The sequence below is a fragment of the Mytilus trossulus genome, chromosome 5 (assembly GCF_036588685.1).
Source record: "Mytilus trossulus isolate FHL-02 chromosome 5, PNRI_Mtr1.1.1.hap1, whole genome shotgun sequence".
In the NCBI taxonomy this organism is placed as follows: domain Eukaryota; kingdom Metazoa; phylum Mollusca; class Bivalvia; order Mytilida; family Mytilidae; genus Mytilus; species Mytilus trossulus.
The window spans coordinates 2,882,586-3,026,764 of record NC_086377.1 but is presented as its reverse complement, the minus strand read 5'-3'; the positions used below and the strand labels follow the sequence as shown (position 1 = coordinate 3,026,764).

The following is a 144,179-nucleotide window of genomic DNA, read 5'->3' as shown; positions in this document are numbered from 1 at the left end:
ACCAGATGTTACCAAATTCAAATGTATTGTAAGGTTTCATGTGACGAACGGTAACCAACGTCAATATCTGTGTGAGGTGACAAGGAGTAAATTTTGTATAGAAAAAAAGATATCAGTTCAATTCGGTACTTTGTTATTCTTCATGTTTAATTAAGTACGATTTTGTGTTTAGACGATATGCCATGTTGCGTCAAACGCGCGATTCTAAGCCAGAATCAATGTTAATTTAATCATTCGATCCAAAACTTACAATATTTAATCGTTTATTGGGGGATTTACCATATCTAATTAAAATTAAAAAATAAAAACTATGAATAATATTTGTTTTCTTTTTATTGTGATTAAGATACTTGTGGTACATGTATATCCACTTATTATGTTATTGTTTATGATATTCTCATAATCTTGTCATTCATTTTTGCTAATGTGCTTTGTGTATATGTCTTTGGTGTTACTTCGATACATATAGCGTGGCTCTGAGCTGTTGTAAAACATGTTTGTATGCCTGTCTTTCATTTTTGCTACGTACTTTGTCGATATACCTTTTTATGTTTCTTTGATACGTATATGACGTGGCTCTGTACTTATACATCCCTTCATTGTGTTATTGTGCTATGTTAAATGTGTGTATTCATGTTTTAATTTTTGTTAATATGCTTGATCTATATACCAGTTTGTGCTTTATGTTACATTCAATTTGTATTTGTTTGCTTTTTAGTGATTAAGATTATAACACAATCATGGTGTCTGTTTGTTTTATTCATGCATCGTTGTCAATATAATCGAAATTGATGCGACTGTCGAAGAAGTGAGAGGTTAATCTAGCTTTAACACCAGGTTCAATCCACCATGTTCTACATAGAAAATACCTGTACTAAGTTAGGAATATGACAGTTGTTATCCATACGTTTGATGTGTCTGAGGTTTTGATTTTTCCATCTTGAATTTTTCTCGGAGTTCAGTATTTTTGTGATTTTACTTTTTAATTGTTCAGATATCGTGACATGAAACACAAACAAATACACGTATAGGGTATGTGTATCGGAACTAAACACATTTATTAACATAAAACAGATGTTGGCATGACACGGGTTATGTTCTTCTCATATATGTAATGATGGTATGATACTAAATCCTTTAACGGGAAGGATTGTGTCTGATATTTATAATCTTTCGATCAGTTTAATTGAAGTCTGGAGCTGGCATGTCAGCTAACTGCTAGAAGTCTGTTGTTGTTATTTGCGTAATATTGTCATTTTGTTGTTTTTCTTTTGTTACATCTTCTGACATCAGACTCGAACTTCTCTTGAACTGAATTTTAATATGCGTATTGTTATGCATTTACTTTTCTACATTGACTCGAAGTATAGGGGATGGTTGAAATCTCATAAACATGTTTAGCCCCGCTGCATGTTTGCGCCTGTACCAAGTAAGTAAAACGGTATTTTAATTTTAGTTTCTTGTGTACAATTTGGAGTTTAGTATGGCCTTCATTATCAATTAACTAGTATATATTTGTTAAGAGGCCGGCTGAAGGACGCCTCCGGGTGTGGGAATTTCTCGCTACATTAAAGACTTGTTGGTGACCTTCTGCTGTTAATTTTCTATGATCTGGTTGTTATCTCTTTGACACGTTCCCCATTTCCATTCTCAATTTTAATTTCAGTTTTACCAGTAAACTTACATTTATTTACCAGCCTGTTGAAAAAACAAATATAGATTTACCTACTGTGAAAGACCTGGAGGTTTAATAAAGCATGGACACAAATACAGATTAAACTACTGTGGAAGACTTGGAGGTTTGATAAAGTATGAACACAAATACAGATTAAACTACTGTGAAAGACCTGGAGGTTTGATAAAGCATGAACACAAATACAGATTAAACTACTGTGAAAGACCTGGAGGTTTGATAAAGCATGAACACAAATACAGATTAAACTACTGTGGAAGACCTGAAGGTGTATTAAAGCATGAACACAAATATAGATTAACCTACTGTGGAAAACCTGAAGGTGTAATAATGCATGACAATAAATATAGATTTACCTACTGTGAAAGACCTGGAGGTTTGATAAAGCATGAACACAAATACAGATTGAACTACTGTGGAAGACCTGAAGGTTTATTAAAGCATGACAACAAATATAGATTAACCTAATGTGGAAGACCTGAAGGTGTAATAAAGCATGACAATAAATATAGATTAACCTACTGCGGAAGACCTGAAGGTGTAATAAAGCATGACAATAAATATAGATTAACCTACTGTGGAAGACCTGAAGGTGTAATAAAGCATGACAATAAATATAGATTAACCTACTGCGGAAGACCTGAAGGTGTAATAAAGCATGACAATAAATATAGATTAACCTACTGTGGAAGACCTGAAGGTGTAATAAAGCATGACAATAAATATAGATTAAACTACTGTGGAAGACCTGAAGTTGTAATAAAGCATGAAAACAAATATAGATTAACCTACTGCGGAGGACCTGAAGGTGTAATAATGCATGACAACAAGTATAGATTAACCTTCTGTGGAAGACCTGAAGGTGTAATAAAGCATGAAAACAAATATAGATTTATCTACTGTGGAAGACCTGAAGGTGTAATAAAGCATGACAACAAATATAGATTAACCTACTGCGGAAGACCTGAAGGTGTAATAAAGCATGACAACAAATATAGATTAACCTACTGCGGAAGACCTGAAGGTGTAATAAAGCATGACAACAAATATAGATTAACCTACTGTGGAAGACCTGAAGGTGTAATAAAGCATGACAACAAGTATAGATTAACCTTCTGTGGAAGACCTGAAGGTGTAATAAAGCATGAAAACAAATATAGATTAAACTACTGTGGAAGACCTGAAGGTGTAATAAAGCATGAAAACAAATATAGATTAACCTACTGTGGAAGACCTGAAGGTTTAGTAAAGCATGACAACAAATATAGATTAACCTACTGCGGAAGACCTGAAGGTGTAATAATGCATGACAACAAATATAGATTAACCTACTGCGGAAGACCTGAAGGTGTAATAAAGCATGACAACAAATATAGATTAACCTTCTGTGGAAGACCTGAAGGTGTAATAATGCATGACAATAAATATAGATTAAACTACTGTGGAAGACCTGAAGGTGTAATAATGCATGACAATAAATATAGATTAACCTACGGTGGAAGACCTGAAGGTGTAATAATGCATGACAACAAATATAGATTAACCTACTGTGGAAGACATGAAGGTGTAATAATGCATGACAATAAATATAGATTAACCTACTGTGGAAGACCTGAAGTTGTAATTAAAGCATGACAACAAATATAGATTAACCTACTGTGGAAGACCTGAAGGTGTAATTAAAGCATGACAACAAATATAGATTAACCTTCTGCGGAAGACCTGAAGGTTTAATAAAGCATGACAACAAATATAGATTAACCTTCTGTGGAAGACCTGAAGGTGTAATAATGCATGACAATAAATATAGATTAACCTACTGTGGAAGACCTGAAGGTGTAATTAAAGCATGACAACAAATATAGATTAACCTACTGTGGAAGACCTGAAGGTGTAATTAAAGCATGACAACAAATATAGATTAACCTACTGTGGAAGACCTGAAGTTGTAATTAAAGCATGACAATAAATATAGATTAACCTACTGTGAAAGACCTGGAGGTTTGATAAAGCATGAACACAAATACAGATTAAACTACTGTGGAAGACCTGAAGGTGTATTAAAGCATGACAACAAATATAGATTTACCTACTGTGGAAGACCTGAAGGTGTAATAAAGCATGACAACAAATATAGATTAACCTACTGTGGAAGACCTGAAGGTTTATTAAAGCATGACAACAAATATAGATTAACCTAATGTGGAAGACCTGAAGGTGTAATAAAGCATGACAATAAATATAGATTAACCTACTGTGGAAGACCTGAAGGTTTCTTAAAGCATGACAACAAATATAGATTAACCTAATGTGGAAGACCTGAAGGTGTAATAAAGCATGACAATAAATATAGATTAACCTACTGCGGAAGACCTGAAGGTGTAATAAAGCATGACAATAAATATAGATTAAACTACTGTGGAAGACCTGAAGGTGTAATAAAGCATGACAATAAATATAGATTAACCTACTGTGGAAGACCTGAAGGTTTAGTAAAGCATGACAACAAATATAGATTAACCTACTGTGGAAGACCTGAAGGTGTAATAAAGCATGAAAACAAATATAGATTAAACTACTGTGGAATACCTGAAGGTGTAATAAAGCATGAAAACAAATATATATTAACCTACTGTGGAAGACCTGAAGGTGTAATAAAGCATGAACACAAATATAGATTAAACTACTGTTGAAGACCTGAAGGTGTAATAAAGCATGAAAACAAATATAGATTAAACTACTGTGGAAGACCTGAAGGTGTAATAAAGCATGAAAACAAATATAGATTAACCTACTGTGGAAGACCTGAAGGTGTAATAAAGCATGAAAACAAATATAGATTAAACTACTGTGGAAGACCTGAAGGTGTAATAAAGCATGAAAACAAATATAGATTAACCTACTGTGGAAGACCTGAAGGTGTAATAAAGCATGAAAACAAATATAGATTAAACTACTGTGGAAGACCTGAAGGTGTAATAAAGCATGAAAACAAATATAGATTAACCTACTGTGGAAGACCTGAAGGTGTAATAAAGCATGAAAACAAATATAGATTAACCTACTGTGGAAGACCTGAAGGTGTAATAAAGCATGACAACAAGTATAGATTAACCTACTGTGGAAGACCTGAAGGTGTAATAAAGCATGACAACAAATATAGATTAACCTACTGTGGAAGACCTTAAGGTGTATTAAAGCATGACAACAAGTATAGATTAACCTTCTGTGGAAGACCTGAAGGTGTAATAAAGCATGACAACAAATATAGATTAACCTACTGTGGAAGACCTGAAGGTGTAATAAAGCATGACAACAAGTATAGATTAACCTTCTGTGGAAGACCTGAAGGTGTAATAAAGCATGACAACAAGTAAAGATTAACCTACTGTGGAAGACCTGAAGGTGTATTAAAGCATGAACACAAATATAGATTAACCTACTGTGGAAGACCTGAAGGTGTAATAATGCATGACAACAAGTATAGACTAACCTACTGTGGAAGACCTGAAGGTGTAATAAAGCATGACAACAAGTATAGACTTACCTACTGTGGAAGACCTTAAGGTGTAATAATGCATGACAATAAATATAGATTAACCTACTGTGGAAGACCTGAAGGTGTAATAATGCATGACAACAAGTATAGACTAACCTACTGTGGAAGACCTGAAGTTGTAATAAAGCATCAAAACAAATATAGATTAACCTACTGTGGAAGAACTGAAGGTGTAATAAAGCATGACAACAAATATAGATGAACCTACTGCGGAAGACCTGAAGGTGTAATAATGCATGACAACAAATATAGATTAACCTACTGTGGAAGACCTGAAGGTGTATTAAAGCATGACAACAAATATAGATTAACCTACTGTGGAAGACCTGAAGGTGTATTAAAGCATGACAACAAATATAGATTAACCTACTGTGGAAGACCTGAAGGTGTATTAAAGCATGAAAACAAATATAGATTAACCTACTGTGGAAGACCTGAAGGTTTAATAAAGCATGACAACAAATATAGATTAACCTTCTGTGGAAGACCTGAAGGTGTAATAATGCATGACAATAAATATAGATTAACCTACTGTGGAAGACCTGAAGGTGTAATAATGCATGACAATAAATATAGATTAACCTACTGTGGAAGACCTGAAGGTGTAATTAAAGCATGACAACAAATATAGATTAATCTACTGTGGAAGACCTGAAGGTGTAATTAAAGCATGACAACAAATATAGATTAACATACTGTGGAAGACCTGAAGGTGTAATTAAAGCATGACAATAAATATAGATTAACCTACTGTGAAAGACCTGAAGGTGTAATTAAAGCATGACAACAAATATAGATTAACCTACTGTGGAAGACCTGAAGGTGTAATAATGCATGACAACAAATATAGATTAACATACTGTGGAAGACCTGAAGGTGTAATAATGCATGACAACAAATATAGATTAAACTACTGTGGAAGACCTGATGGTGTAATAAAGATGAAAACAAGTATAGATTAACCTTCTGTGGAAGACCTGAAGGTGTAATAAAGCATGACAACAAATATAGATTAACCTACTGTGGAAGACCTGAAGGTGTATTAAAGCATGAAAACAAATATAGATTAACCTACTGTGGAAGACCTGAAGGTGTATTAAAGCATGAAAACAAATACAGATTAAACTACTGTGGAAGACCTCAAGGTGTAATTAAAGCATGACAACAAATATAGATTAACCTTCTGTGGAAGACCTGAAGGTGTATTAAAGCATGACAACAAATATAGATTAACCTTCTGTGGAAGACCTGAAGGTGTATTAAAGCATGACAACAAATATAGATTAACCTTCTGTGGAAGACCTGAAGGTGTAATAATGCATGACAATAAATATAGATTAACCTACGGTGGAAGACCTGAAGGTGTAATAATGCATGACAACAAATATAGATTAACCTACTGTGGAAGACATGAAGGTGTAATAATGCATGACAATAAATATAGATTAACCTACTGTGGAAGACCTGAAGGTTTAATAAAGCATGACAACAAATATAGATTAACCTTCTGTGGAAGACCTGAAGGTGTATTAAAGCATGAAAACAAATACAGATTAAACTACTGTGGAAGACCTGAAGGTGTAATTAAAGCATGACAACAAATATAGATTAACCTTCTGCGGAAGACCTGAAGGTGTAATGAAGCATGAAAACAAATATAGATTAACCTACTGTGGAAGACATGAAGGTTTATTAAAGCATGACAACAAATATAGATTAACCTACTGTGGAAGACATGAAGGTTTATTAAAGCATGACAACAAATATAGATAAACATACTGTGGAAGACCTGATGGTGTAATAAAGCATGACAACAAATATAGATTAACCTTCTGTGGAAGACCTGATGGTGTAATAAAGCATGAAAACAAATATCGATTAACATACTGTGGAAGACATGAAGGTGTAATAAAGCATGACAACAAATATAGATTAACCTACTGTGGAAGACCTGAAGGTGTAATAATGCATGACAACAAATATAGATTAACCTTCTGTGGAAGACCTGGAGGTTTAATAAAGCATGAACACAAATATAGATTAACCTACTGTGAAAGACCTGGAGGTTTAATAAAGCATGAACACAAATACAGATTAAACTACCGTGGAAGACCTGAAGGTGTATTAAAGCATGAAAACAAATATAGATTTACCTACTGTGAAAGACCTGGAGGTGTAATAAAGCATGAAAACAAATATAGATTAACCTACTGTGGAAGACCTGAAGGTGTAATAAAGCATGACAACAAATATAGATTAACCTACTGTGGAAGACCTGAAGGTGTAATAAAGCATGACAACAAATATAGATTAACCTACTGTGGAAGACCTGACGGTGTATTAAAGCATGAAAACAAATATAGATTAACCTACTGTGGAAGACCTGAAGGTTTAATAAAGCATGACAACAAATATAGATTAACCTTCTGTGGAAGACCTGAAGGTGTAATAATGCATGACAATAAATATAGATTAACCTACTGTGGAAGACCTGAAGGTGTAATAATGCATGACAATAAATATAGATTAACCTACTGTGGAAGACCTGAAGGTGTAATTAAAGCATGACAACAAATATAGATTAACCTACTGTGGAAGACCTGAAGGTGTAATTAAAGCATGACAACAAATATAGATTAAACTACTGTGGAAGACCTGAAGTTGTAATTAAAGCATGACAATAAATATAGATTAACCTACTGTGGAAGACCTGAAGGTGTAATAATGCATGACAACAAATATAGATTAACATACTGTGGAAGACCTGAAGGTGTAATAATGCATGACAACAAATATAGATTAAACTACTGTGGAAGACCTGATGGTGTAATAAAGATGAAAACAAGTATAGATTAACCTTCTGTGGAAGACCTGAAGGTGTAATAAAGCATGACAACACATATAGATTAACCTACGGTGGAAGACCTGAAGGTGTAATTAAAGCATGACAACAAATATAGATTAAACTACTGTGGAAGACCTGAAGGTGTAATTAAAGCATGACAATAAATATAGATTAACCTACTGTGAAAGACCTGAAGGTGTAATTAAAGCATGACAACAAATATAGATTAACCTACTGTGGAAGACCTGAAGGTGTAATAATGCATGACAACAAATATAGATTAACATACTGTGGAAGACCTGAAGGTGTAATAATGCATGACAACAAATATAGATTAAACTACTGTGGAAGACCTGATGGTGTAATAAAGATGAAAACAAGTATAGATTAACCTTCTGTGGAAGACCTGAAGGTGTAATAAAGCATGACAACAAATATAAATTAACCTACTGTGGAAGACCTGAAGGTGTATTAAAGCATGAAAACAAATATAGATTAACCTACTGTGGAAGACCTGAAGGTGTATTAAAGCATGACAACAAATACAGATTAAACTACTGTGGAAGACCTGAAGGTGTAATTAAAGCATGACAACAAATATAGATTAACCTTCTGTGGAAGACCTGAAGGTGTATTAAAGCATGACAACAAATATAGATTAACCTTCTGTGGAAGACCTGAAGGTGTATTAAAGCATGACAACAAATATAGATTAACCTTCTGTGGAAGACCTGAAGGTGTAATAATGCATGACAATAAATATAGATTAACCTACGGTGGAAGACCTGAAGGTGTAATAATGCATGACAACAAATATAGATAAACCTACTGTGGAAGACATGAAGGTGTAATAATGCATGACAATAAATATAGATTAACCTACTGTGGAAGACCTGAAGGTTTAATAAAGCATGACAACAAATATAGATTAACCTTCTGTGGAAGACCTGAAGGTGTATTAAAGCATGAAAACAAATACAGATTAAACTACTGTGGAAGACCTGAAGGTGTAATTAAAGCATGACAACAAATATAGATTAACCTTCTGCGGAAGACCTGAAGGTGTAATGAAGCATGAAAACAAATATAGATTAACCTACTGTGGAAGACATGAAGGTTTATTAAAGCATGACAACAAATATAGATTAACCTACTGTGGAAGACATGAAGGTGTAATAAAGCATGACAACAAATATAGATTAACCTTCTGTGGAAGACCTGATGGTGTAATAAAGCATGAAAACAAATATAGATTAACATACTGTGGAAGACATGAAGGTGTAATAAAGCATGACAACAAATATAGATTAACCTACTGTGGAAGACCTGAAGGTGTAATAATGCATGACAACAAATATAGATTAACCTTCTGTGGAAGACCTGGAGGTTAAATAAAGCATGAACACAAATATAGATTAACCTACTGTGAAAGACCTGGAGGTTTAATAAAGCATGAACACAAATACAGATTTACCTACTGTGAAAGACCTGGAGGTGTAATAAAGCATGAAAACAAATATAGATTAACCTACTGTGGAAGACCTGAAGGTGTAATAAAGCATGACAACAAATATAGATTAACCTACTGTGGAAGACCTGAATGTGTAATAAAGCATGACAACAAGTATAGATTTACCTACTGTGGAAGACCTGAAGGTGTATTAAAGCATGAAAACAAATATAGATTTACCTACTGTGAAAGACCTGGAGGTTTAATAAAGCATGAACACAAATACAGATTAAACTACCGTGGAAGACCTGAAGGTGTATTAAAGCATGAAAACAAATATAGATTTACCTACTGTGAAAGACCTGGAGGTTTAATAAAGCATGAACACAAATACAGATTAAACTACCGTGGAAGACCTGAAGGTGTATTAAAGCATGAAAACAAATATAGATTTACCTACTGTGAAAGACCTGGAGGTTTAATAAAGCATGAACACAAATACAGATTAAACTACCGTGGAAGACCTGAAGGTGTATTAAAGCATGAAAACAAATATAGATTTACCTACTGTGAAAGACCTGGAGGTTTAATAAAGCATGAACACAAATACAGATTAAACTACTGTGGAAGACCTGAAGGTGTATTAAAGCATGAAAACAAATATAGATTTACCTACTGTGGAAGACCTGAAGGTGTATTAAAGCATGAAAACAAATATAGATTTACCTACTGTGAACGACCTGGAGGTTTAATAAAGCATGAACACAAATACAGATTAAACTACCGTGGAAGACCTGAAGGTGTATTAAAGCATGAAAACAAATATAGATTTACCTACTGTGAAAGACCTGGAGGTTTAATAAAGCATGAACACAAATACAGATTAAACTACCTCGGAAGACCTGAAGGTGTATTAAAGCATGAAAACAAATATAGATTTACCTACTGCGGAAGACCTGAAGGTGTAATAAAGCATGAACACAAATACAGATTAAACTACCGTGGAAGACCTGAAGGTTTATTAAAGCATGACAACAAATATAGATTAACCTACTGTGGAAGACCTGAAGTTGTAATGAAGCATGACAACAAATATAGATTAACCTATTGTGGAAGACCTGAAGGTGTAATAATGCATGACATTTTAATTTTAGTTTCTTGTGTACAATTTGGAGTTTAGTATGGCCTTTATTATCACTTAACTAGTATATATTTGTTAAGAGGCCGGCTGAAGGACGCCTCCGGGTGTGGGAATTTCTCGCTACATTAAAGACTTGTTGGTGACCTTCTGTTGTTGATTTTCTATGGTCTGGTTATAGAAGACCTGAAGGTGTAATAAAGCATGAAAACAAATATAGATGAACCTACTTTGGAAGACCTGGAGGTGTAATAAAGCATGACAACAAATATAGCTTAACCTACTGTGGAAGACCTGAAGGTGTAATAATGCATGACATTTTAATTTTAGTTTCTTGTGTACAATTTGGAGTTTAGTATGGCCTTTATTATCACTTAACTAGTATATATTTGTTAAGAGGCCGGCTGAAGGACGCCTCCGGGTGTGGGAATTTCTCGCTACATTAAAGACTTGTTGGTGACCTTCTGCTGTTGATTTTCTATGGTCTGGTTATAGAAGACCTGAAGGTGTAATAAAGCATGAAAACAAATATAGATTAACCTACTTTGGAAGACCTGAAGGTGTAATAAAGCATGACAACAAATATAGCTTAACCTACTGTGGAAGACCTGAAGGTGTAATAATGCATGACAATAAATATAGATTAACCTACTGTGGAAGACCTGAAGGTGTAATGAAGCATGAAAACAAATATAGATTAACCTACTGTGGAAGACCTGAAGGTGTAATAATGCATGACAATAAATATAGATTAACCTACTGTGGAAGACCTGAAGGTTTAATAAAGCATGAAAACAAATATAGATTAACCTACTGTGGAAGACATGAAGGTGTATTAAAGCTTGACAACAAATAAAGATTAACCTACGGTGGAAGACCTTAAGGTGTATTAAAGAATTACATCAAATATAGATAAACCTACTGTGGAAGACCTGACATTGTATTAAAGCATGAAACCATGCAGTTTGTGTTCAGACGATATACTAAACTGCTTGTTCAGATATCCTGAAATGTAACAGATACAAATACAATTTCAGTTTTATCAATAGATTTACAATTATTTACCAGTCTGTTGAAAAACAAATATAGATTTACCTACTGTGGAAGATCTGAAGGTGTAATAAAGCATGACAACATAGATTTTGTGTTCAGACGATATACTATGTTGATTGTTAACATGGTTAATATATCGAGAAGTGGAGCAAATACAATTACAATTTAATCGATAAAGTTACATTTATTAACCAGTCTTCTGCAAACACAATATAGATCTACTTACTGTGTTCGAACTGAAGAGACAAACCTTATAGCTTCCTCGTGTTTATTTAGCACAGACAAAAACCGAGGCAGTGATGGGTTACACTAATGTCCTGACAATGTTCTGACAATGTCTTGGGACCAAAACGCAAATCACATTATCAAAAATGGCAAAGACGATAACTCCGTGGTCCGTAGAAAACCAGGGCTAGATAAAATTGATTACTAAGCGGGGTCTCATATACATATATTGCTCTGAAAGTAAGTCTACAGCAAAACGCAGAGACAACAAAATTACAACATGGACAATAGTTATGGACCAACAAGCGTTACAGTTATATAACGGGGCTTTCTTGTGTGTATATGTATTTTGGAACTACATATCATTATTTCGGAAATAAGTATCCGGGATCGATAACTCATTCTTGCCAATTAATGTAGGAACCTAGCACTCGCATATTTGTCTCCATAAAGTCACAGTGTTAATGTTCCTGGTACCTTTGATAACTATTCACATGTTTTATCGTATAGAAGTACATGTATATATATATATTTTGTTTATATAGATTAGACCGTTGGTTTTCCCGTTTGAATGGTTTTACACTAGTAATATTGGGGCCCTTTATAGCTTGTTGTTCGGTGTGAGCCAAGGCTCCGTGTTGAAGGCCGTACTTTAACCTATAATGGTTTAATTTTTAAATTGTTATTTGGATGGAGAGTTGTCTCGTTGGCGCTCACACCACATCTTCCTATATCTATATACAATATAATTGGAGGTTCACAATTATAACTTTCAATACAAAACGTTACTAAATTCCAGCTCTATAAAACAAAATGTTACTTCAATCTACTACTCCAATATAACTGTGGCCAATACATAACGTTTCTCACAAGATCGAGTTTTAAGCAGATGTTCTTAATTTCGATTAAAAATGCTTCCACTTTTATTTTTTGTCTATCTAATGAGTTAAAAAATTTTAACTGATTTTTATAGCTCGTTCTAATGTTGTACTGATATACCACTTCCCAGGTTAGGGGGAGGGTTGGGATCCCGCTAAAATGTTTAACCCCGCCACATTATTTATGTATGTGCCTGTCCCAAGTCAGGAGCCTGTAATCCAGTGGTTGTCGTTTGTTTATGTGTTACATATTTGTTTTTCGTTCATTTTTTTTTTACATTAATAAGGCCGTTAGTTTTCTCGCTTGAATTGTTTTACATTGTCTTATCGGGGCCTTTTATAGCTGACTATATGTGGTATGAACTTTGCTCATTGTTGAAGGCCTTACAGTGACCTATAATTGTTTATGTTTGTGTCATTTTTGGTCTTTTGTGGAAAGTTGTCTCATTGGCAATCATACCACATCTTCTTTTTTTTTATATGTAATGGTCTTAGTTTAATTGGATAAACTTGTAAATGGTTTTGCAGTTCTTCTGTGCAACGGATGTATCGAATAAAGTGTCACATTAATCAAGATGACAGATCATTAAACTGATTAAGAACTGACCATCAAATCTTTGATGTAAATGACCACGCCACATAACTGCCCGCTAAACAATATTCGTTTTCACTCGAATTATTAAAACTGTATAAAAAAAATTTACGTAATTTAAAGAAAAAATCGTAATCAATGTGAACATTTAAAAAAAAACCTTTTCTTTGACTAAAAGTTATCAAACTAAAATAAGTTGTACAAATCTAAACTAATAATAAAAAAGAAGGATAATTGCTATACCAAGTAATTTATCAATTTACGTCGTGAATAGTTGGGGAAAACTTGCAAAAAGATTTGCTCTTAAAATCTAAATTAACAATTATCCTTTCTACTTCAAACTCTTGATATTTATAACTACAACAGAGAAACTAAACAAAAATCATAAAAAAATAGAACACAAGTTTGACAATAATTAATCAATTCAAATACATTAAAGTAAGGTCTTTCCGGAATTTTGACCGTCAAACCAAGCCTAAACGAAATGATAAAATAATTAAAAGCATCAATTATAATCAACTTATCAATATCAGTGGGCACCAAATTAATAAAATCAGCACTAATTAGCTGCAATTTTCATATCTATGTGACCATATCACTATAGAAACATGTTAACAACAGTTGGTTGGTACTGATCGTACAATAGCAAAAAGCTGTGCAACGATCTTAATGAGAAACACCATCAATCAACTTCGTGGGCCATGAACCTCAAACTAATATAAACAACCGGTAAACTTTACTACTCCCATGAACCTCAAACTAATATAAACAACCGGTAAACTTAACTACTCCCATGAACCTCAAACTAATATAAACAACCCTTATCGGTAAACTTAACTACTCCCATGAACCTCAAACTAATATAAACAACTCTTATCGGTAAACTTAACTACTCCCATGAACCTCAAACTAATATAAACAACCGGTAAACTTAACTACTCCCATGAACCTCAAACTAATATAAACAACCCTTATCGGTAAACTTTACTACTCCCATGAACCTCAAACTAATATAAACAACCGGTAAACTTAACTACTCCCATGAACCTCAAACTAATATAAACAACCGGTAAACTTAACTACTCCCATGAACCTCAAACTAATATAAACAACCCTTATCGGTAAACTTAACTACTCCCATGAACCTCAAACTAATATAAACAACCGGTAAACTTAACTACTCCCATGAACCTCAAACTAATATAAACAACCGGTAAACTTAACTACTCCCATGAACCTCAAACTAATATAAACAACCGGTAAACTTAACTACTCCCATGAACCTCAAACTAATATAAACAACCGGTAAACTTAACTACTCCCATGAACCTCAAACTAATATAAACAACCCTTATCGGTAAACTTAACTACTCCCATGAACCTCAAACTAATATAAACAACCCTTATCGGTAAACTTAACTACTCCCATGAACCTCAAACTAATATAAACAACCGGTAAACTTAACTACTCCCATGAACCTCAAACTAATATAAACAACCGGTAAACTTAACTACTCCCATGAACCTCAAACTAATATAAACAACCCTTATCTGTAAACTTAACTACTCCCATGAACCTCAAACTAATATAAACAACCCTTATCGGTAAACTTAACTACTCCCATGAACCTCAAACTAATATAAACAACCCTTATCGGTGAACTTAACTACTCCCATGAACCTCAAACTAATATAAACAACCCTTATCGGTTAACTTAACTACTCCCATGAACCTCAAACTAATATAAATAACCGGTAAACTTAACTACTCCCATGAACCTCAAACTAATATAAACAACCCTTATCGGTTAACTTAACTACTCCCATGAACCTCAAACTAATATAAACAACCCTTATCGGTAAACTTAACTACTCCCATGAACCTCAAACTAATATAAACAACCCTTATCGGTAAACTTAACTACTCCCATGAACCTTAAACTAATATAAACAACCCTTATCGGTAAACTTAACTACTCCCATGAACCTTAAACTAATATAAACAACCCTTATCAGTAAACTTAACTACTCCCATGAACCTCAAACTAATATAAACAACCCTTATCGGTGAACTTAACTACTCCCATGAACCTCAAACTAATATAAACAACCCTTATCGGTTAACTTAACTACTCCCATGAACCTCAAACTAATATAAATAACCGGTAAACTTAACTACTCCCATGAACCTCAAACTAATATAAACAACCCTTATCGGTTAACTTAACTACTCCCATGAACCTCAAACTAATATAAACAACCCTTATCGGTAAACTTAACTACTCCCATGAACCTCAAACTAATATAAACAACCCTTATCGGTAAACTTAACTACTCCCATGAACCTTAAACTAATATAAACAACCCTTATCGGTAAACTTAACTACTCCCATGAACCTTAAACTAATATAAACAACCCTTATCGGTAAACTTAACTACTCCCATGAACCTCAAACTAATATAAACAACCCTTATCGGTAAACTTAACTACTCCCATGAACCTCAAACTAATATAAACAACCCTTATCGGTAAACTTAGCTACTCCCATGAACCTCAAACTAATATAAACAACCCTTATCGGTAAACTTAACTACTCCCATGAACCTCAAACTAATATAAACAACCCTTATCAGTAAACTTAACTACTCCCATGAACCTCAAACTAATATAAACAACCCTTATCGGTAAACTTAACTAATCCCATGAACCTCAAACTAATATAAACAACCCTTATCGGTAAACTTAACTACTCCCATGAACCTCAAACTAATATAAACAACCCTTATCGGTAAACTTAACTACTCCCATGAACCTCAAACTAATATAAACAACCCTTATCGGTAAACTTAACTACTCCCATGAACCTCAAACTAATATAAACAACCCTTATCTGTAAACTTAACTACTCCCATGAACCTCAAACTAATATAAACAACCCTTATCGGTAAACTTAACTACTCCCATGAACCTCAAACTAATATAAACAACCCTTATCGGTAAACTTAACTACTCCCATGAACCTCAAACTAATATAAACAACCCTTATCGGTAAACTTAACTACTCCCATGAACCTCAAACTAATATAAACAACCCTTATCGGTAAACTTAACTACTCCCATGAACCTCAAACTAATATAAACAACCCTTATCGGTAAACTTAACTACTCCCATGAACCTCAAACTAATATAAACAACCCATATCGGTAAACTTAACTACTCCCATGAACCTCAAACTAATATAAACAACCCTTATCGGTAAACTTAACTACTCCCATGAACCTCAAACTAATATAAACAACCCTTATCGGTAAACTTAACTACTCCCATGAACCTCAAACTAATATAAACAACCCTTATCGGTAAACTTAACTACTCCCATGAACCTCAAACTAATATAAACAACCCTTATCGGTAAACTTAACTACTCCCATGAACCTCAAACTAGTATAAACAACCCTTATCGGTAAACTTAACTACTCCCATGAACCTCAAACTAATATAAACAACCCTTATCGGTAAACTTAACTACTCCCATGAACCTCAAACTAATATAAACAACCCTTATCGGTAAACTTAACTACTCCCATGAACCTCAAACTAGTATAAACAACCCTTATCGGTAAACTTAACTACTCCCATGAACCTCAAACTAATATAAACAACCCTTATCGGTAAACTTAACTACTCCCATGAACCTCAAACCAATATAAACAACCCTTATCGGTAAACTTAACTACTCCCATGAACCTCGCACTAATATAAACAACCCTTATCGGTAAACTTAACTACTCCCATGAACCTCAAACTAATATAAACAACCCTTATCGGTAAACTTAACTACTCCCATGAACCTCAAACCAATATAAACAACCCTTATCGGTAAACTTGACTACTCCCATGAACCTCAAACTAATATAAACAACCCTTATCGGTAAACTTAACTACTCCCATGAACCTCAAACTAATATAAACAACCATTATCGGTAAACTTAACTACTCCCATGAACCTCAAACTAATATAAACAACCATTATCGGTAAACTTAACTACTCCCATGAACCTCAAACTAATATAAACAACCCTTATCGGTAAACTTAACTACTCCCATGAACCTCAAACCAATATAAACAACCCTTATCGGTAAACTTAACTACTCCCATGAACCTCGCACTAATATAAACAACCCTTATCGGTAAACTTAACTACTCCCATGAACCTCAAACTAATATAAACAACCCTTATCGGTAAACTTAACTACTCCCATGAACCTCAAACCAATATAAACAACCCTTATCGGTAAACTTGACTACTCCCATGAACCTCAAACTAATATAAACAACCCTTATCGGTAAACTTAACTACTCCCATGAACCTCAAACTAATATAAACAACCCTTATCGGTAAACTTAACTACACTCAATACGCCCACTCTTAATGACAAGAGATCAAAACTATGATAGCTTAATCAAACATATGCAATACACAACTTCAACCAAAACAGAAAATTAAACAAAATTAATATACACTAAAAAAAACTAAACATTGGCATAAAGCATTCTAAATGAATAAAAAACATTTATGAAACTAAGAGTTATTTACAAAAATAAAAATGTTGTCCACATGACTTAATCGGTTTGAACTTTCGGAAGCACTTCTTCTTATCTTTCAACAGGAGTTCCAGTTTCCTTAATTTCTGACAGTTCTTGTAGATATGTTGCCTGTTACGGATCGACAGATTCGCCAGTCAATACTGGTATTTAGATAAATACATTGCCACCAACACAAAAGTTTCGATACACACGTTCACTGTTAGTCTTTTGTCACATGTCCATGAAGTAAAATCCAAGCTAAAATGATTGAAACATTTTGAATAATTTATCACAACTGGCAGCACATGGTGCTACTAAAGCAGCAAATGTTCTTTCTAATTTTCCTAGGCAATTAAAGGATTTTAATTTCATTTCATTAAAATATCTTTATTTCAAAAATTGAGACCGGAAATGTGGAATGTGTAAAAGAGACAGTAGCATGAAAAAAGAGCAAACATCAGTCGAATGCCACACACAGGTCTTAAACAAAGCGGGAAAATTCATCGCCTGGCGGCGGATTTTAAATGGCCCCTCAACAAAATGTGTACTAGTTCAAACTTCAAACTTCAAACCAGAAAACCAAAGTAATTATTAAACACATACAAGACTAACAAAAACCAGAGACTTTGTCAAGGTAACCATACCAAGAGGCACACCCAGTATGCATAGGTCAAGAGTCAAAAAGTCATAGACTGGTCAAGAGTGCCATGAAAAAAACCCACAAAGCATATTTTGAGGAAATGTTAATCTAGGTACACAAAACTATCAAACATATCTATATACCTAATGTAAATATACATGTAAGCAGATGTGGTATGATTGCAATCAGACAATTCTCAAAATGATTCAAACACAATATACGAGTTGTACATTGAGGGCAAAAGTCAAGCTCATATGAAGTTTCTCGTGTCACAAGACTCACCGTATTATGGCAATACAGCTTCATGCCACATATTCAGAAGAAATGTCAATTTAAAATTATACGTTTAGGTCATGGTAATATACCAAGTAATACATTGTATCATGATGACACACAAAGTGCATATGTCAAGAGTCAAATAGTCTGGTCAAGAGTTCTATGTCAAATATACACAAAGCAGTCCTGCACGAATGTTCATCATTGACACGTAACATTGTCTTGTGTCATGATGCACTACACATGTCAAATACAGAGAACATGGGTCAGGGACAGAAACAGAAAAGACATATGACTCAATCAACGTACTTGTATTGCAGGTCACTACAAAGGCCTTCAACATAGAACATAAACTCTCGCAACATTTCAAGATTAAAACCGTCTTTCACAAAAGTTTGCACACGATTCTTTGCAACGATTATCTTACCACTGTTAATTGAAAATCGTGTCGTGCAGTTCTGTAAATAAATAAAACGGTAAGATGAGACATTGAAGCACTTAAAACTAGGGTTAAACTTTACCATTAATTTTGTAACTTTACTATATGATAACCTGATAGAAACAACTGATGCCGTCATGAAACGGAATATTTGCAATAGTACGACCAGAACAATACAAGAAAAAGTTGAAAACAAATGAAAGAAATTATACCTACGACTTTTCTTATCAAAATGCATAAGTAAGGAACCGTAGTTTCCATATAATGTACTCGTCTAAAATATTCGCTCACGTTGAACAATGGACATTAACACTGAATATTTATACAAACGACCAATCTTGTAAATAAATGAATAAATAAATATATATATAGTTCAAAACATGCCAAATATTGTAAGGCCCGTTATCATTTGAATACAGATTGTCTGATCGTAATACAATTCAAAATAAAGTTAGAAACAAGCTTTTCCTTTCTGTCATTAGTAAAGGCAACAGTAGTATACCGCTGTTCAAAACCCATAAATCCATAGACAAAAAACAAAATCGGGGTATCAAACTAAAATAAATGTTTTAATTTAATGTTCGCTGGTAGCGTAATTAAATATCTATTGTATTTTTCTGGATATCATTTGATAATGTTTTTCTTTTTTTTTCATAGCGTTTTCAAAACAGCAATGGATTGGATTCGTCCTGTTTGGATTGAGACTTGCATAGTGGCACATTACGGCGTTGGTCAAGTGGCACATTACGCAATCTTACCTTTTAGATCTGTACATGTAAAGTTCTGCTTCGCATCCAGTGGCACATTACGTAATCTTACCTTTTATATCTGTACATGTAAAGTTCTGCTTCGCATCCGGACTTTCACAGATCGGTGTTGTCTTGATAATATTTTTTTTCAAGTATGGCATCATTTTGTAGTCAGTTTTAATTTTTTTGTATGTACGTAGTTTAGGCATATTTTCTGACGCATTTACTGTTAACACAACTGGGTAGATGCCGTTGATGGTGGACATTTCGTACCAAGGGTATCACCAGCCCAGTAGTCAGTGTTGTCATGAATATCAATAATACGGTCATTTGAATAAATGTACTGTTTGCAAAATTATGAATTGTTTGAAATGCGAAGATTATGCCAGGCATAGATTACCTTAGCCGTATTAAACCAATCTTTTTTTTAGAATTTTGGGTTCTCAATGCTCTTCAACTTTTAAATGGTAAGTTTTCTTACTTATTCGATCTGAGTGAAACTGATAAGTTTTGTATTGATGAAACGCGCGTCAAGCGTATCAAGTATAGGCCTGGTACCTTTGAAAACTGTTTACACCACTGGGTTGATGCCACTGCTGGGTGACGTTTCGTCCTCGAGGGTATCTCCCGCCCAGTAGTCAGCACTTCGGTGTTCAATTACATTTGCATATGGTCATTATTATAAGTTGCAAAAGTGTGAATTATTCGAACGCTAAGGAAGTTCTCATCCTAGGCATAGATGAGTTTCATGTTGACGAAATGTACGATTGGTACCGTTGATAACTATTAGAATCAATATTCGCTGATATGACAACTGTACTGTATGTTCTTTGCTCATTTTTGAAGTCCATGCGATGACCTATAGTTGTAAATGTTTGAGTCATTTTGGTCACTTGTGGACAGCTGTCTCATTGGCAATCATATCACATCTTCTTTTTTTATATTTACAGATGTAAAACTTCAAATATAAATTGAAGAAATCAAATACATAAAATTGGAAAACTGTTTCAGACAATTATCCAGAGAAAGCTAATGAGTATACAACACTAAATAAACCTAATTTTGTTTAATTGATAGCATTGTACGTTCAGTGGCAGATATGTCATGCATAATTAAGACTAGATGCAAAGTTGAACGACCTGAAGTTATTGATTACAATTTTTGAGTGACAATTTATTAAAATATAGCGTTGGCTAGACGATAAACTTCCAGAATGCCCGACTAGGAACTTATATCAAATCGCACGGTACACTACATGTATAAGGTCCCTTTTATATTTCCACTCTTGACGAATGTCCATACAAAAACGACACTGTTTTACAATCAATAACGTCCACTATAGGTAAATCAGATAAAACATGTATGGACTTTTTTTGTAACCAATTTTTCCCGGTTTCGAACATGTTTGTTTTACAACTCACATGACTCAAGACTCATGTTGACCAGATATATAAAAAATCAAAAGCAGTGTGGTTCTAAGAAATTGTAAAGTATTTTGCTGGCTGTTATTTCGCCGACCTTATTTCAAACCCATGGACTATAAGAGGGCTTAACTAATTAGTCACGATTAACTTTGAGTAGATTAGACCTCAACGGCAAGCATTACACCGGGTTAAAAGATTTCAAGGTACACTCTAAACAAAATATATTCTTTTCAAAGTTAGATTGTCCCAGGTATCTTAGATAAATATTTTGCCTTGAAAAACAATTCACATGCGACGAACAGGTTTGTAATTTGAAATAACGGAATGATTGACATTACAATATTTTATTGGTCAGTCTGTTAAACTCTGTAAATAGAAATGCTTTAGCGTGTTAGCTGTAATAATATGTTGACCATAAACACATCACACTGAATCTCTTTATTGCTGATAACCTGAATACATCAGTCATAAATGACATCGTTTAAACTAATAGCATGTGTATTTGTGATTTGTTTTCATCTGTCACACAGAAACATTTTATAACTGATTCAATGGATTTGTTTTGCTTGTGGTGAACATGTTGAAGATCATAGTTACCTATTTTAACTAAAATGTATGTTTATGGTAGGATTCCGGGATCGAAACGAGACAGGTTGAACTTAATTTCTCCAAATATAAGAAATATTTCTTAGAGAAATAAGGTCAGTTGTGTTAACATCTGTATTACAAAACAACATTTCCTATTAGTCCCCGAGGGTATCACCAGCCCAGTAGCCAGTACTTCGGTACTGACATGAACATACGTATTTTTTGTGTTATTAAAATTTGCTGTTATAAAATACTAGAAATTATTATAAATTAAGGAATGTATCTCCCTCATGCAAAGCTCTGATTCCTTTTATGGATTTGGCTATACTTTTTTGGACCTTTTGGATTATAGCTCTTCATCTTTTATATAAGCTTTGGATTTCAAATATTTTGGCCGCGAGCATCACTGAAGAGACATGTATTGTCGAAATGCGCATCTGGTGCAAGAAAATTGGTACCGTTAATTTTTTTATTCCAATCGACACATTTAATCCCCATCGTTTCGTCCTCGAGGGTATCTCCCGCCCAGTAGTCAGCACTTCGGTGTTCAATTACATTTGCATATGGTCATTATTATAAGTTGCAAAAGTGTGAATTATTCGAACGCTAAGGAAGTTCTCATCTTAGGCATAGATGAGTTTCATGTTGACGAAATGTACGATTGGTACCTTTGATAACTATTTCAATCAATATTTGCTGATATGACAACTGTACTGTATCTGCTTTGCTCATTTTTAAAGTCCATGCGATGACCTATAGTTGTAAATGTATGAGTCATTTTGGTCACTTGTGGACAGCTGTCTCATTGGCATTAATATCACATCTTCTTTTTATATTTACAGATGTAAAACTTCAAATATAAATTGAAAAGAACAAATACATAAAATTGGAAAACTGTTTTAGACAATTATCCAGAGAAAGCTAATGAGTATACAACACTAAATAAAGCTAATTTTGTTTAATTGATTACATTGTACGTTCAGTGGCAGATATGTCATGCATAATTAAGACTAGATACAAAGTTGAACGACCTGAAGTTAATGATTACAATTTTTGAGTTACAATTTATTAAAATATAGCGTTTGCTAGACGAAAAACTTCCAGAATGCCCAACTAGGAACTTATATCAAATCGCACGGTACACTACATGTATAAGGTCCCTTTTATATTTCCACTCTTGACGAATGTCAATACAAAAACGACACTGTTTGACAATCAATAACGTCCACTATAAGTAAATCAGATAATACATGTATAAGGTCCCTTTTATATTTCCACTCTTGACGAATGTCAATACAAAAACGACACTGTTTTACAATCAATAACGTCCACTATAAGTAAATCAGATAATACATGTATAAGGTCCCTTTTATATTTCCACTCTTGACGAATGTCCATACAAAACCGACACTGTTTTACAATCAATAACGTCCACTATAAGTAAATCAGATAATACGTTACCCCGATTTTGTTTTTTGTCCATGGATTTATGAGTTTTGAACAGCGGTATACTACTGTTGCCTTTATGTATGGATCTTTTTTGTAACCAATTTTTCCCGGTTTCGAACATGTTTGTTTTACAACTCACATGACTCATGTTGACCAGATATATAAAAAATCAAAAGCACTGTGGTTCTAAGAAATTGTAAAGTATTTTGCTGGCTGTTATTTCGCCGACCTTATTTCAAACCCATGGACTATAAGAGGGCTTAACTAATTAGGCACGATTAACTTTGAGTAGATAAGACCTCAACGGAAAGAATTACACCGGGTTAATACATTTCGAGGTACACTCTAAACAAAATATATTCTTTTCAAAGTTAGATTGTCCCAGGTATCTTAGATAAATATTTTGCCTTGAAAAACAATTCACATGCGACGAACAGGTTTGTAATTTGAAATAACGGAATGATTGACATTACAATATTTTATTGGTCAGTCTGTTAAACTCTGTACATAGAAATGCTTTAGCGTGTTAGCTGTAATAATATGTTGACCATAAACACATCACACTGAATCTCTTTATTGCTGATAACCTGAATACATCAGTCATAAATGACATCGTTTAAACTAATAGTATGTGTATTTGTGATTTGTTTTCATCTGTCACACAGAAACATTTTATAACTGATTCAATGGATTTGTTTTGCTTGTGTTGAACATGTTGAAGATCATAGTTACCTATTTTAACTAAAATGTATGTTTATGGTAGGATTCCGGGATCGAAACGAGACAGGTTGAACTTAATTTCTCCAAATATAAGAAATATTTCTTAGAGAAATAAGGTCAGTTGTGTTAACATCTGTATTACAAAACAACATTTCCTATTAGTCCCCGAGGGTATCACCAGCCCAGTAGCCAGTACTTCGGTACTGGCATGAACATACGGATTTTTTGTGTTATTAAAATTTGCTGTTATAAAATACTAGAAATTATTATAAATTAAGGAATGTATCTCCCTCATGCAAAGCTCTGATTCCTTTTATGGATTTGGCTATACTTTTTTGGACCTTTTGGATTATAGTTCTTCATCTTTTATATAAGCTTTGGATTTCAAATATTTTGGCCGCGAGCATCACTGAAGAGACATGTATTGTCGAAATGCGCATCTGGTGCAAGAAAATTGGTACCGTTAATTTTTTTATTCCAATCGACACATTTAATCCCCATCCTTTTTGTTGTTAAGAAAAGATCTGAAATTGATTGTTTAACATGTTCTTCTCTCTAAATGACATAACGTTTATGTTATCTTTTTTCTGTAGGTTGTTTGTCTCTTAAGCAATCACACACCATCATCCTATTTTTATTTTGATAAAAATATAAAATAAACTAAGAGAAGTAAACACAAAATAACACTAAATAATTTTATTCTGATTATTTTTTAAATATGATTTTTATCAAAACATTACATTTTGTATTACAATATATACAATACGTTTATCATAACAATAAACAAAAGTAACAATGAGTATATAGATATTTACTTAATGAATGGCTATCATTTATTTTGAATTTATTGAACCATAAAACTAATTTTTGACTCTTCACATTGAATAATCCGCGAAGCGGATTATGTTAAATGTGAAGAGTCAAAAATTAGTTTTATGGTTCAATAAAATCAAAATAAATTATTGCCATTCATTATAAATAAATTTCTATCAAAAATACGGCTCAAAGAACTTTTTATATTATTTATATTTATTTCTCAAAAGGGGAGCCGGTACCCCTCCCCTCCCCTAAATCCGTCTCTGTAGCCGACTCTTCATATATATAGCTTGTACCAAAAAGTTAATGTGTCAATATACCGGACATTTAAAGAAAATTTTATAAAAAAAAAATCAAAACCCTGTAGACATATACATCTTCATTATAAATAAAAAGCTTTTTAGGTCAAAATCTTACGGCGATAAATAGACGTATATGTCCGGACAGAAACAAACGGGCGGATGGATGGATGGACGTACGGACAGATCTAAATTAACGAACGTGCTCGACATTAAAAAGTAAAATATGTTAAAAGTAATTTCGCTATAGCATGCTTTATTTGAAAATCCAAATTGGATCTGAGTCCATTGAATGCTACATGTTTACTTTTTTTATGGTTACAGCTTGTCAAAAGAGTGCTCTGACACATGTATAAGAAAAATCATAAGTGTACCGATATATATGAAAAGGCTGGAACACATAATTTACAGTATTGTATAATTAAGTCTTGTTAACTTATTTTCAGTATCAACTGCTCTTAAATTTACATGGAATTATGTTTATAACTACATTTCATACTTTAGATTCAGCATTAATACTGTTTGCACTGATGCTTAACGTTATAGTTTAGTACTGTATTTATATATTTTTCTATTAAAAAGTCATAGTATCTGTAGTATGTACGAAGGTATGGACAATTCACATATACTTAATTTAAACCAATAGATATGTAACATATTTTTCTGTAGATGGTAAAATAGAAAACTTCAAAGTGCAAAATATATAAGTTTTGATGAAATGATTTTCTTCAGAACTACAAAAAGGGTTTGAATATATTGTGAATTTATTATAAAATTCATTTGTAAGATTTCGTTGAATATTTGAAAATAATAATGAATACAAATTAATTCACTATATTTCAAGGGACAACACTCTGTATTTGGCTGCATAGTGTTGGACTATTTTGATTTATATGGGTCTAATTTCACGTACAATATATTTCCTTAAGAGAGACTGAGTGACATGTCTTGATGACTGGATACGGCGTAATACTATCCGTACGTGATATTCTGATCGATTATGTATCCCGGAATAATTTCTTACCCTTGCCGTTCCCTATGACGTATTACAATGACTTGCCAAAATAATGTAAACAATCGGATTATTTTTCAATTTTTTAGACATGAGCGCCAACGTAGACCACCATGATATTTTGTTATGGAAAAGATCCAGAAGAGTACCGTTGATGGTTAAAAATTTCAAGATGGTCTACGTTGGCGCTGATGTCAAATTTCGTCTCCGAACTTGACAAAATTGTAGATTTCTTACACTTTTCGTCGGTTTAAGCCTATTCAATGTCTAAGTTTGAACATATTTGAGTACATAACACCTAAAAATAAGGTTCTACAGGGACGAACAGATATTGAAGTTCATTGCACAAGCGTGATGGGATTCAACTTTAAAGTTTAAAAATTCTGGAAAAAGGGGGGCCAAAAACGGCCCTTATCATACCTTGTCCTTTAACAAAGACTAATAGGGGAAAATTAATGGTGGTATTACACCTTTACGATGTGAACTGGCACAACTCTAAATTCCCAAAGGTGTTGACAGTTGAGATGTTAAACAACTGCGTGGAAATACAGTCCCAATAAACAGTCCTGACTGATCTAAACTGGTATGATATTTAAAATTAACAACGGTAGGGCAGTTGCAACAGAAACTGCGTATTTAAACATCCCAAAAATATAGTAATTTAATGATAAGAAAATTGAGTAATACATTTTTACTTAGGTTAAGTAATAGAACGTGGCTGCGTACTTACACATCCTTGCCAACTATATTCAAAACTAATATACTTCAAAATCTCCTGAAAATTGTAAGAGTCCAGTACGAAAGCCATAGATACTGGCCACTAGTGATGGCAGGAAATTAGTGATGGTAGGGAAAATGATGAATCTTCTATGTTTTTTTGATTAATGCCCTCGGGGGAAACTGTCCTCAGCTTTCTTATTCAAAAACTTTTCCGATCAAGTCGGTCGGCCTTTGACCAATCCTTGTTGTGATCTATGATAGTGATGGTAAGTTTTTTAAGATCAGTTTGGGCGTAATATAAATATACATGTAAGCAGATGTGGTATGATTGCAATCAGAAAATTCTCAAAATGATTCAAACAAAATATACGAGTTGTACATAGAGGGCAAATATAAAGCTCTTTATTCTTTATGTATGTACGAAATTTATGCTTATTTTCTAACGCATTTACTGTTAACACCACTGGGTCGATGCCACTGCTGGTGGACATTTCGTATCGAGGGTATCACCAGCCCAGTAGTCAGTGTTGTCATGAATATCAGTAATACGGTCATTTGAAAAATGTACTGTTTGCAGAATTATGAATTGTTTGAAATGCGAAGGATTTTCTTATGCCAGGCACACACAAAAAAAAAATATTACCAAGTAATTATATTTTACTTGAAATAAGTATTCTTTTTTATTACTCAGTACTAGGAATTACTTATCAATTACTCACTATTACTAGCAATTACTTATATTTTACTAGATATGAAAATAGTTACTTGAAACAAGTAATTGTTTTACTGAAAAAGTTTGTCTATCAAAAAAATACTGAAATTTAAACAAATCTAATAATAATTTTACTCACTTGAGTAAATAAATAACTTAATCCATATTTAAATAAACACTAACCCGTACTGCTTTTAGTAGAAAGAAATAACTTAGATTAAGTCATATATTCAAGAACTACACTTTTTTTAATTTATACTAAAAAGCTGTATGAAAGTTACTGGAATTACTTCTGAAAACATGGATGTGAAACTTGTTATAACTAAGTAGGTTAAGACACTATATCATGCTGTTTTCTTGCATAAGGCTTATTATATATAATAATAAATGAAATTAGACTCATTATTTAACACTTTCAACAATATGTAGGTTTAAGTCTCACAATTGCATAATTTTGGAGAACAATTTTCTTTAAACAGGCAATTATTCCAACTTGGAAATATTTTCAATTATATGGGATTTTGATAATTCCCTGTGCTAGATTTTTTTTTTTATAAATTTCATGTATATTCTGTATTTTAATGTTCAGTGTGGCGACCAACACTTTCTATTCCATAGAAAATAACACATTTTCAATAGAATGTACTGTCTTGACTGTGCTGCGCAGAAAACTATATATACAAAATACATTGTATGGAAAGTATTTTGCAATGCTTAAATATAATAATGCAGAATAAACAGTGGATTTCAAGCACAAGAAATCATGCAAATTTCATAATTAAAATAATTCCAAATTGAAAAAAATAGCCGGTTTTTAGATAATACTTTGAAATGCTTAAAAATTTTGATCGGAATTACTTAGTATAATAATTACTAGTCATTACTTAACCTATTTTCATATCAAAATATCTTCAAATTATTATTATCTATATCTAATATAATTTTTATAATGTAAAATAACATGTCTTCGTTTTACTAAAATTAAAAATTAACTATTTATTATAAATGTACAAAATTGTATAATATTTCCTAATTTAAAAGTAATTTTTGATTTGAGACTGAAAAAATATTCGGCCAATCAGAATACGGAAAGAAATTACTTAAGTATCCATTAAAAGAATTACCTAAGATATATTGAAAAAATCCTTAAATTTAATTACTAGGTAATTACTTACAATTACTTGACATTTTTACTTGTTTTTTTACTTAAATTTAAGTAAATAAGATACTTGTTTTAAGTAAATTCGAGTAATTATTTTTGTTGAGCGCATAGATTAACTTAGTCGTATTTGGCACATGTTTTTTTGGAATTTTGGGTTCTCTTCAACTTTTAAATGGTTAGCTTTCTTACTTATTCGATCTGAGTGTCACTGAAAAGTCTTATGTGGATGAAATGCGCGTCGGGCGTATCAAGGTATAAGCCTGGTTCATTTGAAAACTGTTTGCACCACTGGGTTGATGCCACTCCTGGGTGACATTTCGTCCTCGAGGGTATCTCCAGCCCAGTAGTCAGCACTTCGGTGTTGATATGCATATCAATTAAATTTCGTAAATTTTACGGACGCCATCACGAGTTGGTTGACTGTTATGGAATTACCGTTTCGCAAACGATATCGGAAATTGTCCTTACGTCGTAACTACAATCCCGAATTGGACTATTTACCTAATTTGTAATCACATAAGCAACACGACGGGTGCCACATGTGGAGCAGGATCGGCTTACCCTTCCGGAGCACCTGAGATCACACCTAGTGTTTGGTGGGGTTCGTGTTGTTTTTTTCTTTAGTTTGCTATGTTGTGTCATATGTACTATTGTTGTTCGGTTTGTTTTTATTCATTTTGAGCCATGGCGTTGTCAGTTTGTTTTAGATTTATGAGTTTGACTGTCCCTTTGGTATCTTTCGTCCCTCTTCTTTTACATTTGTATATGGTCATTATTATAAATTTTCTGTTTGCAAAAGTGTGAATTATTCGAGCGCTAAGGAAGTTCTCATCCCAGGCATAGATAACCTTAGCTGTAATTGCACTTCTTTTCGGAATTTCGTATTCTCAATGCTCCTGTGTTACATGTTTGGCTTTCTTACAATTTTGATTTGAGCGTCACTGATGAGTTTCATGTTGACAAAACGCACGTCTGATATATTAATTTATACGACTGGTACCTTTGATAACTATTTCAATCAATATTTGCTGATATGACAACTGTACTGTATGTGCTTTGCTCATTTTTGAAGTCCATGCGATGACCTATAGTTGCAAATGTCTGAATCATTTTGGTCACTTGTGGACACCTGTCTCATTGGCATTAATATCACATCTTTTTTTTTATATTTACAGATATACAAATTCAAATATAGATTGAAAAAAGAACAAATACATAAATTGGAAAACTGTTAGACAATTATCCAGAGAAAGTTAATGAGTATACAACACTAAATAAAGCTTATTTTTTTTTCAATTGATAGCATTGTATGTCCAGTGGCAGATATGTCATGCATAATTAAGACTAGATGCAAAGTTGAACGACCCGAAGTTAATGATTACAATTTTTGAGTGACAATATATTAAAATATAGCGTTTGCTAGACGAAAAACTGTCAGAATGCCCTACTAGGAACTTATATCAAATCGCACGGTACACTACATGTATGAGGTCCCTTTTATATTTCCAATCTTGACGAATGTCAATACAAAAACGACACTGTTTGACAATCAATAACGTCCACTATAAGTAAATCAGATAATACATGTATGGACCTTTTTTGTAACCAATTTTCCCGGTTTCGAACATGTTTATTTTACAACTCACATGACTCATGCCTGCGTGTTGACCAGATATATAAAAACATCTAAATCACTGTGGTTTTCTGAAATTGTAAAGTATGGTATTTTCCTGGCTGTTATTTCGCCGAACTTTTTTCAAACCCTGGATTCTAAGAGGGCTTATCTAATTAGTCACGATTAACTTTGAGTAGATTAGACCTCAACGGCAAGAATTACACCGGGTTTAAAGATTTCAAGGTACACTCTAAAATATATTCTTTTCAAAGTTAGATTGTTCCAGGTATCTTAGATAAATATTTTGACAGGTTTGTAATTTGAAATAACGGAATGATTGACATAACAATATTGTATTGGTCAGTCTGTCACATTCGGTAAATGGAAATGCTTTAGCATGTTAGCTATGATAATGTGTTGACCATAAACACATCACACTGAATCTCTATATTGATGATATTATAACGGGGCTTTCTTTTGTGTGTTTGTGTGTTTTTGGAACTACATGTCATTATTTCGGGATCATGTATCAGGGATCGATAACTCCATCTTGCCTGTTATATATAAATATAGGGAACTAGCACTCGCATATTTGTCACCATAAAGTCACTGTTAGAATTGCATGTATAACGAAGTCTACTTAATGTTCACATGTTAAATTGTATAAAAGTACATGTATATATACAATGATATATTTTTTGAAGGTTCACAATGATTACTTCCTATACAAAACGTTACTAAATCCTAGCTCTACAAAACACGATACTTCAAGCTACTACTCCAATATAACTGACAAATACTTAAAATTTCTCGCAAGATCGTACTACAAACAGCTGTTCTTAAATTGCATAAAACATTGCTTAATGGTATCAGATAATTTGGATAAACATTTAAATGCTATTTCAGTTCAACTGTGCAACTAATGTATTGTATAAAGTGTCACATAAATCAAGATGAAAGAGCATTAACCTGGTTAGGAACTGACCATCACATCTTAAATGTAATTGTTCACGCAACAATAACCTGAATACATTAGTCATCAATGACACTGTTTAAACTGATGGTATATGTTTTTGTGATCTGTCACACAGAAACTGATTCAATGGATTGGTTTTGCTTGTGTTGAAGATCATAGTTACCTATATGTAACTAAAACGTATGTTTATGGGAGGATTCAGGGATCGAAACAAGACAGGTTGAACTTACTTACTCGAAATGTTAAAAATATTTCGTAGAGAAATGAGTACAGTTGTGTTGACATCTGTATTACAAAACAACATATCCAATCGAATTATTTAATCCCCATCCCTTTTGTTGTTAAGAAAAGATCTGAAATTGATTGTATAACATGTTCTTCTCTCTAAATGACATAACGTTATCTATTTTCTGTAGGTTGTTTGTCTCTTTAGCAATCACACAACATCATCTTACTTTTATTTTGATAAAAATATAAAATATTCTTAGAGAAGTAAACACAAAATAACACTGAATAATTTTATTCTGATTATTTTTTAGATATGATTTTCATCAACACATACCATTTTTTATTACAATATTTACAATAAGTTTATCATAACAATAAACAAAAGTAACAATGATATATGTATTTACTTAAATTTATAATTACATAGCTCCTTATTACGTAAAACTTTCAGATTCCAGTGCATTTTTCTTTATATTAATGGAATGATTGTTTGATAAATTTCTTCCAAATTTAATTATAGGTCCAAAAGTCTAAACCAATTTTGCAACTCTGTATACTTTTCAGAACACATGTTACACGAATACGGGGGGAAATGTATCAATGAAAAGGAATGACACTTCTTGAAAATTGTCTCAATATGTATAATATTTACCTTACAGAAGAATCTGGGGGTTTTTCTTTTGAAAAAATATAATATCTTATGAATTTCGTAATTTTTTAGAGTACACATTTAGATCCAGTTATAAAAAGAAGCATAGGTTTGAATAGAAGTCAGAACTATTTAAATGAATATGTTTTAATGTGTAAATACATATTTTGCACACCTTTTTAGATTTTTTGTATGTGGTTGTCACACAGGTGTTTGGTTGCGTCTTAACATTGATCTTTACTGTGATATAAAGTCTGAAAAATCTATTATTATAAAACAAACCACACACATTTGATAGACATTAATCCAGCTACAAACCATTTCAAATAGCATAACAATTAACATAAACTAGTTGCTGATTCTTGTGTACAGTGTAATCACGTCTACATTCAGTAAAACATGGAATAAACAGGATGAAGATCATAATAAGAAAAAAAGCTCAGTTGTTTGACAGTCGTATCAAATTCAACTACCCGGTATATTGTAATAATGATTGAGTAAAACTACGGATATACAAATTCAATTGTCAAAAATAGGGGAACAGCAGTCAACATTGCATTTAGACAAAGCGCATTTATAAGTTTAAGCGAAACACAAGAATATATAAAAAGAATATATAACATAAAAATAATAACTATATATATGGAAGATTCTACAAGATAATCATAATAATACAAAAGCTGTTAAATACGGAAGGTACAGTGTTAATACAGAGTACAATAAAAACTGGAAAATATGGACGATACAGCATGACAATCATGATGAGACAAAAAAATGAACAACATGAAAAAATATACTACACAAATTATGATAAGACAAAATTAATAAACAATACGGACGATACAGCATAAAAATAATGTTAAGACGATTGAGACAATATGAGAGATACAGCATGTAAGTCATGTTAAGAAACGTTCTGTTTAAAATGGTAGATACAGCATGAAAATTAGAATAGACAAATACTGTTTAAGATGGTAGATGCAGCATTAACATAAAAATATGACAACATCTGATCAGACTACAATAGTCTAGTAAAAGGTTGACTTTAGAGGAATATTATTTGATAAAACTACAAAATAATGTATATGATAGATTGACATTGTTTACTTAATGTGGTACAGTAATATACTAATAACATTGTTTACTTAATGTGGTACAGTTATATACTAATAACATTGTTTACTTAATGTGGTACAGTAATATACTAATAACATTGTTTACTTAATGTGGTACAGTTATATACTAATAACATTGTTTACTTAATGTGGTACAGTAATATACTAATAACATTGTTTACTTAATGTGGTACAGTTATATACTAATAACATTGTTTACTTAATGTGGTACAGTAATATACTAATAACATTGTTTACTTAATGTGGTACAGTTATATACTAATCACTTTAATCATTGGCAATACAGGCAATAGAATAACATTGTTTACTTAATGTGGTACAGTAATATACTAATAACTTTAATCATTGGCAATACAGGCAATAGAATGACATTGTTTACTTAATGTGGTACAGTAATATACTAATAACTTTAATCATTGGCAGTACAGGCAATATAATATATAAATAAAGGCAACAGTAGTAAAACGCTGTTCAAAACTATATATACTTTGAAAAAATATGCATGGAACAAAAGTAACAGTGTACAACCAGAAATACTAAAAGTGGAACAATTAAACTCATTGAAATCAACAGAGATAGTTTATCAACTATCTCTTCTGTTTATGGTGGAACAACCAGACAAAAAATGATGTTAAGTAAATCTATGCGGCATGATAACATTGCAGACCGCAGTAAATAGTATAGATCAAATAAATTCAGCAGTAATCGAACGAATAGTAGTTGGTATCAAAAAGAGACAGAAGTTATGGGATGACACCAAGTTGATATCAAACACAAACAAAAGTATTAGGATGGATAGCATTGGATATCAAACATACACAGACGTATTAGCCAGAATATCAGTAGATATTAAACAAAAACAGCAGAAACCACAGAAAAAGCTGTATATATCAAGCAGAGTCATAAATACTTGGACAAATACAAGTAACTATGAAGTAGATGTAGAAGCAATGAGATGAATAATATAAGTAATCAAATGAATAACAGTAGATATATCTAACACAGCCATAAGTAATCAAATGAATAACAATAGATATCTAGCACAGCCATAAGAAATCAAATGAATAACAAAAGATATCTAACACAGCCATAAGTAATCAAATGAATAACAATAGATATCTAACACAGCCATAATTAATCAAATGAATAACAATAGATATCTAACACAAACATAAGTAATCAAATGAATAACAGTAGATATATAACACAGCCATAAGTAATCAAATGAATAACAGTAGATATCTACCACAGACATAAGTAATCAAATGAATAACAGTAGATATATAACACAGCCATAAGTAATCGAATGAATAACAATATATATATAACACAGCCATAAGTAATCAAATGAATAACAGTAGATATCTACCACAGACATAAGTAATCAAATAAATAACAGTAGATATCTACCACAGCCCTAAGTAATCAAATGAATAGCAGTAGATATCTACCACAGACATAAGTAATCAAATGAATAACAGTAGATATCAACCACAACCATAAGTAATCAAATGAATAACAGTAGATATCTAACAGAGATAGAAGTAATGTGCTAATTAGATAAGATACATAAGATAAAGACAACGTAATGGAGTGAATAGATATCAACAAAAACACAAAACAAGAAACAATGAAGAAGACAGTGGTTTCCGAATCTTTTTGCCGTTATGTTCATGTCACGAGAAACCACTAACAAAGGAGTAATAATTTTCAAAGAAGTGGAATTGTCCTATGCATGTGTTCTGTTACAAGCACAACTATAGATGCATGTTTATTATTAATTTCAATCTTTAAAGGAGATTTCCCATCATGTCTGCAAATCTGTGTATCTGCTCCTTTATCTAACAATAAAAGTACAATATCCTTATGTCCTACTTCACATGCATAAAATAATGGGGTTGTTCCATCTTCTGTTTTCATATTTATGTTAGATTTATAAACATGGAATAAACAGGATGAAGATCATAATAAAAAAAACTCAGTTATTTGAAAGTTGTTAAATACGGAAGAAACAGTATTAATACAGAGTACAATAAAAACTGGAAAATATGGAAAATATGGACGATACAGCATGACAATCATGATGAGACAAAAAAATGAACAACATGAAAAAATATACTACACAAATCATGATAAGACAAAATTAATAAACAATACGGACGATACAGCATAAAAATAATGTTAAGACGATTGAGACAATATGAGAGATCCAGCATGTAAGTCATGTTAAGAAACGTTCTGTTTAAAATGGTAAATACAGCATGAAAATTAAAATAGAAAAATACTGTTTAAAATGGTAAATGCAGCATTAACATGAATATATGACAAAATCTGATCAGACTACAGAAGTCTAGTAAAAGGTCGACTTTTTGATAAAACTTCAAAATAATGTATATGATAGAATAACATTGTGTACTTAATGTGGTACAGTAATATACTAATAACATTGTTTACTTAATGTGGTACAGTTATATACTAATAACATTGTTTACTTAATGTGGTACAGTAATATACTAATCACTTTAATCATTGGCAATACAGGCAATAGAATATATAAATAAAGGGAACAGTAGTAAAACGCTGTTCAAAACTAAATATACTTTGAAAAAATATTCATGGAACAGTGTACAACCAGAAATACTAAAAGTGGAACAATTACACTCATTTAAACCAACAGAGATTGTTTATCAACTATCTCTTCTGTTTATGGTGGAACAACCAGAAAAAAATAAGTAAAACTATGCGGCATGATAACATTGCAGACCGAAGTAAATAGTATAGATCAAATAAATACAGCAGTAATCGAACTAATAGTATCAAATAGAGACATACGTTATGGGATGACAACAAGTTGATATCAAACACAAACAAAAGTATAGGGATGATAGCATTGCATATCAAACATAAACAGACGTCATAGCCAGAATAGCAGTAGATATTAAACAGAAACAGCAGAAACCACATACAAAATGTATATATCAAGCACAGTCATAAATACTCGGACAAATACAAGTAACTATGAAGTAGAGATAGAAGCAATGTGATGAATGACAATAGATATCTAACAGAGATAGAAGTAATAGGCATTATAGAAGTGTACCTAAAGTTAAGACAAAAGTAATGGATTAAATACATATCAACAAAAACACAAATCAAGAAACAATAAAGAAAACAGTGGTTTCCGAATCTTTTTGCCGTTTGTTCATGTCACGAGAAACCACTAACTAAGGAGCAATAATTGTTAAAGAAGTGGTTCTGTCCTATGAATGTGTTCTGTTACAATCTCAACTATAGCTGTATGCTTATTATCAATTGCAATCTTTAAAGGAGATTTCCCATCAAGTCTGCATATCTTTGTTTCTGCCTTTTTATCTAACAATAAACGTACAATATCCTCATGTCCTACTTCACATGAATAAAATAAGGGTGTGGTGCCGTCTTCTTTTGTTATGTTAATGTTAGCATTGTTGTCCAAAAGACAACAGACTACATCCAACCTTCCCATAAAACAAGCTATATGTAATGGAGAGGAACCTGCTACTACAGCAAAGGCATAATCTACTGACTTCTGACTGACGTATTCTGTTACACGTGATGATGTACTATTTACAAGGGTATCGAATAATAATTGTTCTAATGCTCCCAAAGTTCCAGTTTGATGATTTTTCATCATTTCTGCTATATACTGTTTACTATAGATACAGATATTAGAGTCAGCATTATTCTCTAACAGTAACTGTGTTATCTCAATGTGTTCAAACAGTGCACTGAAATATAAAGCATTACCTCCAACATATGTCTGGGCATTAATGTCTGGTTTATGTTTCATTATTGGCTGGACAAGACTAGGACTGTTACTGATACTGATGTTATTATAAACATATGACGTACTAAGTGGTGTATGGTCACATGGATCAGGATTCCCCTCTAACAGTAATCTAACTATATCAGTATGTCCACACATACTTGCCATTGTCAGAGGAGTAGATCCTTTCTTGTTACATAGATTAACATCAGGATTTCTCTCTAACAGTAACTTTACTATATCAGTATGTCCACACATACTTGCCTGTAACAGAGGACTCAAGCCATCCTTGTTACATAGATTAACATCAGGATTCCTCTCTAACAGTAACTTTACTATATCGGTATGTCCGTGTTGACTTGCCTGTAACAGAGGACTCAAGCCATTATTGTTACATAGATTAACATCAGGATTCCTCTCTAACAGTAAATTTACTATGTCAGTATGTCCGTTAGAACTTGCCATTAACAGAGGACTACAGCCATTAGTATTACATAGATTAACATCAGGATTTCTCTCTAACAGTAAATTTACTATGTCAGTATGTCCATTTTCACTTGCCTGCAATATTCCACTTTCTCCATCATCTGTACATTGATCCACATCAACATCATTACGTGACATCCACTGTACCATATCAGTATAACCCTCATTACAACTCCATATCAGTGGAGTAGAACCTGAAGAATTGCACCACTGTGTTCTCACTGTGTCCACTGTATTGGCTAATGTCATTTGCATTGATATTTCAAGCTGTTCTAAGTTCTCTACTAACTTTTGTCTGAATGATGACACTTTCATATTATTGTTATTGAACACATCTGCAACCTTTCCTGCTAACCAGTCTTTGATAAACCTTTGTAAATACGATTCTAAATAATCATCTGGTATTTCAATAATGAAATCTATGTTACTTGTCTTGTCATCAGATTTCTGCCAAATAAAACGTTGATGTAATAAATTACTATCACCATGGTCTATTAAACATTCAATCATTTGTTGACCAAAGTAATAGGCAAGGAAGTCAAATAGTTTATCATGTATTGTTCTGTAAATACCATCCTGTTTACAGACATATGTCCCAACTAGAGTGTCAAGTTCTTTCTTTAGAGATATTTTTGGTATGCTGTTGATTCCAAAAGTCTCACAAGTGTCTTTTATTATCTTTGTTTGATCATTTGTAATTCTACCCTGGAACCATTTCTCCCCAAGCTGATTGTTAAAAAGAACTAATAAAGATAGACTGCATATTTGCACTTCACTCCCATGCCTTCTTAAATTGTCTAGTTTATTTTTATAGACAATATATGGATTTTTGAAAAATTCATTTACATTTCCATGTTTTCCCTCATTATATAAAGAGCACAACAGTGGAAAGAAATCACTATGTTGTGACAATTTATCAATATCGACCAAGCTTGAACCAATATATTTGTTGGCTATAATATTTTTTTCGACAGATGTCAGACATAACTTGTCGGATATCAAGTTACATTCACAGGATTGAAAAGGTTCTAAAATATTAAACTTATCATCTTTATAGACTTGTAACCTACATGATACAATAATCTTACAACATTTGTCTGCTATAATTGTTTCAATCACTGGTAAATGTTGTGTCCAGTTCTCTATCTGTTGTTGGTTCACAGTGAAATTTCCACAAATGTCATCTACAATAAAAACTGTCTGTTCACCAGGTTGATAATAATTTCTGATATCAACCGGTTGTCTCACGGGCACTATTTTGTATCCTGCTTTCTGTAAAACTAGTGCTGTGTGTCTTGCAATAAATGATTTTCCAGCTCCTGAAGGGGCAGTTAAAGTCACACAACTTTTGTCCTCTAACTTTTTCATGACATAAGCACTAGCTCTCGTAGACACAAACATTTTATCTGTCTTTTCCCAGTATTCTATTTGTCTTTTAAATTGATCTGAAAAAATAATAGCATGACTGATTAGTCTTATGTAGACGAAACGCGCGTCTGGCGTATTAAAAAAAAATCCTATTTCCTTTGTTTACTATTTACACCTCTGGGTCGATGCCACTGCTCGTGGACATTTCTTACCCGTAGGTATCACCAGCCGAGTAGTCAGCACTTCGGTGTTGACATGAATATCAATTATATTGTTATTTTTTATAAATTTCTTGTTACACAACTTTACATTATTCGAAAAACTAAGGGTTTTCTTATCCCAGGAAAAGATTACCTAAGCCGTATTTGGCACAACTTTTTAAAAATTTTGGATCTTCAATGCTCTTCAACTTTGAACTTGTTTGGCGTTACAACTTTTTTGATATGAGCGTCACTGATGAGTCTTATGTAGACGAAACACGAGTCTGGCGTATAAAATTATAATCCTGGTACCTTTGGTGACTAATTATTGAAATTTTAGATTTAAGATGATATGATTTATACATTTTATTCAAAACAGACAAAAAATAGTAGATTATTCATAAATGTGTCACATTTTGTTATATCATGATAACTTCTACCTTACTAAACATTATCCGTTTAACTTATTATTGAAGGCTAGATGGTGTCATGTAATTGTTTATGTACTTGTCCTTTGTTGGGTCAATGTCGCGTATTATCATACTATTTTTATCATATGTATTGAAAATATCCCCCGAAAAAGACAATAATGACCAAAAAAAATAGCATTTAATTCACATTCTCTTCACATACTGAACTTTGACAGAGACTGTTTTTGTCATAAATTTGTTTTGAAACATGTTCAACAGATCATCTTAGGAAAGAAGCATTTAAAACTATATGAGAATTTAAGAAATTAAAAAAACATTTACCGTCAAGTTATATTCAATCATATTTTTTATTTGTCATAAAGCATACAATACCTTTAATGTTTGATGGTATTGGGTCTTTTAAACTTTCTCTAACTTCTATGTGTTCAGCCTGTAAAGTATTTTGGGACGTCTTTAATGTACTGTAGGAAGATTGTAACTCTCTAAGATTTTCTGTCACTTTTGTGTGTTCGGTTCCCAAAATGTCTATTGTTTTTCTCAGTTCTTTCATCTCTTTGAGTGATTGTTTGATTTCCAATACAATTTCATGATTCGACTGATCTAAGATTTTTACCTTCAACTCTTTACACTCTTGATACATTGTTTCACCTCCCAATCGTCTAACCGCCTGGAAATTAAATCATTTATTGAATAAAACAATGTATAATATTTTGAACTATTTATTAATAAACATTTGTTGTTCTATCATGAACGTTTATCACGATAACCAATTCCAATACATCTAAGTCTTGCTTATAAATAAAAATGGCTAGTCATCTGCATTGTGTAAAAAGTGAATCACACTAATACTGAACTAAGAGGAAAATTTAAAACAGAAAGTCACTAATTAAATGGCAAAATCAAAAGCCCAAACACATCAAACGAATGGATAACAACTGTCATATTCCTGACTTGATTCAGACATTTTTTACTGTAGAAAATGGTGGATTAAGCATGGTGTTTAATGCTAGCTGAATCCTCACTATTATGACAGTCGCATCACACCTAACAGGGCAATAACATTGTGTTTACAAGATAAAGTAAAATGTAAAGTAAGGGAACTGAGTTACACCATAAAGTGTTCACCTGTTTTAACCTTTGTTTATGGTGTTGTAATGCAATAGACCAATCTGTTGTACCTCTAAGTGGTGTATGCTCTTTTCCTTGTACTTATATTAAATTACGAACAATCATGTGTATACATTATTTGTTTAAAAGTTTATCAATTTAGTTCATACAGAATGTGTTTTTTTAACATTAAGCTTCATGTTCCCTTTGTCAACACATTAATATAGAATAACATTAATTTCTTAAGGTTCTTTCATAGGATTTAACAACACCAAATAATCAATCTCATCAATAAAACAATGTCATCCGTTCTAGACATTTATCTGCTATTCCTTCTGGATTAAATTATCTACGGAATTGTAAACTGTTCAGCTGTTACGTTTTAACAACGGATTTTAAATGTAACGGTCAGCATTGAAATATCATGCAACTTCATTGAAATATCACACGTTATAGTAATTTTATAACAAATGCATAATTTCAGCCTTCAATCTTAGCTTTCATGCAGCCTTTAATCCACTTTGAATATGAAGAGTCAAAGTGGAAGTAAAAGTGTTTATATCAATACACGTTATTAATTATTTCAAACATCATTAGATCCATCCGAATCGTCATTTCAGGATATTGTTAGACCTTGTTTCAAGTTGCGATGTTAGTGGAAAAAACATTAAAGTTCTTATGTTCATGTTTAATGCTGATAATTCTAAGACTAAGTTGATAATTCCAAGAATAAAGTTACCAATTCCAAAATTTAATTTAAAATTTCCAACATTAAAGGACTAGGGGCTATAAGGGCCATTTTTGGCCCCACCCCCAAATTTCATTTAATTTGTCATGTTGTAACTCTATACCATAGACCTTCTGAAAATATAAGAATTTAGGGTCTAACTCGTTTATTCGGTTGCCTAGCAACCAATATAATGGCGGAGTTAAATTCATCAAATATGATTATTATACAGCTTAAATCTATCTATATTTGAAATTAACCCTGTTTAGCATGAAGTGAACTTTACATTTATACACTATTCAAATAAAACATAATTAAATGTATGTTTTTGCCAAAATCACTGTTGTTCCTCCCTAGCAACACATCTCTGCCCATGGCAACGGCAATTTGTTTTCTATTTTACAAGATTTAATTTTAAATATTTTGAGACAGAAAGGCATTTAAGATGCAAATTATAAAAAATAACAAACTCCAAAGTAAATGTTAAGGGGAAAAGTAATACTAAAAGATCTAAAAACAAAACAAAACACTGGGTATTGTTGATTAATACAGAGTGTGCATCTAGTGCTGGGTTGGGACCCACTTATCAGCGACAACAAGAAGAATATAACGACAAGAACACCTATTTAGTGCTAAGAAACCTTTTTCGAATTCATCTCATTTTTGTTATCAATTTCAAAGGTCCAGATATCCATTATATAGCATTACAAAACTGGTACATGCTACTATCTGTATTCTTAATTTTTTTTCTATATTTATTATATATATTTTATTTGTTTTCTTGTAGTCCTTGTAAGTGTGACTAGTTTATCTTTCGCCTTCACTAATCTTAGTGACGTATGACTTGGTCTTTGATTATGATGACAATGTTCGTTATGTATAGATATATATGTCAAAATAGTTGAAAACAAGAATATGTATTTAATACATGGATGCCCAAATTGCAAGACTAACAAAGACCAGAGGCTCCTGAATTGGGACAGGTGTAAAAATCGCTGGGGTTAAGGTAGATGAGTTTCTAAATTATGATCCATAGATTTTTTTAATAACTTGCCAATATGTAGTTTATATCGTGCCTTTTAAAAAATAAGAATAAAAAGAATGGGTCACCGGGCTTGTTTTTTCGCTACACTGTGCTCAAAATTGTCAAATTTTGTATGAGTATGCATTGTAAACCCAATTTTCTGCAAAAAAGCATAATCTACACCATAGAGTTTTTGTGATAACAAATGAGAAGATGGCTTTAATAGTATGCTTTCAGTAAAGAAAAAGAAACAATGGGGTCATCGGACCCGTTTTCTTGGTACATTTTAAAATAGGTAAATTACTAACACAATCGAGTGTAAAAGAACCTTAATTTGAATTATCTGCCCTTGCATTTGAGTTGCCTCCCCTTATTTGGCAAAGTTGGGAAAACAAATTATCAAACAAATGTGTTCTGCTTTTTTTGTAAAATACAACAGTAAATATGATAAAACATGTCATTTTCTATATCTAAGTGGAAGTTCTTACACATGAATAGCCTACTACTCTAAAAAAATTTCACATTCTATTAAAGATCTATACCTTGTTTTCTGCTATTTCCAAATCCAAGATGGAGGAAGACACCTTATCTACCTTTAACATGTTATTTTGAGATTTTACCCCCCTCCCCTATAACTCTAGCCAAAGTAGAAAAGAGAAAAAACATCACACAACAATATGCACAGTAAAACTCAGCTCAAAAGAAGTCTGAGTCTAATGAAAGATTAAATTACTTTGACCAAAAACTTTAACCTGAAGCAGGACAGAAGGATGATTGGAGGAATAGACAAACATACGCACGGACAAATGGACGCACAGAAAAGAAAACATAATGCCCATAAATGGGGCATAACAACAAACCTGATCACATTTTTTTAAATAACACTTCTTTTTTAGACATGATTAAAATATCATTCAAAAACTATTTAAAAAGGTAACATACATTTAGGATGCTTACAGACTTCCGGTACTTGTTTCTATTTATGAGAAGTTCGACTATCCATATATAGTCTACCTTTTGCTGTTTCCTTTCTCTAACCACCAAATGTTATGAATATTGTTCTCTATGCTCATTACCAACAAAGACACATCCAATCGGAAATAGGTAGTTTCATTTTCAAAATAATTCTCATGTTTCTCGCCAATTATGTTAAATTACGCAAATTTTTTTTTTTTAATTTTGTATACTTTGCCTCCCCCTTTTCCTAACATAAATCATGGATTTACCAGAGAGAGAAGATTGCCCCATTCAAAAACCAGATTTTGAATTGATAATTAGCAGAAACAAAAGAAATGTACAGATTTTGTGATATTGCATGTCCTAAAATTTCATAATTAAAAAAAATGCCCTAAAAGTTGTTATAGACTCCCTTACACATGTAGTTCATTGCTTTCGTTTTTTTTTTACAAGTTCAACTAGATATTCTTAGGGAAATAATATTAGGAATACAAGTTACATTCATAAACATAAAAATAAAATTCCTATAGGCATACGAATATATAAACTAAGCTTTGTCAGATGAATAGGTTCAATTTGGACGGCAAATTTTAGCATTTTTTTGCTCAGTTTGGCTATGAAAAATATAAAATAAACTATCGCACCAACCTTGCACCAAAAAGATTTTTAATCCGAAGTTTTAAATGTATGAACCTGTCCCATTGTTAACATTTCTTATTGGTGCAAGCGTGGTGCGGTGGTAAAAATTTAGAAAAACCATCCACATTCCTGTATTTTTGCTTATTTTCCAATTTTGACGTCATTTGTACCTACCATTGTGACGTCATTGAAACTTTTTTTCTTAGATAAAAACAGGTTTTTTTTAAACATTGACTCATATTCTAATAATTTATGTAGAAAAAATCTGCTCTGTTAGAACTTTTATTATCTTGTAAATCTGGGGCCATTTTAGGCCATTATAGCCCCTACTCCAAATAGATATTTCTAAGATTAAAATTAATCTTTCCAAAATAAAAGTTCATATTTTCCAGATAAAAGTTCATATCTTGAAGATAAAAGTTCATATTTTCAAGATAAAAGTTAGAGTTTCCAAAATAGAAATTGGAATTTCCAAGAATAGTGTTAATATTAAAGAAACACATCAGTACTTTATCGATGTAAAAAAGTAATAAATCGATATAGATTAAACAAATCGGTAACAACAAAAACCGGAGGAAACACATCAAATATAAGAGAAAATCAAAGGAACAACAAAAACACTAAAGTTCAACAAAAACAAACGCCAATATACCTAACTTTGTACAGGACATTTTAAGAAAAAAATACTTGAACCTGATTATATGGCTACTAAAAGCTTGCATGGATATGACAATGTAATGTTTTTTTAAAACTACCGCTACCTTCATTTATTTTGATTAGCAAAACACTAATTAATTGAACATGTTAAAAGTAAAATCACAAAAATACTGAACTTACAGGAAAATCAATTCGGAAATCAATCATCACATGGCAAAATCAAATAAAAAAACGCATAAAATGAATGGACAGGAATTGTCATATTCCTGACTTGGTATAGGCATTTTTTGTCTGTAAATTAACTCGACTATAGCAAAATTACAGCAACTTCAGGACAGGGATACACCTTAATCTACTAATTGATTTTAAGTACGTCACATTTGATTTAACGTTTTTTTTTGTTTTTTAAGTATGAGTTAAAAAGAAGTAGATTGTTCTAAAAATTGACTGGTAAGAGCTAAACACTCAAAAATTGATTGTCTCCTGAAAATCTAAAGTATGAAAATCAAATCTACCTTGTCAGTTTTGATCATTGTAGCATTACAACTTACATTTGATATATCTGTCCATGCTGTATGGAAATAGGCAGTGTCTATTGTATTACTATCATGATGAGCTAGTTTATTCCTATAATATTTTATTCTGGCTAAATCAGATCCTGGAGTTGTTTCCCCTGGTAGTGGTAGACTGTCAAATCCATTGACTGGTGGATTGATAGAGGTCAAGTTTCTGATTAAACAGATCATCAACGTTACATCGAATGATTTGGAATCCGGAATCCCTGTGAAATCAAGAGAAAAATATATGATTTATAGTCGTTATGTCAGAGTAAAATTAGTTATGAATATTATAATATGTAGTTTAAAAATCGACAGATATTATGTTATTTTAAAAGATACAAAAAAATGTGTATTGAAAGCTAACTTAAAAAATTGTGTATTAAAAGCTACATTCATTTAAGGTAAGGGCTGTTTAAATCAAGATGACAAACACTTTTGCCGGCTATTTTAAACGTGCAAGGTATGTCATCTGCTTGTCAAATCAAAGGTTTGGGGCTTTTACATGCGTCATTTCCCGCTAAGGTAAAATACAAATACAAATGCTATGTGTTCCTTTTTTGAAATGTCATGATACAAAATGATACAGTTCCAGCAGTAAGGCATGGTAAGAGGACCAAAAAAAATGTTTTTAACCGTTTTGCCAATAAAACAACAATTTGTCAAAATAGACAAAATGATTGTACAAACTATGACATAAAAAACAATAGTTCCAATAGGCATAATGTGTGTTACCAGTTGTCGATTGGCACTGATTTTCAAATTACTCCTAAGTATCATGATCAGAGGCTCAACAGTCCCTCAGAGAAAAACATGAGGACGGTACCACAAATGAATTGAAAAGTTACTTTAAGTAAAACACCTGACGGTAGTATGTCTAATTTATATGATTGCAACATCTAAACAAAATGTTTCCTTTTATATCTAGGCGATAGCTGAGTGATCATGATTAATCATAACATTCCGTTTGTAAAAAGTAATTTTTAATGAACGAATTAGTCAATCTTTAACTTGATTATTCAGAAATGTATTTATTCTAGTCCTAACAAGAACAACACAAATTTTGAATCTCATGTTTATGAAATTTAAATTAAAATGTCTACGGTAACATAAAGACGTACCATTTCTTGGAATCAAAAGATTCCATTGAGCCTGATTAATGATTCTTTTTAATTTCAATTCCCAAAGAGTGTTGTAATTTGTATTCAGCGTTGATGGTAGATACGTAGGTGGAAATTCTCTGTCAAAATAGGTACGGACTGCTCTAGGTGTCACTCCTTTCAATAACAATGCTAGACGGACATAATTTTCTTCTTCATCAGAAAGAGGTGCCATGGTTTCAGAGACTTGGCTAATGGCCAAGAGAAACCTATATCATCAGATTTATTATTACTTAATGGGTCATGTATTCCTGAAAAATGAAAGATGTTTAATTATTTTAGAAAAAAAAGTTCAATAATCTATAGATTGTGTTATCATTGTCTACAATTTAACAACCACGATACTGATCACATAAAAAATTGTAAACCAAGTTCAAAAATAAGACAGCAGCTTCTGACTTACAAACTATTGTGACCGCATTGTTGCCATTATTTCCAAAAATGAAAATCACATAGGGTAAAACCGATTAAGATAACCACTTAAAGAGTGTGTGTAAATTTACTGTTCTTATAAATTTGTATAGGTAGGTGCTTTATTTTAACCAACGGAAGAGAAGTGAAAAGCACATTAATTTTGCAATTCAAAAACAACTTAATACGACTTACAATGTTATTTTTGTCTGACACATTTACATCTCGACAAATAATTAATGTGATGCAGAGAAAGCTAGAAAAAACATTGATTAAAAATATAACGTGTTTTTCATTGAGTACTCTAGATACCCGTTTGCCTACACTCCCATCACATCAATTGGAAGGGATATTAATTAAGGAATTGACGATAAGAGAAAACAACCAATCTGAGAATTGTTTTATTAAAATTTTCAAATAAATCACGTACTTCCGGTTACATGAATGTATATTTCAACATGGAAATAAAAAACGAAAGTTTCTCCATGAAAAATAAGTTGTTGTAATCGCAGATAAAGCCCCAAACAACATTGTTTTTGTATGTATATCTCACTACATAGATTGCTTGTTACATGAATTAGGTATTGACTTTTTTACTTGGAAACTCAATATATTCCCATATGAAACTTACCGAAGAGGAAATCCTGGATCATCATAGGTCTGTTCAATGTTCCTTTTGAGTTTATATCAAAACTGAAGAACTGGATCTTCCATAACTGTATTGGATACCTAACTTATTTTAGTGTCCTTACAAACAACAGTATAGTGATGGGCCTTCCAGATGCTCCACAAAACCTCTTTCTAAATTCTAAACATCTATTTTATCTGCAATCAATGCAGGGCTTTAAATTGTTTGTGAAACTGCTTATTCTTAAGTTGACGTGCATCAGATATTGGCACTAAAAAAATCAAAGATATTTTCTAAACTTCATAAAATGTAAGACGCTTAAACTGCCAAAGTATAAAAACAAGTAACTTGTCTACACTTTACACAAGTATTACCCATTCCAAACTAAAATAAAAATTGAAAGAGTTGGTATTGTATTTTCTTAAATCTCGAACGTAGATACGAATATCTTGTAGTGAGAAGAGAAACATCCTACTTTGCTTCTTTATTATTCTGAGGCTGACTCCATACAGGAACTTCTATGGAAGAAAGATAAGAAGTAAGCAACGTCCATTAGCTTTACGTTCCGTTATATACATGATGTTCTCTCAATAAACAATACAACAATTGGTGACTATGTAGACCAAATATATCCCATCGAAATAGCGTTAAAGAATACTACAGATACAGCTGACTCTGTCTCATATCTTGACTTATATCTAGAAAAGGACAATGAGTGTCGGTTGAAAACAAATTTTACGACAAAAGAAATGATTTCAGCTTCCCTATTGTAAACTTTCCATTTCTATGTAGCAACGTCGCAACATCGCCTGCATACGGATTATATTTATCCCAATAGATTCAATAGATATTCCTTGGCTTGTATTTTCTATCATGAATTTCTTGATAGAGGGTTGCTGCTCACAAGGAAGCTAACAAACCAATAGTAATGAAATTGAAATCATCCCTTCGAAATTCGAAAATTTTACGAACGCCATCAGGAGTTGGTTGAGGTTTATTCGGTTGACGGCTATGTATATTGCTGGGTCTTCCAAGTGCTCCACGAAACCCCTTTCTAAATTATTAACATCTATTTTATCAGCAATCAGACGGGCTTCAAAGTTATTGTGAAACTGCCTATTCTAGAGGTGGCGTGAATCAGATGTGGATACTTAAAAATTCCAAAGATATTTTAGAGTACATACAATCTAACTCTCTTTCTTCTTGTACCAGTATTAAAACATTTTGACTTTTCTACTCTTTACACAAGTATTTCACATTCCAAACTAAAAGACACATTAAAAGAGTTGGTATTACTTTGCTTCATAAAAAAGAATGGCCAACGTAGATACAAGTATCTTGTCTTAGGGAGGGATAAATCCTACTTTGTAAAGAATCATTCTGATTCAAAAAAAATTCTCTGAAACCGATATTATCAAGATGCTTGATTTCTTGATTGACAACATATTTGTTACGTTCGGAGGACGTGTTTTTCAACAGACTGTCGGCATCCCAATGGTAACAAACTGTGCCCTTCTACTTGCTGACTTGTTTCTTTATTATTATGAGGCTGACTTCATGCAGGAACTTCTTAGGAAGAAAGATAAGAAGTTCCGCTATATAGATGACGTTCTTTCACTAAACAATTCAAAATTTGGTGACTATGTGAATCGCATCTATCCCATCGAATTGGAGATAAAGTATACTACAGATACAGTTAAGTCGGCTTCATATCTTGACTTATATCTAGAAATTGACAATGAGGGTCGGTTGAAGACAAAACTTTACGACTAAAGAGATGATTTCAGCCTTCCGATTGTGAACTTTCCATTTCTAAGTAGCAAAATTCCAGCAGCACCTGCATACGGGGTATATATCTCCCAATTGATACGATATTCCCGTGCTTGCATTTCCTATCATGATTTTCTCGATAGAGGGTTACTGCTCACAAGGAAGCTATTGAAACCAAGAGTTCCAAATGGTGAAGTTGAAATCATCCCTTCGTAAATTTTACGGACGCCATCACGAGTTGGTTGACCGTTATGGAATAACCGTTTCACAAATTATATGTTCCTTACGTCGTAACTACAATCCCTATCCCTTTCATGAATTTGACCTACCGCATTAGACTATTAACCGGATTTGTAATCACATAAGCAACACGACGGGTGCCGCATGTGGAGCAGGATCTGCTTACCTTTCCGAAGCACCTGAGATCACCCCTAGTTTTTGGTGGGGTTCGTGTTGTTTATTCTTTAGTTTTCTATGTTGTGTCATGTGTACTATTGTTTTTCTGTTTGTCTTTTTCATTTTTAGCCTTGGCGTTGTCAGTTTGTTTTCGATTTACGAGTTTGACTGTCCCTTTGGTATCTTTTGTCCCTCTTTCTTTTCTTTATGGTAATATAATAACCGTTTCACAGATGATATCACATATGTTCCGTATGTACAATACCCTTCCATTTTCACGAATGTGACTGACCGAATGAAACCATTTACCGGATTTAGAATAACACAAGTAATACGACGGACGAATGCCACATGTGCAGCTGGATTTGCTTACTCTTTCGAAGTACCTAAGATCACCCCCAGGATATAGTAGGGTTTGTGTTGCTTAGTTTTTAGGTTTCTCAGTTGTGTCTTGTGTACTTTTATTTGTCTGTTTGTCTTTTTATATTTTAACAATGGCGTTGTTAGGTAATTTTCAATCTTTGAGTTGGACTGTCCCTTTGTTATCATTCGCCCCTCTTTTCTGAATAAGTTTGTACGATTAAGTCGATTAATGTAGACGCAGAAGTTCATACTGAAAGCGAAGTAATCCGATCTTATATGTCGGTGCTGAATTTTGTCTACTTTTACTGTTTCACCTATGACATGGAGCCCTTAAACATGCTTAATCTACGATAAGGAAGCATACCAAGTCACCCCACTTTCTATGAATTGTTTCCACTCTTGTTTTTAAACTCGCACATCTTATAGAAACATCTTTATTCTCTTTCTTAAAGTCCTGTCAACTCACCAAACTAATGAATTAAGGTCCAGAACCTTCCCAAGATTATATAAATCCGTGTTTCCTTTCAAGTGTCAACTCTTCAACGAGAAAGGTATGCAACTCATTTGTTCTGATCATGCTACATAAACAAATTAGATAAATTAATATAATATGACTCTATCAACACATACGACAACTTGTTGATTCACATTGTCAATCCGAATCGTTATTTTTCTTATAAAGACATATTTCTTATTTCTTCTGTTCTACAATGGTCACAGTAAAATTCTACTGTATGATTCTTTCATATAAAAACCGAGCATGCAATGCAAAAGTAGTAGTCTATTAATATAAGGAAAGATGATTTTCAAATCGCTGCATTCACGTTCACTGTGTATATACCTTGAGCGTTCACCTCGATGAACATGATCCAAAAGTAAATACCCTGCATTTTAAGCTAATACATTACTTCAGGTAGTTGCAATAAGTTAAAAAAAGGAGGTCATAACTTTAAACGAAATAATATAAGACACGTGACTCGATCATTTCAAAGTTTACTTCTTTGTTACATGGACCTTTAACTACGGATTTTATCGTTCTTTATTACCTTTTAAAGTTATTATTAGACATTTAATATTATACGATACGACGAAGACTGAAAAACCTGTCAGACTACTTTCTAAAATTAGAATACTTTAAAGGAATAAATATGATATATGAAAAAAAGAATGAACTTTTGGTTTTTACCTGTCTTTTTTTAATATAAATTAAGTAATACTAAAATGAAATAATAACTTGAAAAGTTATTGAAAAACTATTATTGAGTGTAGTCTCCTATTGAAAAGACTCGGGTTTTTTATAGCAAAGATAAGAATATGAAGAACAGGAAGTACACTCTTACGATTAATGACGTATATAGATCTTTAAAAGGGGTAAACAAAGGTTAAAGTATTGTTAATGCACTTTCAAATATTTGGCCACGAGCATCACTGAAGAGACATGTATTGTCGAACTGCGTATCTTGTGCAGGAAAATTGGTACCGTTTATGTTATTATACAAATTTGCATCCGATGTGTGGCTCATATGTTACGCAGTGTTTATGAGTATATTTGATTCTCTTCATAAAGGTCAAATAATTGTATGACACAAATATGAGGTAGATTATGTCTCAAATTAATGTCTGCATAATGTATTATATGTACGTATATTTAATATCACTAATCAAACTTACCTTCACTTGTTGAAAACGTCGACTTGTTTATAAAGAACTTTTACCTTCGTTTCATATTTATTTTCCTGACTGACAACAAGTCGAGACATTTTTACATACGGGTATATTCGTTAGATGATGTCATCTAGTTATTCTGTTAAAACAATCTATTTTTAGAAACTTGTTTGACAGGTTTATCGGTCGTCTATAAATAATCGTCTGGAATTAAATGTCATGGCTAAAAATAACTTGTATGAGAAGTAGATAAAAAGAAATTTGATATTTCAAGGTACATCAATCAAAATAATTCAGCGTTAATTGATCAATTGATCGATCGTATCGTAAATATTGTCTTTAATGCATGAGCACACAACACAAATCTAGACATAATATAATAATCTAAATATAACTAAGATTCAGCCAAAACGGGGTAAAAATACATCACGGACATTCATGGCTTCGTTACTAACTGATACTTTAATAGCACTAAGAACAAAAATTAAATAGGAAATTATAGATGATAATTCAACAATAAACATCCACCAGGCAAAGAAATGCAATGTGCAAATGGCTCACATATGTTGTAATTAAATATCAATCACACAATAATCGAGAACCAAAAAGCACTTAAAATTACTTCTAATTCAATAAGGTTGAAGAGGTACTGATTGTTATCAGAATTTTTAAAAGTACATGCGACAAAAAACAACGTCTGCTTCCGCACTTAATTCTCAAAATAGTGCTCTTAAAGCTATTAAATAAAACAATAAGTTATAAAGTTGTAGACTTTGAACAAGCATATTTCAATATACATGGCAGGGTTACCCCTACTGGTTTTAACTCTTTTATATATCTGACCATCCTCATTTAACACTGGAACACAAGGAATAAACACCTTGAATACTATATTTGTTCGTAAATAACGTAGATTTATTGAATTCGTTATTGATATCATATCAGTAAGCAAAACAAAACTAAATGATATTGGTTTCTTTATAATTGTATAAACAGACAGCTGCTTAAAGGTCTATTATATATCAAGTCAATACCCAAGCTGATAATGCCCAAATTAATAGTTAATAAGCAGAGGTATCGATCAAGTATGACTGTTACGATGAACAATAATTGTGTAGTTGTCGTGATCTGATATGTTTAAAAAGTTCGTCTTGATTCTTGATTCCACATGTGGAGCAGAATATGCTTACTCGCCCAGAGCACCTGCGATGACCCTTAGTTTTTGGTGGGGTTCGTGTTGTTTATTTTGTAGTTTTCTATGTTGTGTCATGTGTACTATTATTTTCTTTTATTTTTGCCATAGCGTTGTCAGTTTATTTTCGATTTATGAGTTTGGCTGTCCCTCTGGTATATTTCGTGTCCCTCTTTTAAAAAGATTCTAGTGGTTTTTTTCTTATACACTTGCCAACTGATATGATTCACCTTCAAAGCTGCTGCTCGATTGAATTGAATCTAAAAATATGATCATATTTTGCTGTTCATTTAACACCTTCTTGGTCATATAATTCTTTACGCTTGGATTTTCGTTCATACATCTCTAGCTTTCAAATGTTTATGTTTGAACGTTATTGATGAAGGATAATCAAAAGAAACCGCTCCCTTGTCTCTTTCGTAACTTCTTTAATTAATTAAACTCTCAGGTTGTCTTTCCGTTGGGAACTTATTAACTTATTGTGCACAATGGTGCACCCTTTTTCCAATTGTTTTTTTATTCATATGCGGCTGACTTCATACAGGAACTTCGTATGAAGAACAATATATACTGTGGATTCATTAATATTCGTTAGATACCAATTTTCGTGGATTTAGTAGGTACCGAATAACCACGAATTCAAATGTTCAACGAATAACAAATTTTCTAAAGGAATGAGTGTAGACTTTGTCAAAACCACGAAATTAAATATCCACGAATATGTTAATGTTCCTTAAACCACGAAAATTGATACCCACGAAAATAAATGAATCCAAAGTAGATGATGTTCTCGAACAGTCTCCTTTTCGCGAATGTGACCTACCGAATAAGACATATTACTTCATTTGTACCAACATAATCAAAATAATCAACGCAATGGGTGACACATGTTGAGAAGAATATGCATACTATTCCGCAGTACCTGAGATCACCCCTCGTTTTTAAGGGGTTTTTGTTACTCGATCTTTTGTTTTTCTATGATGTGTTTTGTGTATTATTGTTAGTGTGTTTGTCATTGGTTTTTCAGTCTTGTTGTAAATGCGTATGAAATAGTGGCTATTTGACGTCAAGCATTAATGAATAGTCAGTAAACATTAAGGTTTATGACCATGCTTTATTAATTCTATCAATCAATTGCAATCTGAAACAGACATTATGAAGATGCTTGATTGACAATATATTTTTAACGTTCGGAGGACGTGTTTTTCAACAGGCTATCGGCATTCCAATGGGAATGAATTGTGCCCCTCTTTTTGCCGACTTCTTTCTTTACTATTAGAAGCTGACTTAAACAGGAACTTTTTAGGAAGAAAGAAAGAAGTTAGCTATATACTTTAACTCTACGTTTTGCTTTTTAGATGAGGTTCTTGCACTAAATAACACTTAATTTGGTGACTATGTAAAATGCATCGTTCCCATTGAATTAGAGATAAAGGATACAACATATACAGTTAAGTCGGCCTCATATCTTGACTTACATCTAAAAATTGACATTAAGGGACGATTGAGAGCAACACTTTACGACGTCGTAACTACAATCCCCTTCCCTTTCATGAATAAGACTACTTACCGGGTTTATTATCTCATAAAAAACACGACGGGTGTCACGTTGTGGAGAAGGGTCTGCTTACCCCTTCGGAGCACCTGAGTTCACCCCTAGTTTTTGATAGGGTTCGTGTTGTTTATTCTTGAGTTTTTGTATTTTGTGTCATGTGTACTATTATTTGTCTGTTTGTCCTTTTCATTTTTAGTCATGGCGTTGTCTGTTTATTTTTTTATTTATGAGTTTTACTATCCCTCTAGAATTTCGTCCCTCTTGCAAATATACAAGGGACGTTTACAACATAAGAATTTGGAATTTCTATGACACATTAATTACAAAAACTGACTTTTTTTCTTCGGATAATGATTGTCCAAGTCAAGATTATGACAATAGTATAACAGTTTATTTATATATTTTAGGATTCGGTGATATCTTTTTTATGGACTTTCCATTGCTTTCATTTAACTGTACCTCAAATTGTTCTGTGGTTAAAAAAGATTGACATGTTAAATGGTTGTTAATTTTAAAGATATTTTATTGTTGAAAAGAAAAGTATATCAATATCAAGTTTGTTTTTTCAACGTTCATACATACATAAACAAACAAATATACAACTGAACATCTATCTGAAAAAGATATGTTTAAATTGATTGTATAATGTCCAAAGTCACCGTATTGCTATTTATTCCTACAATATTACGTGCAGTACATGTATAACGTCCATGATCAGTATACGTCACACGTTGTATCATAAGTCCATCTTCTCTGACTAGAAATTTGTTATTGCTCGATATTCTACTTCCGTTCACTGTCCACGTGACATAAGGCAGTGGATATCCGGTAACGTGACACGGGATGAGTAGGTGTGTTTTATTTGTTGCATACATACGATTTGTTGAGTTCTGGATCAAAGGCGCCTCTGAAAAAAAATCCGATTCAAATTGGACATAAAATGACATTTGATACTTCCATAGTGAACAACATGATAAAATACGATGAATAAATTTAAGGATTAATTTGTTCATAAGTAAGGGTAAGTAATATAAAATGCACTTCTAGGTGTCATAATTTAAAATCATTGCTTTTTGGTTTGTATAAATATGATACACACATACACTAAAGTATCTTTCATACTATTTTATTGTAATTATATGTTGATTTGGTCTTATATCGTTACATATGCAGAAATGTATATGCACAAATGAGACAAATGACTAGAGTAGCATTTAAACAATAAAATTGAGAATGGAAATGGGGAATGTGTCAACAACCCGAGAAAATAAAAACACAACAGCAGAAGGTCACTAACAGGTGATATAACTGGCAATGGATATCAAATAGTAATGTTGAGTCGGATTATGATCTTGAATGTATTGTAAGTGGAGACGTCTAGTGGGATTATGATGCTTAATGTATCGTGAGTAGGGACGTCTAGTGGGATGATGACGCTGAATGTATCGTGAGTGGGGACGTCTAATGGAATTATGACGCTGAATGTATCGTGAGTGGGGACGTCTAGTGGGATTATGACGCTAAATGTATCGTGAGTGGAGAGGTCTAGTGGGATGATGACGCTGAATGTATCGTGAATGGGGACGTCTAATTGAATTATGACGCTGAATGTATCGTGAGTGCGGACGTCTAGTGGGATTATGACGCTGAATGTATCGTGAGTGGGGACGTCTAATGGAATTATGACGCTGAATGCATCGTGAGTGGGGACGTCTAGTGGGATTATGATGCTGAATGTATCGTGAGTGGGGACGTCTAGTGGGATTATGACGCTAAATATATCGTGAGTGGAGACGTCTAGTGGGATGATGACGCTGAATGTATCGTGAGTGGGGACGTCTAGTGGGATTATGACGCTAAATGTATCGTGAGTGGAGACGTCTAGTGGCATGATGACGCTGAATGTATCGTGAGTGGGGACGTCTAGTGGGATTATGATGCTGAATGTATCGTGAGTGGGGACGTCTAGTGGGATTATGACGCTAAATGTGTCGTGAGTGGAGACGTCTAGTGGGATGATGACGCTGAATGTATCGTGAGTGGAGACGTATAGTGGGATGATGACGCTGAATGTATCGTGAGTGGGGACGTCTAATGGAATTATGACGCTGAATGTATCGTGAGTGGGGACGTCTAGTGGGATTATGATGCTGAATGTATCGTGAGTGGGGACGTCTAATGGAATTATGACGCTGAATGTATCGTGAGTGGGGACGTCTAGTGGGATTATGACGCTAAATGTATCGTGAGTGGAGACGTCTAGTGGGATGATGACGCTGAATGTATCGTGAGTGGGGACGTCTAGTGGGATGATGACGCTGAATGTATCGTGAGTGGGGACGTCTAATGGAAATATGACGCTGAATGTATCGTGAGTGGGGACGTCTAGTGGGATTATGACGCTAAATGTATCGTGAGTGGAGACGTTTAGTGGGATGATGACGCTGAATGTATCGTGAGTGGGGACGTCTAATGGAATTATGACGCTGAATGTATCGTGAGTGGGGACGTCTAGTGGGATTATGACGCTAAATGTATCGTGAGTGGAGACGTCTAGTGGGATGATGACGCTGAATGTATCGTGAGTTGGGACGTCTAATTGAATTATGACGTTGAATGTATCGTGAGTGGGGACGTCTAGTGGGATTATGACGCTGAATGTATCGTGAGTGGGGACGTCTAATGGAATTATGACGCTTAATGTATCGTAAGTGGGGACGTCTAGTGGGATTATGACGCTGAATGTATCGTGAGTGGGGACGTCTATTGGGATAATGACACTGAATGTATCATAAGTGGGGACGTCTTGTGAGATAATGACGCTGAATGTATCATGAGTAGGGACGTCTATTGGGATTACGACGCTGAATGTATCGTGAGTGGTGAAACTCTAGTTGGATTATGACGCCGAATTTATCATGAGTTGGGATGTTTTCTGTTTAAAAAAAATATTTATGTATTTGTTTTTGTTCCTATAAATCATACACCTATATGGTATTACTTCTTTTTAATGCATGTACAAAAGAAGCTATTTTACATTTCAACGTAACGATTTCAAATTATATGCTTCATTAGTGATTACATAGTATACTTACCATTGCATTTACAATCACGTGACTCATTATCTGGACATATGTGGGAATTATTACGACAGTACTCCAACAGTATTTGACTCTAAGATATGCAAATGTAAAATAAAAAGTAACAATTATCAAAAATAAAATATGAGACATTGTAAACAAGGGTTTCGCCTAACTTGGGTTAAAAGATTATTTAAATCAAAATATAAATGAATACAATTATTTACCGCCATACAACATATAAATTTTACATAGTTGGCTTATCCATTAAAGTCATTAGAAACCTCAAATTGAAAAAAATATGCATATGTTTTTATAACTAAATGAATAGTTTTCATTATACAAATTATGTACACATACTTTTTTCTGAGGAAAATTCTTCAATTTGTCCACATTTAGAAGAAGTTTACTTATTTTTAATTGCTTACTTCCAGGAAGCAATTCGCCGACATATTTTCCATATGCATAGTGACCCGAGCGTAACTCTCCTCGTAAAAATGCGGTAACCACAATACGCATGTATCTGTCATTGAAATAAACAAATATGTGATTATACATGTTAAACACGTGCTCAATACCTATGCTTTTTGTGATTTGTTTACTATCAGGTGACAATCGGGTAAACTAGACTTCAAAACACGGCATTTAATGAGCAGCCGTATTTGTTAAATCATAACAAACAGAGAGAAAACAATTGACGATTATATGATATATTTGCGAAAATAATGATAATATCGTGCGCAGAGGACTAAGTTTATGATTTATACATGCATTGGTTTAGGAATTGGACAATCATTATTGTTCACCACTCACTCGTTTCATATGACTTTAATCATTTAAAAATTCAAAAATAACATATATTTGGATGAAGATTTTAAATTCTGAATACATATGTTAAAAATCAGACGTCCTTTTCATTTTTAGAAATTGATTTCGGTATCTTTATGCCATATTAAAATTGATAATGTCAGCGTTTAGTTTAAACATTGGATACATATGGGGTATGTAGTTCAAATAACCTGTTAGATGAACAATGAAATATATCAACTTGTAAACATTTCGAATTAATGTATAATTTCATACCCATGTTTCAGATTTTTAGAAATTGCATAATTTGAAAGATGTGTTCGGAGAGTTATCTCATTGGCACTCACTCACATTTTCTTATAGCTATATACCTGAGGAATAGTATTTTCCATCTCAGGAATAAATTACCTAAGCTTGGTTGTTAATGCTCTTTAACTTCGTACTTTATTTGGCCTTGTTAAACTTTTTTTTATTTGAGCATGACTGATGAATCTTTTGTGGACGAAACTCGCGTCTGGCGTTAATATATAATTTCAATCCTGGTTGCTATGCTGTTTCGTTACATTTCTTGTTTTTATAATATTTATTGAGGAATTAAAATCTTCATCCAAATACAATTTTATTTTTTACTTATTGTGTTTGTTTGTTTTGTTCACGCATCGTTGACAACGTAATGGGATTTGATGCGACTGTCATACAAGTAAGAGGTTTCGATAGCTTCACAACCAGGTTCAATCCACAATTTTCTACATATGAAAATGACTGTACCAAGTTAGGAATATGACAGTTATTATCCATTCGTTTGATGTGTTTGAACTTTAAATTTTGTCATTTGGTTTGGGACTTTCCTTTTTGAATTTTCCTCGGAGTTCAGTATTTTTGTGTTTTTATATACCTGTACTTTTATCAGTTGTTCCACCAATGAGTTGGATCTCTTCACGATTCTGTTTTCATGTATATCACAATCGATCTACAAATAGAAATAAGCTTGAAAACATTCATAGAACCCACTATGGAAAATAAGTCATAGAGTTCAATACCTTCTCAATACCTACACAACAAAATTTAAAAAAAATGACATCGTGATGACACACAAAATCATGAGACAGTCAAAACAAATTGTTACAATTAATTCCAACGTGGAAGAAATGTTTCTGTTAAAAGACAAAATATTGATGAGACAGAACTAATGTTAAACACTTATAACAGTTATCAAAGGTATCAGGATTATAATTTAATACGCCAGACGCGCGTTTCGTCTACATAAGACTCATCAGTGACGCTCAGATCAAAACAGTTAAAAAGCCAAACAAATACAAAGTTGAAGAGCATTAAAAAAGAAGATGTGGTATGATTGCCAATGAGACAACTCTCCACTTACTCCATCTGGTGTTGTCTCTATGACTGCTTCTAGTTTGAAAACCTTCAGTGCCAGATAAACCGTTATACACTTACTCCATTTGGTGTTGTCTCTATGACTCCTTCTAGTTTGAAAACCTTCACTGCCAGATAAACCGTTATACACAAATATACTACAAAAATACAACTGACCCCTACCACAAATATACTATCTATTCTGTTATTACAGAGTTGTTCAGTGTGGATTAACATTTTGACTTTAATATAAATGATCTGTCTTATCTATGTACATAGTGTGGACACAAATAAATGATATAGTCTAGATATAATTGACCTTTAAATTTTGTCATTTGGTTTGGGACTTTCCTTTTTGAATTTTCCTCGGAGTTCAGTATTTTTGTGTTTTTATATACCTGTACTTTTATCAGTTGTTCCACCAATGAGTTGGATCTCTTCACGATTCTGTTTTCATGTATATCACAATCGATCTACAAATAGAAATAAGCTTGAAAACATTCATGGAACCCACTATGGAAAATAAGTCATAGAGTTCAATACCTTCTCAATACCTACACAACAAATTTTTAAAAAATGACACCTTGATGTCACACAAAATCATGAGACAGTCAAAACAACTTGTTACAATTAATTCCAACGTGGAAGAAATGTTTCTGTTAAAAGACAAAATATTGATGAGACAGAACTAATGTTAAACACTTATAACAGTTATCAAAGGTATCAGGATTATAATTTAATACGCCAGACGCGCGTTTCGTCTACATAAGACTCATCAGTGACGCTCAGATCAAAACAGTTAAAAAGCCAAACAAATACAAAGTTGAAGAGCATTAAAAAAGAAGATGTGGTATAATTGCCAATGAGACAACTCTCCACTTACTCCATCTATTCTGTTATTACAGAGTTGTTCAGTGTGGATTAACATTTTGACTTTAATATAAATGATCTGTCTTATCTATGTACATAGTGTGGACACAAATAAATGATATAGTCTAGATATAATTGACCTTATTATCAATGATAAATATTTTGGAACGTAACTCATATTAATGTGTACTCATATAAAGAAAAGGGGTAAAATAACAAAACATACTGAATTCCTGAAACAGAAGTTCGTAATCAAATGGCGAATTCAATATTCAAACACACCAGACGAATAGAATAACAATGCCATATTCCTGACCTGGTGCAGGCATTTTCGTATGTAGAAAATTGTGGATAACAACTGTTTTTATAATTAGATAAACCTCTCATTTGTATGATAGTTCCATACAATTCCATTATATAGAAAACGATGTGTAAAAAAATAGACAATAGGCAAACATGATAGAATAGGGATGCAGCAGTCAAAAATGTATTTAACATTAGACACTTTAAAAACAAACAAATATGTAACAAAAAAAAACGAACATAAGGCTTATAGAAAAAGAACACATAACAAACAAAAAAACGACAAGAAAACAAACTAGCACATCAACACAAAAAAAGAGATGTACAAGTACAGAGCCACGTCAAATGGATATCCTAAATGTAGACTAGACAGTAAAAGTAATATTCATATAGACTAATAAAAAAAGGCAACAGTAGTATACCCTTTGAACAAGTTTAGTATTTAATATTTTTCCATTTCTAAGCTTCATAATTGTTTAGTGAATTATAAAATAAAGGAGCAAAGATTTGCGTCCAAAGTATGAACATCAGATTTTTTAATTAGATAAACCTCTTATTTGTATGATAGTCCCATATAATTCCATTATATAGAAAACGATGCGTAAAAAAACAAACAAATAGACACAATAGACAAAAATTGTAGAATAGGGATGCAGCAGTCAACATTGTATTTAACATTTAGTCATTTTAAAAACAAACAAATATCTAACAAAGAAACAAACATAACGCTTATAGAAAAAGAACACATTACCAAAAACAAACGACAAGAAAAAAACTAGCTCATCATTACAAAAAAGAGATGTACAAGTAGAGAGCCACGTCAAATGGCTATCCCCAAATGTAAACTAAACAGTTAAAGTAATATTCATAAAAACAAATAAAAGAATACTTTAACACGTTATTAGGATGATAATTTACTAAAGCAGAAAAACGAAATAACAGGATGTATGAATACAGAGCAAGTTAAATAAAAATCACCAACAATATACTAAACATCGACACGTAAATTCATAAAGAAAAATAAAAGAATACTATAACTCGTTATCAAGATGATAAGCAATGACAATACCCAAAATATATACTAAAAGTCCATAGTGCATCATTTGTGAGAAACACGACGGATGCCACATGTGGATCAGGTTCTACTTACCCGTTCTGAATACCTGATACCACCCCAGACCCAATGGCACAGATATTAAAAACTATTTGTCACCATACGGACTTCCGCGATAAGCAAAGTCCATACCGCATATCGCACCGAAAAACTAAAGGCCTTATCTATGCACAATAGTTATCAAAGGTACCAGGATTATAATTTTGTACGCCAGACGTGCGTTTTGTCTACATAAGACTCATTAGTGACACTTATATCAAAATATTTATAAAGCCCAAAAAGTACAATGTTGACGAGCATTGACGATCAAAATTCCGAAAAGGTGTGACAAATACAGCTAATGTAACCTATGCTTGAACCTGAACAACAAAAAAATTGTAACACGTCAACAAACGACAACCACTGACTTCACCAACTTAACTTTCAGAGTCTTGCTTTTTGGAAGTAAGTAGAACATACCTGTTGCAGTACTGTTGGTCATTTGACCATACAAAGGTTGTCGTTAGACACTACAAAAGAAAACTTACGTTGCCACTATATCAAATACAGCAATCTAATGATAATGCCGATTAGTGTCCCTTTTTCTCTTTAGTTATGTAAAAAGTCATAGCAATGAATTTTGAAATAATTAGGCTTTTTTTCTTCAGATAGATTATCTTAGCTGTATGCGACAAAACGGCAAATAAATACTCTTCAACTTCAAACTTTCTTTTGCCTTTTCAACATTTTTTAATCTGATGAATCTTTTGTAGACGAAACTCGCGTCTGTCGAAAATAGAGATTTCATTTCTGGTGTCTATGAAGAGGTTTATAGCAATCAGAAATATGTTGTCTGCTATTTTGTAGCTAATTCATTAAAGTTAAACCAAAAAAAAAAAACGATTTAATAACTTCAAGCACCTACATGTAGCGAGATAACAACTTCAACTATGTGTAACGAGATTACAAAATCACCTACACATTGTACCTTTACCTTCACGTTGTTACTTCAACATCTCATTTAGGAGATAACTGTATTGTATTTAAAGTTCCGACGGCATCAATTGGTGATTTGATGGTCGCAAATACCCATTTTTTTAACTCCGCTAACCCGTCGACAGTAAACTTAATTTGCGACCATCAAATCACCAATTGATACCGTCGGAGCTAAAATACAATATTGTTGTCTCCTTATTATCTCATTGACAATTATATAAGCGTTACCTCATTTAATATGATAGGTAATCAATTTTCTAAGTGGCTAATATTCAATTCATATTGAGCTCTATTGTTTTCTCCATTTAAATTAAACTGATAAAAAACAAGTTGACCGTTAAAACAAACATTGACAAGATGTCATACATCGTCTGCGCTTACGCTTAAGTTCCGACTACACATGTAAATCGATGCCATGAACATACGTGACGTTGTCCAATTAAAATAGACGTTACAAACGATGTTGAGCATAGTAAACATATTACCTGGCAAGCGTCTCTGCCACCTTGATTATATCCAGCACAAATGTTACTTCCGTAAATAACGTTGCCAAGGTAATATTTGCATCTGTTACTATCCATGATTGGGACATCAACTTCATTTAATAATCGAGTTCCTGGACCATCTGATAAATACAAATCATAACACATTTATTCGAAACTTTGGTTTAGATTAAAAACGATGTATTACTACAAATGCCTTTCTGTCGTTAGGTATAACTAATGCACTCTGGTTTATATATTTTTAAAAGCGAACACTCAAACGTCGTGATTGGTTAAAAGGTATTAAAAGATGTAAATTGATGTACGAACAATGAAAATACCCACAGATCCAAAGTTATTGCTTATGCTTTGAACAAGATGTCAGTAACTGTGAGTATTTTTATATTTGTATAGTGTCTTTTTGTTATTGGGATACACATGACCACGCCCACTCTTTTTTTGTTAAATGTATTTCTATGTGTATCCTTGCAATGAGATAAGCCTTTTCATTTGTTTTTTAAGTTCGCTCTTATTTTGTACTGTTAAAACTGTAACCCAGTTTATGGGAAGGTTGAAATCCCTCTTACATGTTTAACTCCGTGGTTAATGTGTTTGTTTTCGGAGTGACATATTTGATTTTCGTTCATTTTCTTTTCGATATGTAAATTGTTCAATGTTGAAGGTTATACGGCGACCTATAGTTGTTTATTTATTATATTTAATGCGTTTCCCTCAGTTTTAGTTTGTTACCCCGATTTTGTTTTTTGTCCATGGATGTATGAGTTTTGAACAGCGGTATATTACTGATGCCTTTATTGTGTACTGTTATTTGTCTGTTTGTCTTTTTCTTTTGCCATTGTGTTGTCGGTTTAATTTATGAGTTTGACTTTCCGCTTTGTATCATTCGTTATTCTATTATACACTCTTCTCAGCTACAGTTGTTTGAAGAATTTGAGAACATGATTTTAATTATTGTTAACTTACTGTTTGTGCATGGTTCAAACTGAAAGATTTTGAAAACAGAAAAAAACTGTTCATCTTATTATTCTTATAATCATCATGATTTTATCAGATGACAAAACCAATACTAAATAGCCAGGCTAAAATAATGCTTAAACATAATTGTATATTTAAATTCAGACACGGTACCGCGATATAGAGGGTGTGTTGTAGTAAATGGATTGTTTAGTAGTCCATAATTCCAACATTCAGGATTAAATATCCAATTCTGACTCTGTATCCATTCCACATCCTACTTTATGCCTATTCTTCAATAAAAATTCACTATTTCTGTCAGTTTAGTACTATTTTCACAACAGTATCCGTTATAACCATCTAATAATCAAATAATCTTATGAACTAGAAGTGTTAAAACAACGCCATATTTGCCATAGTTGTATGTATGCAGATACCAGTCTGATGTATCAATTAACTAAAAGTTAATAGAATTGACTGCTTATATCTGATTGTTGCATCCCATGCATAATTCAATGTAAGGATCATTGTTTTCTATATAACAAACACACTTAAAAATCATAAAACATAGCATTTTCAGGTTAAATTATTTGGTTAATGACCCAGAGAGTAGGCATGTTCTCTGGCTCATTGGTTGCCTTCGGCTGTTGTTTGCTCTATGGTCGGGTGGTTGTCGCTTTGACATATTCACAATTTCCTTTCTCAATTTTATGTTCTCTGTTCTCTATTATTTGTACCCTAATGCCTCTATTTCCAAAGTTATTCTGCTGATTCTGGCAATATGTAATATTTAGTGCTTTTTAAGAAAAGAACACACAATTGAATGTCTGTTTGAAATATTTTTGCATTCCTAGCTAATATTTGTTTTAGGTTGCGGTGACCGAAAAATGCACATCATACTAGTATTTCTTAATATTCATAAACTATTTATAAAACTTCATTCTTGAGTAAAATGCCATTAACACCAGTAAGATAAACCAGTTTTAGCTAAATTTTTAAGGTTTGTTTTTCGCAAAATATGGGTTACATTTCTGTAAATATCTTTTACGGCTAAAACCATACCACTTTTTAAGTGAAGTTTTCAAAATAATTATATCCTAGAATGGAAAGTTCATATGCATTACATTTTTCTCAAAGGCCACACTATAGGGTTGTGGTGATTATTGTCAACGTGTATATGCCCCGAACCTTTAACAGTTTAAACTAGCACTTTTTGCCTTAACCACCCCTACAATGAATGTAAGATTACCACAGATTGCAATGTGATCACTATGCATATATATATTTTGTTTACCCTATGTTCGTATGCAACCGGATGCGACGTACTATGATTTGGTGGTATTACACCTCTACGGAAACTATGACCAGAGTACTTAGAACTGTCGTATCCAAGATATTTTAAGGACTGTTTAAATCTGGTTAGAAACCCTTTATACAGTAGAATATCTCTATTGATACAGAATCAGCACACCCTCTTATTTAATCTTTCCAGGAGCATGTCTCTATTGATACAGAATAATGTAACCCTTCTGATTGATAAAGAAATGCTATCGCTCAGAATAGATTTCGATTATCAAGGCCAAGACCATGTGTAAATTTCCAACAAATATATGGCCTCCATAAACTATTTCTTAATCAACACATGGATTACACTACACGAAACCATTCTTTTAATAAATGTTTGTGTTATTTGTTTTCTCCTTTAATGCCGGAACCTTTAACAAGTTATTCAATGCATTTGTTTTTGCTCATTGTTGACGATAACATGTACCTATAGTTTTAAACATACATTGTTTTTCATGGGAAAATTCAGAAATCGAGAAGAATCAGGTTGAACAAATTAACTCCAAATGTTATAATTATTGCTTAGAGAAGGATGGATATTTATGAAAGATCTGAAATTGATAGGATAACAGTATCTTCTTTCTCAACGACTGCACATGTATGCCATTAGGATTATGTAGGTTATTTGTCATTTAAGCAAGGTTTGGCAAGCTACAAAACCAGGTAAAACCAACCATTTTGTTTTTAAAATATCCTGTTCCAACTCAGGAAAATGGCAGTTGATATCTAATTATTCGTTTCTTTGTGTGTCATTTGTTATATTTGATTAACTTTATTGTTTCTGTTGTTTCGTGGTTTGCTCTTTGTTTTAGTTAGTAACCCAGATTTGTTTTATCTCAATCAATTTGTTACTTTAGAACAGCTGTATACATACTGTTGTCTTTATTTTGCAATCAAATTACATCGTCTTTTTTAAAGTAACAAACACATTAATACATTAAAAGAAGTTAACAAAAACAAACACTAAATATCTTTATTCTGATTATATTGCTGCTAAAAATTGTTCACACAAATCTAATCTGAATTACAATTCATACACCATTTCATTTATACCTTTACAAAATAGTAACAATCAATATATGAATATTCACTTCAATTGATAATTACATATCTCTTTATAATATTAAACTTTCAGACGCCATTGAATTGTTATTGATCACAATGTTTATAATTGATTGTTTGAAAAATATAAAAGTAATTTAATTTTAACCTATAAAGTTTACATTAATTTTGATAATATGACAATTCTATATAATAATTACTGTGGATTTATTCATTTTCGTGGATGAAGGAAAACTTGGATGTTCGTGGGCATTTAATTTCGTGCTTTTGCCGAAGTCTTTACAAAACTTTGGAAAATTTGTCAATAGTTAAACATTTAATTTCTTGGTTCACCAGTGTTCATCTTTCTCTACAAAATCCACGTAAATTGGTATCCAACGAATAATAATAAATTCACAGTAGAACACATGCACACCAAACGTAGTGGAAATGGTTTTAATGCAAAGGAATAACGCTTCACGGAAATGGTATACATATGCAGAAAAATAATTTTACATAAGATTTGAGGGTATTTATTTTTCAATGTTATTATCACAAAGGAATTGAGGAATACTTGAAAGTACACCTGCCTGAAGTTATTATCGTTTTTTTTTTAAACAATAGCTTGGGTATAAATAAAATAAATAAAAATTGTATACCAAATTACAAGGTAAAGGGGGGACCCCTCTGACATGTTTAATCCCGCCACATTATATATTTATGTGCCTGTCCGAAGTCAGGAGCCTGTAACGCAGTGGTTGTCGATTGTTTTTTGCTAAAAAAATTACACAAATAAGGTCGGTAGTTTTCTCGATTAAATTGTTTAACATTGTCATTACTTTTATTGCTGACTATGCAGTGTGGGCTTTGCTCATTGTTGGACGCCGTATGGTGACCTTAAGTTGTTAATAACTGTGTCATTTTAGTCTTTTTTGGGAACTTACCTCATTGGCAATCATACCACATTTTCTTCTTTCATATTTTAATGAATACATCAATTTATAGGTATACACCATTTTTTATTTCTTCTTAAAACTTAGATATTTCTATGTTTTAGTCACACTTGTGTTTGATTGCTGCTTAACATTGAGTTACTTGTATCTAATTGTATGACTTTAATGTACAATAAATTGTAGAATCCTAATTTACAGGCGTATTATGATACAAAAATCTACAAATCAGAAAAACAAAAATACAGCAACACAGCAAATGAAATAGCATTCAAATCACACACAAAAATATAGTGTACAGTGTCATTTTTGTCTAAATATATTCAGTACACATATGGAATTTTGAAAATGAAAAATACAGAAACAGTCTTCTGATTTGTATGACAGTCACAAAATAGGTCCACTGTCTTAACAATTACATGTGGGGAACAGTAGTAGATAAAAAAAAAGTCAAAAATTGGGGTACAGCAGTCAACTCTGTGTTTTGATATAAATCACTTTAAAGACAAACAAACATGTCAATAAGGAAAACATATAGGCACTTAGACAAAGCACATATTCAAAAATGAAAGGCAAAACTACAATAATCAGAATACAACATGTAACATGAATATCAACATAACACTTAAACTGTTAAAAGTTTTTATGTGAAAATACAGAACAAAGTAATGTTAGGTGAAGTTATTGGGTATGTGTATTGTACATCTACTTGCATTAGAAATAAACAGAAGTACCAGTAATGTGTTTGAATGAATAGCAATAGATATTGAACACAAACATAAGTAATGGGATGAATTGCAGCAGATATCAAAAAGAGACAGAAGTAATGGGATGAATAGCAGTATATATCAAACAGATAAGTAGATACATGACAGGTGGAATGTGATGAATTGTAGTAGATATTTAACAGAAACCAATATAATTAAATGAATAGCAGTATATATCAAACAGAGCCATAAGTTACATTATGAATAACAGTAGATTTCAAACAGAGACAGACCTAATAGAATGTATATCATGAGATGTTAAACAGAAACATACGTATGTGAACGAATCGCGGTAAATAACAAACAAAACATCAAACAACGAGATTATTAGAAAACCAACTTTTCCAATGTCAAAGAAAACAATTCAAACAGGAAGTTGATCTGCTCTTTTCTTGTGTTCTGTCAAGATGGATACTATAGATGTATGTTCATTATCTATTGCAATGCCTAAAGGGAGTTTTCCATCTAGTCTAGATATGTGTGAGTCTGCTCCTTTATGTAACAATAACTGAACAATATCATCATGTCCTACTTCACACGCATAAAACAAGGGTGTTATTCCATCTTTTTTGGTCAAGTTGATGTTAGCATTGTTGTCAAGAAGGCAACCCACTATATCTATTCTTCCCATAAAACAGGCAATGTGTAATGGAGAACAATCAGCCTCCATATCAAAAACATAATCTACTGACTGTTTACGGACATAATTTGCTACATATGACAATGCATTTTTTATAAGGTATTCAAAACAGCCCTGTTGTAATTGCTTTAATGTTCCAATCGGATTGTCTTTAATTAAATCGGTTTGAAACTGTACGTACATATATCACAGTCAGCATCGTTCTCCAACAGTAACTTTGTTATCTTTAGGTTTCCATGAAATGCACTGAAATATAAAGCATTACCTCCATCATATGTCTGGGCATTAACGTCTGGTTTATGTTTCATTAATGACTGGACAAGACTCGGACTGTTACTGATACTGATGTTGTTATTGACACATGAAGTACCCAGTGGTGTATTGTCACATGGATAAGAATTCCTCTCTAGTAGTAATCTTACTATGTCAGTATGTCCATTCAGACTTGCCTTTATCAGAGGACTAAAGCCATTCTTGTTATATAGATTAACATCAGGATTTCTCTTTAACAATAAATTTACTATATCAGTATGTCCATATGTACTTGCCTTTAACAGAGGACTTTTACCATCCTTGTCACATAAATTAATATCAGGATTTCTCTCTAACAGTAACTTTACTATATCAGTATGTCCGTTTTGACTTGCTTGTAACAGAGGACTACAGTTATCATTGGTACATACATTTACATCATGATTCCTCTCTAACAGTAACGTTACTATATCGGTATGCCCTTCCTGACTTGCCATGAACAGTCCACTTGCCCCAGTATCTCTACATTGATCCACATCCACATCATTATGTAACATCCACTGGACCATGTCAGTATAACCATCATAACAAATATATACCAGTGGAGTAGTACCAGAAGCACAGCTCTCCTTTGGTTCCACTGTATCCTTTGTATTAGCTAATTTAACCTGCTTTAATTTATCAAGTTACTGTAAGTACTGTATTAACTGTTGTCTGAATGATGATATTTTCATATTATTGTTACTGAACACAACTGCAACCTTTCCTGCTAACCAGTCCTTGATAAACCTTTCTAAATATAATTCTAAATGATCATCTGGTATTTCAATAATGAAGTCTATGTTACTGTTCTCGTCATCTGGTGATTTCTGCCAAATAAAACGTTGATGTACTAACTCACTATCACCATGTTCTATTAAACATTCTATGATTTTCGGACCAAAGTAATAGGCAAGGATGTCAAACAATTTATCATGTATTGTTCTGTAAATACCATCCTGTTTAGAGATAAATGTTCCAACTAGAGTGTCAAGTTCTGTCTTTAGATTTGCCTTTGGAATGCTGTTGATACCACAAGCCTCACATGTGTCTTTTATGATATTTGTTTGATCGTTTGTAATTCTACCCTTGAACCATTTCTCTCTCAGGTGATTATTGAAAATAACTAATAAAGCTAGACTGCATTTTTTAGATTTCCCCTCATCACCTTGCCTACTTAAACTGTCTATTTCATTTTCATAGAAAATATATGGATTTTTGATAAAAGTGTTCACATTTCCATGTTTTTCCTCATTATATAAAGAGCACAAAAGAGGAAAAAAATCACTATGTTCTGATACCTCATCAAGATCGGCTAATCCTGAACCAATATATTTACTTGCTATACTATTTTTTTCTTTAGATGTAAGGCATAGTTTATCTGATATCAAGTTACATTCACAAAATTTAAAAGGTAATAAAGTATTAAACTTATCATCCTTATATACTTGTAACCTACATGATACAAGAATCTTACAACATGTATCTGCAATAATTGTGTCAACTACAGGTAACAGTTGTTTCCAGGTATCAATCTGTTGTTGGTTGGCAGTGAAATTTCCACAAATGTCATCTACAATGAAAACTGTCTGTTCACCAGGTTTATAATAATTTCTAATATCATCCGGTTGTATCACGGGAACTATTTTGTATCCTGCTTTCTGTAGAGTTAGCGCTGTGTGTCTTGCAATAAAAGATTTCCCTGCTCCTGATGGGGCAGTTAAAGTTACACAACTGTTGTCCTGTAAACATTCCATGACATAATCACTGGCTCTCGTAGACACAAACATAGTATCCTTCTTTTTCCAGTCTGCTATTTGTTTTAGAAATTGATCTGTAAAATTAATTTGTAACTAATTAAAGTTTTATAATTTCACTATGTATATGAGATATAAATTTTTATTCATAAGAGGCAGAAAATAGAAGATGAACTGTGTCACATTGTGTCATCTGAGGATATATTCTACCTTTTTTTTTACATCATCTGTTTTACTCATTACTGAAGGTTAATGGTGCCCTGCAATTGTTTATGTAATTGTTCTTTGGTGGATTATTGTATAAGGGCGACCATATCACATCTTAAATTCAGAATGGATATGAGGAATGTGTCAGAAAGACAACAACTCGACCATAGAACAGACAACAGCAGATAGATCTTCAATCCATGCACACGCAGTCGCTCGTCCGCTGGCCCCGAAACAAATTTATATACTAGTTCAGTGATAATGAATGCCATACTAAACTCCAAATTATACCACAGAAGCTCCCGTTAGGGATTTAGTATCATACAATCATAACAAGAACGGAAAAACATAACCAATGTAAGGACAATAACTGGTTTAAGTATAAATTTGTTTAGCTCCGATGGAAAGACTCTGTAAGTGAATCAATATGTAAGCCAAACTATGCAATCTATAATGATCAGACAACAGTATCGTAACTATATCCCTTCTGAATAAGGCTATTTAAAGATTGTGTAAGCTTCTGAGGTGAATACCGACATTTTTATCTGATTATTATTATGATATATATATATTTATCTTAGATCTTGTGATCAATTTATTTGGCAATCGTCCATGGCAGTCAGCATGGTTTTAGAACATCAGTTGTTCGACCTGTTAGTCAAATGAGTTTTGTTAAAATATATTTTTTTACTCTTTTGGTTTTAAAAAACGTTGCTTGTGCTGTATTTAGACCCCTCTAAATTTTGGATCTCAATGCTCTTCAATTTCGTACTTTTTTGGGCTTTTTTTTAAACTTATTTGGATTCTAGCGTCACTGATGAGTCTTTTGTAGACGAAACACGCGTCTGGCGTATATATATATAAGATTTAGTCCTGGTATCTATGATGAGTTTATCTACAACGAAATTTGTAACATGCACACGTATACAAATGGCTGTTTTTAGCTAACGTCATCACAGGTTTGAACGTTGTTTTCAATGTAGACTATTATATATATTGTATATCGAAAATATCCCTTGAAAATATGTCATTGGAAAAACAGTCATATATTTCCCTAGTTAACCATCAATCATTTCTTTACTTTACATAAATTTATAAATCGATTGAAACAAAAATAAATTTAGGTTACAAACTAATATCGAGTAAAAAACCATCAGTTATAAAATGAAAGCAACGAAGAAAAAGAAACACTAGAGTGAACAAAAAACAAACGACAATATGTAATAAACACAGAAACGAACCTTAAGATAACAACTGTCATTTTATTGACTTATTACAGGACATTATTATATTACAAATGGTATCGTCAAACGCAAAATGTACTCTATTTTAGCTAAAATGTATATATATAAGGGTCGGAAAGTTTAAAGCTGATAATTCCAATTCCAATGTTGATAATTCGAACATTACATTTTAAAATTCTAAGATTAAAATTCGAAATTCCAAAATTAAAGTACGAAATTCAAAGATTAAGGTTGATACTTCCACGATTAAAGTCGACAATTTGAAAAACAAAATGTTAAACAGGATGGTCCTAATACGTTTCCGTAGTTTTCATTGATGCTATGTAACTTTCTTTTATTCGAAGGAATATATTTGACTACCTGGTGTTGAGTAGTCTTAATTATTTTATCATCGTTTTAAACAAATAGGGAAACAACTACAATAAAAATGTTTAAAGAAATAAAAATCATTTTAAGCAGTCTTATTTCTACATTACCCACTTCGACATAGACTGTTAAATTCATAAGATAGATGTATATTATTTTTTATCAGTTAATAAGTTAGATGAGCTGTTCATTTTCCTGGATAATCAGTGGAGTGTAACTGGGTGAATAAAGAGACGCTTGGACTTTTGGTCACATTTGTAACAAGCAAGATTTGATGAATACATATTATTTTGTGGTTAAAAAAAGAAGATAGATTTGAAATTTTTTTTTCAACAGATCAATGTAGGATAAAACATTTTAAACTTTATGAGAACTTGGAAAATGAAAAATGTTCTATTTCAACTCTATCAATAATCAGTATGTACCTCTTATGTTTGGTGGTATTTGTTTTTTTAAACTTTTTCTGATTATTACTTGTTCAGCCCGTAAAAACCTGAAGGAAGTCTTTAATGTACTATTGGAAGTCTTTAATATACTGTGGGAAGTCTTTAATGTACCATGCAAAGATTGTAACTTTCTGAGCTCTCCTGTCACTTTTGACTGTTTCTTCCTCAAGTTGTATGTTGTTTGTTTCAGTTCTTTTATCTCTCCAACTGATTGCTTGATTTCCAACATAATATCCTGATTAGACTGGTCTAAGATTTTCAGTTTTAACTCTTGACACTCTTGGTACATGGTTTGACCTCCCAATCGACCTACAGCCTGGAAATGAAATCATTTCTGGAATAAATCAATGTATATATAAATCAATGTAATATTCTGAATTATTTATTAATAAACATTTGTTGTTTTAGCATGCCTACGAACTTTTATCACGATAACCAATTATAATACATCTAGTTAAGTCTTGCTTGGAAATTAAAATGACTAGTCATCTGTCAATCAATATGTTGTTATGTTAATATCAATATACATGTACGTTATTAGTTATTTTAAATATCATCCGCTCCATTCTAGTCGACATTTCAGAATATCGTTAGGCCTTGTCTTACATTTTGACATAATTATAATTCAAGTTATTATTTGCATGATCAATGCTGATAGTTCAAGAATAAAGTTACCAATTTCAAAATCTAAGTTAAAATTTGCGATATCAAATTTGATATTAGTTCATGTAAATATTTCTAAGATTAAAATTCATCTTTCCAAAATAAAAGTTGATATTTCCAAGATAAAAAAGGGCCTTTTCAAGAATAATGTTAATATTAAAGAAAACATCTGTACTTTATCGATGGACAAGAGTAATACATCGATATAGATTAAACAAATCGGTTACAAACAAAAACCGGAGGAAACATATCAAATATAAGAGAAAAAACAACGGAACAACAAAAACATTAAAGTGCAACAAACACAAACGCCAATATACCAAACTTTATACAGGACATTTAAAAAAAACAATTTTGAGTTGAACCTGCATTTAATGGCTAGCAATAGCTAACGGTAATGTTAAAAAAAAGTGTCTAAATAGCAACCCTACGTGACAGGTTGACAATAAAAATATAAATAAATAACACTATATTACATAACCAACATTTAAACCATCAATAAGAACAGCCTTACGCATGCTGTGACGACGTCATAATTAATGGCGTTTGTTTTATTGCACTTAAGTGATTCTGTTGTTCCGTTGTTGTCCTCTCACACATTGATTTAGTTGATAATATTCCCACTATTTAATTTTGTGATCCGGATTTGTTTTCTGTCAATCAATTCATATCTTTTGAACAGCGGTATACTACTGCTGCCTTTATTTGTTATGATTAACACAAAACTTATTAATCCAAAATTGTGAAATATAGCGTTATTACAGCAACTTGTAAACATAGATAGACATTTATCTACTGATCGTTGTAAAGTACGTCAAATTTGTTTACCGTTTTTATTTTTTGGAGTATAAGAGTTACATAAAGGAAGAATTTTCAAGAAATTGACATGTTAGTGCTTATAACTCCAAAATTGATCGTATCACGTCTCTGGAAATTAAAGTAGAAACATCAATGTTATCTTGTTAATGTTGATCAGTGTAGCATTGGAACTTACATTTGATATATCTGTCCATACCGTATAGAAATAGGCAGTGTCTATTGTATTATTATCATGATGAGCTAGTTTATTCCTATTATATTTTATCCTGGCTAAATCAGATCCTGGAGTTGTCTCCCCTGGTAGTGGTAGACTGTCAAATCCATTGATTGGTGGATTGATAGTTGTCAAGTTTCTGATTAAACAGATCATCAACGTTACATCGAATGTTTTAGAATCCGGAATCCCTGTACATCAAAAACAAGAAAGGTATATTACTTATAGTGTGCAAGCATTTATATTGGTCGGTCGTATTTTATCCTCAATGCTCTACAACCTTGTACTTGTACGGCTTTATAATGAGCGTAGACGAAACGCGCGTCTGATGTTCCAAATTATAATCCAGGTACCTTTGATAACTATTGTTATAAGACATCATCATGTATTTAATTCCTGTGTACTTTAGCGTTAATACAATATGTGTGCTCTTAGTTTTTGTCATCTTTTTTAAAATCCTGATGACAAACGAATGTTCCGGCTATTTTAAACGTGCAATGTATGTCATCTGTATGTTAGGTTAAAGATTTGGGATTTTACAAACGTCATTTGACGATCAGGTTAATAACAAATACAAATGCTTTGTATTCCTTTAAAAATTTTTGAAAAAAAAATGCGAAAAGGTATGGCTAAAGTACATGTACCAGCTAATTGATTTCAACTTTTTTCTAATGAACCAACAGTTTGTCAGAATAGACAAAATTATTGTCCAAACTATGAAATGCAACAATATTTACATGAGGTATAACTTGTGTTAAGAAATATTCGATTGACATTGATTTACCAATATCTCCTAAGTATCATAAACATGCGCTAAAACGACTCTCAGGAAAAGACAAGAGGACGGACAAACAAACGAAAAGAGGGATAGACGTCCCTTTGAACAGTTACTTTAAGTAAAACCCCTGACGGTATAATATTCCTTTTATATGATTGCAACATATACACAATGTTTTACCTTTTATATCTAGACAAGAGAGGAATGATTAAAATTAATCAACACATACGGCTTGTAAACACGAAGTTGTAAGAAGAAAATTATTTAAGAAGTCAACCACTATTCAAATGTTTTGTTTGTTTTAGCCTTAGCAAGAACAACACCAATTTTGAATTTCATGTTTATGAAATCTAAATTTAAATGTCTATCGTAACATAAAGACGTACCATTTCTTGGAATCAAAAGATTCCATTGAGTCTGATTAATGATTCTTTTTAATTTCAAGTCCCAAAGAGTGTTGTAGTTTGTATTCAGCGTTGATGGTAGATACGTAGGTGGAAATTCTCTGTCAAAATAAGTACGGACTGCTCTAGGTGTCACTCCTTTCAATAACAAGGCTAGGCGGACATACTTTTCTTCTTCTTCAGAAAGGGGTGCCATGGCTTCAGAAAGTTGTCGTATGGCAAAGAGAAACCTATATCATCATGACAATTATTACTGAATGGGCTATGTATACCTGAAAAAATAAAGATGTCCCTTTACAAAAAAAAGATATATCTAGATTTTAATTATTTAAGTTAAAACCTTTCATAAACTAGAGATTGTTTTATCCGTGTCTATGATTTGACGACCAGAATACTTAACACATATGGGTAATTGGTGAATGTATATTAAAAAGTCAAACAAGGCTTTATTGACATTGTTTCATAAATAGAAACCACAGACTGGTGAAACCGATGAGTGGGAAATGTGTTTAAAAACGCGCGTTAAGCGGGATTACAAAATGTAATGCTGGTATCTATGAAGAGTTTATTTAGATAATAGACTAAAACAGTTTGTTGGAATTACTGTTTTTATTCATAGGTATAAGTAGGTGCTTCATTATTACCAATGGAAAAGAAGTTAAAAAATTCTTCATGACGAATATGGTGTTGTCCCGCATATAAAGCCCCAAAAAACTTTCAAAGACCAACTGTTGGCATGACACAGGTTATGTTCTTCTCATATATGTTATGGTGGTATGATACTAAATCCCTAACGGGAAGGAGTGTGTCTGATATTCATATGATGAAATCATAATCTTTCAGTCAGTTTAATTGAAGTCTGGAGCTGGCATGCCAGTTTACTGCTAGTAGTCTGTTGGTTTTTTTATGTATAATTGTCATTTTGTTTATTTTCTTTGGTTTCATCTTCTGACATCAGACTCGGACTTCTCTTGAATTGAATTTTAAATGTACGTATTGTTATGCGTTACTTTTCTTCATTGGCTAGAGGTAAAGGAGGAGGGTTAAGATCTCATAAACATGTTTAAACCCGCCGCAATAATTTTTTGCGCCTGTTCCAATTCAAGTCAGAAGCCTCTGGTCTTTGTGAGTCTTGTATTATTCTAATTTTAGTTTCTTGTGTACAATTTGGAAATTAGTATGGCGTTCATTATCACTGAACTAGTATATGTTTGTTTAGGGGCCAGCTGAAGGACGCCTCCGGGTGCGGAAGTTTCTGGTTACTGTGGATTCATTTATTTTCGTGGATATCAATTTTCGCGGGTTGCTGAAAACTTGCATGTTCGTGGATGTTTGACTTCGTGGTTTTATGAAACACTGTATACAAAGCATATTCAACATATGCTATTCGTTGGATATTTGAATTCGTGGTTCACCAGTACCCACGAAACCCATGAAAATTGGTATGCAACGAATATTATTGAATCCACAGTACATTGAAGACCTGTTGGTGACCTTCTGTTGATGTTTTTTCTATGGTGGTTCAATTTCCATTCTCAATTTTAACTTGTATTTCTTTTCGTTTTAAAATTCCTTATTATTTCCATTCTGCAATACTGAGTAATTCGGTTTTCGGACATTACATACTGTTTTACGCGCCCTTTTTATTTCATCGAGATTTCACACACAAAACTTGTTCTAAAAATTTACGTACACCATGAGTGACGAAGATGACCAAAGCGATGTTACTAACCGAAATAATGAATCGCCAAATAAACATGCCTAGTGCATCATGTAGAATTTTCTCCTGAAGACGCCCTTTCTTTGTTTTTCCCGCCAAACATATACAGACAGTTTCACTAGCAGGAGCACTGTTGAAGGAAAAAATGCCAGTTTTTTTTGTAATTTACACGTGCAGGATTATGAACATAAATACAAAACAAAAAAATGAGCACTACGAAACAACATTAGTAAGTAGTTTCTGCACCAATAATTGTACCAATTAACTATTATTTACAGCAAAAAAAGAAAGATTCTAGAGGGACAGCCAACTCGTAGTTCAAAAATAAGCTGCCAACGCCACGCTTAAAAGAGAAAGAGAAACAGACAGACAAAAAATAGTACACAAGAAACTAAAGACTACGAACATTGAACCTCTAAAATAAGTCGATGAACAACACTTGGTGATAAGCAAGGCAAGTAGAGGAGAACTTGGCCACTATAAATGTAACGTTACATGGTCATGTCAAGCACTGATTTTGAAAAGTAACATAATGCAAATTAAATAAAATGTATTATTTTATGGTTGTAGCATGTCTGTATATAACAGAAAAATAGAGTGTTGTCGTATCACACTTAACGGAGTATGACTAGTAATATGTAAAACATTGTGACTTTAATAGTGACTTTTATACACGGTTGTTCGTTAGAATGGGTTGAAAATGAAATGTCACGACGAATAGTTTTCCTCGGTCCTTACATTAATGTCATGATCCATTTTATTGGAAAGTCACCGATTCTTTGTAATAATGGTATGAAACTCAGTTCAAGCGAAACACGTATGTTGTCAGATTGAATATTGAAATGTTTTTCACTGTAGAATCCGTAGTTTACTCTGGGATTTAAACTTTTTGAGGAAATTTACAAATTCACTTTATCATAGTACAGCAGGTGTAATAATAATATGCCAACGTCTGAAACTCTTTGTTAGATTCATAAAAGTCAACATCAGACTATTAAAGAATATTGTTGTTGGGTTCTGTCAGCATATTTCTTATTGAGCATGTTCAAAGGTAACGTAACATTTAAAATTTCTAAATGAAAAATGCTTATAAAATTGCATTGCAAAGTATAGAAATACTGTTATCCTTTAGAAAAGTTCTGGACTCATTTAATTTCGTAAGCGACTACGATACTTGATGTGATACAAACAAAAATACAACGTTCCACCGAAGACCAAATAACGTAAATGTTAGCAACTTTGTGCCACCGTGTAGCCTTCAATAATATGCAGAATTCGCATTTTGCTTCATATTACACTAAACAAGTCTATGTTTTGACAAATTAAGGCAAATCAAATGAGATAAATATGAACCTGCTTTATGTATAAAATGTAAGACTAAATTCAAATATGATATACAGCAACACACGACAACCACATTATGAGATGCTTCTAATTAGTAATAAGAATATCAATATGTTTAACAATTCACAATAATATATTTTTGAAATATGGGTGGAGTATCTGGTCCTATTTTGAAAATAAATAATGAGTATTCCGGATAATGACTTGCAATCCAAAGACAACCGAATATTAAGCCAATATAACGGATTGATATGTCGAGTTACAATTAAAAATCTGAAATAACGGACAAGTGGTCCGTGTAACACTTATCAATTCAAAGTTTTAAAAAGTTTTGAAATTTTAGATTTTTGGAATTTTGATCAAAGTGTTAAAATATCAAAATTTCAAATTGTGTTAAAGTTTTGAAATTTTGAAATTTTAACCAAATTATTAAAATATCAAAATTCTAAATGTCGTTTATAAATTTGATATTTTAGAAACTTGATCAAACTTTTAAAATACTAAACCTAATGTGCAATTTTGATTATTTCACTTTTTGAAAGTTTAATTCTTTAAATGTTTGCTTAAAATATCAAAAATATAAAGGGGCGACAAGAGGGGTACCTGTAATCACTGATGTAAACACGGCTCTGATAAGAACTATTCTTAGTTATAAATAAATAGCATGAAATATATCAAATCATTCTTAATAACAAAATAAATAATGAAAAGAAGAAGTCGGTTTTTTTTAAGAAACATATTAGATATCACATGGGATAACAGTATCATGAAATTTTAAGGTTGGGTATCTATAAAAAAAAATATTATTAAACCTATGTAAACCGGAATCAACTACGTTGATTTAAATCTCTTATATAAGGTTAGCGTTTGAGATAAATAATTCAAAGCTATTTTGTGTTCCCAGTGCCCAACATTTAGAAGTGTCAGTTAAAAATTACCAACTCGCAGTAAACCATATAGTATTATCGCCTTTTTGACGTTCCTAATGAAGGTAGATCCAGAAAAAGCGCATTGGTGGGCTGGCATACAACTTAAAACGTTTTTCTTTCTTGTTTATCGATTGCATGATGATAATAAATTGCCTTTTATGATGTATTTCAGTTCCAAGAAATGATACGGAAGGAATACTTAAATATAGCGTCGCAATAAAAGTTGTGCTAGGCGTATTTCAGCTGGCCCCTAGACAAAAAAGTGTACTGGTTCAGCGATTATAGACGTAATACTAAACTCCGAAACATAACAATGAACTAAAATCAAAATCATACAAGACTTAGAAGGACAGAGGCTCCTGGATTGGGACAGGCGCACAAATGCGGCGGGGTTTAACATGTTTCGTGAGATCACAACCCTCCCCTATACCTCTATCCAATAAAGAATGAAAAACACACAGTACTACGAACAGTAAAACGCACTTCAATAGGAAATACAAGTCCTATGTCAGAATAGGAAACAAACTAAGTAACTAATTAACATGCATGATAATGATAATAAAATAACAAAGGACTACTATACATAAGGGTAGCAGTTACTGTCATACGCCAGCTCCAGACCTCAATTAAACTAATTGAAAGGTTTTATATGTCCTCATTATGCACACTCTCTCCCTGTTGCATTTATTGCTAATTTGTTCCAGAACATTCATGAAATATTTGTCACTGGCAACAACAAAAAATCGATAATTTAAAATAGGTTGTTTACATACAAATTACGAAGAAACGTAAGATTCAACTTCCGAGGACAAAGTTGCCCTTATAGATGGATTTAAATATGTTTTAACTTCACTTTGGTCAAACACCTCTTTAATTGTTTCGTTCTTATTTTGCTTGAATTTCAAATTTCAGTTTCAGCGTTCCGTATGTGAATTCTGTACTTCAAATTCTGCGTTTAATATTGTACTGGTTTTCGAGAGTGACATTGGTGTACGGCCAAAAATGGAAAAAAAATCAATCATGCAGCTGACAGTGTGGCTTCTCTTTGCACGAGTCTGTCGCCCCATTCTGACTGGGTGTACATTGAACTTTTAGTTTGCTAAAAGTCGATTGTCGTACGATAACTTCAAATATAAATACCCAAATAACAAAATGCAAATGCGGGACAGTAATATCCTTTAATACAAAAAAATCTATTCCTTTTGTTTACTATAATAAAACAGTGGTTAATTTAGAACCTATAATGGAGCTACGTGTATGATAACCAGTCCAAACGTTGTCTTTAAGGTAGCAACCATGTAACTTTAAAAGTGGGGTGAGGTTGTTTTGTCGAAGCGCTAACAATTTTATTAAGTTTTTCATCGCCATTAATCAACTTTTCTGGTTAAAAATTTAACACTCAAAGGCATGGATAATTTTTCTTTTGTCCTCTTCTGGCACAGAATATTATATCATCAAATTAGGGATCAGAATATTTTAATGTACCATTATCGAAACCCCTAGTAGTAGTATCAAGTAAAAAACAGGGACTATCTAAATATTGGTTCCCCAGACGATTACCATTTATCGCTGATAAAAACGTTTGAACACAATTTTCAACTTGCAAAATGCCGACACCTACAACAGGATAGATGGGTGCTTAATGTAGTACATCGGCAACTATTACATAAACATGAATGCAAGTTGGGTGCTTAATGTAGTACAGCGGTAATTATTACATAAATATGAATGCTTGTGAAAATAATGTTTATGGTATACGTTTTTATATGATATGAAAGGTTTCAACTTTTACAAAACCAGAGCTAAACGTTGGATTTAAAAGTTTACTTTATTTGGCCTTTTCAATTTTATTTTACTTTATTTGCCTTTTTAACTTAATTTGGTTCGAGTGTCAATGATAAGTCTTTTGTAAACGAAACGCGCGTCTGGCGCAAAAACCGGCAAAATTTATATTCCGCTATCCATCTATGATGAGTTTTTGTAGATACCTTGTAACAGTATCTTGGCTCCAATTTGCTGATATTGGATCATATTACCGTCTTAATTTCAGCGTTAAAAAGATTATATTAAAAACCTCCCACACTGTGAACTAGCACAACCTTAAACCATGCATTCAGTATCATGAAGCGCTTTTTTGATCGACCTCCTTACGGAACGCTTAAAGCTGAATATTTAGGGCAAACAACTTACAAAGAACAGATAAAAACGTTTCGGATGATCTTTCATTCTGTACATTAAATGATATATTCTTTAGCCAACATGATTGCAGAAAGTAAAAAGGCGTAAAGCAAAACGGACAAAAAATGAAATCAAAAGAGATAATACATCGTGTATTGGGCCTTTTTATGGCTTAGAGTTTAGTAGAAAATGTATATACATGCTCAACATAATCATACTATTTGACCTACTGCGAGTTGTTCAGTTTTTACTGTTACTCCTGTTTCTCCTAAAATATGGGTGCTAGAAAAACCAGCAGGTAAAATGGTCAATATCAGAGCCGTACGTCTGGTTTTTAAATGCATTATCTTCTTTTAAGAAATATTAATTTTGTCATCCAATTTTTCACCGCTTTCAACTGTTCGTTTCATTTCATACATAAACTAATTACTTTTTAGTATCAGTATGTTTTTAATTCATATTGTTTCGTTTCGTTCCGCTTTTATTTCGTTTCGCTTTTTCAGGTATCCCTCTTATTGCCCCTTTTCAATTTTGATATTTTAAGCAAACATTTAAAAAATCAAACTTTCAAAAAGTGAAATAATCAAAATTGCGCGTTAGGTTTATTATTTTAAAAGTTTGGTCAAATTTCTAAACTATCAAATTTATAAACGATATTTAGAATTTTGATATTTTAATAATTTGGTTAAAATTTCAAAATTTCAAAACTTTAACACAATTTGAAATTTTGATATTTTAAAACTTTTATCAAAATTACAAAAATCTAAAATTTCAAAACTTTTTAAAACTTTGAATTGATAAGTGTTACACGGACCACAAGTATATAGAGTAAACCACCATTAATCCGATATAACAACTTTTTAGAATGGGGTGAAGGAAAAATGTCACATAGTTCATGTAACAAATATGGATATCTAAGTACATGTAACACATATGGATCTTTTAGTAACAATCGAGGAAATATATCAAATATATCCAAGTTTAACTTCTATACAGAAAGGAGAAACTACTTACCGCAAGGAATCTGCATCACATGTTTATCGTCAGGTAACAAATAGGAAAACTTGACAATGGCATCCTAAGTGTGTATTGTTTATTACTTTAAAATGTGTCCGTGTTTCTGAATTAAAGATGTATAAATGGTTTGTCTTTATCTGATTTGTTTTTAGCATGTGTACATTTAATTGTGATTTTGTCAGCTGTTTTTTTTCAAATATTTATTTATTATTGTGTGTTTGAACAAAAGTAGGGAATTGTATCTGCCTACCTTCACCGTGCAGAAAGATTTAAACATTTAACACTAACAATTTAAATGTCGATCTATAAGAATCTGTTCCTAAAATAAAACACAAATACGTTTAAAAAAAGTTAACAGTAAACCCATGGATTTAAATAAAAACTGTACAATAATCATTTGAGGGTAAAGTGATAAGTTGTGTCGGTTAAACTCCATACGGGATGAGAGCGAGTAGCGATTCAAAAACAATATATGCAAATTACTGACCCCATATTTATTGTATTTAGTCACTAGCTCGGTATCTGGATGATTCGTTATAACTCTGATTCGTACCTACCAATTCGTCCCAAGTTTTGCAAGAACAGTATTATTAGTCACATAGTGTGCTAGTGGCTTAATACGGTATATATGGGGTCAGTAAATTCCATATGGGGTGAGAGACGAATTTATCTTACGGACTATCTAAACGTGTGAAATTTTGACAAGCGACCCATCAAAACAAGCAAGTCTTCAATACTGATAGCATTAAGAAACAACTCCCATTGATCCTACAAAAACAGATACAAACAATAACAACTTGTAACGTTTAAATGTGTGTGATGAATTTATTTCAAAATATACTCAATATACACATACGTATTTTCTTGAGCTACATTCAGCAGCAATCGTACATATTTCTTCGCATCATACTTTTCAGCCATCGTTCTTATACTTCACCTGTATGCTATCTTTCCCGCTCTGATGTATAACTTAGGGTATTCGGTGCTGATACAACTTCAGATTTCAAATGTTTGCCTTAGGGTGATCCTGATAAAGGTAATTCAAGAAAAGCGCGTTGGACGATTTTTTGATTTTTCGCTTACAATATCGCTGTATAGACATTCATATCACACTGTTTATACATACACTGAATGTCCCATCACAAACGGAAAATCACGAAATCCAGATTTGCAGTTATACATGTAATGCGCCGATCGAGAATATATTTTTTGAAAGGGCGTTTTATGAATTATTGTGTATATGACGGATAATGCGTTGAGTAAAATAAATTCGTGTGTGTATCTTTATAGAAAGTCAACAATGTAAACGTTTGTTGGTTCACACATAAAGCCCCATATGCTTGCATTGTTGATATATTCGATATTTGGAACTTTTGAGCGAGGTAAATATTATAATTCTTTCCTACAAATTTTATTATTATACAAAAAAAAACACAAATATTGCTCATCAGACAATGATAAATTTTAGATGTGGCATTGAATTTCAACTATGTCAGCATCGATTTTTGATTGCAAAATTTCTATATAGACATAAATACCAAAATATATTTGAAAGACAGGTTTTATCTCACACACTTGATGTTAATGACTGATCCGTGAAGAAAGTTTGATCAAAGTCATGTTAATACTGTCGGTTTGACATGCATACCTTGCAATGATTCTTTATAAATAGAGATGAGAAAAACAGAAAAACAAACAAATGTAATTTTCCAAGCATATGCTGAGTATTGAAAATGATACAAAGCAATTTGAATATGTTTACATGAATAAAGCTTATTTTGATACAAACAGTTAACATTGGTGCATGCAGTAACTGCCCCTTTTAAATAGGCCGTCATACGTCTTACATTCTCTGACGTAGGCAAAGAAAAATATTGATGAAGGACTTCTAACATAAACTCCGACATCTCATCATGACCAAGTGTTAATGAAATCTGCATATTTGGATAATTTTGTTTATTATCCGTCGGTGATAGTTGTAACAAATCGTAAAATGAATCAGTGTTCATCAAATTGTAAAGGAATGGAAACGTACTCACCGAATTATACAAATGTTGATTTTAGTATCTGTTGTGTAAGTATTGTCCTGTGATCATGGTGTCCTCAGAAACATCAAGAAAATATAAAAAAAGGGATTGTAATACAGAATTTGGTATATTATATACTGAAGCTTGTCAAGGCTATTTGCATTTTAATAAAACAAAAGAGCACACGTGATCAAATGATGTTTTGTTCCCACCCTAATTATTATCTTAACGACATTTAAATTTGAAAGACATAAGACCTATGATTTATCATTTATTTACGGTTCCCGATTAATTTTCAGTTTATATCATTGCCACTCACAAGTTATGTGATCGACATTTACAAACAGAAAAAGGGAAATCTAGCCATGTAAACGATCTTTTTCTATAAAAGTATCAATAAACTATAAACATGAAGTTTAAACATATGGAACTTAGCTCGTGTATCCTTGAACAATATAGACGTTCACCCTTTGTTGTATTCCCTCTTGATTTCTAGTGGTTTTGTCTCTTTTTAATTAATTGTAGTGAAATAGACATTTGGAAACGCACTTATTATTGAATATTAATCAGACATTACTTAATAGTAATGCATCTCTCTCATTTATTAAACAAACCTATAATAGCATACTGTTTATACCGGACATGTATCTGTCTTAATTAGTAAACTCTGCAGAGATGGTCGATCACGTTCATTATCATCATTAGTCATGGTATCTTATATTAAAAGAGGGATGCAAGATACCAAAGGGACATTCAAACTCGTAAATCTAAAACAAACTGACAACGCCATGGTTAAAAATGAAAAAGACAAACAGAAAAACAATAGTACCGGGACACAACATAGAAAACTAAAGAATAAACAACACGAACCCCACCAAAAACTAGGGGAGATTGTTTCAGCCAATTCTTAACCAACTTTTTGATCAAATAGTATCTGTTCTCTAACAGTCGATTGATAAATAATAAATAAAATTGATGTCTACTCTGATGGTGATGCGATCAGAAACGACAGTTTATAGTCTCCTACTGCTTGTAGTTCATTCGATAACGTCTTCAAAACTATTATCGTATAAAACTAGAAAACTGTAACTCTTTACATACATCTTAAAATACCATTAAAACTTTAACGTTTCTTTATGTTTGTATTTTAACATATTCTTAATAAGTCATCAATATTGTGCTGAATTTTGTTAATCTTAAATGAAACTTTTGTTATTTGAAAAGCATTTTATTTGTCAAATGAATAAGAGGTTTAAATTGTGACCTGTGTACGTCAAAACTGGTAATTTTTTATTTTAGATAATATTTATTTTAAATATAAATGTCTGCTGTTAAATACATGATTGTTTTTGTAAAAATGTGGCATTTAACATAACCAGGTACTTATGATTTGTGTGATAATGGTGTACTAATCAAAATGTCGACTTAATATATAATATAACAAAGATTGTCAAGATTGCATGCATGATAATGAAACAACAGAGCACACGTGATCACATGATAGTTAGTCGCCACCCCAAATATTATCTTAAACGACATTTATATCTGAAAGGCACATGATTTATTAATAATTCACGGGTCTCAAATAATTTCGAGTAAATATCATTGCCGCTCTCTAATTATATGAGCAACATTTAGAAACAGAATACCACAGGGACAGACAAATATTTAACCAATTGTCTAGCAAGTATCTACAAACTATACAGATGTAGTTTATACATATTGGACTTAGATTTTAACTTTTAACATTATAGACTTTTACACTTTGTTGTATCTTATTTAAATGTGTAGTGTTTTTTTTTAAATTTTTGATTAATTGTAGTGAAATCGACATTTGAAACGCACTTATCATGTAATGTCGATCAGACATTACTATTACTTTTGATAAGGGAGCTTCCGATTGAATTTTCCGCGGAGTGCAGTATTGTTTGTGACTTCACATTTTACTTAATACATTTATATCTTTCATTTATCAAACACGTCTGTAATAGCAAATCAGATAGGCATAATATTTATCATAGACATGTATCTCTCTTAATAAGTTAATGATCGATCCCGTCCATAACCATCAGTAGACATGGTGCAATTTTCGAGAGACAGCTTTAGCCAATTCATAACCAACTATCTGAACAGATATCTGGTGATACAATCGGAAACAAAACGTGACAGCGTATTGCCTGTAATTCATTCATTTATTTACATCTTCAGAATTATTATCGTAAAATCCTCGAAAACCGTACCTATTAGATATATTAAAGATATAAATTAACTGCATATTATTACTTCAAATTGATTGTAAATCGACGGAATTATTCTTCTATAATATTAGTTTTAATATTTCTTGAAATAAAATGAATATTTTGTTATTGAAAAATTATTTCATTAGTCCCGGTGAATAAAAGGTTTACAAACGGATTTCTTTACGACAACACTGGTTAATTATTAGGAGACGTAATTGATTGAAAACAATAATACCTAATTGTATTCGTACTTGACGTTTGACGGTCATTGTTTGTCACTGTTTATTATAGAATTAAACATACCAGTGTAGATATAGTCTTTAATTATAAAGAAACAATTGATGGTATTATATTCTTCGATGTGTATCAGTCGTTTTGGCAACATTTTGCTCCGTGTGGTGTCAGTCTTTATCAAAAGAGTGACCCAAAGTTCATTATGAATTTAATTAGCTCGTTGCGGATAATGATAACACGCAACATTCAATGTAGGTATGTTCCTGACCACATGTTTAATTTCTGAAGCTACAAACAGCAGTTATCGTAGATCATACTATTTAGCAATCTTCTCATAATGCTTTTGTATGATATCTTTCCCGCTCTGAGGTACAACTTAAAATACATATATACCTCTACTTTTTACAAACGGTGTCCATCACACACAGATGAAATTAAAATGTGACATCTTTGTCATTGATGTGTCGCTTACAAAATCGCTGTATCGACATTTATATCACATTGTTTATACTAACACCTAATGTTGCATCACAAACAAGGAAGCACGAAATACAAATTTGCTGTTATAATGCGTCGGTCGAGAAAATATGTTTTGGAAGGGCGTATTATGCATTATTTTGTAAATGACGGCTAATGCGTTGAGTTAAATAATTTCGTGTGTGTAAATCTATAGAAAGTAAAAAATGTAAAAGTATGTTGTTTTACACAAAAAGCCCCATATGATGGCATTTAAGATAAATACATAATTGGGTTCTTTTTTAAATATTAAAAATTCTTTTTTAATATTGTTCATCAGTCAGAGATTAAAGTTTGATGTGACACTGAATTTCATCTATGTCATCGATTTTGCATTGAAACAATTCTATATAGACCATGTTTATATGATTTCTCGTGCCTTGACATTACTCCACAATCGTATAGATGTAAAAAGATCATAAATTGTGTCCATTACAGGAGATTATTATTCTAATGACGCACTTTGATTAAATCTTGATATTAATAAAATCGTTCGATTTCATGCTCTTTTCTTACATCTTAAAATACCATTAAAGCTATAAAGTACCTTCATGTTTGTACGTTAACATATTCTTAATAAGTCAGTGGTATTGTACTGAATTTTATTAATCTTACCTGAATCTACTGTAATTTGAAAAACATAGCATTTGTCAAAATAAATTAGAGGTTTAAATTGTGACCTGTGTACGTCAAAACTGGTAATTTAAGTTTAGATAGCATTTATCTTAAATATCAGTGCGTTATGTCAAATCCGTAATTAATTTTGTATCTTATCTTATATCATCATAACATGTTGTAGGATTCTTTATACAAAATAATGACTTTTAACATAACCCGGTGCTTCCCATTCTTAGTCTAACACAGCAACAAAAGAAACAATTAAAAATAATCCGTTCAGTAAAGTCATCTGTTATATGTTTTGGCAATTATTTTCTTTGTATGGTTTTAACTTTTATATAAAAGATGTCAGACGCTTGGTATGCATTTTGTTATCAGTCAATTGTACGAGAACATGGACTGTATGTCTGATATGAATATAAATCATTTGTTGTACTAGACCGACATGATGCCATATCATTATAGTACGTTTTATACTATGAGTGCATCTGTGTTAGTTTATAAAATAGTAAGCAATGTTAACTTATATGGTTTCCTACATATATCCTTTATGCTTGCATTCATGAATACAACTTTTGGAACGTGTAAGCAACGTCAAAATTTAAGAATCTGTTAATGAATTATTTTAGTAGTAAAGCAATTTCAAACTATATCCATGACTTACAGCGACCGTTCTTTTCATGTAACACACACATTGAATAGAAACGTTGGACATCATTGAGGTCAGATTAGACTTCAATTATTTTCGTATTAAAGCTGTAAAATGTCTTTTGCTATATAGTACACAGGAGCATACTGGACAACCTAACCGAATAGCACATGTAGTTTTTCCTGTTGTGTTGTTATATTCTAAATGTACTTAGAACATTTCATAAAAGTGGGTTTGGTGGTAATATTTTCGTTTTTTTTTTAATCAGAACATAACGACGATTGTCAAATCATATGTGTGTGATCTCAATGCGTCAATAAAAATAAAGATATATAAAACACTTCAAATTGGGTATGCATAAAAATACATAAAATGATTCAACCTATTTGGTCTTGAAATTTACTGTTCATCTTGATTAGCTAAGAACTAATTGTGCCGATCATAATATATTGCCTCCAACAATGATAAAAAGCTATAAATTTAAAGTCTTTGACATGAAATGTGAAACATTTTCAAAACAGAAAATACCGCCCAACTTAAAACGTAACTTTAACAAACACTCAATATGACAAAGAAGACGGACGAAAGATACCAAAGGGACGGTCAAACTTATTAATCGAAATAAACTGACAACGCAATGGCTAAATATAGATGGTCCAACGACATTAAGTGAACTACATGGGACAAGAAAAAAAAATTACTGTGATAATGATGTAATTATCGAAACGTCGAAGCAACATTAAAAATATATTATATTATATGACCCAGTCCATGCGAAAAGGTACCAAAAAAATAATAAATTCTAAAAAGTGTGCATAATTATTGGAAGTAGACTTGTGATTTATACAAAACATTTACTTTTCCTCATATCATTAAGCTGTGAACTACACGCACCTGCAAGTGTTGAGACCCTCCCCTCCTTAGTTTTATCAAGATTTATAATGTATTATTTTATATATTTCAATCATTTTCAAAGTACAGTTTGAATGGCTTGATTTGCCAATTGTTTATTTTAACCCCTGTAGCAGTGAGGGTAAGGCTCTCGCTTACAATGCTGATATCAATGCAATCTAACAGGGCAACGATTCGAACCCGTGCAACTAAGGTTGATTTATATAATATTTGATAACTTAATATTTAATGACTTAACTTAACTTAGATTTCAATTTTTAAAACTCAAGATGTCATAGTTTTTGTATTTTCCCTCACGTTTTAATGTTGTCTTACTTTCTTTAAACCTGTTGAACTGACGGAAAGTATTGGCTTTTGTCCCTGTAGTGTCGTAAGTGTATGGTCGGTATATAATAAGTCCGGGAAACAAATGATTTTACACTTACTCAAATACCGAAAATTCCGATATTTCTGTGTCTTTTTCTGTTTGAATTGACAAATTCGGGATAGAATTGACAATATTATATATATTTACATTAATGTATTTTTTTGTGGATAAAATCGTTTTTCAAAAATACAACAACAAACTTTGATAACGTGTCCTGTAAAGTTTATCAAAAGGACTTGTTGTACCTTTTCGCATGGTCTGGCTTATATACAAAAGAGCCCACATGATCACACCATAATTATTATCTAAAACGATATTTAAATTTGAAAATAGATCTATAAATTATTTGCGGGTCTCGATTAATTTCGAGTTATTAGCATGACCACTCTCAAGTTATATTAACGACATTTAGAAACATAAAAAAAGCAAACCTGGACAAATATTTAACCCCTTTTCTAGCAAGGATCAATAAAATATGTAGTTTATAAATATGGGACTTAGCTTTTGTATCCTTAAAAATTATAAATAAAATTGAGAATGGAAATGGGGAATGTGTCAAAGAGACTGTTACCCTTCAAAACTACTATCGTTTACAACTTGAAAACTGTACCTATACTGCGTAGATATATTTAAGATATAAAGTAACTTCATTTGTGTACTTTCAATTGATTGTAAATGTACATGGTGTATGGCATTATTCTCCAATATTATCTCTTTATAATTTGTTAAAATAAAATAACTAAAAGGTGTCTTTAGAATAAAAGATTTAAAGACGGAATTGTTTACGACAACACTGGTTATTTGATTTGAGACGTTATTAATTCAGACCAATAACACCTTACATCAATTCCGAATTGTATCTGTATTTGATCTTTTACGGCCATTGTGTGCCATTGTTCATTATAGAATGAAATTGGAAACATATCAACATAGATAGATTCTTTACTTATAAAGAGTCAATTGATGGTATTATATTCTTCGATGTGTATCAGTCGTTTTGGCACCATTTTGAACCGTGTGATTTCAAAAAGTAACAAAAGAGTGACCCAAGTTCAATATAAATTTGATCATCTCGTTGATAACAATAAATACACGAAACATATAGTGTTGGTATGTATGAGGCATAACTTAGGGTTAATATGTATCTTTACTTATTACAAACAGTGTCCATCAGACAGAGATAAAATTAAAATATGACAATGAATTTTATTTATAATTTGTCGCTTACAGAATTGCTGTATAGACACTGTTTATACTAACACTTAATGTTGCAATACAAAAGGAAAAGCACGAAATCCAAATTTGCATTTCTGATGCGCCGGTCGAGGAAAATACGCTTAGTCAAATAAGTTCGTGTTTGTTAATCTATAGAAAGTAAGCAATACAAACGTATATGTTATTTCACACACGAAGTCTCATATACTTGCACTTATGATAAATACGAAATTGGGAACTTTTTACAAAACAGTTTTCATCAGACAAAGATAACATTCAGATGTGACATTAAATTTCATCTATGCCATCGATCTCTTGCTTGTAATTTTTTGATATAAACATATATATCAACATGCTGATATGACTTATCGTGCCTTGATATTACTTCAAAATCGTATAAATGTACGAAATTGAAATTTACTGTTCATCTTAATTAGCTGAGAACTAATTGTGCCGATCATAATATATTGCCTCCAACAATGATAAAAAGCTATAAATTTAAAGTCTTTGACATGAAATGTGAAACATTTCAAAACAGAAAACTACCGCCCAACTTAAAACATAACTTTAACGAACACTCAATATGACAAAGAAGACGGACGAAAGATACCAAAGGGACAGTCAAACTTATTAATCAAAATAAACTGACAACGCAATGGCTAACTATAGATGGTCCAACGACATTAAGTGAACTACATGGGACAAGCAAAACACGATCGTGACGTTAATAAGAGTTGATCCACGTCTACTTAACTTGACAAATATGTTGATTATCAGTATATGTAGTATACTATTGTTTTCTGTGATAATAATGTTATTATCGAAACGTCGACGCAACATTAAAAAATATATTATATTATTTGAGCCAGTCCATGCGAAAAGGTACAACAAAAAAAATACGAAATTCTAAAAAAGTGTGCATACTTATTGGTAGTAGACTTGTGATTTATACAAAACATTTACTTTTCCTCATATCATTTCATATATTTCAATCATTTTCAAAGTACAGTTTAAATGGCCTGATTTGCCAATTGATTGTATTAACCCCTGTAGCAGTGGCGATAAGGCTCTCGCTTACAATGCTGATATCAATGCAATCTAACCGGGCAACGATTCGAATCCGTACCAGTTAGGTTGCCTTATTTAATATTTGATAACTTAATATTTAATAACTTAACTTAAGTTAAATTTCATTTATTAAAACACAAGATGTCATATTTTTTGCATTTTCCCTCACGTTTTAATGTTGTCTTACTTACTTTAAACCGACGGAAATTATTGACTTTTGTCTATGTAGTGTCGTTAAATTGTAAGTTTCTGGTCGGTATAGCATAAGTGCGGGAAACAAATGATTTTACACTTACTCAAATATAAAAAATTCAGATATTACAACGTCTTTTTCTGTTTTAATTGACAAATTCGGGATAGAATTGACAATTTTATGAATGTTTACATTAATGTATTTTTTTGTGGATAAAATCGTTTTTTTTCAAAAATACTATAACAAACTTGATAACGTGTCCCGTAAAGTTTATCAACAGGACTTGTTGTACCTTTTAGCATGGTTTGGCTAATATACAAAAGAGCACACATGATCACACCATAATTATTATCCCAAACGACATTTAAATTTGAAAATAGATTTATTAATTATTTGCGGGTCTCAATTAATTTCGAGTTATTAGCATTGCCACTCTCAAGTTATATTAACGACATTTAGAAACATAAAAAAAGCAAAACTGGACAAATATTTAACCCCTTTTCTAGCAAGTATCAATAACGTATGTAGTTTATAAATATGGGACTAAGCTTTTGTATTCTTAAAAATTATTGACTAATACCCTTCAAAACTATTATCGTTTACAACTTGAAACTGTACCTATACTGCGTAGATATATTAAAGATATAAAGTGACTTCATTTGTGTACTTTCAATTGATTGTAAATGTATGGCATAATTCTCCTATATTATCTTTTTATAATTCTTAAAATAAAATGACTTAAAACTGTCTTTAGAATAAGAGGTTTAAAGACGGATTTGTTTACGACAACACTGGTTAATTGATTTGTGACGTTATTGATTTAAAACAATAATACCTCACATCAATTCCGAATTGTATCTGTATTTGATCTGTTACGGTCATTGTATGTCATTGTTCATTATAGAATTAAATGGGAAGCATACCAACATAGATACAATTGATGGTATCATATTCTTCGATGTGTTTCAGACGTTTTAGCACCCTTTTGCACCGTGTGATTTTAAAAAGTATAAAAAGAGTGACCCAAAGTTCATTTAAATTTGATCATCTTGTTGATAACAATAAACACACATAACAGATAATGGTGGTATGTCTGAGCCATAACTTAGGGTTGATATTTATCTTTACTTATTACAAACAGTGTCCATCAGACAGAGATAAAATTAAAATATGACAATGAATTTTATTTATAATTTGTCGCTTACAGAATTGCTGTATAGACACTGTTTATACTAACACTTAATGTTGCAATACAAAAGGAAAAGCACGAAATCCAAATTTGCATTTCTGATGCGCCGGTCGAGGAAAATACGCTTAGTCAAATAAGTTCGTGTTTGTTAATCTATAGAAAGTAAGCAATACAAACGTATATGTTATTTCACACACGAAGTCTCATATACTTGCACTTATGATAAATACGAAATTGGGAACTTTTTACAAAACAGTTTTCATCAGACAAAGATAACATTCAGATGTGACATTAAATTTCATCTATGCCATCGATCTCTTGCTTGTAATTTTTTGATATAAACATATATATCAACATGCTGATATGACTTATCGTGCCTTGACATTACTTCAAAATCGTATAAATGTAACATGATCCTGATGTACGTAGCTATTAATCCCTTATCAAGACTTAAAGCATCATCATTGCCGAACACACAATTCATTTGAAAATGTCTTCCCAGATTGACTGGACGTACACAGAAATATTTGAAACTGGCCTTTATTCAAATCACGATTTAATAATAAATCCATCACTTGAAAAAGTGTGAGGTAAATTGATTTGTTTGTCCGTTATACTACTCCTAGAAATAAAAAAAATTAGCATTCCCTTTGGTAAAAGAGGGACGAAAGATACCAAAGGGACAGTCAAACTCGTTAATCTAAAACAAACTGACAACGCCATGGCTAAAAATGAAAAAGACAAACAGAAAAACAATAGTACACATGACACAACATAGAAAACTAAAGAATAAACAACACGAACCCCATCAAAAACTAGGGGTGATCTCAGGTGCTCCGGAAGGGTAAGCAGATCCTGCTCCACATGCGGCACCCGTCGTGTTGCTTATGTGATTACAAATCCGGTAAATAGTCTTAATTCGGTAGGTCAAATTCATGAAAGGGAAGGGGATTGTAGTTATGACGTAAGGAACATATCCGATATCATTTGTGAAAGGGTTATTCCAAAACGGTAAACCAACTCGTAATGGCGTCCGTAAAATTTACGAAGGGATGATTTTAACTTCACCATTTGGAACTCTAAATGTTCCTTAGAGAAGAAATACCATTTGAAGCGATCCTTAACATCTCAATCTCTTTTCTTCTTTTCTTCGTCTGGAAGCATGCTGATTCAGCCTACGTATTCTGATGCATAATCGAGACATATTTAGCATCTGTAAAATTATCTACTGCAAATCATTTCAATAGCTTCAACAAAGGAGCAACCACCTAATTACAAAAAGGGGGAAATGTGCTTTGTTTTCTGAGACAGTTTTTTTTTCTCTCGAACTAAAGTTTTTTATTCTTTTTTTTAAACTGGCAATCAAATGTTTATTTTTTTAATATTTAACACTTTAATTTCTGGAGAAACTCTGGATTCGGAATATTTTTATTTTATCATCTGTATGACCTGAATATTCTGTTTTATCAAATTCATTCCCCCTTTTTAAAGTAAAATGATCGTTCCCTAACTGCTAGAAAAGTTGTCTCAAACATTTGCATTATGTTCTGACATATAATCTACAAGTGTGAACAAATCTTATGTACAGGTAATTAAAAAAGGTGTTTGAATGTGAAAAAAATTAATACGAAACTAGTGTACATTACATTAAACTAATTTTAGACATGTTTACTGCTTACGGCGTTTGGTGTGAACACGGCCTAAGACATGTCACTGTATTAATACAAATTGATTTAATACAACACTTAATGTCTCATTCTCAACGGAAAAGCAACAAATATAAATTAGCAAAATAGAATTATTAGGTGCAAAAAGTTAGCAAAGGTACCAGGATGATGCAAAGGCGTTCAATACATTACGGATAATACGTTGTGCAAAATTAATGTGTAAAATAAAAAGTAAGCAATGTTAACATATGTTAATGAAACTTAAAAGAAAGTTCAGAATTTAAATGAATTGTTTCAGTAGCAAAGTAATTTCAAATTAAATCCACAACTTACAGCGACCGTTCTTTTTCATGTAACAAACACATTAAATAGAAACGTTTGACATCATTGGGGTCAAGTTTGGCTACAATCATTTCTGTACTAAATCAGGAAAATGGTGTTTATTGTACATAGGAGCATAATGGCAAACATTGTCGATATGTACAGATAGATTGTCATGTTGTGTTGTAATATCCTAGATGTAACAATGACAGTTAAAATAGTGAGTTTTGTGATTTGCGTTTGCGTTTTTCTTTTAAAATCAGCAAGAATAATACACTTATACATTATAAATTCGCTGTTTGAAATGATTATGTGGTGACATCAGTACCGTCATGTGCGGCAATAAATCAGAATGAATCGTGAAACATCAATGAAAGATTTATCATAGTATGAAAATCACTCCAAGTTGGATATGCATATACATGCATGACATGATTCAAAAGCATTGGTATTGCATTTGAGTTTTCATCTTGATCAACTGAGAATTATTTATGCCGATCATTATATATTGTTTTTTCAACAGTGAGAAAACCAATAATGTCTTCGACATTAAACATGAATCAAATAAAAACAAAACACCGTAAACCACAACAAAATGTTGGAGTTGGTAAATGTCCACTAGAACAGACAATTACAATAAGTTGAACATGGCTTAATTCATCAGATTAAAGCAAAACCCGGTCAAAACAACGTCTACGTTTATCAAATAGTAAAGGAAATAAACATGTACGTACCAGATAATTGAGATGTTGATCCACGCCTAACTAACTGGACACAGATGTTGATTATCAGTATATGTTGTATTATTTGTATTCTGTTCTGTGATAATGGTGTAATTATCAAAACGTCAATGCAACATTTAAATATATGATATATATTATATACTAAAGATTGCAAAGGTTGAATGCATAATAATGAAACAAAAGAGTACACGTGATCACATAATAGATTGTTCCCACCCTAATTATTATCTTAAACGATGTTTAATTTTGAAAGACATATGATTTATAAATTATGTACGGGTCTAGATTAATTTTGAGTTAATATCATTGCCTATCGCAAGTTTTATGAACGTCATTTATAAACAGAAAAAAGCAAAGCTAGATAAATATGTAACCCCTTTTTAGAAAGTATCAATGAACTATACACATGTTGTTTGGACTTACCTTTTAAATCTTTAAAAATTATAGACTTTACACTTTGTTGTACTTTTTTTAATTTATTATGTTCTTTTTTTCATTTTTTAATTAGCTGTAGTGAAATCTATCATTAAATGTCAATCAGATATTACTATTACTTTTGATTAAGGACTTTCGAATTGAATTTTCCAAGGAGTTCAGTAATTTTGTGATTTAACTTTTTACTGAATACATGTATCTATCTAATTAATCAAACACGTCTGTAATACCATATTAGCTATTCCTACTATTTATCAAAGACATGTATCTATCTTGATAGGTTGATGGTCGATTACAACGTCCATTATCATCAGTAGAAATTGTGTCTATTTTTTAGAGACAGTTTAAGCCACGTCGTAACCGACTTCCTGAACAATCAGTAACTTTGCTCTAACAACCGATTGACAAATAATGAAAAACATTGCTGTTTACTCTGCTGGTGATTCAATCGAAAACTAAACGCCCCACTACAATGACGGTGTATAGTCTATTACTGCTTGTTTTTCATTGAATTAAGTCATCAAAACTATTATCATATAAAACTAGAAAACTGTACATATTAGATATATAAAAGATATAAAGTAACTGCATATCATGTGCACTTTCAATTGATTATAAATGTTTGAAATTATTATCGTATATGTCTTTTTTAATTTCTTAAAATAAAATGAAAGAGTTGTCACATTGAAAAGTATTTTGTAAGTCCTTGCGAATGAGAGGTTTAAATACGGATTTGTTTACTTCTACACCGGCTATTTGATTTCAGAACAATAATACCTTTCATCAATTCCGAATTGTATCTGTATTTGATCTTTTGCGGTCATTGTGTGTCATTGTGTATTATAGAATTAAATGGGAAACATACCAACGTAGATAAATTCTGTAAATAAACAGCGTTTTGCATTACATTCTTCGATGTGTATCAGTCGTTTTGACACCATTTCGCTTCTTGTGATTTCAATCTGTATCACAAGAGTGACCTAAGATTTAATTAAAATTTAATTATTTTGTTGCTAAAAATTAATACACGCAACATATAATGTAGTAATGTCATTGACGGCAGACTTATTAAATATGCCTTTGTTTCATACTATTAAGATATCGTCTAAACGATCCGATTATAGATTTATTCAATATTTTATGAGACTTGTATGATATCATGGTCTTTTGCTCTTAGGTACACCTTGGGGTATACAAATATATATCACCATGTTGATTTAACTTTTCGTGTCTTGAAGGCCTCGGACATTACTTCGTAATAGCATGAGTTGTTTGCATAACGGGAGATCATTACCCAGTTGACGCTTTTGCATTCGTTATTCTTGCTTTTTCTAAAATCCTGTATGTTCCTGCTTTTTAAATACATCTTTAAATATTATTAAAACTATAAAGTACCTTCATGTTTGTACTTTACATATTCTTAATTATTCAGCGGTATGACGCAAAATTTTGATAATCTTATACGAACCTTTTGTAATTTGAAAAGCATGTTATTTGTCAAAATGAATAAGATGTTTAAATAATGACCTGTGAATGTCAGAACTGGTTATTTGATTTTAGATAACATTTATTGTAAATGACAATGTCTTACAGATCTGTATGTTAAATCCGTGATTGTTTTTGTATCTTATCTTCTATCATCATTATATGTTGTAGGATTCTTATGCAGATAATTTGACTTTTAACATAGCCAGGTGCTTCCCATTTTTAGTCCAAAAAGAAACAAACACAGAAAGTAATTAAAATAGTCCGTTTAGTAAAAATATTTGATTTATATACATCAATTGTGGTCAATATGATGACATTTTATACGACTATCATTCAAGTGAGAGGTTAAGCTGGCTTAAAACCAGGTCATTTAAACTGCATAAGAAAACGACTGTACTGAGTCAGGAATATTGCAGTTATTTGAATTTAATGTGTTTCAGCTTTTGGTTATGCCATTCATTTTAGGACGTTCCGTTTTGAATTATCCAATGAAGTTTTTTTGTTGTTGTTATTTTACCTTTTATTGCATACAAATGTAGGTGGTAAAGGAAACTTGGCATTTCTGGATTCAGCCTCTCGTTTAATCGGGCAATATCAATTCTGTGGAATTGGCATTATTGGTCAGTGTTTAATTTCAGGTCAAATTACTATTTATCAGCAATTAGAGGCTGCTGTTGTGTTGGCCTTGGGTATTGAATGCACTACTGAATAGAAAATGGCCAACAGCTCCGTCCGAGTGGCATGGTCCTGTCCTCATCCTGGACTAGCGGCAGTTCTGTCTCTATGGCCTTAACAGATTCATCAATATACAATTTGCAAGGTGTTGCTGCATTGGGCAACGAAATAATAATTCTACCTCTCAAAGTATAACTGTTTTCCTGAAATTCGTTTAAGGTTAAGCCATATAATTAAACCCTTTAATGCTATATCGGTGATAATTTGCAAACCCTAGAAAAGTATCGAGGTTGATCTTATCATTCTTTATCATTGATAAATCCTGGGAAATCAGGCACCAGAAACCTAGGAGAACTAGAAACTAGGTGAAAAACGCATAATGAACAGAAATATATTTCATTTCGTTTGAAATTGGGGTTTTCCCTTTAGGTATTTGTAGTTATTATATATAGATGGGAATTAGTGTAACTAGTTTTAGAACTAGTTCTGCAGGAGTATGTACTATTTATAAAGTCTGATGTTACGTGTACAAGGCACGAGAAAAGTTTTGGCGGTTTCTACGGGTGGGGTACTATATAAAGTTTGGCATTTAAATGTATTAGTATCGAAGGTGCTCGCAGTTAGGTCGTATAGTACGAAGTTAGTCACATTAATGGCTGCTATGTTTATTACATGTATTTATATTATGTTGTTTGTATCGAAGAAACTTGTATTATAGAGTGAAATAAAATTTGTATCGCAAGAGAAGATAATAATGTTACTGCGAGCAACTAACTCTATTTCTGTGTTTGTTTTGTTTAAAGCCTAATTGAAGTTAGAGTAGAAATACTTTAAATTCGGACGAGCAGGGCGAGGGAGAATTTAACAATTAGTTTCGTCAATTATATTATTACCGCTCGGGTCATAGCTTTGTCAGTTAACTAACAGTTCCTTTGTATATCACTTGCACAGTAATCACTACTTTTAACGTATCATTAACTACGGGTAATTATCATCATCCATTTCACAGATAATAGTGGATATGATGTTAATATCGTAACACGATGTGCAACACAACGGGTTACGCATCTTGAGCAGGATCTTCTTACGCTTCTTCTAAAAAGCTAGAGTGGTGGCTGTATGGATTAAAACACGATTTAACTATAATATTATTGACCAATACAAAGACTCGGAGGGTAGATTCATACTAGTCAATACATATACCTTAGTGAACTTTTTGCACCTGATAATTGAAAACCAAGAAATACTTTTTTTTTAGTATTGCTCAGCCATTTATTGGTGGCGACTTAAACGACATATTATCTAGAAAAGATATAGAGGAAAAATAGGAAATAAAAAAAAATTATCAACCAGTTCATAACCCTAAAGACAATGGTTAAGAATATAAAAGTAACTGATGTCTGGAGAAAAATACACAAATACAAAACACAATTTACCTGAAGAGGAAAAAACAGAATCTTCAAGAATTAATTATTTTCTAGTAAATGACAAAGTTAATAACATATTTAGACCATCAAAACCATTGTTCAGATTCATTTTAAATTCAATATCTGTGCATTCATTTACAGTAATTTTCATCCTTTACATGTATTGCTTCATTTTCATTAATTTCTTCAGTGTCAGGTTTATATAAAGTATATATTTTAGTATAATAATTAACCTCCTGATGTGTTTTTTGTTTTCTACTTGTTACTTGTTTATTTTAATCTGAAGATTGTGTTGTCGTTTTGTTTTTAATTTTGCATTTTGTTTGTCTACACCAAACAAGTAAGATGTTTTTCACTCCTTCTTCCGTAATTTCAAGTATTGATTATATAATTATGTAATTGTTTTTCCATGGCTCACTTATGTTAATTTTCCCCTGAAGTGTAATGCTGTCACAATCAATTTTAGTAAAAAATCAATATAAAGACTCGGAGGGTAGATTCATACAAGTCACTTGGTGTGTGTCCCCTTTAATTAAGTGAAAATAAGCAACTAAAAAGATTTGAAATAAAACTAGATGGACAATATCGATCGTTTCAAATATCCCAATAACCAGATGCAAGTAAATTATTTTTATGAAATAAAGTAATTCAGATTTTCAGAATTTCAGGACTAAGGGTAATCTCATTGTTTGTACAGCCAATTAAAAATAGCGTCACGTCATTGATTGAATGCCTATTGTTTAGATCGTTTTAAACTAATCACAACGTTTTGAGGGTACGTTTTTTAAAAACATTATCCAGAATGTAATTCTGTATAAGCAATGGTCCAAAAACTTAATATAGATTTCTATATGGAGTGGCAAGAAGTAAAGTTAAACGTATTTTATTATGTAAACCATATTTTAACGGAGGATAACAAATGATTACGAATCCTATCTAAATCAGATGAGTCTTTAAACTCATAAAAAAGGAAAATGATGACTGGTAAATTTTTTCCCAAATTTTACCTTGATAAGTTCACTGTGTCTGAACCACATCGGAAAAACATGTTTGGACTCGATGGCACGGATGACAGAACATTCTAATGCAATTTGGATGTAACAATTTTTTTCATTGGCTAACAGTTGCCGTCAAATCCACAGTTGACCAGGCGTAACTAAGGAGAGACCCGCCATTTTGAATTGATGAATCAACAAATGTTCGATAACTACTATATAATCAAAAATAAAACAACACCTACCTCGAATTTGCCGTTTTAATGTAATTTTATCCAAATTTGAAGCGTACAGGTAACGAAATAACCTCCAGTTTGTAAGTTTTTGTTTGTATGACGTCACGTTTAGCCATGACGTCTTTGTGCCAAAATTATTCATGAAGTTTCGCGGATTTTTTTTTATTTGACAAATTTAGACATTTTTTCAAGTTTTATCGTATTTTTTTCTTTTTGTAATGCATTAGAATCGGAATAACAGTACTGTAGTTGAAGAGTTGCCACCGTCAATTTTGATTTGACGGTCGCAAATCTCCGTTTTACTGTCTCCGCTCCGCGTCGCCAGTAAAACTGCATTTGCGACCGTCAAATCTACAATTGACGGTGGCAACTCTTCAACTACAGTACTGTTATTCCTTAATTAATAGACAGAGAACATGTTGTGGTGTAGTGGTTAGAGTATCGGACTACAAACACAAAGGTTCCTGGTTCGATTCCAGTTCGGGATGAAAAATTCAGGAACTGAATATTTTGCTCTCCATTGACCCCATTTGCGAGTATGGTCTTGAGAAAACGATGATAGTCCGTCGGAAGGGGATCATAAATTTCTGGCCCGTGTTAAGAGAGACAGATGTAAGCAACCATTTTATACATTTTCAAATGCCTGTACCAAGTTCTTGTCCATTCGTTTTTGATGCGTTTATTTATTTGATTTTGCCGTGTGGTTATGGACTTTCCGAATTGATTTTTCTCTCAGTGCAGTATTTTTGTGATTTTGCACGTTAAAACCACCCTTGTAGAGTTCGAAAAGGAGCTGAATAATGCCACTACAAGGCAGCAATCGCACCCGCAAAGTGGAAAGAAATTAATATATGTTGCAAAACTTATTTCCCAATCCACTATCAATAATATGTTTAAACTAAACTTAATTATATTTACAGGAAGTAAGTTATTTTGTCAACTCATAGTTATGAAACAAAGTTGCAAAATATATTGTCACTTGATTGAGGAAAGTGTACACTTTTGTACGGTTTTGTTTCTAAAGATCAGAACTTTGTGATCATTGACCTGAAGTAATATCTTGTATATCATCGATATAATAGAGGAAAGCGGATATATCTCAACAAAAACTGTACTAAAACATTAAAGAATATACACGAATGGATTAGAGCATTACTTTTATAAAAATGAATTTTATTTAAATATGTTTTTTTATATAGATTAGACCGTTGGTTTTCCCGTTTGAATGGTTTTACACTAGTAATTTTGGGGCCCTTTATAGCTTGTTGTTCGGTGTGAGCCAAGGCTTTTTTCATGACTTTGTGTACATTGTATATCTGGTCACCTTACATATATATTGACGTTGGTTAATAAAAAAATGTCAATTTTAGTACCCTCAGTTCTCTTTAAACAGATGTTGATTTTAATGTCCACAGAGTTTAGATATTTTGTTACTTCTTTCATCTTACGCACAGTTCGGATACCCCTGGTCATTTTGACTATGGTTACTCATTGGGATCATTCCACAGACATTGAATATGGTTAACTCTTGTTTCCTCACACATATATTGATTGTTGAAAGAACTTTCCACTTTTCAAAGATATTGGCGTTGGTTTGTTATGTATACCTGACACATTGTCTTGTATGGATATATTTAATACTGTTTTTCTCCTTACAAACACATTAAATGTTGTGACCTCTGATCATCTTTCTTACACAAATCATGACTTTGAGAATATTTATGTCGTCTTTTACATATATTGACAATGACTATTCATGTTTACCATAGACATATAATTGACTTGACGGAAATTTACTTTGGGTACCTCTGGTCACCTTCCACCAATATTGTTCTTTGTTACCGCTGGTTTCCATCCAAATAAGTTGACTTTGATTTCGTTGTTAACCACATACGTGTACAAGCTTAGGTTTCGCCTAGAAACGTTACACATATAAACCTGCTGGTGTGAAGTTACAAAGAGTAACGGATGTTCCTACATAAGTAATCAAAGTCAATATCTCTTAATGTTTTACCACTGTCCCAGGTTAAGGGGAGGGTTGGATTCCCGCTAACATGTTTAACCCCACCACATTATTTATGTATGTGTCTGTCTCAAGTCAAGAGCCTGTAATTCAGTGGTTGTCGTTTGTTTATGTGTTACATATTTGTTTTTCGTTCATTTTCTTACATAAATAAGTCCGTTAGTTTTCTCGATTGCATTGTTTTACATTGTCTTATCGGGGCCTTTTTATAGCTGACTATGCGGTATGGGCTTCATTGTTGAAGGCCGTACGGTGACCTATAGCTGTTAATGTTTGTGTCATTTTGGTCTTTTGTTGATAGTTGTCTCATTGGCAATCATACCACATCTTATTTTGTATATGTAATCAAATTTTAAAACGTATACCACTATAACTGAGAAAATGAAAACAGGACGTTTTCTTGTTATTCTTCAAAATGTGAAATATTAATTCCTTAAGTCATAATTTGCTCATAAACGCGCGTCTGGCATATAACAGATGGACAGTCAAATTCATTAATCGAAAATAAATTATTGACCACGCCATGGCTAAAAAATGAAAAAGACAAACAGACAAACAATGGTACACATGACACAACATGGAAATATAAAAAAAAAGCAACACGAACCCAATCCATGCTAACTAGGGGTGATCTCAGGTGTCCCGGAAGGGTAAACAGATCATGCTCCACATTTACAATCCGTGGCGTAGCTCATGTGACACATAGTCTTATTCGGTAGTTCACATGCATAAAAGGGCAGATAATTGTAGTTATGACGTAAGTAACATATCAGATATCATTTGTGAAACGGTTATTGCATAACGGTCAACCAACTCGTGATGGCGTCCGTAAAATTTACGAAGGGATGATTTCAACTTCACCATTTGAAATTCTTGGTTTAATAGCTTCCCTTTAGCTAGACAATCATGATAGAAAAAGCAAGCACGGCTTATCGTATAAACTAGGATATATATATATCCCGTCTGCAGGTGCTGCTGGAATGTTGCTACTTAGAAATAGAAATTCACAGTTGAAAAGCTGAAGTCATCTTTGTTGTCGTTAAGTTTTGGTTTCAATTGAGCCGCATTGTCAATTTCTAGATGTATGTCAAGATATGATGCCGACTTAACTTTATCTGTTTTATCTTTTATCTCTAGTTCAATGGGATGAATGTCTTTAACATAGTTACCAACTTTTGAACTGTTTAGTGAAAGAACATCATCAATATAGCTGAAAGTCGCGTTAAAGGGTAATGCCAACTTCTTATCTTTCTTGTCTTTCTTCCTAAGAAGTTCTTGTATGAAGTCAGTCTCATTATAAAAAAGATAAAATTTGGCAAGAAGAAGGACACAGTTGGTTCCCATTGAAATGCCGTCAGTCTGTTAAAAAACATGTCCTCCAAACGTAACAAATCTGTTGTCAATCAGGAAAACATGCATCTTGATTATGTCAGCTTCAGGGATTTTTTTGTTTGAATCCTTTACATAGTTGGATTAATCCCTCCATAAGACATGATACCTGTAACAATTATATGCCTGTTACCTTTAATAAATGTAAACATGGCGGCACATTTTCGTGAATCTTGTCCTAACGGAATACACTGAGATTACTGACTCAAAATGTATTTCAAGTCACAGTAACAAACGTTTTTAAACATGTACAAAGTTGGTGATGTTTTCATATATGTATAGGATAGTGTGATATGAGTGACAAATATATTACACCACGTTAACTCCATTAACAAATAGTATTCATATAAATCTATAGTAGGTGTGGTGATATATAATGCAGGACGGTGCATGTCTTGTTGCATTTTTGATACAACACTTTTACTAAGACTTTGTTCAAGTAAATATACTTTCACACTAAATTTGAATTATCTGCATGGCATGACTTATTACAACATGTACTTAGATAATTTTATAAGAAGGGTAATTATAGCATGGTTATTGATGCCATTCCTAACAATTTACCGTCCTTCGTAATCTTAAATACCGAGATAAATATTCAGCTGGTTGGACTTATTTCTATCTTAAGAATTTAAAATTAAACCCAATCAATACAAATGCTACGTCTTTAGATTTCTATATTTGGTCATGTGTACTATTACTTGTCTGTTTGTCGTTTTCATTTTTAGCCGTGACATTAAAGAATTATTTTAGATCAATGAGTTTGACTGTCCCTTCTGGTATCTTCCGTCCCTCTTTTGTAACCAAAGTGAATCTATAAATTTATGACAACTTGAATATATCAGTCAAATACATATATGACACTTTCTAAAACGATTGTGTTGACAAAAAAAAATAATGAACAGAAGAGTAACACTACTTGAAACGATTCGTATATAAGAGACAAACACATCAATCAACATATCGATTACATCATCTGAAATGATTTTCAAGAAAAATAATTGAGTCAATCAAAGATGAAAATCTGCATCTGTCATACTGGAATATTTCATAACTTATTAAATGGATTTGGTTTGCTCATTGGTGAAGGTCATAGTTACATATAATTAACTAAAACATAATTATGTGCATTGGAGAGTTCTGCGGTGGAGACGAGACCGATTGAACTTAATAACTCCAAATGTAAATATTACTTAGATAAATTACTAAAGTAGGTTATTTGTGTTGACGTCTGTATTAAAAACAACATTTCCAATCGAAGCACCTAATCCCCATCCCTTCAGGACAGATCTGAAACTGATTGTATAAACCTTTTTTTTTCTCTAACTTACCCAACGTTTATGCTGTATATTTTCGTTTGGATTTTTTTGTCTCTTTATCAATCACACGACATCATCGTATTGATAAAAACATGATTTTTTTTTAAATATTTGATAATACAGATAATAAAATAAATACTTTTAATAAATATTCATGGAACAAAAGCATCAGTGTACAACCACAACTACTAAAAGTGGAACAGTCATACTTATTGAAATAACCCAGATGGTTTATCAACTATATCTGCTATTTCTGGTGGAAAATAAGAAAAAAAAATGATGTTGAGTAAAGCTTTACGACATGTCAAAAACATTGAAGACTGAGGTAAATACTATATATTAAACAAATACAGCAGTTATCGAACGAATAGTAGTTGGTATCAAACAGAGACAGAAGTTATTTGAAACAGGTGGTCACAGGAAAATGAGGGATTCGTTCTATGTTTTTTTTCTTTCATTTATGCCCTCTGGGGAAACTGTCCGTAACTTTCTTATCCGAAATCTTTCCCGAGCGACTCTGTCGATCATCGACCAATATATATCTAATTCTGTATAATTTCAATCAATTTGGACTGAATAAAAAGATGCAATGCACAATGGAAACATTTCATACTTGTTTTCCATATACTCTGCATCCTCAAATATTACGTATTTAAGCTGGTTACATATTGTTGAATATCTATTTCTGTAATGAGTGTATGTATAACATGGAAATATCTCGATAGACGTACAATGCCTATCTATTTTTTTAAGTGAATAAGTCAATTCAAGAAGATCCTAGGTGGACTATTTTGCACGACATGCATCTAAACCATCTCTAAACTGAAATTTTAAATGTCAGATATGCCACTACAAATAATTAAAATACTACTAAAACTGTGTTGGCTAAAAATATTTAAGTGGCAAATAACCGCGTCAAAACCATTGCAATGGGCTAGGTTTGGTTCGTACCTGTGCCGAGGAGTACCAAATGCGTGGTTAATATGTAAAATTAGTTAATGGGGCAATTTTAAACCTCTGTGGTGGCTAGACGGGGACGGATCCCAGAAAAATATTTTAGTGGCAAGTAGCCTCGTTCAAAACCATTAAAATAAGCTAGATCTGGTTCGGAATTTGTTGCTGCTGAGATATGCAAAGGAGTACCGAATGTGTGATTTAAATGCAATTTTCGAAGTAAGGGCAGCTTTGAACCCCTGTGGTGTCTAGACAGGCTAGGATCCTAGAAAATCATTTAAGTGGGGAGTAACCTTGGTCAATACCTTTAAAATGAGCTATATCAAGTTCGGAACTCTGTCGTAGGTATATGCTGAAATTACCGAATATGTGTTTAATAGAGAAAATACATAAATGGGCAACTTTGAACCTCTGTGGTGGCTAGACGTGCACGGATCCCACAAACATATTTAAGTTGGGAGTAGCCTGGGTCGATACCTTTAAAATGAGAAAGGTCCATCTCGGAACTTTGTCGTAGGTATATGCCAAAAAGTACCGAATATGTGGTTAATATGGAAAATACATAAATGGGAAACTTTGAATCTCTGTGGTGGCTAGACAGGCCAGGATCAAAGAAAAAATATTTAATTGGGAAGTAGCCTGTAGATGTTTTGTTCATATATCACAAATGGTTTGGTCCAGATATTTCTGATTGTTCTGTTGAAATAATTTGTTATACATGTGAATTGTAAGTACATAGCACGCAAACTATTTTTTACTTTACTCGAAAGTCAGTGTGTAAGGAGGTCAACGTTACAGAAATTTACCAAAATTGTCCTTTTAAGGCGTTGTCAAAGCGTATCTGCAAACTTAAAATGCCATGTCTACGAAGACGGTAGCGAGATATGATATATGTGTCATTTAAATTGTAATCTATTTCAATCCTTCCATGTAAATCCTATATCGTCTAAAAAAATCGGCGTCGGTTGTACCCTAAAGTATGCAAGGCGATGGCCATTTTTTTTTATTTAACGATCGCTTTGCGACAAGTTTAACCACACGTAAATAGCGTTCGCAATTCACAAATGCAATGTACGACCATCGCAAAGTACGATTGTTTTATGAACCGGAATGTTATCGTTACGTTTGGTTAACGTTCAAACGTACGCTAACGATCGTTTTATGAAACGACAGACTGATGTCTGGTTTAGTAAGGTTTTCACTCTTTTTAAACTTGAAAGAAACTACTGAATAACTCTTTTAGGGTATATTATGATCTGCACACTATTTAATTTGTTGAAATCTCACCAACCACGGTCATCTTATTATTCAGCCACATGACTGGTTTGTACACTTTTTGGCTCCTTGTGTGAGATGATTGTCGATGGAAAATAAACATTAGATAATAAATCCGATCAGTTAGACAATATCTTAACTGGAGGCTCCAGGGAACATATGTCGCTAACCTTATATTTTTATAATCAATTGATACATGAAATTATGCAACCCTTATTTGAATGAATGCATGAATATTTTAAGATAAAAGTGCAACCTGAATTATAAAAAAAAAAACAATTACATTTACATATACAAGTTATTTTCAGCCAGAAAAAAAGTTTGTATGATGCACTGTACATTTTTTAACATTATTGAAAAAAACAAATTATATATAGATATACTAAATAAATAAATGATTTGGAAAATGCATTGAAGGTATACAAAGTCTTGAGCATTCCTAATGCAATAAGGATCTATCCGAGCCTATGTACGTAGTTAAGGTATATTTGCTAACGCATTTACTGTTTACACCACTGGGTCGATGCCACTGCTGGTGGACATTTCTTACCGAGGATATCACCAGCCAAGTAGTCAGTGTTGTCATGAATATCTGTAATACGGTCATTTTAATAAATGTACTGTTTGCAAAATAATGAATTGTTTGAAATGCGAAGGATTTTCTTATGCCAGGCATAGATTACCTTAGCCGTATTTGTCACATCTTTTTTTGGAATGTTGGGTTCTCAATGCTCTTCAACTTTTAAATGGTTAGCTTTCTTTCTTTTTCGATCTAAGCGTCGCTGATAAGTCTTATACAAATGAACCGCGCGTCGGGCGTATCAGAGTATAAGCTTGGTACCTTTGAAAACTATTTGCACCACTGGGTTGATGCCACTGCTGGGTGACGTGTCGTCCTCGAGGGTATCTGCAGCCTAGTAGTCAGCACTTTAGTGTTGATATGCATATCGATCACATTTGTATATGGTCATTATTATAAATTTACTGTTTGCAAAAGTGTGAAGTATTCGGACGTTAAGAAAGTTCTCATCCCAAGCATAGATAACCTTAGCCGTAATTGGCACATCTTTTCGGGATTTCGTATTCTCAATGCTCTTCTGTTACATGTTTGGCTTTCTAACTATTTTGATTTGAGCGTCACTGATGAGTTTCATGTTGACGAAAGGCACGACTGGTACCTTTGATAACTATTTCAATCAATATTTGCTGATATGACATCTGTACTTTATGTACTTTGCTTATTTTTGAAGTCCATGCGATGACCTATAGTTATAAATGACTGAATCATGTTGATCACTTGTGGACAGCTGTCTCATTGGCAATCATATCACATCTTCTTTTTTTATATTTACAGAAATAAAACTTAAAATATAAATTGAAAAAAAAACAAATACATAAAATTGCAAAACTGTTCTAGACAATTATCCAGAGAAAGCGAATGAGTTTACAACACTAAATAACGCTGACTTTGTTTAATTAATAGCATTGTATGTCCAGTGGCAGATATGTCATACATAATTAAGACTAGATGCAAAGTTGAACGACCTGATGTTAATGATTACAATTTTTGAGTTACAATTTATTAAAATATAGCGTTGGCTAGATGAAAAACTTCCAGAATGCCATACTTTTATATTTCCACTCTTGACGAATGTCCATACCAAAACGACACTGTTTGACAATCAATAACGTCCACTATAAGTAAATCAGATAATACATGTATGGACCTTTTTGTAACCAATTTTTCCCGGTTTCGAACATGTTTGTTTTTACAACTCAGATGACTCATGACTCATGTTGACCAGACATATAAAGAATCAAAAGCACTGTGGTTCTTTCAAATTGTAAAGTATTTTGTTGGCTGTTATTTCGCCGTCTTTAATACAAACCCCTGGATTATAAAAGGGCTTATCTAATTAGTCACGATTAACTTTGAGTAGATTATACCTAAACGGAAATAATTACACCGGGTTAATAGATTTCGAGGTACACTCTAAACAAAATATATTCTTTTCAAAGTTAGATTGTCCCAGGTATCTTAGAAAACTATTTTGCCTTGAAAAACAATGTACATGTGACGAACAGGTTTGTAATTTTAAAAACAGAATGATTGACATTACACTTTTTTATTGGTCAGTCTGTTAAACTCTGTAAATAATAGCTGTAATAATATGTTGACCATAAACACATCACACTAAATCTCTGTATTGCTGATAAACTGAATACATCAGTTTTAATGACATCGTTTAATCTAATGGTTTGTGATTTGTTTTCATCTGTCACGCAGACACATTTTATGACTGATTCAATGGATTTGTTTTGCCTGTGTTGAACATGTTGAAGATAATAGTTACATATATTTAACTAAAACGTATGTTTATGGGAGGATTCAGGGATCGAAACGAACTTAATAACTCCAAATGTTAGAAATATTTCTTAGAGAAATGAGTTCAGTTGTGTTGACATCTGTATAACAAAACAACATTTCCAATCGACGCATTTAATCCCCGTTCATTTTGTTGTTAAGAAAAGATCTGAAATTGATTGTATCACATGTTCTTCTCTTTAAATGACATAACGTTTATGTTATCTTTTTTCTGTAGGTTGTTTGTCTCTTTAGAAATCACACAACATCATCTTATTTTTATTTTGATAACAATATAAAATATTCTTAGAGAAGTAAACACAAAATAACACTGAATAATTTTATTCTGATTATTTTTTAGATATGATTTTTATTAACACATGACATTTTTTATTACAATATATACAATAAGTTTATCATAACAATAAACACAAGTAACAATGAGTATATAGATATGTACTTCAATTTATAATTACATAGCTCCTTATTGCGTAAAACTTTCAGATTCCAGTGCATTTTTATTTATATTAATGGAATGATAACTTGATCTTCCAAATTTAATTATAGGTCCAAAAGTCTAAACCAATTTCGCAACTATGTATACTAATTAGAACACATGTTACACGAATACGGGGGGAAATGTATGAATGAAAAGGAATGAACTTCTTGAAAATTGTCTCAATATGTATAAAAATTACCTTACAGAAGAATCTGGGGGTATTTCTGTTAAAAATTATAATGTCTTATGAATTGCGTAATATATTAGAGTACTACTGACTAAACGGACACAAAGTTAACGCCCGTTTACTCGGGTAGACATTAGAAATTTCCATTTCGACCGCGTTAACGTAATTATAGTAAACGGGAAATTTGAAGTTAACTTACGAAATATGTGCACGCAGCGTTAACTTGCGTTTACTTTATGTAATGCTTGGTCTGCACCCAACTGTAGATCCAGTTACAAAAAGAAGCATAGGTTTGAATAGAAGTCAGAACTATTTAAATGAATAAGTATTTATGTGTAAATACATATTTTGCACACCTTTTTAGATTTTTTGTGTGTGGTTGTCACGCAGGTGTTTGCTTGCGTCTTAACATTGATCCACTCACTATATAATTTGAGATAAATTAAGTTAAACTAGTAAGTGTACTTTCTTTCCAGCATCTTAACTGTAATATAAAGTCTAACAAATCATTTATTATAAAGCAAACCCCACACATTTGATAGACAGTAATCCAGCTACAAAACCATTGAAATAGCATACCAATTAACATAAACTAGTTGCTGATTCTTGTGTACAGTGTAATCACGTCTACATACATTCTGTAAAACATGGAATAAACAGGATGAAGATTAGAATAAAAAAACTCAGTTGTGTGACAGTCGTATCAAATTCAACTATACTGTAATAATGTTTGAGTAAAACTACAGGATATACAAATTCAATTGTCAAAAATAGGGGAACAGCAGTCAAAATTGTGTCTAAATCTTAATCACTACAAAAACAAACAGACATGTAAATAAGAAAAACAGAATTGCATTTAGACAAAGCGAATTTATAATTTTAAGCCAAACACAAGAATATATAAATAGAATATATAACATAAAAATAATAACTCTATGGAAGAATCTACATGATAATAAAAAAACCACAAAAGTTGTTGAATACGGAAGGTACAGTATAAATACAAAGTACAATAAAAACTGGATATGGATGATACAGCATGACAATCATGATGAGGCAAACAATGAACAACAAGGAAAATATACAAATCATGATAAGACAAAATTGATAAACAATACGGACGATACAGCATTAAAATAATAATAAGACGATTGAGACAATATGAGAGATACAGCATTTAAGTCATTTTAAGACACATACAGTTTTAAATTGAAGATACAGAAAGATAATTGTAAAAGACAAATATTGTTAAGAATGGAGGATACAGCATGAACATTATAATACACCAATACTGTTTAAAATGTTAGATACAGCATTAACATGAAAATATGACAAAATCTGATCAGACTACTGAAGTCTAGTAAAAGGTCGACTTTAGAAGAATATTATTTGATAAAACTGCAAAATAATGTATAGGATAGAATGACAGTGTTTACTTAATGTGGTACAGTTATATACTAATAACTTTAATCATTGGCAATACAGGCAATAGAATATATAAATAAAGGCAACAGTAGTATACCGCTGTTCAAAACTAAATATACTTTGAAAAAATATTCATGGAACAGTGTACAACCAGAAATACTAAAAGTGGAACAATTAAACTCATTGGAATCAACAGAGATTGTTTATCAACTATCTCTTCAGTTTATGGTGGAACAACCAGAAAATGATGATGTTAAGTAAAACTATGCGGCATGATAACATTGCAGACAGAAGTAAATAGTGCAGATCAAACAAATTCAGCAATAATCGAACTAATAGTTGTTGGTATCAAATAGAGACAGAAGTTATGGGATGAAAACAAGTTGATATCAAACACAAACAAAAGTATTAGGATGGATAGCATTGTATATCAAACATAAACAGACGTAATCGCCAGAATAACAGTAGATATTAAACAGAAACAGCAGAAACCACATAACAAGCTGTATATATCAAGCAGAGTCATACATACTTGGACAAATACAAGTAACTATGAAGTAAATATAGAATCAATGTGATGAATGACAAAAGATATCTAACACAGACACAAGAAAATAAATGAATAACAGTAGATAACTAAAAGAGGTAGAAGTAATAGGAAGAATAAAAATTTACATAAAATAAAGTAATGGAGTGAATAAATATCAACAAAAACACAAATCAAGAAACAATGAAGAAGACAATGGTTTCCGAATCTTTTTGCCGTTTTGTTCATGTCACAAGATACCACTAACAAAGGAGCAATAATTGTTAAAGACGTGGTGTTGTCTTATGCATGTGTTCTGTTACAAGCACAACTATAGATGTATGTTTATTTTCTGTTGCAATCTCTAAAGGGGTTTTATCATCTATTCTACAAATTTGTGTGTCTGCTCCTTTATCTAACAATAAAAGTACAATATCCTTATGTCCTACTTCACATGCATAAAATAATGGTGTTGTTCCATCTTCTTTTTTCATATTTATGTTAGATTTATAGTCTATAAGGGAACGGACTATATCTGTCCTACCGATAAAACAGGCTATGTGTAATGGAGAGGAACCTGCTACTACATCAAATGCATAATTCACTGACTTCTTACTGACGTATTCTGTTACACGTGATGATGTACTATTTACAAGGGTATCGAATAAGTTTTGTTCTAATTTTTCTAAAGTTCCAGTTGGATGATTTTTCATCATTTCTGCTATATACTGTTTACTATAGATACAGATATTAGAGTCAGCATTCTTCTCTAAGAGTAACTGTGTTATCTCAATGTGTTCAAAATGTGCACTGAAATATAAAGCATTACCTCCAACATATGTCTGGGCATTAATGTCTGGTTTATGTTTCATTATTGGCTGGACAAGACTCGGACTGTTACTGATACTGATGTTATTATAAAAATATGACGTACTAAGTGATGTATTGTCACATGGATCAGGATTCCTCTCTAGTAGTAATCTAACTATGTCAGTGGACTGTATCTATTCTTGTCACATAGATTAACATCAGGATTCCTCTCTAACAGTAACTTTACTACATCAGTATGTCCGTTTAGACTTGCCTGTAACAGAGGACTCAAGCCATCCTTGTAACATAGATTAACATCAGGATTCCTCTCTAACAGTAACTTTACTATATCAGTATGTCCGTTTTGACTAGCCTTTAACAGAGGACTACAGCTATCCTTGCCACATAGATTAACATCAGGATTCCTCTCTAACAGCAACTTTACTATATCAGTATGTCCGTTTTGACTTGACAGTAACAGAGGACTCAAGCCATCCTTGTTACATAGATTAACATCTGGATTCCTCTCTAACAGTAACTTTACTATATCAGTATGTCCTTTTTGACTTGCCATAAACAGTCCACTCACCCCATCATCTCTACATTGATCTACATCCACATAATTACGTAACATCCACTGTACCATATCACTATAACCATCATAACAACTCCATACCAATGGAGTAGTCCCTGATGCACAGCTCTCCTTTAGTTCCACTGTATCCTTGGTATTAGCTAATTTAACCTGCTGTAATGTATCCAGTTGTTGTAAGTACTGTATCAACTGTTGTCTGAATGATGATACTTTCATATTATTGTTACGGAACACAACTGCAACCTTTTCTGCTAACCAGTCCTTGACAAACCTTTCTAAATATAATTCTAAATGATCATCTGATATTTCAATAATGAAGTCTATGTTACTGTTCTCGTCATCTGGTGATGTCTGCCAAATAAAACGTTCATGTACTAACCCACTATCACCATGTTCTATTACACATTCTATGATTTTCTTACCAAAGTAATAGGCAAGGATGTCAAACAATTTATCATGTATAGTTCTGTAAATACCATCCTGTTTAGAGACAAATGTACCAACTAGAGTGTCAAGTTCTGTCTTTAGATTTATTTTTGGTATGCTGTTAATTCCACAAGCCTCACATGTGTCTTTTATGATCTGTGTTTGCTCATTGGTTATTCTACCCTTGAACCATTTATCTCTCAATTGATTATTGAAAACAACTAAAAAAGCTAGGCAGCATTTTTTACATTTCCCGTCATCACCTTGCCTACTTAAAACATCTAGTTCTCTTTCATAGACAATATATGGATTTTCGAAAAAATTGTTCACATCTCCATGTTTTTCCTCATCATATAAAGAGCACAAAAGAGGAAAAAAATCACTATTTTCTGATATCTTATCAAGATCAACAAATCCGGTACCAATATATTTACTTGCTATACTATTTTTTTCTTTAGATGTAAGGCATAGTTTATCTGATATCAAGTTACATTCACAGGATTTAAAAGGTAATAATATATTAAACTTATCATCTTTATAGACTTGTAACCTACATGATACAATAATCTTGCAACATTTGTCTGCAATAATTGTGTCAATCACAGGTAAAAGTTGTGTCCAGTTATCAATCTGTTGTTGGTTGGCAATGAACTTTCCACAAATATCATCGACAACGAAGACTGTCTGTTCACCAGGTTGATAATAATTTCTGATATCATCTGGTTGTATCACGGGAACTATTTTGTATCCTGCTTTCTGTAGAGTTAGCGCTGTGTGTCTTGCAATAAATGATTTGCCAGCTCCTGATGGGGCAGTTAAAGTCACACAACTGTTGTCATGTAAACATTCCATGACATGAGCACTAGCTCTCGTAGAAACAAACATAGTATCCTTCTTTTTCCATTCTTCTATTTGTTTATTAAATTGAGCTGAAAAATTAATGTGTAACTAATTCAAATTTTATACTTTGACTATTTATATGAATTATTAATTCTAATTCATAGCAGACAGAACAATAGTAGATAACATGTGTTACATTGTGTCATTTGAGGATATATTCTACCTTATTATATACATACATCCGTTTTATTCATTACTGAAGGTTGATGGTGTCCTGTAATTGTTTATGTACTTGTCATTTGGTAGATAAAGGCAACAGTAGTATACCGCTGTTCAAAACTCATAAATCCATGGAAAAAAAATTGTGCTAACAAACCAAAACTGAGGTTAACGCATTAAATATAAGAGGAGAACAACGTTACAACACCAAAACGCAACACACACATAGATAATTGTATATTGGCCACTATACCACATCTAACATTAGAAATGGACATGAGAAATGTGTCAGAGAGACAACACTCCGACCACAGAACCGACAACAGCAGAAGGTCACCAATGGGTCTTAAATGCAGCGAGAAATTTTTGCACACGGAGGCGCCCTTCAGCTTACCCTTTTACAACTATATATACTAGTTCAGTGATAATGATAAACTCCAAATTATACACAAAAAACTCCCGTTAGCATCATACCATCATAACATATATGAGAAAGACATAACCCGCTTCAGGCCAACAACTGCTTTTACAATAAATGCGTTTAGTTCCGATGCAAATGGAATCAATATTTAAGCCAAAATATGCAATCGTTAATTACCTGACACAATTATCGGAACTATATCCCTTCTGAACAAGTGGGAATACGACGCTGAATGTATTATGAGTGGGGATGTCTAGTTGGATTATGACGCTTAATGTATCGTGAGTGGGGACATCTAGTGAGAATGTGACGCTGAATGTATTGTGAGTGGGGACGTCTAGTGGGATTATGACGCTGAATGTATCATTAGTGGGGACGTCTATAGGGAATATGACGCCGTATGTATCGTGAGAAGGGCGTCTTGTGGTATTATGATGCTGAATGTATCGTGAGTTGGGACGTCTAGTGAGATTATGACGCTGAATGTATCATGAGTGGGGACGTCTATTGAGATTATGACGCTGAATGTGTCATGAGTGGGATGTCTAGTTGGATTATGACGTTTAATGTATCGTGAGTGGGGACGTCTAGTGGGAATGTGACGCTGAATATATCGTGATTGGGGACATCTAGTGGGTTTACGACGCTGAATGTATCATGAGTGTGGACGTCTATAGGGAATATGACACCGTATGTATCGTGAGTGGGACGTCTAGTGGTATTATGACGCTGAATGTATCGTGAGTTGGGGCGTCTAGTGAGATTATAACGCTAAATGTATCGTGAGCGGGGACGTCTTGTGGGATTATGACGCTGAATGTATCGTGAGTGTGTACGTCTAGTGAGATTATGACGCTCAATGTATCATGAGTGGGGACGTCTAGTAGGATTATGACGCTGAATGTATCGTGAGTGGGGACGTCTAGTGGGATAATGACGCCGTATGTTTCGTGAGTAGGGTTTCTAGTGGAATTATGCACTGAATGTATCGTGAGTGGAGGCGTCTTGTGGGATTATAAGGTTGAATGTATCGTGAGTCTAGTGGGATTATGACGCATGATTGTATCGTGAGTGTGTACGTCTAGTGAGATTATGACGCTGAATGTATCATGAATTGGGATGTTTTCTGTTCATAAAAGGTGCACACAAATATTGATGTGTTTGTTTTGGCTACAAAAACAAATATGATATAACTTCGTTTTAATTTGTATTCAAAAAAAGTTACTTTTTGAACTATGTGCTTCATTGGTGTTTAAATAGATTACTTACCACTGCATCTGCAATTACGTGACTCATAACCTGGACATATGTGGGAACTATTACGACAGTGTTCCAACAGTATTTGACTCTGAGATATGCAAATGCAAAATAATAAGTAACAATTATCAAACATAAGAATTTGAGAAATGTTATACAAGGGCTTCATCTTACTTGGTTAAGTCATATAAATATATAAATGAATACAATTATTTACCGCCATATAACATATAAATTTTACAGAGTTGGCTTATTCATTAATCATTAAAAATTTAAAAACAAACATATCTTTGGATGAGGAAATTCCTGAATAAAAATGTCAAAAATCAGACAACATTTTTAGGTAATCATTTCGCGTCAAGCGTAAATATAAAATTTTAATCCTGATATCTATGATGAGCTTATGTATACCTGTACTGTTATCAGTTGTTCGACCAAAGAGTTGGATCTCTTCACGATTCTGTTTTCATGTATATCACAATCGACCTACAAATAGAAATAAGCTTGAAAAATTTATAGAATAATCTACAGAAAATTGGTTGTAGAGTTCAATACCCACACAACAAAATAAAACGAAATTGATATCTAGAGGATAAGCAAAAATATATGAAAGCTAAAACAGCTGTTATAATTGATTCCAGTGTGAAAGGAATGTAAAACACTGGAAACATTTTCGTAAAAAGACAAGATAAAGAAGGATACAAAGTAAAATCACAAAAATACTGAACTTAGAGGAAAATCAATTCGGAAAGTTCATAATCACATGGCAAAATCAAATAACAAAACGCATCAAAAACGAATGAACAAGAACTGTCATATTCCTGACTTGTACAGGCATTTTCAAATGTAGAAAATGGTGGATTAAACCTGGTTCTATAGCGCTTACCCTCTCACCTAAATAAAAGTCTCGTCAACTTCCGTTTATTTGCATTGATGCGTTGAACAAACAGACACAATAAACAAAATAGTCAAAACATGGGTACATCAGTCATCACCGTATAACAATTTCAAAAGGAACAATTTAACAGAACAGAAACACATCTACTATCTACGAAGTGATGAGACAAAAATAAACAAGTGATGAGACAAAAATGATATTTTACACTTACTCCGTTTGTTGTTGCCTCTATGACTGTTTCTAGTTTGAAAACCTTCACTGCCAGATAAACCGTTATACACAAATGTACTACAGAAAAACAACTGATCCCTACCACGAATATCCTGTCTATTCTGTTATTACAGTGCTGTTCAGTGTGGAATAACATTTTAACTTTAATATAAATGATCTGTCTTATCTATGTACATAGTTTGGACACAGTGGTATAATATAGCCTATATATAAATTACATTATAATCAATGATACAAATTCTGGAAAGAAACTCATATTCATTTGTACTCATGTGAAGAAAAGGGGTAAAATAAAAAAAACATACCGAATTTCCTAAGATAATCTAAAACGGAAGTCCGTTATTAAATGGCAAATTCAACATTAAACCACACCAGTCGAATTAAAAAAAAAATGCCGTTTTACTGACCTGTTACAGGCATTTTCGAATGTAGAAAATTGTGGATTACACCTGGTTTTATAAATAGCTAAACCTCTCACTTGCATGATAGTCATTTACTAATTCATTATATTGAAAACTATGTGAGAACAAGACAAAGAACAACCGCAACAATAGTATAAAAGGGGTACAGCAGTCAACAATGTGTTTAATCTAAGCCGATTCAAAAACAAACAATAAATATGTAATAAAGACACACACATACGGCATATAAAAAAACACCTAAGCAAAAACGAACGACAAGAATAAAAAGATTTCACCAGAGCATAACAACACAATAACGGGATGTATTAGTAGAAATCTACTTCAAATAGATATTCCCAAATGTAGACTAGACAGTACAAGTAATATGCATAAAGACAAATAAAAAATACTTTGACACGTTATTAGGATGATAATTTGCCATAGAAAAATAACACAATAATGGGATCTATAGATACACAACAAGTCAAATGAACATCCCCAAAAATATACTAAACATCCACACTTAAAATCATAAAGATCAATAAAAGGATACTATATAAAAAAAGAAGATGTGATATATTTGTCCATAAGACAACTGTCCACAAAAGACCAAAATGACACACACATAAACAACTATAGGTCACCGTATGGTCTTCAACAACATATTAAGTTAGCTTTTAATTTACTGATAACCAAATCAATATGTATACCAATAAAGACAATATTCAATGATCGTATTACAGTGTTGAATAGGTAAGCTTTTATAATAAGTTATTAAAAGGAGCGACCTGTAAAATATAAACACCGTAAGATGGTGCCAAATGAACATCACCATCTTATAATGAAAAATTAACAATAGGGAACGTCTATTTTGTCGTAAATTTTAGTGTAAATTTCCCGTTTAAAACCGTTAGCAAGATAATAAGCCATGCCAATACCCAGAATCTATACTAACTGTCCATCATATACGCAGCTAATTTAGTACAATAAAATTAACGGTACCAATTTTCTTGCACCACATGCGCATTTCGACAATACATGTCTCTTCAGTGATGCTCGTGGCCAAAATAATTGAAATCCAAAGCTTATATAAAAGATGAAGTGCTATAATCCAAAAGGTCCAAAAAATATAGCCAAATCCGTGAAAGGAATCAGAGCTTTGCATGAGGAAGATACATTCCTTCATTTATAATAATTTCTAATATTTTGTAACAGCAAATTTAAATAACAGAAAAAAATCGTATTTTCATACCAGTACCGAAGTACTGGCTACTGGGCTGGTGATACCCTCGGGGACTAATAGTCCACCAGCAGAGGCATCGACCCAGTGGTAGTAATACAATTAACAATACCAATTTTCTTGCACCAGATGCGCACTTCGAAAATACATGTCTCTTCGGTGATGCTCGTCCCCAAATTTTTGAAATCCAAAGCTTATATAAAAGATGAAAAGCTATAATCCAAAAGGTCCAAAAAGTATAGCCAAATCCTTGAAAGGAATCAGACTTTTGCATGAGGGAGATACATTCCTTAAGTTATAATAATTTCTAATATTGTGTAACAGCAAATTTGAATAACAGAAAAAAATCCGTATTGTCATGCCAGTACCGAAGTAATCTTGATGTGCAGTTCTAGAGATGCATATCAAATGTACATCTGTAAATCTGTATATCAACTCTATAGCTGTAAAGCTGTATATCATCTCTACAGCTGTAAAGATTTATATCAACTCTGCAGCCATCAAAAAGAAAAGATTGTCAAACTTGAAAGTGAAACAAAGATGAACCATTTCGTTGACTGATTCGATTCACAAAAATCATTCTTATACAGGTACAAACGTTAATGAACTTATTTTTTAACCTTTAACATGAAATCAAACAGACTTCGAGAAAATCGAATTGCACGAGGTCGCTAGGCTGTTTATATATGTATATATATATTAAAATTTGTGTTTATGTTTACATTTGGTATATGGTTTATATTATCGTGTATATGCATAGTTAACTTTTTATTTAAGACTTATTGTAATTTGATATGTTACAAATCAAATACAAATATATGTGAATTTGAATTTGACAGCTAGTACCCATTAAACTCAAGTGTTAAACATATCTATTATTTGAATTATGAACATTTTATAGACGAACTGCTAAGTATAAAAAAGAAGATGTGGTATTATTGCCAATGACACAACTATCCACAAAACGACACAACTATTAACAACTATAGTTAACCGTACAGCCTTCAACAATGAGCAAAGCCCATACCGCATAGTCAGTATAAAAGGCCCCGATAAGACAATGTTAAAAAATTCAAACGAGAAAGCTAACGGCCTTAATTATGTAAAAAAAATTAATGAAAAACAAATATGTAACACATAAACAAACGACAACCACTGAATTGCAGGCTAAACTGCTTTATTTTGTACCTTATTTGTTTAAACTTTTAATGTTACATCTACATTTTCGTTACTTATGAATTCCGTCCTGAAATCAATTTATAGTTCAGCTTTTTCAATAAATGTTGTCCTTGTACGCATTTTTTCTATTGGCATTCAATTCACGCATTTACGGGAAAAAATGATATGTATATTTTGTCACAATTTTTTATATACATGTATATCAACTCTACAGCTGTAAAGCTGTATATAAACTGTACTTATGTGAAGCTGTGTATAAATTGTACATCCTGTCTATTATGTTATTACAGTTTGGAAAAACATTTTGACTTTAATATAAATGATCTGTCTTATCTATGTACATAGTGTGAACACAATGGTATAATATAGCCAAGATATAATTGACTTTATAATCAACAAGAAACATTTTGGAAAGAACCTCATATTAATCTGAACTCATATGAAGAAAAGGAGTAAAATAAAAAAAAAAAAGAATTCCTAGGAAAGGCCATAATCAAATGACAAATTCAACAACCAAATTCAACAACCACACCAGACAAATTGAAAAAATGCCATATTCCTGACCTGTTACAGGCATTTTCGTATGTAGAAAATTGTGGATAACACCTGCTTTTATAATTAACTAAACCTCCACTTGTATGATAGTCACATACAATTCAATAATACTGAAAACGAGGTGAGAACAAAACAGACAGACTTAATAGGCAAAAATGATAGAATAGGGGTGCAGCAGTCAACATTGTGTTTAATCTAAGCCACTTTCAAAACAAACAAATATGTAACAAAAAAACACGCATGCGGTTTATAGAAAAACACCTTAGCAAAAACGAACGAAAAAAAAATCACCCTAGCATAACAACACAATAACGGGATTAATAAGTAGAGAGCTATGTCAAATGGATATCCCCAAATGTAGACTAGACAGTGAAAGTAATATTCATAAAGACAAATAAAAAATGATTTAACACGTTATTAGGATGATAATTTGCCATATAACAATAACACAATAACGGGATGTATAAATACAGAGCCACGTAAAATGAACATCACCAAACAGATACTATCCAGCAACACTTAAATTCATAAAGACAATAAGCAATGACAATACTCAGAATCTATACTAAAAGTCAATCGTGTATCATTTGTGAGAACCACGATTGGTGTCACATGTGAAGCAGGATCAGTTTACCGTTCCTGAACACCTGATACCATCTCAGAACAAATGACACAGAAATTAACAACTATAGGCTACCATACGGCCTTCAACAATGAGCAAAACACATACTACATACATTTTTACCGCACCGAATTGACAAATGTAAAAACCATTCAAACGAGAAAACTAAAGGGCTAATGTACATGTTTGTTCAAAAAGTAAACAAAAAACATTATGTAGCACATCAACAGACGACAACCACTGACTTCAACTTCACTTTCAGAGAATTATTTTTTTAGCAAGTAACTATAGTCTAACTGTTGCAGCACAAATTAAAGAAAAAATATGCTGACCTTAAAAGTGTTGATACCATATCAACCACAGTAATCCAATTTTAAAGGCAGATTATTGTACTTATTTCCGTTTAGTTATGAAATTAGCATGCAATGAATTCTGAAATACTCTATTCGGCAAACCTTGTCTGATTGTTCAGTCCTTTAAGCTCTTTAACTTCGAACTTTTTTTTATTCTGATGATTCTTTAGTAGACGAATAAAGGCAGCAATAGTATACCGCTGCATGTTCAAAACTCATAAATCCATGGACAAAAAACAAAATCGGGGCAACTAACCAAAACCGAAGCGCACGTCTGACGAAATTACAGAATTTAAATTATTGTATCTATGATGAGTTTATTAGCAATTAACAATATGTTGTCTGTCATTTCTACGCCGGTACATTTAAGTAAAACAAAAAAACGAAATCACACATCAATACAGTTAAAAAGGCTACCAATGGATCTTCAACGTAGCGAGAAAATCCTGCACTATGAGGTGGGCGCTGTGGTTAAACATGTGTTGTAAGATCTCAACCCTCTCCCAGAAAACATTTTATATTGATTTTTTAACACCTATAAACAATTCATACGAGAAACTAAAGGCCAGATTTATGTACAAAACAATTAACAAAGAACAACTATGATAAACAGCAACAAACGATAAATAGTTATCAAAGATACCATGATTATAAAAGATGGATGTTGGGGTTTAATAGGATTCTTACGTCAATTTCCAAACAGTTACAGACTTTGCATACAGATTTTGTTCATCCGAAATAAGTTAATAGATTCATTGGTAATGACAGATATAAATTTGCATAAGGTCGCTTTATGTGCAACGCAGCTCAAATAAATTTCACATGACAATTAATCTCTTCTCAAGAAAAGTCTACTCTTATCTAATTTGTTGGTGTTGTGTTTTTGTTTAATTTGTAATAAGTTCTTATCTACAATAATAGCCAGGATCATTATGACTCTGTCATTGTACAGTAAACGGAGATTAAACATACGAAGATGTGGTATAATAACAAATGAGACACCGCTCCATTAGAATCAGATGACTGTATTCTAAAATTTCAGGGTTTGGTGCCTTATAAAAAGTGTTTAAATACATTTCTATACTAAAAGCTCCCCAACTATTCTTTTTTAGTTGAGGGGTGATTTTTTTCTCAGGATAAGCAATAACTTACTTTACTAAAATATATTTTGTTGTCAATAACATACAGAAACAAGATATTTTGAAAAATCAAACATCACGAAGTCTCCGTTCAGCCGTAAGTTGGCCTGTGACTTAGCTTTTTTATTGGTGTGACCTGTTCTTTCCTTATCAAACATACCCTTATTTTTTAGTTGCAGTTTAAATTTCCCTTCATCTTCCCGATCAACTTACTTTGCAGAGTCAGTTTATTAATAATCAATCAGTTCCGGTCATCAATATGCATGTATTATTTGCAACATGACGTTAGCACCTAACAACCGATTAACGTGTACCATGACAACCGTTAATTTATGCCCGAAGAAACGATATATGATATATTCTAAAAAACTTAAGAAACACTAGTCAATATATTGAAATTTAATGCGATTGTCATACAAGTGAAACGTTAAGCTAGCTTTAAAACTAGGTTAAATCCACCATTTTCTAAATGAAAACATGCCTGCACCAAAGCAGGAGTATGAAATGTGTTATTTATTCTGTTGGTGCGTTTCAGGATGTGATTTCGCATTTACATTAGAGATTCTCCGTTTTGAATATTCGTCGGAGTTTGGTATTTTTTTCTTTTAAAAATGTACTTTGGAGTTGTATGCATTCTGGACACATAGGTAAAACACATAGTTTACTCCATTATTAATAATATTTTATTTTCAGTTTCTATATTATCTGTTCTGTTCATGGATGTCTAGCTTTATTTGTGTTGATCCAATCGATGAACGAGGATACTCTAGTGTACACTCCTGGCGCATGCCTCTTGGCGCATCCATATCCCCACGAGACAACTCCGGTTATTTTTTAGACACTGTCCTTCTTACAAACAAGAGGTCCACCAGAATCTCCCTGTTAGTAAAGAGTTTAAAATATAATTATACACATGTGTCAATATGTTAAACTAACCTATACATAACGATTAAATAAATTCACTTACCTACATATTACAAAATCACCTACACATTTTACCTTCACCTTCACGTTATTACTTTAACAACACATTTAGAAGATAGCTGTATTATATTTGAAGCTCCGACGGCATCAACTAGTGATTTGATGGTGGCAAATACCCGGTTTTTTTCTCCGCTAACGTGTCGCCATTAAACTTAATTTGCGGCCAAAAGACAAGATAAAGCATGGAAAATATTGGTGAGACAAAACTAATGTTATACACTTACTCCATTTGACGTAGTCTCTATGGCTGATTCTAGTTTGAAAACCTACACTGCCAGATAAACCGTTAAACACAAATGTACTACAGAAAAACAACTGACCCCTACCACGGATATCCTGTCTATGCTGTTATTACAGTGTTGTTCAGTGTGGATCAACATTTTGACTTTAATATGAATGATATGTCTTATCTATGTACATAGTGTGGACACAAATAAATAATATAGTCTAGATATTATTGACCTTATAAACAATGATAAATATTTGGGAACGAAACTCATATTAATTTATACTTATATAAAGAAAAGGGGTAAAATAACAAAAAAATACTGAATTCCTAAAACAGAATTTCGTAATCAAATGGCGAATTAAATATTCAAACACACCAGACGAATTGAATAACATATTCCTGACCTGATGCAGGCATTTTCATATATAGAAAATTGTGGATAACAACTGTTTTTTTATAATTAGATAAACCTCTCATTTGTATGATAGTCCCATACAATTCCATTATATAGAAAACGATGTGTAAAAAAAACAAAAAGACACAATAGGCAACAATTATAGAATAGGGATGCAGCATTCAACATTGTAATTAACATTTAGTCACTTTAAAAACAAACAAATATGTAACAAAGAAACGAACATAAGACATATCGAATAAGAACACATTACCACAAACAAACGACAAGAAAAAAACTAGCACATCAATACAAAAAAGAGATGTACAAGTAGAGAGCCACGTGAAATGAATATCCCCAAGTGTAAACTAAACAGTCAAAGTAATATTCATAAAAACAAATAAAAGAATACTTTAACACGTTATTAGGATGCTAATTTACTAAAGCAGAAAAACGCAATAACGGGATGTATAAATACAGAACAAGTTAAATGAAAATCACCAAAAAATATACTTAACATCAACAAGTTAATTCAATTAGATAAATAAAAGATTACTGAAACTCGTTATCAAGATGATAAGCAATGACAATACCCAGAATTTATACTAAAAGTCCATAGTGTATCATTTGTGAGAAACACGACGGATGCCACATGTGGATCAGGTTCTACTTACCCATTCTGAATACCTGATACCACCCCAGACCCAATGGCACAGATATTAAAAACTATATGTCACCATACGGACTTCCGCAATGATCAAAGTCCATACCGCATATCGCACCGAATTGACAAATGCAAGCGAGAAAACTAAAGGCCTTATCTATGCACAATAGTTATCAAAGGTACCAGGATTATAATTTTGTACGCCAGACGCGCGTTTTGTCTTCATAAGACTCATTAGTGACGCTTATATCAAAATATTTATAAAGCCAAAAAAGTCATTGTTGACGAGCATTGACGATCAAAGTTCCAAAAAGGTGTGACAAATACGGCTAAGGTAATCTATGCTTGAACCTGAACAAAAAAAAATATGTAACACGTCAACAAACGACAACCACTGACTTCAACTTCACTTTCAGAGTCTTATTTTTTGGAAGTAAGTAGAATCTACCTGTTGCAGTACTGTTGGTCATTTGACCATACAAAGGTTGTCGTTAGACACTACAAAAGAAAAATTACGCTGACCTCTAGTGTTGCTACCATATCGAATACAGCAATCTAATGATAAGACCGATTAGTGTCCCTTTTTCTGTTTAGTAATGTAAATAGTCATAGCAATGAATTTTGAAATAATTAGGCTTTTTTCTTCAGAAATAGATTATGTTAGCTGTATGCCACAAAACGGCAAATAAATGCTCTTCAACTTCAAACTTTCTTTTGCTTTTTCAACATTTTTTAATCTGATGAATCTTTTGTAGACGAAACTCGCGTCTGTCGATAATACAGATTTCATTTCTGGTGTCTATGAAGAGGTTTATAGCAATTAGAAATATGTTGTCTGCTATTTTTTAGCTAGTTCATCAAAGTAAACCAAAATAAATACCCCCAAAATACAGTTTAGAAGGCTACCAATGGGTCTCCATCATATCGTGAAAATCCTGCACTAGGAGGTGGGATTCAGATGGCCCTTACAAAATGAGTACTATTAGCTGCAAATCTTTGCACCTGTCCCAAGTCAGGAATCTGATGTACAGTAGTTGTCGTTTCTTTATGTAATTTATACGTGTTTCTCGTTTCTCGTTTTTTTTTATATAGATTAGATCGTTGGTTTTTCCCGTTTGAAGGGTTTTACACTAGTAATTTGGGGGCCCTTTTTAGTTTGTTGTTCGGTGTGAGCGAAGGCTCCGTGTTGAAGGCCGTACATTGACCTATAATGGTTCACTTTTTTTTTAAATTGTTATTTGGATGGAGAGTTGTCTCATTGGCACTCACATCGCCTCTTCCTATTTCTATCTACTAGTTCCTTCAAAATAACGAAACATATAAACGACTTTAAAGTCAAGAGTCTCCTGACATGGGATTGGCCCAAAACTGCGGTGTGAGATCTGAACCCTCTCCCAAATAGCATTGTATATTGATGGTTAAAACACCTATAAAACAATTCAAATGAGAAACTAAAGACCAGATATATGTACAAAACAATGAACGAAAAACGAATATGATATACATCAACAAACGATAAATAGTTATCAAAACTATAAAGGTTATAGTTTAATACCCCAGACCCGCGGTTCGCCTACATATGACTCATCAGTGACGCTCAGATCAAAACAGTTATACAGCCAAAAAAGTACAAAGTTTAAGGGCATTTAGGACCCAAAATGCTAAACAAATTGTGCCAAATACGGCTAGAGTAATATATGCCTGGGATAAGAAAATCCTTAGTTTTTCGAAAAATCCAAAGTTTTATAAACAGAAAATTTATTAAACTGACCACATTATTGATATTCATGTCAACACCGAAGTGCTGACTACTGGGATAGTGATACTTTCGGGGACGACTGAACAATAGTGTTTTTGTTTGATTTGTCTTCATTTTCGTATATACAATAATAGCAAGGATCATAATGACTCTGTCATTGTACAGTAAACGGAGCTTAAACATACGAAGATGTGGTATGATAACAAATGAGACACCGCTTCAGTAAAGTCAAATGACTGTATTCTAAAATTTCGGTATTTGGTGCCTTATAAAAAGTGTTTAAATACATTTCTATACAAAAAGCTTCCGACTCTTCTCTTTTTAGTTGAGGGGTAATATTGTTCTCAGGATAAGCAATAGCTGACTTTACTAACAAATATTTTGTTGTCAATAACATACAGAAACAAGTGTGATGAATTTGCAAACTTACCTGGTTCTTGCTTATTTTATAATCCAATTGTAAAGTCCAACAGAAAGAAATATCATTCATTCCCTTCATTTATTTACACATTGTTTTACTTTCACTTTCGATTTGTTTACATTTAACTGGGTGATTAGTAATTGTTTTTGGGTCAGGAATTGACCTATAAATCCGGAATTCCCACGATCGTGATCAGTTGTTACAAAGTATATAACCGTCACAAAAGTGCTTTGTTATACCATATATGCTTAGGTGTTGTAAAACGTTTAAGTGATAAAGTCGTTTCTGGAATAGTCTAATGTATGGACGAGTCTACAATTTACTACATATACCAAGGTTTTCACAGTTCACGTTGTTCTGGGTTTAGAATTCAAGCTGAGCAGTTGGATTATTAACAAGAGACAGAAGAAAGGTGAGATTAATCTATAGTTCTGAATAAGAATTATAAGCAGTGGTCCTGAATAAGGAGCCAAGTGATTAATCAATTATAGCTGCTGAAGAAGCAGTGGCTTCAGAGAGAAGCATTGGCTGTATACAAGGTAGAGTATTTCCAGACGGTGAAGCATTGAATAAGAGCAAAGAAGTGACTCACACCAAACAGTCCAACACACGCACTGGCCCAAATAAAGTAGCACTGGCTAAGCAAAAGTTTATCAAGATATTGAATAAAGCTGCATACCGGGATGTCAATATAATTATCATCCTTGGCATTATTCGTCTGATACCAAAGCCTACTTAATTTTGACACCCAGCATCAATATAAAGAGAATCCGAATATTCAGTTGATAAAATAACGCTACCTATTCTTGAGCCTTGACTGTATCCAGAGAAACGACTCTGATACGAAACCCAGAGTAAAGTAGTTGCGTACCCCCGGTACGTGACATAGTTGTTGGTGGCAGCGGTGGGATACAGCAAGGCTCTGGATATATTTTAAATAAAATATTAAAAATGGACTAGTATAATGAGTTAGGGCAGCAAATACGTTTGTAAGAAGAAGAATTAAGCGATAGAATGCAGACTTTAATGAGCCAGGGACCAAGTGCAAATTTACATTCTACCCCAAAAATCCCAGTAAAAGATTTAAGTGACTCTGGTATAATTCAAACGCGTCACGGCGATTTCATGCAAAATACGCAGCGTGCCAGTGTCGATACGGATCGGAATGTTCCAACACCCGAAGTGCCGCGTTTATATGGGCCATTTACCACTATAAAGACGGACGACAAAGGAACGCGGCCAAAAGAACAGACAACGCAGAAGACACACACCACAAAGAAAGAAGCAGGAACCGAAGCAATGCCGATGCCAGATGTATCACCGAAACTGAGGGAAGAATTACGCCAAAACAAGCAAGTCCGCAACACTAATTCCGCTGAAAAACCTAGCCACGGGAAGACACGGCGCGAAATTAAGCTTGCCAACTATGACGGAACGAGTGAACGGAGCGATTTTAAGTCTCATTTTGATGCCTGTGCGGTGATCAACAACTGGGATGACCAAAAGAAGGGTCTGTACCTTGCAACAGCTTTAAGAGGACACACACAGGGAGTGTTTAGTGATCTACCTACTGAGAAAAGAATGGATTATACTACATTAATAAAAGCATTGCAAGAAAGATTTTCGCCTCCAAACCAGACTGAGTTGTACCGAGTACAATTAAAAGAAAGAAGGCAAAAAGCAAGTTTGCCGGAGCTTGTTCAGGCCATAAGAAGATTGGTAAACAAGGCTTATCCCAACGCACCAAGCGAGGTTAAAGAAACTTTAGCACGGGAGATGAGAATAAGGATAAAACAATCTAGGCCGGAAAACCTCAATCAAACAATATGTCTTGCCGTAGAATTAAAAGCTTTTTACAAGGCTGAAAGAAAATACGACACTGGCAGAGGTCATTTGCGCGCCACATGCACTGAACCAAATGAGTCTTACGTTAAAATGGCAAAAATGATGGAAGACTTTTCAACAAAAATTGAATCCCTCCAAAAGGACCTTAATAATTTTAAAAGCGATATGACCAGGAAAGACTCCGATACCCATATGCCTGGATGGAAAGACAAGATACAGTGCTACAATTGTGGAAGATTTGGACATTTTAGAAATGAATGTAGAGCTCCTAAGAAGCCTTACAATGGAAATAATGGAAGGGGAAACGGAGCAGTGTGGCCTTTACACTACAACAGTAGGCACAGGCGGATGAAAAGAAGAAAAATTAACGTGGGAGCAGATGCTTCAAACATGGAAGCTGGTGCGTACATTGACGTCTCGGTTCATAATCAGCCTACCAAGTTTTTAATAGACACTGGTGCCACGGTAACTTTAGTTTCGCACGCTTTGTTTTACAGAATACAGAAAAAGGAACGACCGGAACTTGAACCAATAACCCAAGTCATTATTTCGGCAAATGGAACAGAGCTGAGCATAGCTGGTAAGGGAATGTTCTGTATCGAGATTGGACAAGACAAATGTATAGTTGAAGCTTTGGTTGCCGACATATCTATTGACGGGATACTGGGTTTATATTTTATGAAAAAGAATAATTGCAAAATAGATTTACAACAGGAAACCCTTCAATGCAAAAGTAACACATATCCGTTTTTCTGGCAAAATAGGCTGTTACAGAATTTCAACCGCAGAGGACATCAGTATACCACCAAGAACAGAAGCTTTTTTGCGTGGTAGGATTAATGACTATGATACGTTAACCAGTAAACTGCAGATAGACATTATTGAGCCATGCGAGAAGTTTGTAAAAAGGGACAACGCTTTACTGGCAAAGACCCTGGTTGAAGCACGAGAACATGTGCCATTTAGATTGCTAAATGTTTCAAATAATGTAACAACAATACGAGCCGGAACCATTGTTGGAGAAATAAGTCCAGTAGAAGATGTCATCACCATGACTAGAAACACCAGTAAAGAACACAAAAATCCAAAATTGGACAACGAACTGCAGAAGCTGGTCAATGAAGCAAGTTCCCATTTGACGAAGAAGCAGAGACATCAAGTTACTTACTGTCGCTTTTTGCGCTGTCCGATAACAATCTCGGATGTACTAGTATTGTACGCCATCAACACCGGAACAAATTATCCTGTCAAACAAACACCTCGGCGGACACCGGTAGCCATGCGCGAGGAAATTGACAAACATATTGACAATATGTTAGAACGAGGCGTGATCGAGCCGTCTGAAGGGCCATGGTCATCAGGGATTGAACTTGTTAAAAAGAAGGACGGATCGACTCGCTTCTGTGTCGATTATCGTCGACTCAATGACCTTACGGTAAAAGACGCGTATCTGTTACCTCGAACAAACGATTCATTGGAGCAGCGAGCTGGCAACAGGTGGTTCTCAACTTCAGACCTTTGCTCAGGTTATTGGCAGGTAGAGTTAGAAGAGAGTGACCGCCCTAAAACTGCGTTCGCGACACGGCGTGGACTTTTCCAATTTCGTAAAATGCCGTTTGGGCTCGCCTGTGCTCCGGCAACATTTGAGCGGTTAATGAAAAGAGTTATGGCTGAACTACAGTGGAACATTTGCTTGGTGTATTTGGATGACATAATTGTAGTCGGCAGAAATTTTGAAGAGATGTTAACTAAATTGCGACAAGTTTTTGATAGATTGATTGACGCCGGGTTAAACTTAAAACCCAAACAATGTTCGTTGTTCGCAAAATCTGTGTCCTTCCTTGGACATGTAATAAGTGAGGTTGGTCTGGCAACGGATCCACAAAAAGTGGAGGTTATTAAACAATGGACAGAACCGAAAGATGTAAGCGAGTTGCGCGCTTTTCTCGGCCTGTGCGGATATTATAGAAGATACATTGAAAATTTTGCAGGCATTGCAAAATGTTTGCACAAATTAACAGAAAAGGGTCGCAAATACTTGTGGACAGAGGAGTGTCAACATGCGTTTCAGACATTGAAATCCAAGCTCCTCGAGGCGCCAATACTGTCACATCCAGATTTTTCGAGACCTTTTATACTCGATACGGACGCAAGTCAGTCTGCAATTGGAGCAGTCCTGTCCCAGGAAATAGACGGAAAAGAAACGGTTATTGCTTATGGTAGCCGTACACTTTCGAAGACCGAGCGTAAATATTGCGTAACTCGAAAAGAGTTACTTGCCGTAGTTCATTTAGTTAAGCATTTTAGGCATTTTCTGTTTGGAAGAACGTTTGTTGTTATAACTGACCATAGCTCTCTGCAGTAGTTAATGAATTTATAGAACGCAGAAGGACAGCTTGCGAGATGGCTGGCAGTTCTTAGTTCGTCTAACATGAAAATTAAGCACCGACCTGGAAATCAACACAGAAACGCTGATGCACTTAGCAGAATGCCATGTAAATAATGTGGCTTCGAACAAGACTGGGAGAAGAAACTAGTACGTGTTAATGTTGTTACACAAGCACCACCTATAGAGGTGAATGAAGCAGCTTTCTGTATAAATGATGGGAGTGATGAAAATAAGACGCTGTTGGTGCTACAACAAGAAGATGAACACATTTCCTTGATAAAGACTTGGGTATTAAATGGCAAGAAACCGCTTTTCAAAGAAATTGGGGAATGTAATTATGCAGTTAAGAGTTTATGGTTGCAATACGAAACATTGAAAGTTGATAACGGTTTAGTGTGCAAAGAGCAAAGCACAGTAGGCAAACTACGCGTCATCGAAAGAAAGGCGCGTCGTTTTACAGCAATGCCATGACAATAAAACATCGGGACATCTTGGGATAAGAAAAACATTAGGAAGATTAAAAGACAGGTTTTATTGGCCTGGAATGCGTCGTAATGTGGTGGCCTACATAACAGGATGTGAGACCTGTGTAAGAAGGAAAGGCCCACAAAAACGAAAGAGAGGGCCAATGTAGATTCAAAGGTCAGGCTTCCCTATGGAAAGGATAGCAGTCGACATTTTGGGCGAGTTGCCAAAAACCGCCAACGACAATAAATACATACTGATTACTATACAAAATGGACAGAAAGCTTTCCCATGGAACACATGGAAGCATCGACGGTTGCAAATATCATAGTAACATAAATTATTTGCAGATTCGGTGTACCTACACTGGTTCATTCAGATCAAGGAAGGCAGTTTGAGAGTGAGCTTTTCTCTGAAATGTGTAACCTCCTACAAATCAGAAAAACCCGTACAACACCACATCACCCACAATCCGATGGTATGGTTAAAAGGTTCAACAGTACTCTAGTAAAAATGCTAAGTGCGTACGTCGACGAGCATCACACAAACTGGGATCAGCTTCTACCTTATGTGATGATGGCTTACAGAACAGCTGTACACGAAACAACCGGCAGCACTCCGAACCGTATGATGTTGGGAAGAGAAGTAGCTACTCCTGTAGATATTATGTACGAACTCCCAATGGAAGTGAAGTCTATTCCGGCTAACAAATGGGTATGGGAGTTACAAGAAAAGAATGAAAGACGCCCACCAGTTTGTACAGAATCATGTTAACAGAGAAATGCTTCGGCAGAAGCAATATCATGACAAACATTTAAGTTGGAATACATTTAATAAAAATGATAAAGTTTTTGTTTTCTTTCTTGTACGTAAGCTTGGCCAATCCCCTAAGTTTACAAGTTATTGGCGGGGTCCCTTTAAAGTGTTAAAACAATACTCAGATGAAACCTACCTTGTTAATTGTGGCAGAAAGGGCCGACCACAAGTAATTCATGTTGATCGCATGAGACAATGCAAGGATCAACGTTTGTTAGGTGAACCATTACTAGGTGAGCGTTAACAAGGGCTCGAGCCGTCAAATCAGGTATCCGAAATGAACGATCAAGCCCAAGTTGTTGGCGAAAATTCCTCAATTGAATTTGATTTTGAGAATAGATATGAGACCATTGAACAAGACGAACACATTAATTTACCAAGATTAAGACGGGAAAGGAAGCCTCCCACTTGGTTAAATGATTATGTTCAAGATTAAAGTAAAAGAAAAAGTATATGTATATATATATAAAAAAAAATGAATAAAAAATGATGAATGAATGAAACGAGTATAGAAAGTATAACTGTACATAACACTTAGTTTTGTATATACATGTATATATTTACAATAATTTCTCTTATATTACAGATGGCTAACACAAAGAAGAAACTACGGGAAAGATGGAGGTGCCAAGTTTGCCAAGTACGGTCCAACACAGAGAAAAATTGGAGGATCATGTTATAGCATGTGCAAAGAGAAGGTCTTCAGAAGAAGAATACTTATGTGATCTGTGTCCGTATGCAACTAGCAGGAAGAGGCTTTGACTTTACGAGGCATCAGAGGAGGAGACATGCAGCATCCTTGTCAGCCATTGATGATACCGATAGTGAATGGGAGAAACAGAATCCAGGCACCCTATCTGATGTCCTTGGAGAACCTACAAAATATAAGACCAGCACAACAAGCACATCAGTAATGGCTACAGGCTCACTTAGCAAAGGCAGAGTAGTCAGGAAGAGCACGTCTCCTTTACCGGTGGCTAATTCTTCAAAGATGAGACTACTAGATACCTTAAAGAGTTCGTTGGGACCACACCCAATAGCCTCCAAGAGATTCGCATTGCCTAGGTTGCCAACCACAACTGCAACTATAGTGGTACCTCCTGTGTCAAGCTCGTTTCTAATACCGAGAATGATGGATACTGATTCAGATGAAAGTTCCATGTCAAAGCCATCACCACCGTTGTTCTCGTCCTCGCCTATGGACATAGGAACTGTTACGACAACTACGACTGGAACCATCCCAAGCCTTGTACTAGCACAGGTTGTCAGGCCAGTGGCTACCTCTGGATTGATGCTGGTTGAAAGAAGAGTGATGAGAAGATACAAGGAAAACGGCAAAGATATAGAGGAAACTGAAATCTGGAAAAGATGAAGTGACATTTGATGTAATAAGCATACAAATACCAAAGCCAGGAAGGCTTGACTGAATTATTCAGTGATCAGTCCGACGGGATACGTATTCTGATTGCTCTATCGTGTGATTTATTCACAAGTGAGTGTTCGCGAAGAACAGACAATACAGATATTTAGTTACTTGTTAAAGGAAAAAGATTTCCAAGAATGCCTTGTTTCTTTGTATATATTATATATAATAATGATGTCCGTCGGATGGGGACGTTAAATTCGAGGTCCCGTGTTCAGGGAGAACCACGCTTTGTGCACGTTAAAGATCCCTCTCAACAAGCTCTTTGAGTGGTCCATAAGTGGCCGGTTGTTAGGCAAAATTATTTCATACCATGTTTTGGCTTTGTGATGTTTTCAGTGGTTTTCAAATGTACTATTTGGCTTGTTGGTTTTCATGGTCAAAATTACTTGTTCAAAAATCTGTCAGCATGCATATTTGAAATACAGATGGAAAATGATTTAAGGGTTCTTAGGATAAAGTTAACTTCCAAAGTTGATGCCCATGTTAAGTAATAGTAAACAGTTGAGTTGGGATCTTGTCATTTCGGGTAGATTATACTTCTACGAGTTGTTCTAGTGGTTAGTTACTGAATAAGTAACAGTTGTTTTAGTGATTAGTTACTGAAGAAGTAACAGTTGTTTAATGATATTTAGAATTATGGTTTTTGAATGACATGGCTCGAGCCAATACCCGGATAGAGTTTGGGACTGAAAAATGTCCACTTGATGTAGTTGTGCTCAATTGATTATGGTAAATGCCGGGACGCATTTCTTGGAGGCGTGGGTAATGTGATGAATTTGCAAACTTACCTGGTTCTTGCTTATTTTATAATTCGATTGTAAACTCCAACAGAAAGAAAGATCATTCATTCCCTTCATTTATTTACACATTATTTTACTTTCACTTTCGATTTGTTTACATTTAACTGGGTGATTAGTAATTGATTTTGGGTCAGGAATTGTCCTATAAATCCGGAATTCCCACGATCGTGATCAGTTGTTACAAAGTATATAACCGTCACAAAAGTGCTTTGTTATACCATATATGCTTAGGTGTTGTAAAACGTTTAAGTGATTAAGTCGTTTCTGGAATAGTCTATTGTATGGACGAGTCTACAATTTACTGTATATACCAAGGTTTTCACAGTTCAAGTTGTTCTGGATTTAGAATTCAAGCTGAGCAGTTGGATTATTAACAAGAGACAGAAGAAAGGTGAGATTAATCTATAGTTCTGAATAAGAATTATAAGCAGTGGTCCTGAATAAGGAGCCAAGTGATTAATTAATATTAGCTGCTGAAGAAGCAGTGGCTTCAGAGAGAAGCATTGGCTGTAAAAAAAAAAGGTAGAGCATTTCCAGACGGTGAAACATTGAATAAGAGCAAAGAAGTGACTCAGACCAAACAGTCCAACACACGCACTGGCCCAAATAAAGTAGATATAAAGCAGTGGCTACAAGTAAAGCACTGGCTCAGTATATAATTAATACTTCGTTGCTTTTAGAAAGCACTGGCCAAGCAAAAGTATATCAAGATATTAAATAAAGCATTATACCGGGATGTCAATATAATTATCATCTTTGGCATTATTCGTCTGATACCAAAGCCTACATAATTTTGACGCCCAGCATCAATATAAAGAGAATCCGAATATTCAGTTGATAAAATAACGCTACCTATTCTTGAGCCTTGACTGTATCCAGAGAAACGACTCTGGTACGAAACCCAGAGTAAAGCAGTTGCGTACCCCCGGTACGTGACACAAGATATTTTGAAAAATCAAACATCAAGAAGCCTCCGTTCAGCGGTAATTTGGCCTGTGACTTACCTTTTTATTGGTGACCTGTTCTGTTCAACATACCCTATTTTTTTAGTTGCAGTTCAAATTTATTAAAGTATTAATAATTAATTAGTTCCGGTCCTATATATGCTTGTAATATTTGCAACATGACGTTAAGCACCCATCAACCGATCAAAGTGTACCATGACAACCGTTAATTTATGCCCGAAGCAACGATCGATGATTAATTCTAAAAACTAAAGAAACACTAGTCAATATAATGAAATTCAATGCGATTGTCATACAAGTGAGAGGTTAGGCTGGCTTCAAAACTAGGTTAAATCCACTATTTTCTACATGAAAATATGCCTGCTCCAAGTCAAGAATATGAAATATGTGATGTATTCGTTTTATATGTTTGAGCTTTTGATTTAGCATTTACAATAGAGTTTTTCCGTTTGGAATTTCCCTCAGAGTTTGGCATTTTTTTATTTGCTTTCATTTAAGAATGTACTTTGACGTTATCGTATGCATTCTTGCCACACTATTTAAAACACATAGTTTACTCCATTATTAAAAATATTTATTTTCAGTTCCTATATTATCTGTTCTGTTTATGGATGTCTTGCTTTATTTGTGTTGATCCAATCAATGAAGGAGGATACTCTAGTGTACACTCCTGGCGCATGCCTCTTGGCACATCCATATCCCCACGAGACGACTCCCGTTATTTTGTAGACACTGTCCTTCTTACAAACAAGAGGTCCACCAGAATCTCCCTGTAAATATATAGTTAAAAATATAATTATACACATGTAAAAATACTTAAACTAACCTATGCATAACGATTAAATAACTTCAAGCACCTACATAAAAACTTCAACTATATGTAACAAGATTACAAAATCACTTACACATTTTACCTTCACCTTCACGTTGTTACTTAAGCAACACACTTAGGAGATATCTGTATTGTATTTTTAGCTCCGACGGCATCAATTAGTGATTTGATGGTCGCAAATATCCGTTTTTTTAATCCGCTAACGAGTCGCAGTAAACTCAATTTGCGACCATCAAATCACCAATTAATACCATCGAGACTTTAAACGCAATACGGTTATCTCCTAATTATCTCATTGACAACTATATAAGCGTTACCTTATTTAATTTGATAAGTAATCAATTATATTAACGTCAAGTGGCTAATATTTAATTCATATTGAGCACTTCTTTTATCTTCATTCAAATGAAACTGATAGAAAACAACGTTAAAACATACTTTAACATCTGGCATACATCATCTACGCTTACGCGTAAGTCCCGGCATCAATTTTTTAAATCGATGCCATGTATATAAGTGACGTTGTCCAATTAAAATAGACGTAACAAACGATGTTGTATTAGCATAGTAAACATATTACCTGACAAGCGTCTCTGCCACCTTGGTTATATCCAGCACAAATGTTACTTCCGTAAATAACGTTGCCAAGGTAATATTTGCATCTGTTACTGTCCATGATTGGGACATCAACTTCATTTAATAATCTAGTTCCTGGACCATCTGATAAATACAAATCATAACGTATATATTCGAAAACATTAGTTTTGGTGAGTAACGATGTATAATTACAAATGCCTTTGAGCCCTAAGGTATAACGAAAAAGTACTGTTAAATATACGGTTCTCCGTTTGATAATCTAATGCATTCTGGGTTATATTTTCCAAAAGCGTACACACAAACGTCGTGATTGGTTTAAAGATATTTATATGACTTAACGGTACTTTTTTAAATTACGAACAAGGAAATTAGCCATAGTCCTTTGGAATCCAAAGTGACGAAATTAAAAACAAAATAAAATTTGGTTTGATGTAAGATGACAAATATATATGTTTATATCGTCCAAACCTTCGTAACACGTATTTCATTTCAAGACATAAATAGATCAGTATAAAATCTAACGGCATTTCATATAATCAAATATCATATTAGAACAAAAATGTATACCTTACTATTTAGCAAGGCAATGAAGTAACCAATAAATGAACTACACAAAAAACTTAAATAACCTATAGTCATCTGTGTGAAATCCTTAAATAACCTATAGTTACCTGTGTGAAGAGCTCCCCATCCGGTTACTGTACAAACCAGTCCGTCAAAATCTTCCTGTTTGTTAGGGAGACAAGCGGCCTTGGTTGTAGAATCAGTAAGGTCAAGAGGTTTATCTAACTTGATGAGTGCAATATCGTTATGGTTACTTCGTGAGCTGTAGCCTGTGTGAACGATTACATTTCGTACGTTATGTACCTGGCTTCGGTAGATGTGACCTCTATCGTGGATACCAGTTGCTACGGTCCAGTAAGAGTGGGTGGTGCTGAGAATAAAAGGGGGAAATATTCAACATTTATATTCACAGTACAAATCAGTAGTTTTAAGTGATTTATAACGCAGGGTGTTAGAAATATCAGGTGCATTAGTCATGCATTGAAGTTGGCATTTGTTAAAATAGTATTTACATCTTCAAGTCAATACGCAACAGTGCTGGAAAATTACCGTTAAAAATATTTTCCGAAAACAAAACATCTACATTGTGTGTTGTTATATCCCGTTAAATCCAAATTCTAAACGCATAATGTTAAAAAAAAATTGTCGAGCCCTTGCATGGCATTAAACATATTTAAAAAATCATTTCACAGCGCTACAAATATCAAAGAAGCTTTGGGCAGCACAACGAAAAGTATAAAATTGCGACTGAGAATATTTAAAAAGAAGCTGTGGACAGCACTAGTACTACGGTTATCATAGAAGCTGTGGGCGGCACAGATAATATTGAAAACTGTATGGGCAAACTTTGAATATTACAGAACTGAGATCATTTTGAATTCTGTATTTGTCACTAAGAACAGTTTTTAATCTAAATGATGTGATCGGCAATGCAAATATAACGCGTCGCCATTAAACTCAATTTGCGACCATTAAATCATAAATTGATGATGTCTGGCTTTAAATACAATACAGTTATCTCCCTTTTTAAGCTGATTGCAGAATTACAAATATTATAGGCACTTATGGTTTCACACTATTAATGTTGGGGCCCTTTCTAGCTTGTTGTTCGGTGTGTGCCAATGTTCCGTTTTGAAGGCCGTACATTGACCTATAATGATTTACTTTTTTTAAATTGTTATTTGGATGGAGAGTTGTCTCATTGGCACTCACACAACATTTTCCTATATCTCCTTAGAATGTTATAGTTGGTGTATGAGATAATACCTTGTTTATAGAAGCTGTGCGCGGAATGAGAAATATCATCGGACATGTAGCTGTTTGCGGCATAACAAATATTAGTGTTGCCCGCGGACTAACATATATCGTGAAAGCTGTGTGCGGCACTGCTTATATTATATTATATGTACGTGGCAAAACGAATGTAAAAGAAGAAGTTTGTGGCACTAAACTTTGCCATTTTGAGCATTAAAGCAACATGTTAAAGGTTCTTGCATTTTTGTTCGATTATTTGCTGTTGTTTTTTTGTTTTTCCTCAAAAAATGAAACAAATATCAGATACAAATATCCACTGCTAAATACATAAGATTCAATGTAATAGTTATAGCCTATTTATTTGTTGTGATCTTCTTTGAAAACGCATTTCCTTGTGTTTCTGTATGTTGGGTGCACAACACAGCAAATTTGGCGATTTTCGTTTATGAAGGGTTTTAAGGTTTATGTACCCTTAATGCTAGCACTGCATGCAATAAACCTATATCTATCAGTCATCAAATTGCCAAATATGAGAGTACAAGGATAAAGCCTGTGGATTTTCTATAAAAATCTTGATTTATTTGCCACAAAGTCCTCTTTTTCTATCAAATGCAATGAAACAGTAGAAAATAATGCTTTGCATCAATTTTCCCCTTGGAATATGTACTTAATGGCCTATCTCTATTATTCATTATATCTGTAGTTTTGATACAATTGAAGTTTGAAAAATTCGTACAAAAATGGCTACAGAAGGGTACATAAACCTTAATACAAAGTTAAAAGTGATGCTACCAAAATTTAAACTTGGTTTTGTGGTAATAAGTATTGTGTGAATTTTTTGTCTTTTGATTAAGGAATAAATACAGTTTGAGAACGGGGACAAATTTTGGACGTACGTACGAATGGATGTACAGGGCAAACTTAGCGGAGGGGCCATATTAATTTATATTTACTCTTCGAAACAATGAGCCGCTGTTAGAATCCACTGACTGTCGATAATAGTTCCTCCACACATGTGATGACTCCCATATCGTAGTGATACCTGAAATAGTTATCTCCCCTGATTAACATCTCGGTCTAAAAGGAACATGTGTGTTCCTAAAGATATCGTGATGAACGAAAAGTTTCTATACAAAACACAAATCAAAATAAAATTTTAAATAAAATAAAACCTTTGTTAGTCTTGTATGATTTTTAATTTTAGTTTCTTGTGTATTATTCGGAGTTAAGTATGACGTCCATTATTACTGTACTAGTATACATATTTTAAGGGGCCAGCTGAAGGACCCCTCCGGGTGCTGGAATTTTTCGCTACATTGAAGACCCATTGGTGGCCTTCGGCTGTTGTTTGCTCTATGGTCGGGTTGTTGTCGCTTTGACACATTCCCCATTTCCTTTCTCGATTTTAACGTGTCAAATTTAAATAAAGTTACCGCCAAGGGTTGTCGCTGTTTTCTTTTAAATTAAAAGTAATATTAGTAATTGAAACCTTACCTGCCATGGGTAAGCATGCGCAGTTGCGACAGTTCCGCCAACAATTCGATGACTTGTTACATCAGGTATTCCACATTGAGCTTTAAAA

At 33.0% G+C, this 144,179-nt stretch overlaps 6 protein-coding genes and 2 long non-coding RNA genes across 8 annotated transcripts in view; all 8 read right to left on the bottom strand.

The window, feature by feature from the left end:
- Positions 1-36,874: 36,874 nt before the first annotated feature.
- On the bottom strand, positions 36,875-52,094 carry LOC134719305 (uncharacterized). Its single transcript, XM_063582311.1, has 6 exons — positions 51,991-52,094; positions 47,794-48,061; positions 46,713-47,002; positions 45,586-45,815; positions 40,296-40,590; positions 36,875-39,369 (listed from the first exon to the last, which is right to left on the bottom strand). Exons 3-6 carry the CDS (start codon positions 46,924-46,926, stop codon positions 36,875-36,877), a joined length of 3,234 nt encoding a protein of 1,077 aa, XP_063438381.1. The 5' UTR covers positions 46,927-47,002; positions 47,794-48,061; positions 51,991-52,094.
- A 3,216-nt stretch (positions 52,095-55,310) lies between these two features.
- On the bottom strand, positions 55,311-59,618 carry LOC134719357 (uncharacterized). Its single transcript, XR_010107562.1, has 3 exons — positions 59,514-59,618; positions 57,827-57,905; positions 55,311-55,638 (listed from the first exon to the last, which is right to left on the bottom strand). It is a non-coding gene; the product is annotated as an uncharacterized LOC134719357 (long non-coding RNA).
- A 9,990-nt stretch (positions 59,619-69,608) lies between these two features.
- Positions 69,609-70,274, bottom strand: LOC134719304 (ankyrin repeat domain-containing protein 29-like). Its single transcript, XM_063582310.1, has one exon. The coding sequence runs from the start codon at positions 70,272-70,274 to the stop codon at positions 69,609-69,611; it is 666 nt and encodes a 221-aa protein (XP_063438380.1).
- A 117-nt stretch (positions 70,275-70,391) lies between these two features.
- Positions 70,392-76,858, bottom strand: LOC134719303 (uncharacterized). Its single transcript, XM_063582309.1, has 4 exons — positions 76,625-76,858; positions 75,422-75,651; positions 73,855-74,080; positions 70,392-71,578 (listed from the first exon to the last, which is right to left on the bottom strand). Exons 1-4 carry the CDS (start codon positions 76,836-76,838, stop codon positions 70,392-70,394), a joined length of 1,857 nt encoding a protein of 618 aa, XP_063438379.1. The 5' UTR covers positions 76,839-76,858.
- A 38,433-nt stretch (positions 76,859-115,291) lies between these two features.
- Positions 115,292-115,879, bottom strand: LOC134719302 (myotrophin-like). Its single transcript, XM_063582308.1, has one exon. It carries the CDS (start codon positions 115,877-115,879, stop codon positions 115,292-115,294), a length of 588 nt encoding a protein of 195 aa, XP_063438378.1.
- A 113-nt stretch (positions 115,880-115,992) lies between these two features.
- Positions 115,993-117,723, bottom strand: LOC134719301 (uncharacterized). The gene has a single exon (XM_063582307.1). It carries the CDS (start codon positions 117,721-117,723, stop codon positions 115,993-115,995), a length of 1,731 nt encoding a protein of 576 aa, XP_063438377.1.
- Positions 117,724-126,853: 9,130 nt separating this feature from the next.
- On the bottom strand, positions 126,854-130,766 carry LOC134719356 (uncharacterized). Its single transcript, XR_010107561.1, has 2 exons — positions 130,654-130,766; positions 126,854-127,072 (listed from the first exon to the last, which is right to left on the bottom strand). It is a non-coding gene; the product is annotated as an uncharacterized LOC134719356 (long non-coding RNA).
- A 9,145-nt stretch (positions 130,767-139,911) lies between these two features.
- LOC134718455 (transmembrane protease serine 3-like) overlaps positions 139,912-144,179 on the bottom strand; it is a 7,779-nt gene continuing 3,511 nt past the window's right edge. Inside the window, exons 3-7 of the mRNA XM_063580975.1 lie at positions 144,092-144,171; positions 143,551-143,639; positions 141,451-141,713; positions 140,763-140,902; positions 139,912-140,120 (exon numbers count right to left, since the gene is read on the bottom strand). Of these exons, the coding sequence (XP_063437045.1) occupies positions 139,956-140,120; positions 140,763-140,902; positions 141,451-141,713; positions 143,551-143,639; positions 144,092-144,171 (737 nt within the window). The 3' untranslated portion in view covers positions 139,912-139,955. The remainder of the gene's footprint in view (positions 140,121-140,762; positions 140,903-141,450; positions 141,714-143,550; positions 143,640-144,091; positions 144,172-144,179) is intronic.

What these genes read in the sequence shown, in the direction of transcription:
- LOC134719305 (XM_063582311.1), bottom strand. Translation starts at nt 46,926, where the DNA reads ATGGCACCTCTTTCTGATGAAGAAGAAAATTATGTCCGTCTAGCATTG. An exon ending in TCTTTTGATTCCAAGAAATG is followed by an intron (nt 45,816 to 46,712) that starts GTACGTCTTTAT and finishes TTGATTTCACAG; the next exon opens with GGATTCCGGATTCCAAATCA. An exon ending in CATGGACAGATATATCAAAT is followed by an intron (nt 40,591 to 45,585) that starts GTAAGTTGTAAT and finishes TTTAATTTCCAG; the next exon opens with GCGGTTAGACGATTGGGAGG.
- LOC134719304 (XM_063582310.1), bottom strand. Translation starts at nt 70,274, where the DNA reads ATGGTCCAGTGGATGTTACATAATGATGTGGATGTGGATCAATGTAGA.
- LOC134719303 (XM_063582309.1), bottom strand. Translation starts at nt 76,838, where the DNA reads ATGGCACCCCTTTCTGAAGAAGAAGAAAAGTATGTCCGCCTAGCCTTG. An exon ending in TATGGACAGATATATCAAAT is followed by an intron (nt 74,081 to 75,421) that starts GTAAGTTCCAAT and finishes TTTCATTTCCAG; the next exon opens with GCTGTAGGTCGATTGGGAGG. An exon ending in TACATTAAAGACTTCCCACA is followed by an intron (nt 71,579 to 73,854) that starts GTATATTAAAGA and finishes TTAATTTTACAG; the next exon opens with ATCAATTTCTAAAACAAATA.
- LOC134719302 (XM_063582308.1), bottom strand. Translation starts at nt 115,879, where the DNA reads ATGAAACATAAACCAGACATTAATGCCCAGACATATGTTGGAGGTAAT.
- LOC134719301 (XM_063582307.1), bottom strand. Translation starts at nt 117,723, where the DNA reads ATGTTTGTTTCTACGAGAGCTAGTGCTCATGTCATGGAATGTTTACAT.